Source organism: Barbus barbus, assembly GCF_936440315.1.
Source record: "Barbus barbus genome assembly, chromosome: 29".
NCBI classification, from domain to species: Eukaryota; Metazoa; Chordata; class Actinopteri; order Cypriniformes; family Cyprinidae; genus Barbus; species Barbus barbus.
Window position 1 is genome coordinate 13174519 of NC_136757.1, and position 121896 is coordinate 13296414.

Sequence of the window (121896 nt, forward strand, 5' to 3'; positions counted from 1 at the left end):
TGGGTGAATTGTCCCTTTAACTTCCAAATATGTGTGACTGTCCACAAACAGTGCAGTGTCTATAAGATAAAACTTTTATTGGCAATTTGGCATACAGGGAAAGTAAAGTGAGTGTTGTGCAAGAATGAGAAAATGATTTTTGTAGTTTCACTTTCAAAAGTTGTTCATGTACCATAATTTATTTTGCTGTGACTGTTTTGTTTTTTAAATCTTTTTAAAACTGAATTGTTTGACATTGTTTTTGCATGTTTGTATCGTATGTGATTATATTGTCTCTTATAATATTTGAAATGAAATCATACTTCACACAATAGAAATGTAACTGAGGTTTAAAGGCTAAAGTGTTAAAGGCAGGGCAGATAGGGTTATAAACTCAGCTGATAGTTCACATGTAAAACAATTATCTGTTCTGTAAGTTATTAAATGGTTACCTTACTCTTAACGAATAAAAAAAAAAAATAAGTAAAAATGTTTCCTTTTCTTTACCTTTCCACATATGTCTGCTCTAGTACTGGTTTAAGTGTGATAAATTGCTTGCGTTTTTTCTTCATTCGTTAGTTTTTTTGGATAAAAGTGGCTGCTAATTGGCTAACTGTAACTGACAAATGCAGGTTAATAGGTTAAATGTGTCACAGCAGTTCACAAGAATAATAGAGTGCAACAATCAGGTTCTGAAAGTAACCTGAAAGTCATTCTTTTCATAGGGCAATTGATTTTGAACAATAACCTTTAAAGACAGACCTGCTTCACGCTACAAGGTTGTTACGAGGTTGTTGAAGCCATCAGCCCACATTATTTCAACTAGCTTAGTAAACGCACCCACACCCACTCCAATGAAGCACTGCATATTATGTAGTCAGTCTGCTTATGTTCTCAAATTACTGAAATATTTGTATGCACAATATGCTATTTTTTTGCAATAAAAGTAATAACATATGGTTTCTATATTATTAACATCTATAACTCAATAGTTCTACACGTTTCCATCAATTTAATTGTGCCAATGCTTCATGGGATTGCAGTTCTTTCCGATAAATACACAGTCATGACCTTTGACTTTTTACTGATTTTCAGATACTTAAAATTAAAGTTTGTAATGTTGTGATTCACCTCATAGCTAATTGGCTTGGTTCATGGCTTACAATTTTTTTTCAATCTATGGGAAATATACTCCTTAAACCAACAGTGCAGGAAAAAGTGGGTGGGCACAGTTGTGTTCTATAGGAAGGATATCTGGGTGAAAAATCTGTTTTTTCAACTCTGGTTTTATAGAAACCTCTGGCATATGTTCAAGGTGATTGTGTACCTGAAATATGTCTTCTTGAGCAATAGCCTGAAATTGAAAGTAAAAATATTTGTATTTGCTCATCAGAAAGTTTAAAATGTCTTCACTGTGGATTTCCCCACTTCCTTGTCTTTTTAAAAGGCGTATTTCGCTCACTAATCCTATAGGTGCATTTATGGCATCTCTGGAGGCATAAAGGTCCCTCCTAACCACTCGGAATGTTCCCCAACCAGGCTTGTCTGAACAGACGGAGCCAAACCAATTAAGCCGTTTGCATGAGGCATTATTGCTTTGCACTCAATAAACCTTCCATTTTTTCTGGCTGTGGCTGCCTCTCCTACTTATTAGCTGTTAAAGGGTTTTGGTTCGAAAGTCCTCCTGTTATGGCAGATTTATAGCATGTAGGGAGAAAAAAAGAAGGATTTTTCTTGTATCTTGCACAAGACATCACCTCCTCTGCTTCAGCTTTTGTTAGCTACTTCTGAATCTATTGACTTCTGCTGTGAGTATAATACTTGAATGTTTTGGGAATGTTGAAGAGCAGTTTGTCCCTGAAGCTTGCGGTTCAGTGGGCTTTAGCTGTGTGTTCCTCGTCTCTTGGCCAGCTTCAATGGGGATCGACTTGGGAAAGAAGAAAGGATGCCTTTGACCTGCGCACCCGAAGCAAAACAGAATGACTTGGTGGTATTTTTATCCACTCTGATTATGCCTGTTAGATATGCAAAGCCTGGCTGATTTCCCTTGCCAGTTCCTTTATAGCGATTCTTAATTATCCTTTCGAATTTGTGCAGCAGTTTCCCTTTGATGTAGCTTTTCTTTTCTTGCCATCAGAATGGCTGGACTCGTAGAAGGCTATGGGAGGAGGCACAAAACAGGCCTGGACTATGTTCCTAATGCACATTGGCCTTTTTATGATCTTTCTCCTGTCCCGATCGGGAGCAATATGTTAGTGTTTTAACTGAAGATTCCTTTGGTGTAACCTCATGCCTGAGACCAAGGATGTTACCCAGAGCTTCTGACCCATTTTTCGGTAGCCGTTCGAGCTTGAGTTATAGCCTAAATTATCATGATAGATATGCTCTATCTCTGTTTTCTTTAGTCACAAAAAATGCATTTACTGCATAGACAGACAACTTTTATTAAGACCCCATCTTGCCAGTGATAAATTAACGCTTTAATTACACAGACAGCAGCAGTTTAGGCTGTTTTCACTTTTTGAGACCTCATGTGCTTATATTAGAATATACAGACACAATGTTTTTGAGGATACTTGCTGCTACTTCTAACAAAGTGTTGCTGAGATAAAGCACACTGCTCGGTGTACTCTGTGTTCTCATGGTAGTTCTTGAAAACAGTTCCCCACAAAGTTTGCAAAGCACTCCTCGCCACTTTTCCGCCCTCTCACGGCCTTTTGGGTTCCTCCAGCCAGACTGTGCATGTTAAGCATTTTTGGCAGTATTGGACTAGGTTTTGTTTTGCAGAATAGGCTAAAAGCTGCTTATCTTGAAGCAGGCCTTCTGCAGTGTTCATTTGCCAATGCTGATATGACGGTTTTCAGTCTAAACGGCTTGCTCAGTGAACCGGTAAAATAAGTTTTCCCGGTTAGCCTTGAGTTTTTTTTGTTGTTTTTTTCCTGTTTAGGGATTCCGGGTAGTGTGTTTGTATGTGCAGTTTTTATTGTGTCTGTGATTGACTGGATCTGATTGCTAATATTTGGGAACCAAAAGGGACTATAATACAAATTTTACCTTAATGAATTTAAAGAAGGCTAATTTAGATTATCCTAAGAAAGATTAACTAGACTGAGATGGTGTTTACCTAATTTCAACATCAGATTTGGTCTGGTATGTAATACAAATGTGTAAAATTTCAGTTTTAGAAGAAACAAACATGCTGATCCACGAGTTAAGAGATCCAATAAGTAACTTATGATTAGACATGAAGATGTGTCATGCAGTGAACCAAGGCAACTCGATCACTTCACCTGGAACAGCTCTGTTGATGCCAAAAAATTAGCCTTTGACATGCACATTGACTGTTGCCAAATCTCTTATATCACTGTTGATGCTGTTGCATAATCTCATTGAGAAATTGCTAACCTTTAACAGACAATCTTTTCACCAATCCACCGAATAAATATGCTCCTTGGTCTGTTACTCATGCAACCCATAGTATGAGGAAGTATTTTCATGATTTTATTGTTTTTAATGATCAAGAGTTAAAATCCCCCTCAACTCTCCCCTCGGGACAAGAGCCTGAGTGCGAAAACTGTGATTGCAGCTCGCTGGAGTGCTGCCAGGACACTTGCCCCCTTGGGTCCACCAGATCAACTTAGTATACATTCTCTGGCAACCTGTCAAACTTGAGTTTAGCTTGGTTCGCATAGCAGTGGCGCAACGCCTTTCTGACATGACTTCTGCATGTACATGTGAACATAAAGGACATAACAGGATTTACACGTTTAACACAACTTTACACATTTTTTGTTTTTCAATTTCATTCATAATCTATAGGGGATGTGCAAAACTAATTGTGGGTTACTTTGCCAGGTAACTAGTTGACACATCTGTCTGAATTCTTCATTTGTCTGATGTAGTTCTACTGATTTCAGGCTCACCTGACCCTGATTGAAACTGTTTCTTATGTAAGACATGATATTGGCAATGTTTTTTAAGATCTCTGGACTAAAGTTGGTCTATTCAACTTGATAATAGGGGTGGAATGTATTGTAAAACATGTAGGTACAATACCATTCAAAAGTTATGATTTTAATTTTTTTAAAGAAATCAATATTTTATTCATGCATTAAGTTAATCAAAAGTGACCTTAAAGATATTTTGTGTAGGGTGGCTCTCTACCACTTTTTCAGAACCGATATTGATACTTAAAATTCTGAGTATCTGCCGATACCAATTTCAATCCGATACCTGGCCAGTTTTTTTTTATCAGTGTTGAATTTTTATACCTCAATGTGTGTTGACCTAATCATGACATTTTTGTGTTAGGCTACACACAGTCTACTAAATATAGACAACTTTATTGTAAAGAAAAGCAACAAATGAATGCATATATATTTATAATCTATGACAAAAATACTATTATAAACTAGGTTAGTGGATAATTCAGTAGCAAAAGTTACTCTAGAAAAATCATGAGTACACAATTATATAAAATCTAAAATTAGTGGGAAAAAACGGTATTTAATGGGGAACAAATAAAAGTGAATAAGTGTAGGACTAAATCTAAAATGATAATGTAAAATGATATACATTGCTCTTTGTATTGTTGTAAAATACATTCATTAAAAACAAGTTAAATATTTATATATAAATATATATATATACAGTAAAATTAAAAGACATTTCTTTTAAAAGTATAGCACAGTAATGAGGCAGAAACATATGATAGATAAGACGAACAAGAAAGGCTATAGGTATGGAAGGGCTTGGTTTACCGTGGCAGCGGTCGCGGCAGTTGTTGTGTGGGGGGCCTCCTTGTGTGGAGACCATCGACTCTGCCGTTCATCTCCACCGGGCTGGGACACCGGCGGGGGATGTGGGTGTCGCTTTTTATTTCTCCTCTTTTCTGCTGCTTGTTTCACTTCTGTTTCAGTTTTTGTGGCCATTTCTTGCTGTGTGGGTGGGTTGTTGTTTTTAGCATGTGTGTTTGGCAGTGTTATTTCTTAGGATTGCTGATAGACTATGCTGTCGTGATTTGTTTTTGTTATCTATTTTAATTTTGGTTGCGTGATGTCTGAATTTGTTGTGTCTGTGTGGGTGTTTTGTTGAGTTTTGGTTTTATTTGATTTGAGTTGTTTTGGTGCTTCAGCAGGCTAAATGGAAATGAAATTATATATATATATATATATATATATATATATATATATATATATATATATATATATATATATATATATATATATATATATATGTGTGTGTGTGTGTGTGTGTGTGTGTGTGTGTGTGTGCGGTTGTACATATATATATATATATATATGAGTTTTTTTTTTTTTTTTGGTGTTTGGCTTAGTGTTATGGTAGAAGAGAAGAGACAACATATGGGTGGTGAGACAGGTGTCTCTGCAAGCTCTGCCAATTGTAGAAAGTGTTTCCACTCCCAAATTGCTGACTGAGACTCACGCTGAATCACTAGAGAATGAGAAGAGAAGGCTTCAGAGTAGGTGGAGGCATAGGAGGACATAGAGAGAAGATTGTGAAGAGGAAGATAAGAACAGCCTTTCCTTTACGGGATTCTTGTGAATTTAGCTTTTTTCCATTTCTTTTTAAATGCAGCTTTTAAAATGTGCTGTGCTGTTCATATTACTTGCAAGTTAAGTGGCTGTAGTACTTTTATGCTCTTATTGATGGATCACTCTTTCTCCCACATAGTTTTTGGCCATGCGTCAACTTGATCTAATGATGTCTCTGTACAACACACCCATGAGACTCTAAGATCTTATTGGTTGTATGATGATTTGTCTGCTTTTTAGACTTTGTTCTAGATGACACTTTAGCTTGAGAGCACTATATGAACTATGAACTAGGTTTTTTTTTTTAGGTGTGCTTGAAGACCAGTCATGGCTGTTTTTGTCTTTTAAACAGGCGATGTCTGTTGAGTTTTTAAAGTGCTTTGGCTTCAGTGTACGCAGAACACAAAGGATTGGATTAAAGTGTGCATTAGATGCTTCACTAAAACTTGCACTTTAGAGCCAAACTGAACTGGCCATATGTTCACTTGTCTTTTTTCTGCTTTATGAATCTCTGTGAAATTAGTCAGATGCAGTGTCTTATTACAGAATGTTCTGGTAATTCAAAACATGTATCCCACTGAGATCCAAACAAACCCATGCCAACATATACACTTCCATTCAATAGTTTGGGGTCAGTCATTACTGGCAGTAAAGATATGTATAATGTAACACAAGATTTATATTAGATCCATAGATCATGTTGTTTTGAAATGTCTGTTTATCAAAGAATCCTGAAATATTTCCCTCAAAAAAAATTAAGCAGCACAACATTGATTATTAGAAATATTATCTGAACACCAAAATGGCATATTAGAATAATTGAAGGGTCATATCACACTGTAAACTGGAATAATGGCTGCTGAAAATTCAGCTTTGCCATCACAGGAACAAATTCAATTTCAAAACGCATTCAAATAGAAAACGGATTTATAAAAAGTATTTTACAACACTACCTGATTTGACTTCCTTTTTAAAAGCAGTGTTTCTGTGCATACTTCTTTCAAAAAAAAAAAAAAAAAAAAGGTAACTCTTTAAGGTGTCCTTGTTACACGTTACTATACTATTGTACGTACTATTATGATAATAGATTATGCATAATTCCATGCAAGTAACCCTTAGCAAAACCTTAATCCTAACCCTAACCATATATTAAGTACATGTAATTAATTAATATTACTCAGTACTTGTATAATTAAACTGTAACAAGACACCTTAAAATAAAGTGTAACCAAAAAACAGCGACTTTTGAATCGTTCATGTATGTAAATGCATGTAATTTGCAAAATGAATATTCCTTGATTTGAAGAATAATGCACTAGTTAACGAATACCTTCAGTGAGTAAATGGAACAGTTTTTTTTTTTTTTTTTCTTCTTCATGTGGATGTTACATTTGTGTAGTACAGCAGCATGTTTACTCTCATGTGTAAAACGACTGGGGAAGTGTGGCCAGACAGTAAGCAGGCTGACGCCAATGTACCAAAACATATTTTGTTTGTTGATGGGGTTAAAGTGTAGATTCGTACTATACTTTGTTGAAATAACCCTGAATATTACTAGTTTCATGCACCAGTTTTTATTATTTATTTTTTTTCTTTTCCTCTCTAATGCTGGGCTCAGACTACAGGAGTTTTAAAATCCTAACCGATTATGAAATCAGCACACACACAAGGAAAATCTTCGCAAATGTTCTTCCCTCAAATCTTAAACATGCACACACTGCAAGATTTGAAAATCTAAATATTAATTGCGGTTGTGGTAAGTTTTCGAAACATTATACTAGTGCTGGGTGGTATGACCAAAACTTTATATCACAGTATTTTTCAAAATTTTACCAGTTTCACGGTATGTGACGGTATTTTTATTTAATTTTTTTCATGCATGACTGGGTGTTAACCACATTCAGTTCTACTGACTGAGAGAGGAAATACTGGAGTAGATTGACTTAAAATGCCCTATTTTACTGTCATGATGAGTGAATATTGTAGAAATATTCCACACTAAATAGTGACTAAATACGACCCTTTAAAAACCCTCAATGTTAACAAGAGTCACTTATTTATAATCGCGACATCGTCTGATAAAATCAACATGCATCTACACTAAAGAGTGGCTATGCGGTGGTTTTGGCGATGTTACTCAGATGCAGGCATTGCGCTGCATGAGTAAAAAAGTAATGAATTAAAAAATGTATAATTCCAAACAGTTAGTAAGTGACAAGTGATTGGAAACGCTGTTTTGTACTCATTTACTGACGAGTCTGCTGCGGTACAGCCAACTGAATGCGCTGCTTCTCTGCCGCTCACTGCACAGAACAGATGCCGAGAGAGGCGAACCTGCCCCGGGAGAGTCAGACCTCGCACTCGTGGGGCAGCACTGGCGACATCTTCCAACTGAACCATAGATAAGGTTTATCTAGAAAAGTTGCTAAGTTTGTCAGTATGTATTTTCTATGGAAAAAAGCCGCTAAAAGGATCTGGTTGCTGAATATATTGTTATTTTCGCGCTTGTGTGTGTGAGATGCGGGAGCTGATAGCAGCAGGCGGTGGGTATTTGTGGCGGTCAATGTGGATATTGTGGATGAGTTCTTCTGTCATCACGTTCTACTAGTTCTACAGCTTCAGTTTTGGAACTTTCACACTTAGTAACACATACAGCTGTTCCCTCAGTGAAAAGAATCCCCTTTCAAACAGTGTCGCGTTCCGAACATTGTTTAAATGACATATTGCGGTATTTAAAAAATTCAAATCATAAGAAAAATAAACACCGGTATTCAGTATGAACCGGTATTCCATTTCCACTATCCAGTAGACCCATACAGCAGCTTGTTTTGTGTGTAAGCAGATCAGGAGGTGCAAGAATCGATCTGTAAACCCCTCACATTACCATATAATGCGCCGAACATTGGAACCGACTGATGTTCTCAAGATTTTCTCTCCGATTCTCGGGAAAAAACTCCTGTAGTGTGAGCCCAGCTTAAGAGTGTAGATTTCAACAAATGTGGGAAAAAACATCAATTTCCATCTGTGCTTACATATACTCAAAAAATTTTTTTTTCTTTTCCCAGGTTCTCTACAAACCAGGAGAGACGTCAGTGAGTCATGGAGGACTGTGGTAGCCTCATAGAGTTTGATGTACCCGAGTTCAGCAATACAGTCCTGAACCAGCTCAATGAGCTCCGTCTCCAGGGCAAGCTGTGCGACATCATTGTGCACATTCAGGGCCAGCCATTCCGAGCCCACAAGGCCGTCTTGGCCGCCAGTTCGCCGTACTTCCGTGATCATTCAGCACTAGGCACGATGAGTGGCCTCTCCATCTCCGTGATTAAGAGCCCTGAGGTGTTTGAGCAGCTGCTAGCCTTCTGCTACACTGGCCGAATGTCATTGCGCCTACGTGATGTCATCAGCTTCCTCACGGCTGCCAGCTTCCTCCAAATGCAGGCTGTGATTGACAAATGCACACAGATTCTTGAGGGTATTCACTCTAAGATCAGCGTCCCTGTGCCTGCTGGGATCGATCCAGATAACGATTGCACCACCTCAAGGGATAGACGCAATGGTGTGAAAGACGGAGGTATCTTTGTAAACCCCACGCAGATTTCGCCGCCCTACTATTCTCGTCAGAATCATTGCGCGGAGGGGCGAAGCTCAGGTAAGGGAGCGGCAGAAGAGGGTCAGTCAGACCGAGGGAGTAGCGACGGCATATCCGAGCAGGAGGTGTCTATGGAGGTCGAGTCCGAACAAGTAGACCTCATCGGCAAGGATGGACAGGTAACCGATGTCCATATCAAGCTGGAGAAAACAGACCGACCCAGCTACTCTGATAGCTCGTCGGCCGGTGATGACGGCTACCACACAGAGCTGGTGGATGGTGAACAGGTGTTGGCTGTCAGTGTGGGATCGTACGGGCCTGTGCTTTCCTCTGCCGGATACACTTACTCTGCACTACCCTCCTCCTGTTTCGTCAGCCTGAGTTCCTCTAGCCCATCTCGCTCCTTGCTCAGTAGCGTCCGGGGTGGTCGTGCCCGACCGAAACGTCCCGTGCCTCTTCCAGCCGATCTGCTAACTCAGCTCAAGCCTGGTGCCGACGAAGGAGAGCCACCTGCAGTGGCAACTACCTTCGAGAACGACGTAAGGGAGCGGAGTTTCCGTGGACAGTTGTACCCCTACAACGAGCGCCTCATCTGCATCTACTGCGGCAAGTCCTTCAACCAAAAGGGCAGCCTGGACCGTCACATGCGTCTGCACATGGGCATCACGCCCTTCGTCTGCAAGTTCTGCGGCAAGAAGTACACCCGCAAAGACCAGCTGGAGTACCACATCCGCGGCCACACGGACAACAAACCCTTCCACTGCCAGATCTGCGGCAAATGCTTTCCCTTCCAAGGCACACTCAACCAGCATTTGCGCAAGAAGCACATGATCTCTGGCACAGAAGTTAACAATCACACTGACTTGCTGGGAGAGGCACCAGATGGCCAGAGAGCGGAGCAAGAGGATGCCTCCGAGGGCGAAGCAGCCTGCGGAGCAGCTTATCCCGATGATTTGTCAACGAAAACCCCCAGCGAAGAAAGTGGCAAGTGCAGTCCGGAAGAAACCCCTGCATCCAAACCCCTGCGTGGATACTGACAATAAAGTTTTCCATTTATTTGCTTGATTGTCCTCCTTATCTAATAAGGAAGCATAAAGGGTTACTCTTTTCGTGATGAAGCCCAGCTGTTTTTAAAGAACGACAAGAAATAACCTGCCTTGCGCATTTTCTACTCGTCCATTTTTGTGGAAGTTCTACACCGGACAAAGATCGAGAGAAAGTTTTTAAGGAGTTTTTCAAAGGGAAGGAGTCCTATAATCGGGGAATGAAATAATCGGGGAGGAGGTCTCTGTAATCAAGGCCTCCTAAGAATTTTATCACATTTTTTATATATCTATATATATATTTCCATGTTTTTCAACATATTTACAGAGTAATATTGGCATGTTGCAATAATGAATAATGTGAAAGCTCAGATGAGATGCTTGTCATATCATGCTTTTACCTGACCTGTTTTTGCACATGTGGCCTGTAGTAGGTCACTCACTCACGAATGGTTTATCTGCCAGTGCAAGGCTCTTTTTGTGACACATCCGTTCAATACCTCATTATACAACCTCAACATATACTCATAATGGACAGTATTTGTAGCTTGTCGTCAACTCCAGCCAGGTTTTACCTCATAGCAAAGAACCTGAACGGAGGGAAAAAGCTTCTCTCAGTAAAGTCACATTTGTTTTGTTTTCATAGGGTTTGAATGAATGTTGCAGTGAAACCCCTGATCAAAACCATCTCCACTCTACCAAGGCTTCAGTGAAATATTCCTTAGTGATTGTATGAATTCTGTAGTTTTCTTTAGCAGCCATGTTGTGTGTGTCTATGAGAATATTGTTAGTACAAGGTGTACCTGTGGTGTATTTTCAGGATCCAGAATCTTTTTTTTTTTCTTTCTCTTAAATGCCATAATTTTTCATAAAATCACAGTCTGTCATTCTACACTCTTTCTGTAATATCCATTTGGTTTTAGGTATAATATCAACAGTATAATCACAGATTAGTGCTAGAGTAGCAGCACAGTCAACAATATTATAAGTTAAGGAATGTTTAGTCAAATTTTTGACTTGCTTTCGTGCCAAGTCTCCTTTTCCCTCTCCTCTCCTCTCCTCTCCTCTCCTCTCCTCTTCTCAAAATCTAGCTTTTAATTCAGAAAAACAATGTTTTTATGGTTTGAGGTTTTCCAGACAGCAGTGGGGAGGGTGTGCCTTTAAAATGAAAGTTTAAATGATATATTAATATATTTGTAGATGCGTTTCTAAAAGTTGTGCAGGAGTCACGCAAGTTATGAAAATTGCCTTGAGGCAATACCGCCATGGCAAGAAGGGGGAAAAAACCTCTTGGTGAAATATTTATAGCATTAATGTATACACTCGATCAGTGGTTAAAATTTCAAACAGTTCTTCTTGTGTTCAGCTGGCTCGAAAGGACTTTAGTTTTTTCAAAAAACTTGGTGTGGAACAGACAGCTGTGAGAAGAAGCTCTCTTTGGCTTTTCACACTTGTGCATCTGTCGATGTACAGACCAAAACGTATCGTGTTTCAATGCAGAAATGTATAATTGAAGAAGATTCACTTACTGCCAATATGCTTTTGTTAATGTTAAATTGTGTGGAGGTGTATTGTTTAGGCTGGAGGTATAGTGTAGGGTTTCATACTACAATAGAGCAGTAATAAGATAAACCTGCAGTGTCAGTACCACTGTTGTGGGCACTTTTATACATTTAGTATTGTGAAGAGAGAGCCCTGGATGCCTATTATCTCCGCAATATCTTTTCCCATCCATTTTCATTATGTAACTGGTGCAAAACGTCATACCTCACTTTTTTTTTTTTTTGTCTTTTCCTGACTGAATAAGGCTCCTCGTTGTCTCACTTGCCAATTGTAGATACATTTTGTTATTATCACCATACTGTCTTATTTGATTCATTCTAAGGAGTAATATAAGCGGCTACATAAGATGCAAAACAAGTAAAATGGTGTATTGTGGACTTATATTTTATAGTCCTCAATACAGTCGAGCATCTGCCTCCCTGACTGGCTGCAGTATATTTGATTGATAGTTCTTGATGCTCAGACAGATTAAAACATGCCTCGCTTTTACAAGATTCAAGTGCTTTCAAGTTTGCCTGACATACCATTTGGATATTTACTTCACCACACCCTCCGTAAGTTAACTTTAACAACCATTAGCCAAGGATAGTTAGCGTAAGCAGCGGTCCCTTTTGTTTAGAAACTGTGGTATTATCCTTCCAAGACAACTCCTTCATTCTGTGAAGCGCATCCAGTATCACGCCTTGGACAAAGCTTGTTTCTGAAAGTACGATGAGTCAAAATGCACACAGTGACTTACATTATGGTGCTGTTCTATTTTCATTTTCAGTTTGTGTACTTTTCTTTTGTGGTGTTTACTTGTAATTTTTTTTTTTTTTTTTTTAATCTGCATTTATTTCACTCGCTCAGTTCAAATATTTTGAGATTTCAAATTGAACTTCAGGACGTCTGGCCTTTCTCTCTCTCTTTCTTTAAAATCAGTTTCACTCAAAGTAGCATTTTAGAATGCTGAACTATATTTGTGCCATTAAAATCTCTTCATGTGCTTGTATTACTGGCAGATGAGTGAGAATGAACCTTATACTTTTATTTTTCACCAGCTCTTGAGCTTTGAATCAGTTCGTGGCAGTTTTAAACAATGAGCCAATGTGATAACTAGAGTTATCAAGAGCCAGAACTCTGAATGCAGAACACCTTGTACTACTGACAGCATGTTTGGTGTTGTTCTATGACGTGAGATGCCATGTATGCCATTTGAAACATTGTAATCCTGACTGCTTTGTTCCTTGAACATGTTTAGATTTGCTCTGTTCCTTTATCGTAATGCTCCCGTTCATCTTAGATAATGTGAACGTGACTTTGGCCACTAACCAAAGAGCAAACCAAAAATTGTAAAGGGTTTGTGTAGTATGTTGCACAGCGGACACAAGAGACCAAAAGCAAACCCTGGAACAAATGAATTTGTTTTAGATGTGTCAGTAGATCTTCACCGTCTCAATTCCCAGCCTTATGCTGGCTCTAACACCTGTCGGGATTTTATAGCATCGACTGTCATTTATTTCATACATTGGTGTTAGGTAGGTTTTGTTGAGATAATGTTTTACAATGAATGAAGATGTAAGCTTTCGTATTTGATGAACAGATTTTGGATGTTGTTCTGTGGTCTTTAAAGAATGATGGTACAAACACAGATTTTCTTTGTCAAGGAAGTTGAACCTTGCCTTGATGTGAAACAGGCTTCACTACTGTTTGAGGTCAGCAAGACATTTATATTTTTATTCTGAAATAATGCGTTCAATTAATCAAAAAAACATAATGTTATAAAAGATTTGTATTTCAAATAAATGTAATTTTAAACTGTCTGTTCATCAAAGAAAAATATGGTTTCCATAAAAATACCGAGCAGCAAAACATTAATGTTTTCAACATTAATAAGAAGAAATGTTTAAGCAGCAAATCAGCATATTAGACTGATTTCTGAAGGGTTATGTGACACTGAAGACTGGAGTAATCACAGAAATAAATTACATTTTAAAATATAATAAAATAGAAAATATATATTTTTTTTAATTTCACAAAATATTTCACAATATTACTGTTTTGCTGTGAGACTTCTAAAAATATTTAAAAATCTTACTGACTCCAAACTTTTGAATTGAAGTGAATGTGAAACATTTACACCGCAGGGTTTTTTGTGTGTGTGTGTGTTGCCATGCAAGATTATGGGAATGAGATGAGGGGTTCCTTCAAAGAAGGCAGAAATGTTTGTTATTTTTGGATGCATCAATATATCAGCCTGGTCTTTTGTAAAAAATATTGAACTAATGGTAATATGCAAAAGCATTATGTCTGTTAGATCATAATTGAGACATGCAGTAAGGGTTCTGTCTGTATAGTTGCATTTGTTTTACTCCGTATCATTCTTTTTGTTTCTATGGGGAAACATCCTATTTGTAGGTGATCGATATGCATTGAAGCGACAGAGATTTTCACATCAGAATGAGTATGCAGTTTCGATAAAGTGAATATGCTGAAATAATAAAATGGGACAATCAAACAGCTTCACGATGCGGAAGCTTCCTCTTAAAAATAAGTTTTAAAAAGTTAAATTTATGCTTGGCTATAATCTCATCAGAATGATGATGCTTTCAGGTTAGCAGATTGCTGTATTATGTATATTGTTTGGTCTGGGGGGGAATATGCATGCCGGCCCACTTATTGTTCAAGTAGAATTGCATGGTGCCCTCTGTGTTGTAATATGAAACTACAGATTACTTTTTGTTTTTGTCTTAAAACTTGAAAGTGATTTTCATTTATAGCTATCTCTTACGTGATATTTCACCTGGCATGCACTTAATGATTTAAAAAAAAATTATAATAATGTATTCGATAAGGGATTAATTGACCATGTAATGCTCCCAACATATGGGACTCATAAGGCCTCAAATATTTTATCGTTTGGGATGTGTTTCCCCTTTAATGGTGCTTTACGACTGGTCAGGTTTCTTTTTGGTTTTTATAATGTATAAGCAAAAAGATGTTAAATCGGTGATATGGGGTTAACATACACTTGTAAATGATTTAATGAACTGTACTAATAGAGTCATACTCCGCCAACTGACCTAGATACTTATGGTCCATTTTCACTCGCTTTGTTCACATAAAACCAGTTCAGTTTGTGCCATGGACAACAATCAAAAAAGAAGTGTTTACAGGGAAGGCTGTTGGACTACTTTTTGATTGTGCAGCTCGTCCTTTTTAACTGTTGAAAACTGTTGACTTACTTCAGGTAGTTTATGAACACTGAGCTAAACCTAGAGATATTGAAGAAAAGAAAATCTTGAAGTCTTCCATTGGTTCTCCACTTCCAACGTGTCTCCACTGTGTAATATGCAAAAGCAATAACCTTTTTAAGAGCCTTTTTTTTTTCTTTGGAGTCTGTCAGCCTCTCAGATTACAGGATTGTGTCTCAAAATGAATGCATTCAGGATGTCAGGGAGCTGAGGTCATTTATGGCAAGGAGAGGATTTTTTTCTCATGTTTTAAAATATACTTTTATGTGAGAACTTGGGACAGGTTGGGCAAATATGCTTCCATAAAGTGGCTTCATGTTTTTGTGGTCACCACAGTCCACATTCTGTTTGTACTTCATCGACCTGCCACCTCGGTGTCACTGAAGAAAAGTTGCATCTTCTTCTTTTTTTTTTTTTTTTTTTTTTTAATCTGTCAAATAAGAAAGGGATCTTTGAGAGATGTAACTTGTCACTATGGTGTATGCTAAAGATCTTCTTTCTTCATGCTTCGAGATTGCAGATATAACAGGCCAATCGGTAGTATTAAAAGAATAGTTCACCCAAAAATGAAAATATGCTGAAAAGGGCGATCCGAGATGTTACATAATAGAAGAAATTAAGCATTTTATCACTTGCTCAGCAATGAATGGAGTGAATGGGTGCCGTCAGAATAAGAGTTCAAACAGCTGATAAAAACATCACAGTCCACAAGTAATCCACATAACTCACAATATGAATTGATTCCAATCGATTAACATCACAAGTGAAAAGCTGTGTGTTTGTAAGAAACAAAGCTATCCTTAAGTCATTTTCATTTTAAATTTTTGTGTCTGGTCAAAATACCAGTCCATAATTCATAATAAATCTTACTCCAGTGAAGAAGTCCATCATCTGTTGTCCTCTCACATCAAAATCCACCGACATATTTGTTTATAACTGTTTTGGCTTATAAAGTTTTTTTTTTTTTAGTGCATATTTCTCTCCTTATTCAGACAAGACAACTTTTTTTCACTGGAGAAAGCAATGCTATGGATAGAGGACTTGTATTTTAGTTGGAAGCTAAATATAAAAACATGCAGATTTTCATTTCAGAAGACATTGATTGATGGACTGGATTCTTGTGAATTACTTGTGGATTATTGTGTTCGTTTTTGGACTCATTCTGACGGCACCCATTCACTGCAGAGGATCAACTTGGTGAGCAAATGCTACATTTCTATAAATCTGTTCTAATAAAGTTAACTCATCTACATCTTGAATGGCCGGTGGTTCAGTACATTTTCACCAAAATTTCATTTCTGGATGACTATTCCTGTAATGCAAGCTCTGTCAGACTCTTGTTCTCTCATGTATTCGGGACATTGCAAAAAGTAAAAAGTAGAACTCAGGGTTTACTAGTATTCAGAAAATGCCATTTTGGATGCGCAAGAATCTTTGTGCGTCCAAAACTAAGCTTGCACTTTTACTTCAGGTGGAGAAACAATTCCTCAGTCATTGGTTCCCAAAACAGTCTGCCTCATGGGTGTGGTAAGACGCACCTAAATATTTCCGTTCATGCTCTTCCCGAATGCATGGGAGTTTCACCGCTGAGGAAAGCAGATCTTTAGGTCTGATCATATTAGTAGCACTCTGTCCAACCTTCTGTCATCCATATATGTACAACCTCACAACCCAACTGTGAACCTCAGAACTCTACTGTTTTATACAACTATGAAGTACATGAAGCTAGCTGATGCTGTAACAATTAACTCGCCATTTATGAATTTTATTTTATAGCATGAAATATAAAATTATATTTATTCAAATTATATATTTTACTCATAATCATTCTGTGCTGCTTTTTATTTTCATTCTTAAAAGCTTGTATATTGCTTTTTTATGATACAAAGAAATGTCAATAGATAAAAGCATTTGTTTGTACAATAAAGATGCTGATTTGGCAAAATGTCTGGATATCTTTGCTTTACTCATTCACACATACACAATATTCATTGAAATGTGTATTTGTTTGTACATTAATGCGGATAATGTCCACTAGATGGAGCACATGTACAGCAAATTAATTACTGTCACTTAAAATAGCAGTAATATGCAGTTGTATTGCAACTACAGATTACATTTTATAAGCCCTTGAGCAGGACCTATGCATATTAATTTTGAATAAACATTCTTATTTATAAATTAATTTTTAGTTCAAAGTTTTTTTTTAATTATTATTTAAATAAATACATTGTATGTATTTTTCAAATTAATAATAATTATATACGTTTTAAATGACCCATCTAAATATATCAGTCAAAAATGTTATCACGATGGAACTGAAATTGGATCTAGGTTTAGATGATGGGCTACCAGCTGGTGGGGCCAACATTGACCTGGTGGACTTTGATCAAGCTGGTTAGAGCTGGCAAACCATTTTAGACCAGTAACAAACCTACAATACCGTGTCCTATAAACTGCTTTGACGTGACTTTTCAAGCAGAGCCATTTAAATCAAAGCCTGAACATGTCACTTTTGATGAAAAATCATCAATAATGTTTTGCTTTACCTGAAAATAAATAAACAATTCAAGTGAAAAGCAGTGCATTCATTATCACGTACAAAAATTAAACAGAATTTCAATATATTTACATTTAGGAGGGTTGTAGTACCACAAAACAAAGGATCATTAAAGTAAACGAAAACGATAACCATGAAAAATTTGGTTACTTATATAAATAAATAACTGACTGGCTGAAATAAATTAGTATAAAAAATTAATCTTTTTTTTTTTTTAGCTAGTTTAACCAGTAAAATAAATTAACAAAAATAGGCCCTAGACATATACAATATATACATTTAATACAGAAAATATAAAATAAAATAATTTAAATTAAAATATTATTAAAAATATAATAGTATCTGTGAACACTGAATTATAAGCTTTTATCTGTGCTAATACATATACAAAATACATGTCACTCTCTTCTAAATTATTATAGGCATAAAATCAGCAAACAAATTATATAAATAGACGCAATAAATAATAATAACAAAAACTGTTATAACAAAATCTTTTAAAAATAAAAATACCTCAGTTTATTCAAAAACGAAAAATGAGCACTACATTTCTTCAAAAGGAACATCAAAATTAAACAAACCTGTTACCCTGCACCCCTTTCCACACACATTTCCAACGCTGCGTACACAAAACAGGGAGACGTATACGCCGACAGTATTGACCTAATTAATGATTGGTCATTCAATTACGAGGGCGGAACCTGGTGTCCGCCCAGACACCACGCGATTGGTCAAATCATCTGTCAATCAAACGGTATGTGCACAACACTTCCTGATGTCGATGCCCAGCTGTTGGCAAATGACCCGCATCCGATAACGTCGTCTCTACCTACAGGACTGCCCTCACTGTTTCTCATCATACCTGCTCAAAACACGCTGCTTGCGAAGACGACGGCCATGTGCGGAGCGGAATAACCGAAATAGGCTTAGATTGCCCAGTGTAAGAGAGTGAATCCTTTCCAATTGGATTTTTTTTGTGTCGTTAAGGTCGTGCTGCAGTACAGCGACATAAGCTTTGCGTTGCGTGGCGCGTGCATCTCAACGGCGGGGACGAGTACAGTGGCATATTTTCATTGACAGGTGAGCTGAACTGTATCTGTACAGAGCATCAAGCGCAAATGAAAACAGCATAAGCAGGGATGGAGTTGCATCACGGGGGGTCGTCTGCCTCTACCCAGCTGGGTACCACACTGTCAGTGTGATGCATGGCGCCATTACATCTAAAACAGCGTGCATATGCAGGATACTCTGTCAGATGTTATGATACAATTTTGCTGTAAAGATACTGTTCTATTTAATGTCTTATGCAAACTGCTGGATGGAATAATAGATTTTTATGTGGTGGCTGATCGGTGTTCAGAAATATGCTCTGATAGTATTATTAAATCAGCCATTACAGATATGAGAGAGAGGTTCCATCTTTTTCAAAAGAGTGAGAATCTCAGCAATACTGTAACTGACAGGGTGGTGATGACAGACAGCTTAAAGCAATACACCCTTAAGCTGTTCTACATTGTACATCTGTTGATATCCATATTTGCTTATTTGTATTTTAGAGAGCTGCTTTTTTTTTGTTTGGGGATTTCGGAAGGAACCAGCCTTCTGTGTTTGTTTACGTGGCTGATGTTATGGCCTGGAGAGACTACCTTGACTTTGGAAAGCACCTGTGTTTATGTGTTACATTAGTTGCACTTTCACATTTTCATTGTGGAAAGTGCTGGGAGTCCAAGGTACATATTATACTTCTAGTTTATGTAAGTATGTTACATTTAGGATTATGGGTAAATTGTGATAAGTGATTCGCATCAATATAGGCGTTTATTCTTAGTAGAATATTACATTTACATCCAATTAAAGTTAGATTTTAAACTGAAATTGATTTGCTAACTGGTTATTTATTATTTTCTGGCATATATATAATTTATGAATTTTTTTTCTGGGGTCTCAACATCCCTGATACATTACAATAATATTAATACTTTTACATTTACTCTTTGCCAGCACCACAGATTAAATGATGTTCACACACCTATAACAATTTATACATTTTTTGGTTAATTTACTGATCTCAAGTGTGGCACATATGACTGTACCTTTTATATTTTTAATATAAAGAGGTCTTTGTTTTAAGCTTTTTTATAGGTTAATAAAAGATGTGTAATTACACGCTACAGCAGTGGTTCTTAACATTGTTGACTTGAGGGACCCCCACTGTCCAACACAATATTCGAAGTTCCCCTATATAATAGGCCTATATTTCTGCTTGTTTTCAACTTTTTTTTTTAGATTTCTAAGAATTAAGATTATTTTAATGTAATGACAACAACAATAATAGTCATCCTGTGGCCCTATTGGATACTATCATAACATTTATTGAAGAGTGAAGAAGCACCAAATTGTCAGTTTTGTAGCAGTTTTTGTAACTTGTCTGTAAAACGTATGTTTTTAGGTTGCCCAGATTTTAATTTCACGAAACAACTATTTTTATCAGGGCAGACTTTGATGGATCTATTTTGTAAGATGTACACTTTTACAGGTTTTATCACAACACAAGTGCATTTAAAGAATCTTTTATAGAGTTGCATATACAGATTTGTTTAGTCTTTTTTTTCCCCCAATAATGTTTTTTTTCTTCTATGCATTACTTTTAAAAATTTGTATTTATAATAATTATATTTTATATTATTGTATTGTATTGTTGAATGTTAAATTTGTATCTTCCATGTAATAGCATGTAAAGCTGATTTGGACATAAATTTAAGTACTGTACAACAACAACAACTGCGCCCCCCCATTGAAAATTTGCAATAGTAGGGCCGGCCTCATGGTTAGGAGCCTCTACACTACAGAAATGATTCTGTTTGTCAATAGAACAAAGTAGCCATCCAATTATTTATTCCAAGTTGTAAATATAATCTATAAAGTTATATTGAGGTTCAAAGACACAGTTTGTCCTGTAGGTTTTTATGTATCTATGCTATAGCTTTATACTAGTTTTATTATTAACATGTATAACTTCATTACATTTAATAATACTACAACTCTGTAGTTAATGTACACTCATATACTTATGAAACTGATTAATGTATTGGTATAAATATAAAAAATTCAAAATAAACTCAAAAACTACTTACCTGTTTAATGGCTTTAAGTGACATTAAAACATGCAGACTTGTTTTTTCTTTGCCTTTTAATTTCTTTGGCATCTCTTATTTATTGCAGTTAGTTCCCTCTCCTTTACTTATTTTTTTATTTATTTAACAACATTGACAATGCTATCTTCTCATCATATAGTGTTGCGTGACTGTGTTGTGTAATTTACCAGTGAAGTTAATTTACTTCTAGTATATGTAACATAGTAGATGTGTTCTGCCTTATCCTCCACATCATGTTTCTCAGTTGCTGTTTAGTGCTCCTGTATTCAACGTTTAGTATCGATGGCAAACCTTCAAGTGTGAGCTGGATCTGCTACATTATATTGTGTTGTTGTGTTGTGTGTTACGCCTCCGTGAAATCTGCGGTCTGCTGCAAGTGCTGATGAGAAAATCTGTTTCTGGAGCAACCTGTGTTTTCTGTTTGTTTGAGACCTTAGCTCCTTACCTGGAGCTCGAATGGAAAAGTATTAGCAATGACAAGGTCATGGGGACAGTTCCCAGGGAACAACAGATATTGATAAAACATATAACCTGAATGCACTGTAAGTCACTTTAGATAAAAGCATCTGTCATATGAAATAAATGTTGTATTATTGAGATCCATACAGAAAAAGAGAGATGTTCTCTGTAGTCAGGGACAAGAAACATTGCCAATGTTGAACATGTCGGACATCCAATGTGGCAGATTGTTGCCTGAAGACTGCTCTGCCCTCGTGTGTATAATATAAAAAATATGAACACATTACTGCTCTCAGTTGCCATAGTAACTATAGCTGTCTCAGCAGTGAGTGCTTCAGCTAAATCTGTATCTTAGATGAAATGGGGCAAAATCACAGTCTTTAGGGAACAAAATTGTTAGAAAAAACATTTCAGATATTAAAACTGCAATTGTTATTTCAGCTGTTTTGGGTAGTTTGGATGTGTTTTTAGTAGCCTAATACAGAAAAAGGTGGTTGATTTAAGGTTTTTTTTTTTTTTTTGTGGTCGATAAAGATAACTTTTTTTTACAGTGAGGTTATATATGTTAACTTTAGCTACTGCAATAAAAATGAATACTCCTGCACCATTTTTAATCTTGGTTAATGTTAATTGGTTTATATTAATAAAATATTAACATTAAAAAGTTATATAAATAATTTAACCATTAATAAAAGTGTATTTATAAACTACAGTAACATTGTTGTATTATTATGACATATTATATTATATGATCCTTTTCACATACTGTGATAAGTTTCCACATGTATTACTATTGTAAATCTAGCCATTTTTTTTTATATATAAAATTATTATTTTTTTAATTTTGTTATATTTTTAAAACTATACTTTGTGTTATATTACCTTGACATTAAATTTCAGAAAACTAATCAGTGCCTGGGCGTTTCTAACAACGTCTGAGGCAGTGACGTCACGTCTTTCTTGCTTCTATAAATCTACATATTGTTTCCTCCTTTGGAAAGTCATAGAAATGCTATCATGATTTTTATTTGCTTTTGCTTTTGGAGAAAATGGAAATACAAAAATATTTTTTGTGGCAGCTTATACCAGAAGTTTACCCAAATGACAACTTCTGCTTCTGAGAACCCTGCAGTTGTAAAAATGGTCTATTATATTATATTAGATTATATGAAAATTAGATTTTTGAGTACTAATTAATGTTTTGATACCTAATTATTGTAAAGGGTTACCATAAAGTTTGTATACAAGTTATTACAGTCATGGCCAAACATATCGGCACCCTTGGTAAATATGATCAAAGAAGACTGTGAAAATTAATCTGCATTGTTAATCCTTTTGATCTTTTATTTGAAAAAAATCACTAAAATCTAACCTTTCATTGGATAAGAATTTAAAATGGGGGGAAATATCATGAAATAAATGTTTTTTCTTTAATACACATTGGCCACAATTAACGCACCCTTTTATTCAATACTTTTTGAAACCTCAATTTGCCAGTTTAACAGCTCTAAATTTTCTCCTATAATGCCTGATGAGGTTAGACAACACCTGACAAGAGATCAGAGACCATTCCTTCATCCAGAATCACTCCAGATCCTTCAGATTCCCAGCTCCATGTTGGCTCAATTTTCACTGCTCTAGCTCTTTTCTTAAAGCCACTTCACTAATTTGTGAAGCTCAGTTATCTTTTGCTGCACATAAGAAATATATTCTTTGTTTTTTCTCATTGTGATGGATGATTAAGGGAATTTGGGCTTTGTTTTCCCTCCTATTTATATTTCTGTGAAACGGGAAGCCATGGCTGGAAAAGTTCATGTTCATAATCACCCTGGAGTGCTCAAAATTGTGAATATGAATGGGAATATACTTCAGGGGTGCCAATAATTGTGTCCAACGTGTATTTAAGAAAAACATTTTTCATAATGATATTTCCCCCCATATTAAGTTTTCATATTTTTCATTATCCAATGAAAGGTTAGATTTTTTGTGAATTTTTAAAATAAAAGATCAAAAGGATTAACAATACAGATGAATTTTCACAGCCGCCTTTGATCATATTTACCAAGGGTGCCGATATTTTTGGCCATGTTTATATATATATGTCAGTTTGAGAAATTATTTTTAAAAGCGAGATTTTTATTTTTGGCACTTAATTGCAAAGTAAAAACAGGACAAGGATTGTTGTGTCAGAGCATCTGTGCTGGTTGCTAGGCTTTCACAATCGTTTATAATTGTTCATCTGAGCTTGCCTTTGGTTTTAGGCCTAGATCTTTACACAGGCGATCCATCTTTTCCAGCTCACTGCTTATGCTCAGCACATCAGCTTTCATCATCAAAAATGCAGGAGCAATTTCAGTGGGAATTCTGTAGTTTCTCTCCACCACCAGTGAGAAGCCATCAGGCAGAGAGTACTTCACTGTGCTGGTCCTGGTCTAGCTGTCATACATCTGGATCCGGGCCAAGTTCAAGAAGTTCTTCATAGTCATACTTTTCTTTTCAGTGAGGTTCAGAGGGAGCTGGAGACACTTTTTTAGAGATGAAGAATGATGGAGCATGGGTCACTCGGTTCTGTGTATGTCAGAGATGCATCTGAGGATGTTCTCTGAACTTGGCTTTTCGGCATGACCTTCTCAGGACACTCACTGCTAGATGTTTCTCCAAAGGCAGCACCTGTTTCAGATTTTTCTTCATGTGACGAGTTGAGTATTTTGCTTTTCTTTTCTTCAGACTGTCCAGCTTCCAACGTTTTGGTGTCGTATGACTGAGCGTGATTAAGCTCTTGTTCTTCTGCCAGGATCAGTCCCCACTGGCCGTTATGCTGATTCAACCAGGTCTGTGTAGAATTCAATTGGAAGCTGTCACTATCGTAGTAGTACTTTACGTCTAAGGTTTCCCCCACACAGCGGGCGCCCATATCCTTGAGGCGATGCTCTGTGTTCTCTCCCAGCTCATACTCCAACTTTACTGGAACCCGCATGCTGTCTTCAAACACTTTAGCACTTTTATCCGCTCTCATAGTATTTAGAAACATCTGTTTGATTTCAGAATTTGTGTTTTAGTTTTAAATTTTATCTAGTGCCAATCAGAATCTGACATTTTTAATTGTATTTGTCAGACTGGCTTGAAATATGACGGTGTATGTGGAAAAACAGCAGTCAAGTTCAATTATCTAGAGGGGTCTCCAGCCTTTTTTACACCGCGGACCGGTTACAGTTTGTCGTCTTGTTGTTGTTGTTGTTGTGGATGGTCTTTAAAACAGGTCTATTCATTTATACTGTTATCAGCACATGTTGACGTATACTCGTCTCTTGTCTCTTTGAGAATATGCGCTGTTAATGCAGCGTTAGAAAATGTTTTTTTTACTTTCACTTTCTGTATGACTGAAGTTAAGATGTTCACCGGCATAACTATTGTGCAAAGTTTGCACGTTGCTTTTGTGATATCCATTGGCTCGCCTTCATGGTTTAAAACAGAAATATTTCCAGTATTGCGACGTAACTGCAACACCCCATGTATATGTATCTTAAACGCAGGGGTACATGAAAGAAGAATCAAATTGGTATGCCGCGCTGTCTGAAACACGTCTCTATGCTTTTGCTCGCTTCGGGTGTGTGTCAGTACAGCGCGCAAGTAACGAATTGAGTTCTGTTTCGTTGTTTCTTCTTGTGGTTTTAAATAGCTTGAACGTGTAAATTGACAAATTAATCTGCGAATCACACGCCGAACGGTGGGGTCTGGTCCGTATACCACGGATCAACTGCGATCCGTTTAAAGCCCTAGCCATGATATATCAGAGAAATCTTTTATTTACTAATTTAACATGAAATCGTCAAATTGCTACTCAATATCAATCGCATACAACGAAAATACAGAATAATAATTAGAAAAATCATTTACGCACAATAAATAATCTATACACATTTTCCCCAGAACTTTCTCGCGGCCCGGTCTAGAGGAATAATTACAGAGAAATAAACGGAACACATGAATTACATTTCTTATCTAATTTAAAACACTCTAGCATTTGACCAACAACTCAGAAAAAGAGACCCCACCATGATTCTTTGCTCTAGTTATTTTAGTCTTATACTTACAGTGGTGTGAAAAAGTGTTGGCCCCCTTCCTGATTTTTTATTTTTTTGCATGTCACACTTTAATGTTTCAGATCATCAAACAAATTTAAATATCAAAGATAACACAAGTAAACACAACATGCAGTTTTTGAATGAAGTTTTTTATTATGAAGGGAAAACAAAATCCAAACCCACATGGCCCTGTGTGAAAAAGTGCTTGCCCCCTAAACCTAATAACTGGTTGGGCCACCCTTAGCAGCAACAACTGCTATCAAGCGTTTGTGATAACTTGCAATGAGTCTGTTACAGCGCTGTGGAGGAAATTTGGCCCACTCATCTTGGCAGAATTGTTGTAATTCAGCCACATTGGAGGGTTTTCGAGCATGAACCACCTTTTTAAGGTCATGTCACAGCATCTCAATAGGATTCAGGTCAGGTCTTTGACTTGGCCACTCCAAAGTCTTTTTCTTCAGCCATTCAGAGGTGGATTTGCTGGTGTGTTTTGGATCATTGTCCTGCTGCAGAATCCAATTGCGCTTCAGCTTGAGGTCACGAACAGATGGCCGGACATTGTCCTTCAGGATTTTTTTGTAGACAGCTGAATTCATGGTTCCATTTATCACAGCAAGTCTTCCAGGTCCTGAAGCAGCAAAACAGCCCCAGACCATCACACTACCACCACCATATTTGACTGTTGGTATGATGTTCTTTTTCTGAAATGCCGTGTTACTTTTACGCCAGATGTAATGGGACACACGCCTTCCAAAAAGTTCAAATTTTGTCTCGTCAGTCCACAGATTATTTTCCCAAAAGTCTTGGGGCTCATCAAGATGTTTTCTGGCAAAACTTGAAATTTGACCAACCCCAAACAGCTAGTATTTGTCTAAAGTAATGGCATTAGGCATTGAAAAGCAAGCCATATAGACAAATACAGCCAAATAAACAAATGCAGTCCTGCCTGTGGACAGCAAACATGAGTGCTAACAGTATTGACTGAATTCTTCACACTCGATTACACTGGTTAAATGCTGCTGCTGCAGGTAAACAGTGAGTTTATCCGCGCCTCTGACTGGGATATTTAACTTTGATACAGTATAGAATAACATTTCATCTAACATTTCATTTTGTCGTGATTCGTCAGTTTTAGTCGACTAGTTGATTTTTAAAAATCGTCGACTTCATCGCATTTCACAGACGAGAATCCATAAAACACATTATTAGATTATTTTCCAAGGCTGCATAATATATTAAACCCATTTAAAAATCATGTGAATTCACAAACGCTATGATTTAATTAAATGATTATATGCATGCAGTTCTAATACAGTATATGCACTTTAATTATTTCCATGCGTGTAGGTTAAGCACGTGCGTCTCACAGCGGCTCCGGTCACAGTAGTTCAGCAGAAACTTATAATTTACATGTGAACTCCATCTCTGCCTGATGTTGTGAGTTTGGGTTTATTATAACGTTCATCTGGGAATGCAACGTGCACCATTTAATCAGATTTGTAGGTAAATAATTTATAAATCTACTCAAACACAGGAGAATACATCGCGATTTCAAAATAAGAGTTTACACGGATAGATGTCCACATATTCATTTAATCACAGTGGCTATAGCATTTCTGTCCTAAAGAAATGGCCAAATATTAAAGATCAAGTGGACATTTGAATTAAATGATGCTTGGTCAATATTAAACAAGGATTAGATCGCACAGTAATGTGTAAAAACAATCATCAGGCCTTAGGCGCCCCTGCAGGCCTTTGTTGTAATGCGTAATCTATATTAGCTCTATTGTTTATAATATATTATGTATTTTAACAGTTTTGTTCAATAAAACCATATGATTTCTTGCTTTTGATACTTTATTTGAACTAATTATTATTGCCTCATTGCTATTATATATGTATTTTAAGTAATTTTTAAAGGCTATTGTTCACGTACATCTATTTTTTGTAAAAATAAAATAATTATAATTATAGGGCCCTATGAAATCCATTTTATTTCCAAATTCAGTTTTTACCATTTACATTTTTCTATACTCTGTTTTAATGGTTTCATTTAAATTTTAATAATCAAAAGCATCTCAAATTATTTTTTTTTATTTTATTTTTTTTAGTTTTTTATTTATTTATTTATTTTCAGAAATACTGCTCATTTACATTTTTTTTTTTCTCCTAAAATTCTGGTAAATAATATTTCTGGTAAATACTCCATTAAAAAGTGTTTATTGATGATAATTGTATTATTATTAGACTAGAACACATGGATATGTTGTCATTCTCACACTATAATACTGAACTGTGATTTCAGTGATTTGGACTGAGAGGTGGACACTTGCTTCTTGAACTCTATGTTGTGCTTTAAAAAAAGGATTTCATAGAAATTTGGATTTCATTTGCTTCAATAAAACAGTTTAATCAAATATTCTTAAGTAAAATTGTTGAATTTTTTTTTTGTGGGAAATTAATCGATAAATTAGTCGATAGAGTATTCGAAATAAAAAGTCGTTAATTTCATCCATTTTAACAATTGTGTAATAAATTATTTATATATATATATATATATATATATATATATATATATATATATATATATATATATATATATATATATATATATATATATATATATATATATATATATATATATATATATATATATATATATATATATATATACTCACTCACTCACTCACTCACCGGCCACTTTATTAGGTACCTGTTCAATTGCTTGGTAACACAAATTGCTAATCAGCCAATCACATGGCAGCGACTCAATGCATTTAGGCATCTAGATGTAGTGAAGACGACTTGCTGAAGTTCAAACCGAGCATCAGAATGGGGAAGAAAGGGGATTTAAGTGATTTTGAACGTGGAATGGTTGTTGGTGCCAGACGGGCTGGTCTGAGTATTTCAAAAACTGCTGATCTACTGGGATTTTCACACACAACCATCTCTAGGGTTTACCGAGAATGGTCCGAAAAAGAGAAAATATCCAGTGAGCGGCAGTTGTGTGGATGAAAATGCCTTGTTGATGTCAGAGGAGAATGGGCAGACTGGTTAGAGATCATAGAAAGGCAACTGTAACTCAAATAACCACTCGTTACAACCAAGGTATGCAGAATACCATCTCTGAACGCACAACACGTCGAACCCTGAAGCAGATGGGCTACAGCAGCAGAAGACCACACCGGGTGCCGCTCCTGTCAGCTAAGAACAGGAAACGGAGGCTACAATTCGCACAGGCTCACCAAAATTGGACAATAGAAGATTGGAAAAATGTTGCCTGGTCTGATGAGTCTCGATTTCTGCTGCGACATTCAGATGGTAGGGTCAGAATTTGGTGTAAAGAACATGAAAGCATGGATCCATCTTTCCTTGTCTCAACGGTTCAGGCTGGTGGTGGTGGTGTAATGGTGTGGGGGTATTTTCTTGGCCCACTTTGGGCCCCTTAGTACAATTGAGCATCGTTTAAACACCACAGCCTACCGGAGTATTGTTGCTGACCATGTCCATCCCTTTATGACTACAGTGTACCCATCTTCTGATGGCTACTTCCAGCAGGATAATGCACCATGTCACAAAACTCAAATCATCTCAGACTGGTTTCTTGAACATGACAATGAGTTCACTTTACTCAAATGGCCTCCACAGTCACCAGATCTCAATCCAATAGAACACCTTTGGGATGTGGTGGAACGGGAGATTCACATCATGGATGTGCAGCCGACAAATCTGCAGCAACTGCGTGATGCTATCATGTCAATATGGACCAAAATCTCTGAGGAATGTTTCCAACACCTTGTTGAATCTATGCCACGGAGAATTAAGGCAGTTCTGAAGGCAAAAGGGGGTCCAACCCAGTACTAGTAAGGTGTACCTAATAAAGTGGCCAGTGAGTGTATATGTCATTGTGAAAATGGGGAAACCAACCTTAATGATTTGCCAATGATAAGGTTTGTGGTAGAGTCTGCCGTACAGCTACACCCTGATGATTGGTTTGTGTTTTAATCATAAAGTCAGAGTTTATTGAGATCATAATGATCATAATGTCTTCCTTCCGGTTATCTCTCTTTCTCTTTCAGTATTACTAAAGAACTGCCGCTTGGAATGGCCTTCACCAACCCTACCATGCAGATATTAGCCATGTGAAAGATCTGGAAAAACAAAATGGGTATGCAAAAATCTGTACTGTATTAACATATTATTGTTACTAGTTAGTTGTTGTACAAATAAATATTTGCTAATGGGGTCATATAATGAAATACCATTTTGAAATGTTATGTACTATGTGAAGTTTTAAAATTCTATTTTATTCAGGTGGACATGGCGAAGAAAAAAAACTTTGACTTTTTCATGCAGAAACAGTGACTAACATTAGACGCAGACCTCTGGGAAAATAAAAAATGTTTTTTTTATTTTTTATTTCAGTTTTATTTATTTTAGTACAGCAAGTAAAACATAAAATGCTGCTTTGGAAAGTAGCTGAAATACAATAAGTTTAAATTTGGTTTTATTTCAGTTAACATTTATTTTATTTAAGCATGTTTTTTATGGTTTATTTATTTAATTATTTACACGAATAATAACCCTGGGGTGATGAGTCATACTTGGGAAATTGCAACAAAAATAAATAAATAAAAATAATATGCAACATCTGCAAGTCTCCCATTGATTTGAACAGGCTATGATTTTAGCTTCTCCTGTTAATTTCAGAATACAGCTGGCCCTGTGCTTTTTTTGGTAATAGTAATACATTTGAGTGTTTCATTTTAAGGGCATATTTGTTTAACATTGTACAGTAAACAATGTTTGAAAATGTTAGATGGCCATTTACTATCAAACTGAAAATCTGGATCCTAAAGCACCACAGTTTTTGAAGGTAATAATCTGCAGTTATTCCCTCTGTTACTCATGCACTTCCATTCTGGACTGAATTAGGCCATGCACATTGAAATATTTAATTTAACAGTACATAGTAGAGTACATAGTATTTTCATGATATGGCTGTGATATGGATATGACTCGTTTGAACAAGAAATGGCTGGCTTGCAGAATGTAGGGCAAAAGCAGGAGTCATGTTGAGGGGAGAGATGCTGCATTTATAGTGAAGACCTCCCTCTGCTGGCAATATTATGCATTTCTCCTCAGTATGAGTAGATCCCAAATACAGCAGCACAGTAATGACGATAATAAAAATATAATATTTTATTTGAAGTCATAATTTCTATTTAATAGGCTTAATAAAACCATTTTTTTTCTAAGTTGCCAAATACGCCAATTTTGGCATAAAATAAGGTGTAATGTGTGTGCTTGTATGTTCAAGGGATGGCTGAGAGGTCATGTGTGGCGGAGAGCAGCTGAGGTCGGCTGTGATCTGGGTCTTCTCTTCTGACTGAGAGCATGTACAGGAGGAATGGACTCCCTGCCAGCGTCAGCATCACGTCCCGCCACACACAGGTACTAAAACACATCCTATTTGTTCCCATTTGCCATGGATTCATCTTTTATTTTATTTTGTTTTATTGTATTGTATTTGATTTTGTATTGTATTTCCAGAATTGAGATTGGTAAATACGGAAAATCAGCTGAAGCATCAGCATTGAACTGTGTGTAATGGATTATAAATGAGAGATTTATTGCAGCTGATTATTATAGCCTCAGTGGTGCGTGTGATTGCTCAGAAGCTGATTGGGGTCGCTGTTGAGTCTGAACTGAATGTTGTGTACGGCATCCAAGTTAGATCACATGATATTGGCTTGCTGAGGGGAATCGGATCAGATCAGATCAGAGAAATGGCAGCTTGTTGGCCCATCAGTGCTGATCAGTTCAAACACACACTGGCAGGATGCTGCTCCGGGGGCACAGTGTTATGTCATTGACATACAGAGTGACCTTGAACTCACAGATAGTTCAGAAGATGTGACGCATTGTGTTTTCCAGTTATAGGTTCAAAACGTTTTAACTAAATTTTATTTTTTGCCAATTATTTATGGAATGAGAATTTTTTCAGCATTGATTGTTTAAATTTATAAAGCAAACTAAGACCTATATTTTGTAAGAGGGGTTGGTCTGCATAGGGACAGAAGACATACTAAAAGATCTTTCAACACTGTTTTCACATTGATGGTGTCCAAATGAAACTGCCAGTTAGGAGTTTAATTGCAGCAGCAATACATATTGCCTCATTTGTCTTAGTGGCTATTTAGTTTATTTGGAAATAATATGTGAGTTTATGGTTGGCTCAGTCTTATAGGCTCTGTATTTAACAATGATGACCTTCAGTTGATGTATTTTAAGTCAACACATTACTGTTGTTAAAACACATGGGAGCATAGAAAAAGGCCAAAGAAATTGGGATATTGGCGATCATGAATATTTATATAAAAAAAAAAGTCAGGTCTTGCTTAAAGATTCAGCAGAGAAACCATTTATGTTCTAAAAGTGAAATGTGCTTATAATGTGTAACTTTATAGAACAAGAAAAATGATTTTGGATTGAGAGAGAAATGATTTCACGGCCTACCCATGAGACCTTCCACTCTTACATTAAGGTTTGATAATTAATACCTGTTGGAAAAGCTGAATTTTCAGCATCAGTACTCCAGTCTTTAGTATCACATGATCCTTCAGTAACCATTCTAATATGTTGATTTGTTTTCAAGAAACAATTCAGATTATTATCAATGTTGATGAATAAAACGAACCATATTTATTTGAAATGGCAATCTTTAGTAACATAATAAAATTCTTGACTGTCACTTTTGATCAATGTAATGCAGCCTTGCTGAAAAAAAGTATTAATTTCTTAAAAAAAAAAAAAAATGATAATCTTATTTTACTGACTTAAAATCCTTGAACGGTAGTGTACACATTGAATCGTAATAATCTGAAATGAAGGCATGAACGAATCTTCCAGCAATTAAGGGTTCGCACAGAGCAGATAAGACATTGAGAAGATAAGAATGAGATTCTGCATCAGTACGGATATTACACTGGATGGAATGGGGGAACTTCAAAGGGGATCTGTCAGGATAATTTGCTGAGAAGAAACTGTTCTTTTCATAGTGACTGCATCCTTCCTTCTCTGGCCTTTGTTATGTGGTCTATTTTTGTCTGGCTTCAATTACAATATGTGCTGGATTGGCACATTGCCTGTTATTAAAGTGATTTGGTTGCATTCTGATCCATTTTTACCATCTGTGCTGAATAATCAAATGGAATGATGTAATTCAAATGGACAATGGTAATTAAACTGATTAAATGTCCACAGGAAGAGTGCAACTGGCCATCGCTCTTTGCCCATATGGATTTTATAGGTGTTTAAAATATCAACTCTGATATTTTGTTTGTATCCTAACTGTCTTCTTCCTGTGTCTGCAGGACAGCAGTAGTTCAGAGTCCCTGGATGGACGGAGTTTGGACTCTGCCAAGAGCTTTGACGCAGTGGTGTTTGACATGCTCAAAGTGACACCCGAGGAGTTTGCTGTAAGTTTAAAAATGCTCCAGTGCTCCAGAGGCAAAATGTGACACTGCATTTTTTTTTTTTTTTTTTATATGAAGATGTTGATGCAAGTTCAAATTGCTCCAGTTGTGTAAATGGCCACTAGTTGTGATGAAAGCCTTACAAGTTTTAGTTTGATTGACACACACAACAAATATTAGAGGGGAAGTTTATCAGTTAATAGAAGCATAAACTTCAGACTTTTTCTCACACAAAACTTGTCTCTTTTGAATTAAAAATCTAATTTAAAAATCACGAGATGGTATGAGGTTTGTAACATTAGTTCATATGCATCACTGTTAAGTAAAATGTGCACAATGGCCTAGTTATGAAATTTCATATTTCCATCTCACAAATTTAATATGCCAGCTCAAGGGAAGCATTTAATTACCCATTCATTAGATATGGCTCTTTTTATATTTATAGAAACCCACTATGCTCCATTAAAGATGCATTAAGTAACTTCTTCCACTGTAAAAAAACCCCCAAAAAACTTTCACCCCACAAGAAATCAATATTACTTTTGTAAAGTATAGTTAATACTCCTAGAAACAAAAATTACATATAAAGAAAATTACTTACCGCACCTTTAAAGTGCCCCATTTAAATATGTTAATGTAATAGTTCGCCCAAAAATTGTCATTATTTACTTTTTCCCCATACATTGAATTGAAAGCAAATGGTGACCACAGTTGATAATGGTCTCTATCTGGTTTCATTATATGGAAAAGAGCAGCTTGAACATCCTGCTAAACATCTCATTTTGTGTCCTATGCATGAAAGAACATCATGCAGGTTTGGAATGACATAGGGTTATTAAATGATGATTTTTGAGTGACCTGTCATTTTTTTTAAGCTTGAAATACTCCTTTAAGCATTTAACCCTAGCTTTTATTTTGCAGAGTCAGATCACTTTGATGGATGCTCCTGTATTCAAAGCGATACAGCCTGAGGTGAGACACATTTCCATGGCAACTAAATACACATCCTCTGTCTCAAGCCACACAGAAACCCACAGCTGTGGACTGATCTCATGTGCTCTCTGGTGCTACAGATTAGTGTGACGTGGCACTATAGCAGTGCATTAATGACACACACACATACACATATTATATATATATATATATATATATATATATATATATATATATATAATATATACACACATACATACATACACACACACACACACACACAGACCACGGTACCCACAGCATCTAACTCCACGTTCTTCCATTACTTTAACCAGAGCCTCTGCTCTGAGTTACAGAGCCCTCAGTACTTTCCTTAATTAATGTTTTATGTGAAGACGACAATGGAAAGGCGCTCATAACAGATATGGTAGATTTGGACAAGGATCAGTGAGAATTGCTGAGTTTTTCCACTGATAATGAAAACAGGTCTTCCGAGGCATTTTGCAGTTTATTGTAGGTTTTGTGTAGACTTTTGTGGTTATGTTAGCTGTTATCCAGATCTTGCACAAGTGTTTAGTTTTGATGTGATCTTGCCGTGATCAAAAGATGGTTGTCTGGCAGGATCAGGAACCTATATATCAAAGAGAGAGGCACTGTCAATATAATATGAAGCAAATAATAAAGATGATTTATGGTTGAACTGATTTCATCACATGGCCAAAGACACATTAATCAAATGAAAAGAATATATAACATGAAAAATGGGAAAATTATGACAGTTTTGTCTCACATTTTAGGGTTAATATGTGTGGTGAGAGAACCATTTCGGTGTCCCCATTTTATCATGAAGAAATATTAGCCAGGCTTCTTCCAGGTCTCTCCAGACATTCTACCCAGTGATGGCGTAATGCTTGAGCAGAGAATTGTTTGGCAGTCTGTTTGGCAATTACTCCTAACCAAGCTACTTTTCTTAAGGCTTCACGTCTGGAATTGTTTGATTCCATTCATGGTGACCTTGGTGTGAATCGCTGGCTTTTTTCAAAGAGTTGAGCAAATCAATCTTTACATTTAGTAAGAGTCAGGATTGTTTGAACTTTATCCTGAGTATATGAGAGCATAAGTCAAGTGAGTGCCATTATGATGATGTCCATTGACCTACATCTTTGCGTGAGCTGTGTGCACTAATGAGTCGGTGTGGATTTGAGGTCACTTTCTGTTGGAATCATTTCTCACTGACAGCCACAGACATTCTAGATAGGATTTGTTTAAAAAGGCCATGGGCTTATTGTTATTTATTAATTTTCCGCGTGGCAGCATTAATAATTAGCATTATGAGAGTTTCAACCATTGCTGTGTGATTGATTCTTGTGAACCTAGCCAACGGTTTGGGGTGTTAACAATTTGGATTTCCGAGTTTTAGCACTTAGCATGAATAAAGGACAAAATGGGGCCTGAAAATTCAGTGCAAGAAGGTGCTTAATCAAAATCAGATTTATTTTATATATTTAATTATACACTACCATTTAAAAGTTTATAGGGAGTAAGACTTTTTTTGGGAAGAAATTATTCAGCAGGGTTGCATTAAATTTATTGAAAGGAACAGTAAATGTAACTGAAAATTAAATTTTAAATAAATGTTGTTCTTTTGAACTTTCTATCCATAAAATAATTTGTATCACAGTTTCTACAAAAATATTAAGCAGGACAATTGTTTTCAACACTAAATCAGCCTATTAGAATGATTTCTGACACTGAAGACTGAAGTAATAACTGCTGAAAATTCAGCTATGCCATCACAGGAATAAATAACAGTTTAAAGAAAAGAGTGATTTTGAATTATAATAATATTGATATAATAAAACAGTTTTAACTTTTATTTTTTAATCATAGAAATGAAGCCTTGGTGAGCAAAAGAGATTTCTTTCAATAACATAAAAAAAACACTAAAAATAAAAATGAACAAATTTAAATGTAAAACAACAACAAAACAGTAAGTAGCATGTTTACATGCGCACTAACATAGTTGTATAATGTATCCCAAATTAAGCTAACTAATAGCTAAGTTGTGGCACTGTGTGCTGGTTTGTAGTTTTTCATCAACAAAGAAAACAATTTGTTTGATAATATTTTTATAATAATGTTGGTAGCTGGGTTTAAAGGTTGAGTTTGACAGATGCTGGTCAGTGGTAATAATATACTCAGAATATTCCAGTCTTGCTTCTTGGGTGTCACAATTAAAAATAATAAATAAATAAATGATAATGAGGGAAAATTATGTATTAACAGGATTAAGTATTTAATACTGTTATTGCTCTTCACCCGAAATATCTAAGTAAAAGGATATATCTTTCAAACTGCAAAAAGGCAATGCAGTTAGGCCCTTGTGTAGGTGTTTGACATTCTAAAACATTAATCAATTCTAGGTTTAGGAAACAGCAGAGAAGTATTTTACTATTTCCTCCCCTGGAGTCTCTTTAGTCACAGGCGAAAATTGGTTTTCTCTACAACTGACAGTGCTGTCATGTTTATCTGCTTGTACTTAAGGTGTTGCCAATGGTTTTATTGCTAAAAATGTCAGTTTTTGACTCAGAGCTATTTTAATTGGTGTTGAGGGAAATTTTTTGTGGAGCATGAACTTGTTTTATGTCAAGATAAATCTTCCATCCTTATTCCTTTTAGACATGTTTGCATCTCAGCAACTCTGCGCACATAAATTGTTCAGCTGATAGATTTTATAAAAAGTAGCAAAACATCTACCGTGGTATTCCTTCGCTGAAGAAGATTAGCGTGTGAAACACATTAAATTAATTTGCTTACAGCAGAAGTTCCCACTGGAAAAGAGCTCATTTTAAAAATGCTGAGTTTGATCTCCTCGGCCACTAATTCAGGATTCGCTCATTACACTCAGTCTTTCCAACCCTGACATATTTGACAATGAAAGTGGGCTTGTTATTGTTGAGCCCTTTGCCTGTAAGTTTCACTGGGCTGTGGAAACACTAGTATAAGTACATTTTTGTGTTTGACCACATGCACATACATTCATTCAGCTGCATGCTTCAGGGATTATTGCAGATTCTAAAAGGAGATGTTCGTGGAGTTGACACGGGCAACTGGATTAATAGATTTCAGATGTACGTTGGTTCTATAACAACTGCTAAATTGTTAGTGCTGTGTGAGTAATGTAAGCAGACAGTGTCTCTTTGCATAAAGTGCTGTGTTGTACAGTTGTTTTTGGCTACAGACATTTTGCAGAAATTATATAGAGTCAGAATAAAAGATAAAATGTGAAAGTTTGTAGGCTTTTGTCATGTGGAATCAAATTATATTTGATCTTTTGAGATAGACAACTATAAAACGTACTGTAACTTTCGGAAGTCAAAACCAAAAATAATAGTGATATGAAAGTAAAATGAAGCATATTGCTTAAACCTTGTGCTGAAGTTTCTGAAGTTTGATTTTAAGAAGGGGCCTGATCATTTCAGTCACATTTCATTGAGTTAAGTAAAGAAAGGATCAGTTAAAAAGGTATATTGCATGAATGGTGTTGTTAAAACATCTGCCTGCAGGAGAAACTGGAGCATGCTAACCAACCAAACCTTGACCCATTCAGTGCTGCAGCTCATTTCACATGCACAAGGGTTTTTCTTAACAGGCCAACACACACACACACACACACACACAGTCTTAGGGTCAGAAAGAAAGGTGGAAAAAAAAATGAAATATGACTCTCTTGTGTGCCAAAAAAAAAATGTATAACCCCCTTTAAACTGAAATTATGAATTATTAAAACAGTTTGGAGTCTAAGATTTTTTTTATTTTTAAGTATCTTATGCACATCAAGGCTGAATTTAATCAAAATACAAGACATTTAATACATTTAATACATCCTTGCTGAATAAAAGTATTATTTTCTTTTAAAAAATAAAACCTTACTGACCTCAAACGTTTGAATGGTAGTGTAAAACCAAACAAGTCCTCTTACATTATAGCTATGCTGTGTCCCTGACGAAATGTGTGGCTTAAAGTGATGACTAAGCAAACAGACCTAAAGTATTTTGGTAAGGTACTGTACCCAGACTGAGCTGCTTATTCGCATGGAAACTCCACTCCACTCAGTCCATGTGGAAACTGAAATGCTTTTGAATGTTTCCATCTGCTTTTAGTCTGCACAATACTATAAAAGTGTTAGTATTCATAGCTCTGTGAACCTGAGGAGGCTTAGAACCATATAAAGTCCCCATGCAAAGCTGTTCTGCCGATGAGATGAAAGCAACAGATGTGTTGTTTGTTCTGTGCATACTTTTCTCCAATACAAGGATGATATATTTACACTACTATAGGTCAATAACAAATATAGTATAGTAAAATATGTAGTATTTCTCCGTAGTGGAAACTATTGTGGCGCTTCAAGTGTTGTGGGTATTTTATTTGACTTTTTATGCTCTTACTTGGACAGTGTAGCTGTGGTCAGTTTATTCAACTTCATGAATGAAGGAATGGTGTAAGGCATGTGTAATAAAGAGCCGTTCAATGTGATTTAATTAATATCCGAGTACACTACTATTGAAAAGTTAAAGAAATTAGTACTATTATTTAGCAAATGCCTTTGATCAAAAGTGACAGTAAAATATTAATGCTGTTTATTTTATATTCATTATATACAAAAATATTTAGCAGCAGCAATATTTAACAAGAAATGTTTCCTACACCGTAAATCCGCATAGAATTAATAGATTTCTGAAGGATCATGTGGTACTGAAGACTGGAGTAATGATGCTGAAAATTCACAAGAAAAAAAAATACATTTTAAAATACAGTAGTCAACATTTGAAGTGGATCAAAAGTTGTCCTAAAACCTAAAGCCAAAATGCGTTCTTGTCTTAGGAAAACGTGAATTCTTTTGATCCGCTTAAAATGTTGACTACTGTATATTCAAATGTCATTTTAAATTATAATACTACTTCACAAATTCAAAAATGCAATCTTTGTTGTAAACAAAATAAATGTAAACTTTTTTCAAATATATATTACAAAAACAACTTTTTAATGGTAGTGTAGATAAAATGCAAACATTAGACTTAAGTATTACACTTAAAAACACTGTTGAAAAGTTGAATTGACTATTTGGTTGTTTAGGAGCTGGCGAGCTGTGGATGGAACAAGAAGGAGAAGCATAGCCTTTCACCCAACGTTGTGGCCTTCACACGGAGATTTAACCAGGTGAGCAATAATGTGCTAGTCAGTGTAGCCTACAGGTACACTTTAAGATCATTTATTAAAAGTTTTATTCTGTTCCAGTGTTTATTGTTTGCTAAACTTATAACTTGTCTTAAATTGACAGCTGGTGCCATGAGCTAAAAACTAAAAGTCTTGCTACATGTGTAATTCTGATTTAAAGAATTTTTTTATTTTAAGAGTTTTTTTTTTTATTTTTTAGATGATTAATATTGCTAATTTACTTAGTTTCCTGATGTATTCGTAATTTCAGTAAAATCTAAGTTTTGTTTCCTTATATACTATAGCAGTCTAAGAGACCGTTTCATAACAGTGTAATTTTTTCAGGCTTTGAGACCTAAGTCCACTAGCACCACCAGAAATAACTCCTATAATAGAGGTCAATGGATGTTATTATACCGAAAGAGGAGCATTGACACTGTGTTTTAGTATCATATACACAAGCAAATGCATTGCTAGTTTGACAACTGGTGAGCTAGAAACCTCACTATATAGCTGATAAAGTAGATTTTATGTATACTATTTTAGACCCTGCCATTTAAGCTCTGTGTTTAGCACAAGTCTATTAGTGTGAAACAGAAGTCTGTTAGGTGTCCACTTATACAAGCTCAAATGGATGATGCATCTTGTTTCAAATCACTTGAAATTTGTGTTTTTACTGGATATTACAGTTTTTGTAGCACAAACAGGTGCCTCATATAGACATAATGCTGGTCCATTTAGCTATTTTATCCAACAGCTGTATTAACTCCTTTAGATAAACGAATACACTGCACTGGACACATCCAACAAAAATGGCTTTTTCTCCCATTTTTACAGACTAATGCCGGCCACTCTTCTTTTTCTACTTCAGTTTTGCATTATTTTTTATATGTGGCATTAAAGGCATTTGAAAGTGTCCATGAAGTATATAATAAATAGTACTTACACATACAGAACTGATGTTTTACGACAGTGGATTGTAAACTTTCAGACAAAGCACCACTTTTGACAAATGAAAACAACATCCAAGTAGCACCTACTCAGAATAATGTTCCTTGAGTCCTTGCATCCTCTTCCTGCACACCACACACACATCCTTACACACATTATAATGACCTGACCAATTCATCAATTCTCACGATTTTACTGAAAATGCACAACACTTTCTTTATCCCCATTTCTGAAAATACGCCTATAAATATCTGCTTACAAAGGTCCGTATGCAGTAGGAATGATTATGATTTTTATTTAAATGGCATTTCATTTTGGCAGAGCTTAAATGTCTTTGCATGTTGATGTAAGTGGTCATTTGAGGTCTGCAATTACACTTGCCATTTCGGGTTTTTTAATGTCATAATCAACAACCAATTTCTTGTATTTCCAGAGTGAAAAAAGGAAAGATTCCGTTTTGCTGCTTAGGTTCATTTGACTTGTGTTCTGGCACTTTTTTTTTTTAAGCCTGTGAATAAGAGAAAATTATCTTTCTGAAAACTGTTTTTCAGACAGTTTTTCTCATAATTTGATTATTTCCGGTATTTTTAGGAATGTATTAAAGTTTTATTTTGAGAACCGTGTGTGCTGCACATTTTGATTCATTGTTGCTGAGAACTTTTGTTTTTTGTCATCACAGCAATTACAAAACATATAGCCATAAATTATATGTGTTCTTGTAGTTTTACATTTTTTGAATCCTAACTTTAAATCTAAAGTCTTATTCTGCAGAGAAAACCATGATAGTGGTGCATTGTGGGACTCATTTAATTCACTTACTATATTTTCTTCTCTTAGGTCAGTTTCTGGGCAGTGAGGGAGATATTGACGGCTCAAACATTGAAAATCCGAGCAGAAATATTGGGCCACTTCATCAAAATTGCCAAGGTGAGACATTCTTTGGTTTTCGCTGTTCCTTCAGCCAGCGCAGCTTGGTTCCTTTATTTATCGTTAGTTATTTTTTCTTTGTCAGTGTTGCCATGACAGCAGAAATATAAGTGACCCTATAAGTTCAAGTTCAGTAATTTATTATTATTTATATTCACATATAAATTGCGTTTGGTATCAGTAATTGTCCTTGGCACTAGCATTACCATAACTGATGGTGTTTTATTAGAAATTCAAGCAAGACAGGTTTTCATGGGCACTTTCAAGAATTTTCCTTTAACAATGGACAATTTTAATGACGTTATACAAGTCTTGATGGAGTAAAGCCTTCTGTTTTAAGTCAGTGAGTATGGGTAGAGACATTGCACAGGAGTGGTGAGTGTTTATGGCATGAAATGAGGATGAGAACATCATACAAATGGCTTCATCTGACTGTGATCCATCTCAGACTCTTAGTTTAAACAGCCTGCAATATATCAGTTTTTCGTCTGCCTCATTTGTGTTCAAACATTTAAATCACAAGAAAATGGAATCCATTATATTTCTGAATTATCTTCAAATGGCGATAGTAAACAACACGTGTAGAATATAAAAAGCCCTTCTAGTGTCAAAAATGTCCTGATTTTTATTTTTTTTAATTGAGCTTTAATTTTATACCTTTTTAAAAATTATTATTTTTTAAACGATACTTCAAAAGTTTTCCAAACAATCATGCAGTTATTTAGATGCTTTTCTTGTCGTTCGTGCCAACAGTCTCACACACACACACACACACACAGAGAGAGCCACAGGCTGCTGTGAATTCAATCAGTCTACATGCTCTCCTGAAGCTCAATGTACCATGACACAGGAAAACCCACTGAATGACTCCTTATGGTTGAACACTCACCCTGCTCTACCTGCCAACCCTGAAAGAGCTGTGTAGCCTGCTACCGGCAGACATGCCCCAGTAAGACTGAGTGGGCTACGCTAACAGTTATGCTGATGGATAAAGTAGATCAGCCAATGACTAAAAAAAACCAAAGCAGCATTGCTTTTTCTCCTACTTTCCATAAAGGTGGTTGACACATAGTAGTTCACAGAGGTCAGCCTAGTGGAAAAGAAAAGAATGACAACAGCATGATGTGACCAGACCAGAAAACACAGTGGAACAAACAAGTAAAGGCATACATTGGTGTCTTACATGAGGCATGCAGCTAATTTATGTTAAGTTTGTGTGTCTTCTGTGTTTCTTTATAGAAACTCCTGGAGCTGAATAACGTACACTCTCTGGTGTCGGTGGTCTCTGCTCTTCAAAGCGCACCTATCTTCAGATTGAGCAAGACCTGGGCGGTACGCAAGACTGCGGATTTATTATTTTATTTTATATTGTTCATGATATATTTATGGCTTTTATTTATGCCATTTTTATTTTTGACATTCTATATAGTCAACAGCTTGGACTATTCATTTTTTTATTTAATATATTTGTCCATATTTATTCCAATAAAATTAAAATAAGCCATATGTATATACAATAATATCTATGTAAAAAATAGTAATACATTAAGTCATAAAAATAAGTTTTATTAAATAAATATGGTTTGCATGGGTATTTACTGTTTGGTTATGGCATCATCCCTAATTATGATAGTAAATTCAGAATTTTGACTTTGTAATATAATATCAGAGCATCTACAGCAGAAGAATTTTCCGTATTATTTTATTTAGGAAGACATGTGGAAAAAACTTCTCATTTAATATTCTGTTCCCTTACAGGGGATTTATTGTGGATAACCACAAAATGCTAGCTGTTCTACTGCTTTATAATTTAGCTGACAATGCAGTGTTTGTATTTATTTCTCCAGAGAGTCCCAGTGCTCTTGGATTTCCATTGATCTTATTTGTAGAGATGTAGATGAGAAGGCCGTTTGAATGCATGGACAGTGAAAGAATGAGCCCATTGGATCCTGTTCTGAACATTTTAAGTGGCTTGGAAAATTTTGAAAGAGCTGTTTCTGAGACCTTGTTTAACGTTGCCAAAGCTTTAAATCTATTTATAAGTATTTTCATCACCCCAGTTTGAGGTCCAAAACCTCTTGGCCTCTTTTCTCGAGGAAGAGTAGAAGGACTAAACTCTATATGCTGTACAGACAACACTTACAACCAGCCCTCGGTGAGCACATCTGAATAAGCAGGGTATGTCGGGATCCTTGTTAAAAGTGATATGCATCTTATCGACATTTACAAATATAAAGAATATTTCATGATCATTGATTAATATCTCATCCTCTTTCTCAGTGTTTTTCTATGTAGTCAAAACCTTATGGCAGATATGCCATTCCTTTCATATTCTGCCTAAAAATAATGATCCATACTTAAAAGTGATGACTACCTTACCATTTATGTGAATGTTACTTTGAGAAGCATGATATTAAAAATGGGTGTAAACAGATAAAGGTCCCAAAAAGCTTAATCCAGGAGTTTTTAAGGTAGTAAATGACTCTTTAAGAGTCAAATCAGGCAGTATTAACAGTACTTATTTTGTTGAGAGATGTTGGTGGTAGTGAGTTTAGGCTCACTGGGGGCCTTAATGACTTGGGATGCAAGCAGCTTCCAGAGTTGACATTCCACATTGAGCCACAGCACTTCTGTAAATTGAGAAAAGATGGAAAAAGAGGGAGCATGTTGTTTATAAGTAATTGCGGCGGGACCGTTTGTCTGATACCACAAGCCCAACTCTCTTGCCATACATTTAGCTTTGCCACAAGGGAATTTTGACAATGCTATTATTAAATAAAATATTATGTGTCATATTAAACTATGTATTTAGTTAAATTTACATTTAACAAAACAAAGTTTATTCAATTTGCTAGTGTAATTCATTGATTTTGTGTATAGCACAACACCCAATTTAGACCTACGAATAATATGCCAATTTTTATGCATGTATTTTAGATACAGAATCTAGACGCAAAAAATGACATTGACCTTATAACCCTAGACGGTGACAAAATGCCAGTCATCTTTAAAAAGCCATAGACTTTAATCAGTGTTCTTTGCATCCCAAAATGCTTCAGGTCTAACTAGAAAGATTGAAATGTCACATGACCAGACACTGTGTGCCTGCATCAGTTACAGGGATAATTTCTGATTAATCACAGCCTGGTTTTAAGAGGTTGCTTTTCCATACGTCCTAGACCCCTGAGGCCTGAATTGGAGAAAACGTGCACATTGTGGTCCGGTTTCAATTATAGATTGGAGTGTTTCATTTGTTGTCCTTTTCATAATGAAAAGGCACTTGCGTGTATTTGCTGACAGTTTTGCCTGACTATAATGATTGTTTTAGGTCTTTCTGTGCACATGGTTTCTGTTTCACTGCTCATGGCACAGACTGGATTGAGTAATTCTTTATGTCATTTGTTCCAGTCGATTTCTGAACCGCTTGACTTCGAAGCCTTGTTTCCACTTATTTGAAGATTAACTGCTGATTTCCCAGTGGGCATGCAATGAATTAGGAGGAATATGGTGCTCACTGGTACACATTTTGGAACAGATTATAAAGATTTGAGACTTTAGTCTTTGCAACTTTAGGGATCTCGTCTATGCACGAACAGCTTGTAACACTCCAAAGAGAAAGGACAAATTGAAATCGCATCATATGACCCCTTTAATACTTATCAACTGTCAAATGCAAGAAAAAATTGGCTTTGGCAAATAAATAAAACCAGTTGGCCAGTCATTGTATAATGAATTGCAACAAAGTACATAGTGCTCCTTTTCTGTTGCATGGTTCATTCTCCTACTTCCATTTACTATTAGCTGATCCTCTATTCTGCCCTTGTTCCTGTCCTGAGTTACACACAAAAGACAAATTACAAATCCAGCTCTTAACATTGCACCTATGGCTAAGAAGCTCATCCCCATCAAATTCAATCTAAGTGGAAAGTTGCTCAGTGGCGCTCCATTACAGCTGCTGATGTATGGAGGCTTTCACTGCTATCTGAAATGGCTACAGAGCACAGGGCTGACCTCCATGAACTGTGCTGTAATCAAAGTCAGCCATGTGTTACTGCAAAATAAAATAAAGATGTTAGTGGTTGAAGGAATCCCCTCACTTTCATCACCCTCAGAGGGATTGTTTAGCACTGTGTATGTGTCTATGGGGATGAGTAATGCCACTGTGGCAGACGCTCAAGCCCTGCACTCTAGGAAGGAGGCCGGCTGATGATGTGGTTGTGGTGGTGGGTGATGGAGGCTTGATAAAGGAGATCAGAAAAGGCTTTTGTTTTGGCATTTGGTTGCTCTAAATCAGGCAGAAAATTACTAGTCTTGTTGCCGAGATGGTACACACGCATGGAAATCACATTCACTGAAACATGTCGGTGGAGTTACAATTTACCCTGTTCATCATTTGAAATTGCTTTGTAATTAGTTTTCCTTAAAATATCATAAGCAGTCTCCCTCTGCTCATAGTACTTCTTCAAATCTTTGTCATAATATTATCATTTCCACACCAGGCTCCCTGATTGATGGTGTCGCGATCTAACTTTCCTGCCATGGATCATCTCAGCACCGTTTAAAATCGACTGCAGTTTTTTACCACTTCCTTTGTTGAATAAAAGAGGGGAGGGGAGGGGTCACTTTTCTGTTTCTCTGTTGCAAGTCCAAAGGAGAAAAATCCAAGTTGTGGTTCATTAAATTCTTCAGGTTCATTTTAGGCCAACATCTAAATGATGAATGAGAGTTAGCTTCCTGTCAAGTGAGCTTTTCACTCCCTAACTATTGTCTGAGTATAAATGTATCCAAAAATCAGGCTCATTGGAGTAATTGGCTGGCAAATGAGTATTATCTAATCATTAGTCTTTCAGTTTCTTGTGGATGCAGGACATTTGAATGTGGCATTCAGTTTCTTTCACTTCATTCAGTTTCCAAATACCAACTCCCTATATAGATATGATAGAAAAATGAATCTTTTTGTTTTTCTTATTTTGTCATTTAAAAGAAATAGATATGTTACTGTTTTTGTTTCTATTGTCACAATTTGATAACCTCTGATTTAGATATTTCACACCTGAGAATGATAAATAAGATTATCCTAATTTACCCACATTTATGTATTTTATTTTATTTTTTTTTTTTGTTGTTGTTGTTGTTTTGTTTTTTAAAGGCAATATTTTACCCATAAATTAAAATTGTCATCATAACGTCGCTTTGTTTTTTGCTTTGCTTTTTTTTTTTTTTTTTTTTGCTTTGCTTTTTTTGTTTTGTGTTGTGTTTTGTTTTGCCTTGATTTGCTTTGTTTTTTTGCTTTGCTTTGCTTTTTTTGCTTTGTGTTTTGTTTTGCCTTGGTTTGCTTTGTTTTTTGCTTTGCTTTGCTTTGCCTTACTTTGTGAAGGAATAGTTCACTCAAAAAACCTATGCAAGACACCGAGTTGAACAAGATTTGAACATTAATAATGGAAAAAGAGTACTGTGTGATTGCATCTCTGGAGACTGGTACAGGTCATCTGCCAACATTGTGGTTTCAAGGACTGTTACTTGCATTGTTGGACAAAATCTCTCACCAAACCTACAAAAGAGTGGAATACAATGTGTATCTGTCTAACACAAGAAGAGCATGTTGAAGTACTTTGTGGAAATTCACTTCAGCATTTGATGTGATAAAGCCATGTGTGATGGAATTCTTCAGTTAATGAGCTTTTTGTTAATCCTATAACAGTGGTTTTGCACATGGTCATCCCCACAGATTCAATAGCACATGTGCTGTAAAGAAGCATTGGGTGAATGCCATTTATAAAGGCATTCTAGAAACCAAGCCTGTTTATTGTGATCATGCACTTTCTATATATGAGAAATATACCGAGGGCCTGGAGTTTGGGTGCTGAGTTCAAGGAACTTATCCCTTAATACAGTTTCATTAGTCTCCCAATGGGTTAATTAACAGAGGCAGAGCTGAGATGAAAAATACGTTCTATTATTATTCTATTATGAAAAGTTCACCTAGTTAAAACAATAATATTATTATATAGCGTTTAAAATGTATGCTATGTAAAGACATAATTAGAACAGTTTTCCTAATGTAGGTATGTCTTTGGATAGAGTTTTTATATATTAATATTTATTTTTTTATGTATTTATCATCATATTTGAATGAATTAACAGAGGTAAAGTGCCCTCCACCAATATTGGCACCCTTGATACCTTTGATCTTTCACTCAAAACTATCATTGAAGTAAAACAATTGAAAGTGGGTCATCTCATGATAAAATAAATGTTTTTCTCCAATGACTGTTGGCCACAATTATTGGCACTCCTAGAAATTCTTATGAGTAAAATATCTCTGAAGTATATTCCCATTCATATTTACATTTTTTAGGATACCAGGGTGACTAGGAGCATGAAATTGTCCAGCCATGACTTCCTGTTCCACAGGATTATAAATATGAGGAAGACAAGGGTCAAATTCCCTTAATCATCCATCACAAGGAGTAAAACCTAAGAATGTAGTTCTGATGTGCAGAACAAGATTGTTGAGCATCACAAAATAGAAAGTGGCTGTAAAAAAAGAGTTAAAGCATTGACAATTCCCATTTCCACCATCAGAGTAATAATTAAGAGGTTCCAATCAACTAGAGATGTTAAAAGTCTGCCTGGAAGAGGACGTGTCTCTATATCGTCCTAATGCACGGTGAGGAGGAGAGTTTGAGTGGCTAAAGACTCTCCAAGGACCACAGCTGTAGAATTGTAGCGATTAAACATCCCCTACATCACCACATCTTGTTCGGGAGGGTTTCAAGGAAAATTATCTTCACTCATCCAAAAACAAACTCAGTTGTCAGACACGACTGGAACTTCAAATGGCACTGACTTCTATGGTCAGATGGAACTGAAAAAAGAGCTTTTTGGCAGCAAACCCACCAGATGAGTTTAGCACAAACGGGGATAAAAAAGTACCCTTGTCCACGGTTAAATATACTGCTGGATCTATAATGTTGTGGGCCTGTTTTTCTTCCAGAGATCCTGAACATCTTGTTCAGATGCATGGCATCATGGATTTGATCAAATACCAACAGATAAAAAAAAAATCAATGTCGTGGATCTCAATGTGTTTGGATCTTCCACCAGGACAAAAATCCAAAACAAACATAAAAATAAACACAAAAATGGGTCACTGAGCACAAAATGAATCCTTTACCATGGCTGTCCCTGTCCTCTGACCTGAACCCTACAGAAAATGAGTGGGGTGAACTTAAGAGAAGAAGTACATGGAGCTGTGACTCTGAAGGATCTGGAGAGATTCTGTTGGAAGAAAATGGTCTCTGATCTCTTATCAGGTGTTGTCCAAACTCTTCAGGCATTATAGGAGAAAACTGTTACCCTGGGAAAAGGACGTTGCAATAATTGGGTGCCAATAATTATGGCCAGCATGAACTAGACAAAGCATTTATTTCACAATAAGATTTCCCCCCCACTTTCAATTGTTTTACCTCAATGATAGGTTGGAATTTTGTGAATTTTTTGAATGAAAGATAAAAAGGATAAACAATGCAGTTTATTTTCACAGCCGCCTTTACTCATATTTGACCAAGGGTGCCAATATTAGTGGAGGGCACTGTAACTGAGATGAAAAATATTTTGTGATGGTAATGATAATTTTCCAGTTATTTTTATATAAAATTTAAATTGGCTATACAGTATTAATATTTTAGTTTTTAATTTCATTTAAAATAGTTTTTTTTTAGTCTGCTTGTATTCTATTTTATGTTAATTTTATATTTTAAATTTGTATATTTTTTTCTTGTTCCTATTCTGTCCTATAATTTAAAAAAAAATTTTTTTTTTTTTACTTGTTTCTATTTTTTACTTGTTGCTAAGTATGCACTTAGAATACCTTTGATTTAGACGTTTTAGATTTAGACATCCACTAGCTGTTCCTAAATTTCTGAATGAATGAACTGTCCTTATGTGCTTTCTGTTGTGAACAGTTGATCAGTCGAAAGGACAAGGCCACCTTTGAGAAGCTTGACTTTCTGACGTCAAAAGAAGAGAATTACAACCGCATGAGAGAGTACATCAGGTCCCTCAAAATGGCCCCCTGCATCCCCTACCTAGGTAAGTGTTATTTAAAGATCACATTTGTACCTGGGTTAATGGCATTTTGTAGACTTCATTCCCTCATATCATATAACATCCAGCCAGAAATGTCTTGAGAGATTTACTGACTTTGTAAATAGTTTTTATTGCAGGTTTGTTATCAATAAGGCTGTATTTAAAACTGAAGAAGCTTCTTTAAACGGAAGAATAATTTGGGTCAGAGAAAGGAATGGGTCTTGGCCCACTGGACTTAGCCAGGCTTGTGATATTGACTTATTCAATTACTTCAGTATAATGGCTTTTGTTTTTTTCATAAGGTTCATTTTAAGTTGGCTGTGTGCACCTCATTATATTTTTTTGGCCTTGTCTCAATTTCACTTTCTATGGTGACCAGCAGAGGGTGTTTCAGTATACCGCTCTGGTTCAGTAATGATTGAGAAATGTGCCATATCCTGTTTTAGGTGTCAACACAGGGGGGAAAAATTACATTCATCAAATCATTTCAGGGGTTTTTAGGATTTCTGCTTAAGCTCAAATTTTCTGTCACCACGCAATGCATAAATCAAAAAAGCTCTCTCTTTCTCTCTTGCCACAGAACAGAATGTAGAGATGGAAAATACAATGAAATCATATTGTAGCACTTATTTCCAAATTGGTAGCCACTTTTTCTCTCTCATGAATAGACGTCTGTCAGAGACTCTCATTGGATGTTGCAGAAGCCCAGTGAGCGATTAGTTACACACGCATCAGTCTCCTCTAAAGGCACTGACAGCACTTGAAATGGATGCCTCCCTCAGGATTGTTGATCTCATGGGGAACAGGATCCAGATCCTTCACTCAATTGCGCTTTTCCATCTTAGGCATCAGCAGCAAGGTCCGTATTACTAATCCAGCTGTTAACCGAGAGCCAGACTTGATCAGAAAGGGATCTGGAGGCTTTACCTTTAGGAGGCTTTTTGTATGTTTTTAACAAGATCCACTTTTTAAGATGTGGAAGTTTTGATTTTAAAAAGCATAACAGACCGTTCAGTATGTCATTGCCACATGCTTGAGTTCCAAACTCATGGTCACAGAGTTTTCCAGGTGCTCTTGTGTCATTGTGGTATGTGAATAACTAACTAAAAGGCCAGTCAGGAATAACTTCAGACAGCTGTAACTCAAATGGTCTCTTGGTCTGTAACGTGTGGGCTGGTTCTTTTCTAGAGGTCTGAAATGCACAAACAGACATTCACTGTCATTTCTAAGAAGGTAAACATGTGGATAGAGCTCACGCATTCCGTCTCGCTTCTCTCAGCCGCACACATCTTTCTCATTAACCAAATTTCCTTTACATAATCCACATTGAGAGTCTGCTTCCACTTGGGCAGCGTGTCCATAAACTGCGTCCCATTAAACAGAGGGCTTTCTCAGACGTCACTCAGCAGAAACCGCTGTACCTGGTGCCGGTAGCTTGTGGTTTAGTTGCAGTGTAACACATTCCCATTTCTGAGCAGCAGGCAGCTGAAACCGCAGGGACGGAAAGACTGTTTGACGTGGCTGAGGTTATACAGGCTGTCACTTCAAATCTGTCAGTTTCCACTGTGCTTCTCCAGTGGCCCTTTCCATTTCTCATTGGGACATAGGAAAAAGGAAATGAAATGGTTTGGGGTTTTGTCAAACACTTTTAATTCTTTTTGATGTATTTAGTAGAACTTTTATTATTGATTTTACAAAAAAATGTGATTGATTCAATTAGCTTGTACTAAAATAACTCCTGAAAAGACGTATCCTGTTTTACACTTGGAATAGAAGTTTATGGGAAAATTGCACAGCATCACATGTTGAATAATCATATAATTATTGTTTGAAAAATGTATCCTGATACTGTTTCGAGAGTATTAAACTTACCAGCTTCACTAACAACAGAAATGTCAAGTCACATTATTTATATAGCGCTTTTAACAATACAGTTTGTGTCAAAGCAGCTTTACATTATCAAATAGGAAAATAGTGTGTCAAATGTGGAGTTTATAAACTATTAGCCTTAAAGGGATAGTTCATCCAGTCATTAATTACTCACCCTCATGTCTTTCCAAACCCATAAGACCTTCGTTCATCTTCAGAACACAAATTAAGATATTTTTGATGACCCCTCCTCTTCCGTGTCAGTCGACACGATTTTATTTAATTTCATCGAAAATATCTTCATTTTTGTTCATGGAACGACAAGAGGGTGAGTAATTAGTGACAGACTTTTCATTTCTGGGTGAATTATCCCTTTAATGAAGACTGAGAACTTCTTCAGGTTAAAAAAACGTATTACCTTAACCAATCTGCTTTCCAAATATCTGTACAGCTTTTTATTTTAAAGCGGTGCTCAAATTTACCATCGTTCTACGAATAATCCAGTCATTTCAGTTATTCGAAAATGACGTGACATCTGTAACAAGCTGTGCTTCGTACATCTCTAAACATCTGACAACAGACAATGGACCTTTTTGCCTGCAAATCTTGCTGAAATATTTGCAAATGTGATCTTAAATCATTAAAATAAATGTAATCGTGTCACATAGATCTAATGACCTGGAGATAAAATAACTAATAAAAGCAAGGTCATTTATTATTATTTTTATTAATTTAAATCAAAATGTTACATTTTTGATTCCTCAGGTATCGCCTAGATTTAGATTTCCAACCACAGATGGGACAAATTAAAATGAATGTAATTCAGCAGCAAGCCACAGATACTCAGTGTAGATAGTTATATTTATATTTGTATAACATTTACAGAGTCAAAGAGGAAATTTGTTGTATGTAGCATTTTTGAATGAATTGCTTGTGCTTTTCACTTTTTACTTTGGCTCATAAACTTGTCAGGTCGATATGCAGCAGAACAACTACAGCTGTAGTAGGCCGATGTTCAATCCATTCACAGAGAAAGCCTGTAGCTGTACATCCTTTATTGCAACAGTTTGACAGTACTTGGGGAAATCAGTTACACTTACAGTATATTACAAATGACACATTATTTTCAACAATATTACGTTTATATGTACATAAACATGTTGGATCTTCATTTGACACCAACAGCTAATTTACACAGTAAATACAGTTTAGATGGAGCAATTGATGACTGTTTTAAGACTGTTTTTTTTTTTTTTTTTAATTATGCATTAACTACAGCATTATATGAATTTTAAACATGATATTCCTGAAATAAATTATGAGTCATTTATCTCATCAGGAAATATATTCTCATAGCTTTGAATAAACTAGAAACGCATACGCTCTTTATCACTGGATTGGATGTCCTGTGTCTTAGTTGTAACAATGAATGAGTATTTATCATGAGTTATTTTCTAATATTTTATAGTCTATTTAACAAAATAATTCGAAACAACAGATGACAGATTCACAATTGCACTGTATATTTAAAAATGAACAGGTTTCATTTGATTTGATTGAACTAAAGTGAAAAAGAACATCATGTTCGTGACTTCCTAGTGACTATTATTGTAAGGGAAACTGGCTAATTTATCACACTTCATTTTCTGTGTTGTAAATAGCTTTCTTCTGTAGTCCCTGACAATTTGGTGTTTCTTCTCAATCACATCAACCAAGACACTGTTTATCATTTTGCCACATATCTTATTTAACTATGTTACATAGGAAGCCAAACCACAATCTAAATGAATTGCACTTCATAGGGTGAACGGCGACCGTTGGAGAGCAGTTATCAGTTCATTCCCTGTGTTTGTGTGCTGCTCAGTGGAAGGTGTTGGGGTTGGGTCGTATCATCATCACAACCTTCTTGAGAGAGTAGGCGCCTCCTCTGAATTCAGCCCAGTACACGCCGTCCTGATAGCGGCTGCGGTAGTGACCTCCTCTGTACCACACGCCATTCAGATTTGAGTGGGCACAAGCATTATACCACCAGCCTCCCTTTTGATAGTGGGCACAGTTGCCTGAGGGGGAAAAAAAAAAATCATGTTTTTTTTGGTAAGATGTATATGGGTAAATAAATAAATAAAAATTATAAAATCTAATAGCTAAATTTTACTTATACCTGTGTATACATCATGATCTCTGTCCAGAGTGGTGAACTGCTTCCCGTTGTGCCAAGTTAGGGAGTCACCGGCATTGCCATGGTAACGGCCCACCCTGAGCCTATAGTAGTCGCTCTCAGGTTCAAGACGGAAACTTGCGTACTCTGCAAATGTCTTGCGTCCAGACCAGTCCTCTAAGGTGACCAGCAGCTTGTAGTTCCCCTGGCTGGTTATCCAGTATATGTTCTCCAGACCCAGCCAATACTCTCCATCGATGTTTCCAAAGCCTTGCTGTAATAAAACAGAGGAGCGCCTGCCATTTGAGTATTTGATGGACCAAGTAAAATATTTATTTTAGTGTACATTACTTAGTCTATGTTATTTTGTCATGTCCTTGAGGCTGAAAAATGACATTTGCTGTAGGGTTTGTTATTCTCTCTGTATTTTTTTCTTTTTTCCTTTCTTGTTTTACTGGTAGGCCTTTCATTAGCCAACACATTCTTTGCATCGATAGGCATCTTTTTCAGCCCGTGAAGCACTTGTAATTTCGGCTTTCCTTGTGTCTAATCCTGTATCTGCAGGGCTTTGAAGACCTGTTTGTTTTGCACTTGGCAAGGGTTCAAATTAATTTTTTATTCTTTTTTTTTTTTTTAATTCTCTGGACTTACAGTGATTCTGTTGTAAGAACTCTGAACATATTAATTCATCTGTATATTACTGTATATGTCATACATAAAACATACATATTAATGTTCAGAGAATAATTGAGTATGTTTTTATTTGCATTGAGGCAATTCAGCACAGTGTGGTAGTTTCTGCTTGGCATATGTTCCTCATTAAACCTCTTTAAATGTGTGGCTCTGTATGTTAACTGCCATACGGTTTAGTTTATGTGAAGAGTTATAGATGTAAAAGATACAACGTAAGCAAGTTACCACAGAAACATAAATTTACTTGTTTGTTGAATTTACCACCATTGGTAAAGGAAGGCATATATCACCTCTCTTCATGTTAAATTGTACTGCTCATTTCCCCTATTTTTACATTTATCGACCAAAACGTCATAAATGTAGTAATTTATCATGCAGAATTGGCTCACCTTATATGTCTCCCAGTTTCTGAAGAAGTTGACTGAGCCATCCATTCTTCTCTGGATGACAGTCCAGCCACCAGGATCCTGTCTTTGATCGCACCACACCTGCATCAGCTTGTTGGTGTTCTCCGGCTTCACCAGGTGCATGCCACTGTTAGTGTGACCATCCTCCTGAGCCTCCAGACAATCCTTCCAAGGACCTTGACAAAAAAAAAAAATTATAATAATTTAGAATTTACCCCACTCAGTCATCCCTGGATTATTTCAACAAGATGTATCCCCTTATACTACATTCTCAGAGAAGTTGGAGAAATCAGAAGTCATATTCCAATCTCATAATTGGAATATGACACTGTGATGGACAGAAATACTCTTTGGCTTGAAGAGGAATTCAGGTGCAAAGCTGAAGCAATTGTATAATCAAAGGAAGTCATACTCTGGATCCCCCTGTACGCCTTTCTCAGTTGCATCTACTCCCGCTAAGTCTCTTGTTCTTCCGTGGCACAGCTGGAAAAGCTCTTAACATAAGAAGAGGATTGACCTTGGCTGCCATTCTGGCCTGGGAAGTTGCCTCTGCTGTTCCAGCCAAACATAACGCTGGCACGGGCGTCAAAGAAAGGCCCATTTGATTAAATAATGCAGTAGCAAGTAGATTAGCAAGCACTTCCAAAGTTCCCTGGGCATAGAGCAGTGTTTTTATAGCAACGTGTCAAAAATGGCTCCAATTTTCATAGTTTTCCAATGAGAACCAGAAGAACATCCATAATTTAGCTGTCTTCAAAATCATTCCCTGATCCAAATTTTTTTTTTTTTTCCCTTCTGATCTTCTTTTTTTTAAAACCGAAACACAGGTTGATTCACACCCTGTTGAGGAAAAAAAAAAAATCTTAAATCAGACTAAGCTTGTCGTCTCCTAGCCTGGGCCCTAAACCAGCTTGGGAGGAAGACTAGCAAAGGAGAAATTTCCATGCTAGTCTAGGCTGGTTTATGCTGTTTGATGTTGGTCTACCAAATGGAGCAGCACAAATATGCTATGCACTAGCAAAACCTAACTGGTGAAGCTGATTATAAACATTAAATTGGCTTCATATGATAATCTTCTCAGTAGGGAAAGCAGTCAAACTTAAACAAAACCTTAGACTTAAACTCTTGAAGCAGATGATATCACATGTTCCATTATTGTTTGTGTATTTTAACCGTGCTTTCCTTACTGTCAGAACTGACAGACAGCCTTTTTGTTATCTGACATCTCAGCCCCAAAGCACTTCTGAGGCCTTGTGGTTTACTTACAGTAGTCTGCAATATTTTAGTGTTTGCTCTCATCTTGTAGCTTATTAAAAGAAGGCCTCATGCCGACAGCTGGCCCTCCCTCACAGCCACTCTAAGCCCTTCATAACTGTGCTACATTTACAAATGAGCTGGCTGTGTCTTTTACCAAAACGTAGGCAAGACTTTGCTCCAGTCAGTTTCACTTGTAGCAGTACTTATAGTTCGCACTCTTATAATTTAGATATTTTTGGCTGCATTTATGATAACAGACCCCAGACCGCTGGTTACATAGCCTCCAATGCACAGTCCAATGAGCCGGGTTATGTCTGTGTCTCTGAAATCTCTCTGGCTGGCTGATTTTCACTGCATGCCATAATAGGAGCCATCACACTACCTGAAAAATTTAAGATAACAACACAGACGGGGCTCATTAGCCCCTTACCGTGAATAAAACTGAATCCATTCCAACATTCCCAATCCCAGGAGGAGCATATTAAACAGCTTTTTTTATTGGGTCAGTACACTTTTTTTTTTTTTTTTTTTTTTTTTTTTTCTCAAGAGACAAGCATCACATAGACTTAACACATTAGACATCATTATTACAGTATATTGTCTCTCATGTGTTTAATTAATTATTATTAGTAGTAGCAGTAGTAGTAGTATTAATAACAATAAATAAGTAAATAAAAAATAGTGATAAAATGAGCAAGTGCAATATAAATATTCAATAATGTTTGTATAACATTAACATTATATAATAATACAATTCAACTTTCATTACATACAGTACTCAGTCAAAAAAATCTGAACTAAGATTCTCCTCTTCTCACCAAGTCTGCTTTTTTAATGCAAAATCAGTAATATTGTGGAATATTTTTACTGTTTAAAATAACTGATTTCTCAATATCTTATCAATAACTTATCAATATTTAATACTGTTGAGTACATTTATTTCAGGATTCTTTGATGAATAGAAAGAAATTATAGAATAGGAGGAAATTATAGAAATTAATTAACTTTTAATTTAATAAAAATTAACTTATTTAGCAAGGATGCTTTAAATTGATAAAGTGATGATAAAGACATTTATAATGTTACAAAAGATTTCTATTTCATATCAGTGCTGTTCTTCTAAACTTTGTTTTCATCAAAGAAACCTGAAAAAATTCTACTCGGCTGTTTTCATAATAATAATAATAATAATAAATGTTTTTTGAGCAGCAAATCAAAATATTGGAATGATTTCTGAAAGATCATGTGACTGGAGTAATGATGCTAAAAATTCAGCTTTGAAATCACAGGAATATAACACATTTTAAAATGTATTCAAATAGAAAACAGAAATATTAAAACTATTAATAAATATTAAAAAATGTACTGTTTTTGCTGTACTTTGTATCAAATAAATGCAGACTTGGTGAACAGAAGAGACTTTAAAAACAAACAATCTTACTGTTCAAATACTTTTGACTGGTATTGCATATAAAATATCTTAACATTTGGTATTTATTATTGATTTAGAAAAATGTTACTGTTTCTGTCAGACCTTTGAACCTCACTCTATTTCTATTATGCAAATTTAGTTTGTATTCTGTATTAGAGGCTGGCTCAGTGTTTTGTGCTAAATTCCGAGCACATTTTGATTCTGTACGTGAAAAGCACCTCACTCTACATTCTTTGCCTCATTATCTTGGAGCCACCAACGTCTTGCTCTCCCTTGGAGAAGTCTGCTTGTCAGCAAATTAGAAACTCCTTTTAAGCTCCCTTCTGTTTAATTGGTCATAGAACATTTTACACCATGGAAACTTGCCACCATGGAAACTTGCAAAATTAGTGCCAAAACAAGTATTTGGAAAAAAGAAAGAAATTAAGTCAGGAACAGAACAGAAAAGCTGAAAGCAGGTTCAAAGGGACATTATTTGAATCATTTATTTCTAATTAGAACAGTGATATTAATGAGTAGATCTGTCATTTTTAAATTCCTTTGACATTTGCTGTTTTACAGTGACAATATTTGGGATTACTTATTCAGGGGGCTTTATGGAGAGCCGTTTAGACAAAGGCAGCTGTTATGTCTGGCAGACAAATGGACAAAGTTTAGATTAGGTGAGTATGAGAGATGGAATGAGAGACATTCTGAACAAAAACAGTCTAATGGCCGACAGTGGAAAGAAAATCGGCTTTTCACTCCAAAGATTCTAGCTAACATTCACAGAGATGAATGAGGTGTTGAACTGGAGATGAACACGAATCCATCAAGTGAAGTGAACTTTAGAGGAGATATGGTAGGAAGAAGGGAGGAAGAGGAAACCGAGTGGCCTTACACATTTTCAGTGGTGTGGGTCATGTTAAAACAACTTGGCAAATCCATCAGCAGACAATTTCTCAGGAAGACCCAGACCTGATAGAGCTCAGTGTTTGTGTGGGATGTCTGGTAACACTGGAATAAATGACTTCATTTCAACAGAGTGCTGCATCAATCTCAGCCCTGCTCTTTCTCCAGTCATCTTATTTCCTTTTTCATCACTGCAGCTTTATTATCGCAGCCAATTCTGTTTTTGTCAGATCAAGCCTTGTATGTGTGTAAAAGGCAAAAAACACGCACAAAAAAAATTGGATCTATACACATCCACTTAGGGCCACTTTCATATACTGCATGGTTCTAAAATCTTAAGGTGCAGTCAAATTAGTGCATTTTCAGCCAAATTTTGTGGGTAAAAACAGTCCATTGCTGCATGTTTGCATGAACAACTTGAACCTGTTGTGAAATATGCATCTTCCAACCCCACACAATTTTTTTGATCATATGGATTATTTTATTTTGCCCATGAAAATTTGCAGAACAGTGGCAAATGTGACCTCATCCTTACAATGTCTTTTTATGTTTTTTTTATATATATATATATATATATATATATATATATATATATATATATATATATATATATATATATATATATATATATATATATATATATATATATATATATATATATATATATAATAAGGAGAAACCACCAAACACATTGATACACATTTATAGTTTAAATGCAGCCTACGATGGCTTGTGATTATGCCATTTCCCAACTCAGCATAGACTTTTTCTGACAGTCTTCTTTCCTTCACTTTTTTTGTTGTCTTCTGTCCAGAATCTTTCTCTATTTCCTTCCAGAGCTCTTTTTCGTACTGTAGTCCCATTGTGAAAGCTTGACTCTCATTGAGGAGAGTTTGTGTAATCTTTCACTATTAATGCAGGCAGACCTAGCCAGGAAATTGCTCATGTCACCATGGAGTGTAAATATAGCCACTGAAAGATGCCTTTTCATTTTTGCTGTCTTTGTGTGTGTATGTGTGTGTGTGTATATATATATTTTTTGTTGTTGGTTTCGTTGTGGATGATATAAGCAAAAAATATATCATGATAGTCTTATAATATTGCAATGCATTATGATAAGCACATTAAAGAAAAGTGATTAAAAACTGCTGAGAAAAAAAATAGAAAAAAGTTCCTTTGAATTGAGATAAAGAACAGTCATGTTCATTGCAATGAAGCATAAGTATTTTTAGGAAAATAAAGCTTTTTTACATTATATATACCAAAAGAAAATTTGGCTTTTCGTTTACTTCTCATTTTAGATCATTGACAGCATGTAAAATGAAATATAACATTCAGTCTGAAATTGATTAATTTTATTAAATCGATCATAACTTTTTGTTGTCCATGTTTAACAATGCCACCCATGGGCATGACTCAACATTGTTTATGATATTCATCATCTGACCAGATTAACAAACTAGATGTTGGCATTTCAAAGCTGCGACAACAGATGCTTTATCATCACATCTCTGTGTGGGAGCCGCTATGCAGAAAGAATTTGAGATGAATGAACTTTGATAGGCAGTGCTTAATAATGATGGACTGTGAGAGAAAATTGGCACTGAAAACCACACAAGTATAAGAGTCATCAAATGGAAATATCACGTTATTTAATGTCAATAGCTATTGATGTTAGACCTCATTATAAATGTCTTACTGTCATTTTCAATCAATTTAATGTGTCTTTGCTGAGTGAAAGTATTAATGTATTAATTAATACTGAATACCTTTTACTGAAAATCTTTTGAAGGGTACACTTGGTGGATGTTGGCTTTGTTTTCTGTAGGAAAGTTTTGTAAAACCTGTACTCAATTTCCTCAAAATGCCAGTATTTTATTCTCATTTCAGTGTTTCCCTTCAAATAGTACATTCAACATTGGAAGAATGAAGCTGAGACTCACCAGAGGGTTTGTTTGTGGTGGATGGGCTGTGAGTTCCCCCTGGCATTGTGGGAAGAGGGGTAGGAGGCACTTTGAGGTTCTGATCGCTCTGGATCTCGTTGGTGATCTGGCTGTTACGTTTAAAGGTTGGCGGCTGGTAGGGTTTATTGAGTGGTGGTGAGGGTCTGGGTTGAGGTTGAGGTTGTGGTTGGGGCTGAGGTTGGACCGGTACCCTGGGGACCACAACCGGCGGTCCCCTCTGACACTGCGCCTCAAAAAGGGCAATGAGCGCTGACTGGTTATTGGCCAGTGAGGCGAGGTGCTGATACTTATGCTCCAGATCTTTATAGCGGTTTGTAAGCTGCAGCATCTCGGAGGTCTGGTTGAGGATCTTGTTCTCCAGTTGAGAGAGCTCCAGCGCATTGTCCCTCTTGCGGATGATCTCATGCAGCAGCTGCATGTATAACTGCGTCACTCGGGAATTCATATTACGGGACTCCTTGCGCAAAAGCTTTACCTCATTGACGATACCGCCATCGACTTCTACAAGCTGCTGCAGAGTCTCAATTTGTCTCTTCTGCTTGTGCAGCTCAGAATTGAGGAGTTCCAGCTCCTGCTTATTTACACGGTTCTCCAGCACGGCCTCAGGCTCCTTGGAGTTCACACAGATGGCTCCCGTAACCTTCTGCTGGGGTACGATGAAGGTGTAAGAGCACTTGTCCTGCGGCGGAGGCTCAGGGGCCCGTCGTGTGCGAGAGGTCGACAGGAATTCAACCTCTGGACCTTCGTCACTGCTGTCAAACTGCTGAGTGCTGCCCTCCGTTTCAGGAAACCGTCCACTCGCCACGAGCAACACCAGCCATACGAGCGCAGGAAAATCCATGACCACACACACCTGTGAATTACATGAGCAAATTTTTACAAATTTTTTTTGTTCACAAATCTGTTTTTCAGAACGTTAAGCAGTTTGGCATGATCTTAAGACAAAATTGCTTCACTGTTGCTTAATAATCTTCATATCAAATAATTTGACCTTCTATATCAAGATTAGTTTAGGTTGTAAAATACCATGTGGAGTGACTCTCCAAAATTGCAGTATTTATGAATTTATTAATTCATGATATTTGTGTGGACAGCAAACAATTTCCCAATGCATTTTGCAAAGAGTTTGCCACTTCAACCAACAGAAAGCTGCTTGGTTTTAAATTGATTTATGTGCGAGTTGTGCTCCAAATATCACTATACTATCGACAACAGACAATGGATTTTGGGTTTTTTTTGTTTTTTTGCCAGAGAAACTGAAATTTGACCATACCTTAAAAAGCTTACCCATGTCTTTTAAACTATGTTTAAAAATGTTTTTGTGGACATTGTTTAATTGAACCTCAGGTCAAGCATATATAATTTCCATCACAACAATCAAAGTTGCCTTTGTGCATACAATTCTCTAAATCATTTTGGAACAGTCAGAACTTTAATCCTCAAAATATTTACTTTGATACCACCCTAAGGGTTTAAGGATATATTTTTCCATCCTTGAGGCCTATGGGAGGCATGAGGCTAATTTCCCCCTCTATCTGTCTGAACAGGCCTAGCTTAACCAAACTAACGCAACCCCAACTGATCTAGACAGGAGATCTGGCACCTCACTCAACATCTGTCATGCCAGAGAACTCATTACAACAGGAGTCAGTGAGCTGCCCCTGTTTCTAACCCAGCAATGGAAGCTCTTGATCTCTGGGGACAGATTAGGTTTAACTGGGAGAAATCTGTAAACCACAGTGTTCCTCCAGATCTGATGGAGAAGCAAACAGGAGTGTGGCTGACCCTCATGGCAGGGGAATTATGAGGCTCTGTAGCCCCGTATTCTGTAAGTTCTTGGCTTCACTGGAGCTTCTAGACTTGAATCTCGCTCAAACACTTTCACAGCATCCTCTCCCTCATATGTAGTCTTGACAAAATTGATTTATTCTAGTGATTCAGTTAATCATAAATGTTTCTCTCTCAGATGTTGCGTTAGATTTTCAGATTCAGTATTATAAATCAATTTAAGAAAGTTCATATAAATGAACATATTCCAAAAATTAAATTTGCTGCTGTTCATTACTTTGTTCAAATTGATTGTCAACTGAACAATCTCATGTATATATGTGTGTGTGTGTGTGTGTGTGTTTATATATATATATATATATATATATATATATATATATATATATATATATATATATATATATATATATAAAAACTTTAATTAAATTTTTATACGTTTTTATTTAATTTTTTATTAATTTCTTTGCACTTCTGTCATCTTTACAATGTTTTAACAATTTTTTATTTTAATTACCAAAAACATTTTTTTTTTAATAGTTTTAGTAAACATCACTGTTGCCTTAATCAGGTCCGTTTTGACCACCCACACCTCATACAAAAACCATATATCCCATTGAACAATGGAGCTGCCTCAGTTGCAGGGTGACACAGTGTGTTTAATTCTGCTGAATGGATTGTTTGGTCATCATGGGCGTCCTGGCAGGACTCTGCTTTGGTAAGCTGCCATATGAATGAGTTCTCAATGACGGCACTTGGTTATCTGAACCTTGCCACAGGCTTGAACATCACAGAGGTAGAATGGAAAATCTGATGTAGCGCTAGTTCATACAAGCACTGGGATTTTACTCTGATTATAAGCATGTATTACATAAAATGCATTGTGAAAGGCTTGCATAAACCATGCCCAAAAAAGACCCAGTAAATTAATATTGAATTAGGGCTGATTCATGCAGAGCGAGTTTTTGAGTTAATTTGCGCTGCTTTTTAATTGTTTTCTGTGTTACCATGCTGCGGGAACATATTTGACTGTTGCCTCGTGTCTTGCTTTTTTTCAGTGTCAAACTAAAGTTGAACAAAATACGTCTTGAGACCCTGGGCTTATTTTCCATTCTGCTGTGCCTTGCATTAAAATGTAAATGTATTGGATCTACTGTATTTGACCATTGTGCCGAACATTTAAAACGGCATGTCAAACTTGAGCTATGCCTCACTTTTTTCATTTGGTAAGCATGGCACTTTAAAATGTAAAATGTGCAGGGTGTGTTCTTATTGTATGAGGGATAACATATGATAGTTGCAAAAACAGAGAAAATCTGACACCTGCATCCAATGGATGTCTGTCATTTAAAAACAGTCTCCAGGAAGGTATGACGTGATTTATTTATTCACAATGAAAATACCAGTTACATAAAGTTACATAAACACATGGCCTTTTATATTCATGATATGAAGCCACTTTGTGTTGTTTACCCCAAGTTTCAAAGAGAGTGAGCATATTATTGGAAAAGTAGCCCGGGGGTGTCTGGAAGAGGGGACGCAGTGAGAAGTGGAAGGATGCTTTGGAAACTTTGGAGAACACTTCTTCCTAGAAAGTATAACTAGAGTGCTTCATCTTCGGGTACTTTAATTGAAAGCTGCTGTTGGACGGAGTTATAGAGCGGCACTGTGCAACACCTTTCTAACCCACTAGCAGGCTTTCTGACCTCCACGTACATGTACATTCACAGATAGCCTAGACATGCATAATGAACCTTAGTTTCAGGGATGTTTTAGTGGATGTTTACTTCAAACACACATCTTTATGACAAATGCATGCATTATTAGTATGATTATTACTGTATCACATGAGTTAAATATTAGCATGGCATTTCTGTACATAGCAGTTCTATTGATAAGACATGAATATCAAATAGCTAACATTTTAGACCATTCCTTTTAACCATTGCATTTCTTAGCGACACACAATAGAAGTGTTTTGTTACTGAATGAATCCTGCTGTTGAGTTTTTTTTAATAAATCAATTGAGAGAAAAAAATTCAGTGACTTGCTCATAAAAACTATGTTCATGAATGAATCAGTGATTTTCAATTAATTGATTGAGTGAATTATTCAGTGGTTTACTTGTGCACTTAATGATTTTGAACAAAATGTTTGATTGAATAAGTTAATTACTCGCTTTTAAAGACAGTTGTTTTGTTCTTGAATAAAATAGTATTTTTTGAATGAATTGATTCAGTGACTCGCTCATAAAGACTGTCACTTGTTTTGTTCAAGAATGAATCAGAGGTTGTGAGCAAATCATTTGAGTAAATGATTCAGTGAAACAGTGTTTCTGAATTAATCAATTGAGTGAATGATTCAGTAATTCACTCATTACTGAAAACAGTCACCGCTAATGCACAAACTGACAATCTGTCTGTTGTATAATAGAGCAGTTTCATGAGCTCTAATTATTAATGACCCATATCACAAGAACGAATTAGCATCTTACATTTTATAGATTTATTTTTCTCAAAAATGTTTTCCAAAATTCTGTTCTGTCAGCCTGTTATCTTCATGGCACCGAAAAAAATAAAAAGCTAACAGCAGAGTTTTTTGGGAATTATCTGGAGACTGGGATTGCAGTGCTCATTAGTTGAGTTTTATATCATATTCTGGGAGGACAGCCAGAGGGGAGTTGGTTCAGTGTTAACATCAGGAAGATTTTAGAAATATTAGCACTAATGGATGGATTTTTACTGGATGAACATTTTTATCTCTATAGTATTAACATCTCTGCTTGTCAAGCTGTCTCTCTGTTGAGGAGGATTGATGCGAACAAAATTCAGGTTGTTTGTTATATTGTGGTTGTTTATGCACTGTAACCACAATAACAGACCTTTGCCGATGAAGTCAGCAAATGCACAGGAAACCTGCAATCTGTCTGTCCACATAATGACTTCACCACTGGGTCAGCGTAGAAATATTCATCTAATAGCCAGCTTGCATTGCAAGTCTTGTCTTTTTCTATCCATCCCCTTCTTTCTCCTAGCTTTGATGGGACCCTTCATGTTCTTACTGTTTAAATACATGAGAGATGATCTAAGAGCTGTTTACACAGTATCTGTCTTATTTGTGCTGCCAAACTATTTTTGTATTTCCGGCCACTAATATTAAGTTACATATTGAATCTTCACAGAAAAAAAACATGTAAGACATAAACCTCCTGCTGTTTTCTGTCCCAAAGCTTGTCATGTCCCCATTCCGCTATCTGGACATGTTTGATTAATACTCTTCAGTTGTGTTCCACTCCTCACAAACTTCTTTTATCTCTCTAATCTTACTGACAGGCTAAGTGCCAGAAATTTTAAAAGCTGTTGACTGACAAGAAGTATCTATAGACGTCTATTGAAAAATCCATTTAAGCCGGTAGCTGTGTTGTGAAACACTGTAGCTGGTTTCTAGGTAGTCTAAAGTCATTATCAGAGAACCACCAAGCAGTTTATTAATGTTTCACAAACAATCCTGACCACTTAAAACTGCTGTGACCAACCAGTAGCTGGTCCAAAATGATTTATTTACAAGCTAATTTACAAGTTTCCATGTTCCAAAACACAGCTTCCATCTTAAACTGGATTTTCCAGGAAAGGCAGCTACTCAGATCAGATTGGATTTGTTTTTTGTTTATTTAAATGATCTGGAATACTCTATTCTGATTGGTCAATCACTGTGTTCATTGTCAGATATTTCCTAATACCCACCATTGTCCATAGCAATGCTGTATATAATCTAGAATACACAATTTTGATTGGTTGCTGCATACAGTGTCAGATATTTCCTAATGTTTCTCGTATCACAATATGGACTAGCTCTCTCTTGTTTGTTGCGCTTGAAGCATGATGTTCGTTATCAATTGTAGTACAATTTAAAATATATTTAAAAAGAGAACAGTTGTTTTAAATTGTAACTTTATTTTAAGGTCCAAATCTCACTATTAACTAGAACTTTTGCCTCAATAAACTCCTAATTTGCTGCTTATAAAGAGTTAGTAAGGTAGTTGTTAAGTTTAGGTATAGGGTCGGATTAGCGATGCAGTATATGTTCTTTTATAATTACTAATAAACAGCCAATCTGTTAATAATAGGCATGCTAATAGTTAATAGTGAGAATTGCTGCCTGTACTAAAGTGTTACCGTAATAATATTTCATAATATTTCTGTTTTCTGTATTTTTGATCAGATAAATGCAGCCTTGGGGGGCATATAAGACTATTTTCAAAAACATTTTTAAAAGTCTTACCGACTTCAAGCTTTTGAACTGTAGTGCATCAATCTAGTGTGAAATACATAGTTTTTCTTTCTTTTTCCTGGAAGGAAAAAATGATGATGGTTTCCACTAAAGAGTGTATTTCATGTGAGGCTGAGGAACCCCCTCGTGCCGCTGTAACAGACCAGTAATGATAGGTTGGACTTGTGACTTGTTGGATATACTGACAGAGTGTCAGGCGGCCGGGGCATTACAGCAGGCAGCATCTCGTGTGAGCTAATGCTGCGGGCGGCATGTGGTTTCTCTGTGGTGTGTGAGCATATGCCTCTGTGTGTGTCTGCATTCATGTGTTTGTGTGTGTCTAGGAAGGGGAATATCTGTGGTTTCTCTGAGTGGAACATAAGATGTGTTTGAGAACATGTGATTCAGTGGAGACCCTAAGTCTAAGAGTTTGGACTCCCCAACCAACATGAAGAGACGATGGAAATGCTTTCGTCTGTGGTGAAATGTCTGTGTGAGTGGCAAGACAAGAGAAAGCACATCTGCCTAATCCACAGAGCTGTCATTACCCCTTTGGTGGGAACAAAATCCTCCAGAGCCTATCCTTCTGACATGCACCTCGAGAAGTGTCCCGACAGGCCAAAGTGAAGTTTAGCTTGTCCAGTGTTCCATTACAGATGTGGCATGACTTGCAAGCTACAGCATGACTGAACTGCTTTTGAACTGTTCCACATATTCCTCATAAAAGATAAAGAAGCACCTTTTAAAAGGGAAAGAACAATAACTGATGGAAACAAGTTCTGCCTTGTTGTGCACCATTAACAATATACCTTGGAATGCCATTTAAGTCCTGAATTTGAGTTGAATTGGAAATAAGGTACAAAACAGGATGCAGAATTGTACATTATAATGAGATTTTTAATGTAATTTTATTTTAAAATGCATTTCATATTTTGTTATTCAGAATTACCTATTAAACATATCATCATATTCTCAATGTATCTTGTTTCCAGGTATTGGTGCATGATATTAATAATCATTGTTTGAAACCACTTCGTTTCCAAGCAAGCTCTATTTGCTTATGTAATTCAGTTCATTGTATTATGCAAACACTCATCTTTTTTTTTATGAAAAAAAGGTTATTTTGGCAATATTGAACTTGGACTGAATGTAATCTGTGCTGATTTGGTGCTCAAGAAACATTTCTGATTATTATTAATGTTGAACAGTTGTGTCTCATAATATTTTTATGGAAACATCAGCTACATCAGCTGTCATTACTCCTATTAGGTCTGACTGTGGCACAATCACAGTGTTTGAGTCATTGATTAGGGGCTGAGGGAACACAGCTGCTTGATGTTTTCTTTCAGTCTTTCCCTCTCGCTCCATCATTCCCTTGTTCTCTCGCCTGCCCTTCTCATTTCAACCTTAGTGTGGCATTCTTTGAATTCCGCCCCTCCTCATTAGGGTGAGCCAAGCTGCCATACACTTACTCACACACACACACACACACACACACACAGAGGCTGGTGAAGGCTGATGAAGTCCTCACCTCACACTTGTGCCTGTGTGCCCCTACAAATTATCTCTGACTGCAGAGTTACATGTAGGTTAGCGGAGCACACAGAGTAGTGAGACTAAACACAGGCCTTTCACATGTTTAACAATGGACCTGCTTGTGCATCATTAGTGTAATGATGTTTCACGTTCTGTTGTAAAGTAATAGTTCACCCAAAAATGATGTGTACTTGGCAGAATGTTTAAGTCGCCCTTTCCCATAAAAGTATTTAGTGACTTAAACTTTCAAGCTAACATAAAATGCCCTAAAAGTTATCTTCCAAGTTTTTCTGAAGACTTTGTGTGAGGAGCAGACCTAAATTGAGTTGTAATTTATTAGAACGTTTTATCAGCTTTTAGGTATTTTATGAATTTTTTTTTGTGATCTCCTTAGAAATTGCAGGTTATTCATTTATTTATTTGTTTGTTTTTCATTCATTTTCTTTTTTTTATGCTCACCAAGGCTGCATTTAGTTTATCAAAAACACAATAAAGCATAATAAATTTATTTTATTTTAGTATTTTGTTTGAACCGTATACAGTACATTAAGTTTATATACAGGAAACTTTAGGCATGTGTAAATCTTTGCAAATCCTTTAAGATTAATTGAATATTGAATTCCTGCAATTAATAAATAGATTTTATTGTATTTGTTACATGCGATTTAATGAAGAAATTGTGTAGTAATACAAATAACAGAAAATTAATTTGAACCTTTAAGTTGTGCGTATGCTAATACTTCTCCATTTTAGGTACCATCAATGCATCCACATTGTACCATTCAGCATATCTAAACATACTTAAATATATTTGTAAACATTATGTATGAATACCCGTAAATAGTAATGAGATCAGCTTGCAGACAGACCCCCAGTATGAGAAAGATAGACTTGTTTAGGGAAGACTCTATGATAGCTTTCATTAAAACATTTTCATTAATATATTATCATTTAAAAAATAAGTAGTTACTAATCAGAGAATACAAGCAAATTCTACATATGTTATCCTCTCTGCAAACCCCTAGACCCTTAGTTGAAAACCCTGGGTCTAGACCATTGTATAAACAATCCTGAGTGCTTTGTTTACAGTTGAAATTATGAGCTTTGTGTATTTTGTTGCCATGGCATGCCTGTCAATAAAGAGAGTACTAAAGACTAGTCAGATTTTGAAAACATCTTTACCCATAAGCTCTCTCTTATTCAAACAGAACTGGGGCTGAACAAAGCCCGATTCAGAAGTCTGTCTCCGTTCCGATTACTACAAATGGAAAAAAGCTTCCTGGGGAATGAAACAAAGAGTCATATCAGCAGTCAACTCTCGAGCATCCTGTCCCAGCAAATCATTTCTCTCTGGGATTGGGATGTGTTGCTTACTTTACCTCCCTCAATCCCTGTTTTGCATTCCTCTTCTTTTCCTTTCTCATTCTAAAACGAACAATTCTACCATAAAACTGAAAAAACTCCTTTCATGCTGTTTTAAACCACTTTTTTATTCCTTTTTCCATCATTCACACCTCAGCGTATTCATAAACCTGTCTAGACTCTCTTACAGCACATGGGGAACGACTCTTTTGGTCTGAAAGCCCGCAGACGTCATTATTGACGCGGCTGCTTTTTTGTCTCTGATTGCGTCCGGGACCCTCATTGATAACAACCATTGTGTGTTTATTACCAATTAACTGCCCGTTGCTGCTAAAACACCCTGTCTCCAAATCTTTCACTTCCATTGTCCTCAACAAGCCCTGCGAGGATTACCCCTCCACTTAAACCATCAGAACTAAATGTCACCTGAAGCGACAGATGTTATCCATACAACCAAGACAGCAGAGGAGTGGGAGGTTGAAGCTTTAAAATGATTACCCGAGCACACAGAACAACCCCCGATCTCAGCATGTTACAAAAAGGCGACTCGACTGAGCGCAAACAGGTGTTTAAAAGTTCATTCCAAGATTAGCACATGCATTGTAGTGAGCCGGATGCAATTACACATGTTTAGAGAGCAAGCGGAGCCTCAGGGCTCACCTTAGCCTTACCAGATGATTCCAGTCTACTGCACAGCACCCTCTTGAAATCCGTCAATGTCCAGGAGAAACCGTGTGAAGCGCCTCTGTGGAAATAGTCATCACAACTTGCAGAAATTGCTTTGTGGGGTTTGCCTCTCTCTCTCAGTCTGTCGTAATCCCCCACTGTCTCTCTTTGTTAGATGTCCTCTGTGTCAGTGGAAAGGTCTTCAGTCTTAAAGCCCTCAATTAAACACCTCTGTCTGTGTGACGACGCAAAGCCTGCGAATCCTCCCTCAAGAACTCAGACAAGAACCACTTCAAGCCACCTTCTCAGGGAGATAGGAGTGAAATGGTACATATATATTAAACAAACTGAAAAGTCCTAAAAATTCGATCAAAGCGTGACTTTCAAGATAGCAAGTCCTTGGGAGTCTTTTAAAATGTTCAAGTATTTCAAGGAGATGTTAAAGAGGGCTTTGAAGACCTCAGAAGAGCAGCAGATATGTATGTTAAGTGCTGTAGGTTCCTCTGGGTTTTGAAGGCAATGAAAGTCCACCAGTATGTTCTTCTCAGCCCTCTGAGGAGTTTGTGTGTTCCCTGTCACTCTTACTGGACTAAGTCCATCACCTCTGTTGCACTAACTTTTTCTGCTCCTCTCTCTCTCTCTCGCTCTCCCCCTCTCTTCTTTACAACAGGCAGTGGATTTGGGGTTGGTCCACCCCCTCTCCACTCTCTCCTCCCCTTGGCACAAAGAGATCTGAAAGCATGAGCTTCTAATCCCCCACCCATATTCACAACCCCTGCTATTCAGTTCTCTCTTTCAGTGTCTATTTCCGGCCGGTCGGCTGCCAGCTGCAACTGTTGTCTGGAGTTCAGTGATGTCACAGCACAGGTCCTTATTGGGCATGGATATAAGGTTAGGAACCTGGAGGTAGAAAGATAAAAATGAGAGGAAAAGAGAAAGGGAGCATGGTAATTCTGTCTTTTTTGGGCTTTTAAATGAGATAATGGACGTCTTTCTTGGTTTTACGTTGTTTATAAAAAGTAATAATAACAGTGATTGACCTGTGCATCTCTGTTATTGCTGGAAATAAATCACAAAGCTACTTTTTATATGCAGGAGTTTGGTGATGCAGTTATTTATACTGACAACAGCTTGTTTATTTCGTTGCAGTACCACAGTTTCATAGTTGTTGTGGAGTAGGTCTGGATTTGTTTTGTTTTATTGGTAACATCCTGTTTCGTTTTCAGGGGCCAGTGTCTTGTGAACATATTTTGACTTTGTTTACTGTGGTTTGACCTGGTGGACCTGTTACCTGAAATAGATTTTTAAAACCTTAAAAATGTATATTTTAAATTAAATTAAGAACATGATTTAAAAAACTGTTAAAAATGTAAAAAAAAAAAATTCTAAACCCAAGATTATTAATTTAGCATTTCCCTGCATTTATAAGCATTTCTCCACACTGGTCTGTGGACTATAATGCTGTGGTGGTCCTGTAAATTTATTTTTTATTTTTTCCCAAAACAGGGAATCAGTTGGGGTATTTACAAGCTGCCTGATGTGGGATGTTTCTCTATGGAACGTTCACACTTTGTATGACTCACAAGGTGTTCCCAGAGCAGATGTTGAACAGAAACTGTGATTCTTATAAGGTCAAAGCTCACCTGGTTTTACTTCATCAGTAAGAACAGCTGAGATCTTTGGGAAGTTGTAATCCACACTGACTGACTGTGTATCCCATTATCCCATTAGCTGGGGAAGTACAAAAAGTGTTAGCAACTTGAAAAAAAATCTCGGAATTCTGACCTAAAAGTCAAATGTGACCCTGGACCACAAAACCAGTCATAAGGGTCAATTTTTTTTAAAAATTTTTTTTGAGATTTGAGATTTTTTAAATTTATTTTATACATCATCTGAAAGCTAATAAATAAGCTTTCCATTGATGTATGGTTTGTTAGGATCGGACAATATTTGGCAGAGATACAACTATTTGAAAATCTGGAATCTGAGGGTGCAAAAAAAATCAAAATATTGAGAAAATCGCCTTTAAAGTTGTCCAAATGAAGTTCTTAGCTATGCATATTACTAATCAAAAAATTAAGTTTTGATATATTTACAGTAGGAAATTTACAAAATATCTTCATGGAACATGATCTTTACTTAATATCCTTATGATTTTTGGCATAAAAGAAACAATAATTTTGACCCATACAATGTATTTTGGCTATTGCTATAAATATACCCCAGCGACTTGAGACTGGTTTTATGGTCCAGGGTCACAAATGTCCTTGAACAATCCACCACTCATTATTTCTTTAATTTTTTTTAGAATAAAAAGCAGTTATGTAAATTATCCTACTGTAATGTAGATATGCTGAAAGCATAGTCCAGATATCTGGTATGTAGTGTAGCTAAGACGCTGAAAAATGACACGTGGAAATAATGTATTTTCAGTGGCTTAACGGCATTTTAACCAGTTAATACTTCATTTTAAGCTTATGAAAAAGAAAGGCATTGGAAAATGCTGACAAAAGGGTAAAGTCATCCATAAATTATTCCTTGGATTTTATCAGTACTCTCTGAAGCAGTTTTGTTGGTGCTAGGTACAGAGTTTTGCTTTGCTTGGCAGAAACGTTCCTCTGGAACATAGCTCAGAGTATCAAACGCTATGCCTGATATCCCAAACGTCTTGGGGGAAAAAAACTCTTACTTTTTCCTGATGTGATTTGCCATGAAGAAGCAGTAAAGTTCTGATTGAAAAGGGAGAATTTAAACATTGTATCCATATTTTATATTTTGTATCTAAACATTATTCTATCTGTCTGTCTGTCGTTCTATCATTTTATCAGTCTATCTATCGTTCTATATATCTATCTATCTGTCTCTCACTCGTTTACTCGCTTGTATCATTTTTTTCTGTCAATCGTTCATTCAGTCTGTCTGTCTGTCTATCTATCAATCAATCATTGATTCTATCATTGATTCTATCATTCATTCTTTCAGTTTACCTCTTAGTGCACCAAACGTGATATCTGAGATAATGAATAACGAGCAGCTGCTAAACGTTTCAGTTAGATGTTCAGAAATCCACAGTTACTATGGCAGCATTTATTTATATCAGAGACATGAAGTGGTGTAAGACCAAAAGACTTCATAAGGTAACCTCTTGAAAGTGATCTTTGATCAGAAGTGTTATTAGATGTGAACATCAGTTTTCCACATGCTAGTGGTGGGAAAAACTGTGCCATGTGTTGGGGTTTTTTGCGTTCGTTTTATCTTATTCACAATGCCAGTCAGCACTGTGGTTTGTTTCGAGCTCTTTAATCTGTGTCATAGACATATTCTTTGCCGAGGACTGTGTCCATGGAATTCATCCAAAACCAGTGTGTAACTGTGGGTTGCTTCTCTTTTCATTGATAATCCAACACGTGCAGCAATTCAAGGAAATATTCTTTCTATGTGACTAATCAATGCTTTTCAAAGACAAAATTTGAGAGGAAAATCAAGTGAGAAATTCTCACTAGATTTCTGTTGAAGAACACATGCAATAAAGCTGCAAAATTGTTAACGATTTCCCTTCAGGTGAGGAAAGGAAAAGACAAAGTGATCTCAAATAGCTCCCAGATTGCATCTCACTTCAGAAAGAAAACATCAGACTAGCATCTGTTGCTGAACGCAGTGGTTCCAGTGGAGAAATAATGATGTGACAGACAGGTGAAAGCAATATATGGGGTTGTAATCGGTCTCAAATTCACATTCACCCACCGAGAATTATCCCATGATGCAAATGGCATCATTTCCCTAACAGATGTGTTTAATTGATACATTGTTAGAGGCAATATTTCCGTGCATTAGCTCATAACCTTCTCTGTTAACTAATTGATTGTTTGTAGAGGTTGCTCTTTCTCAGCTCAAGCTGCAAGTGTGTTTCATTAAGTATACATTTTGTAATTTGATAAATAACTTTGTCAGATAATTTGGCCCTAAATAAATTGCCAATATTTTTTTTTTATTACTTAATATCTATATAGCTTAATTTTTATTTCAACTTTAGTTTTAGAACTTTTAGTACATCAAGTTAAGATAAATAAAACTGAAATAAAATTTTATATTGTATTTTGATTTAATTTCAAATAATACAATTCAAATAAAAACAGAACATGCAATATAAAAACTAATTCAAAACATGAATAAACCTATAATATTATCGCAATACTAAAATAACGTTGATCCACAAATGGTTAATTATCAAAACACTTGCACACTCACTTTAAATGTGGCAAAACAAAAATTAAAAGCTTTTCTTGGTCGTTTTATTGTGTCTTTCATCATTTTAGCTAATCTAAATAATTACATAAACATAACTTTCAAATGAAAAGAGCCTCTTGCTAAATATTTATGAGAAGCAAAGCAGGAAATATATGGAATAAAAAGCATGCTTGACAATTTTGGTAAATGGGTTTTTTCCTAACAACCTTGAGATGCATAAAATAAAATGTTGATGAAGTGTATATGAAAATAGCTTGGGTTGCCAGACATGCTCAGAACTTGTTTACATCATTTAAGTGGATGAGGCGCTCTAACTGCAAATCAGACCAAAGCAGAAAAGCTCCAAAATAATTGATGAGAAAAGAGAGAGACAGACAAAAATAGCTCCTGAAGTCATCGCTGTGGAGAGGACCGTGACTGTCACACAAAAATGTTTGACATGAATGTGCAACATGGAAGTTCTTGCTCTGCTTGCAAGCGTAAATGCAAATAAACATGGGTATCAAGCTGTCTGGCATCTGACATAGGTCAGTTCATTGCATCCCCATCAAAACTAGCACTTTCTTTCATTTCCCTCTCTTTTCATCCCTGTACTTTCCATCTGCCTTTTGTTTTGTCCTTTTTTGTCCATTCAATGTTTTTGGTAATGCTGTTGTATACACCTGGGCTTTGAGCCATTTAATAGCACAAAGAGAACCATTAGGGATATGTCTTTTCTCTTTTGTGACTGGGAAGCACAGAGAGTGTTAACTTAAGATAATCAGAGGGTAGAAAAGCAGTTCAAAGGAAGCAGGAATGATATTAGTTTATCTTGAGGATTTGGTGCTGATATGGCCTCCTGTTATACCTGATGCGGTGGACTTTGTTCAGCGTGCACAAACACAAGGAGTGTGATGTCATCTATCTGCTAATGCCAGGTTTTGTATTTCTTCAGAAGTTAAAAGCCTGTGTGATAATCCGTGTTATCCAGCATGATATGAGTGTTCCAAAGAGCATTTTGTGTGCTTCAGTGGAAGTAAGGAAATCTGACCTTTTACGCAAAGACGTTCACGTGGTCACTGTTTTGCTAACAGTTGATCAGACGTAACAAAGTACTTTGAAATGAATTTCTTTTTCATTTTATATTAGCATTTTCAGTAACACTTTAATATAGGCACCAATTCTCACTATTAACCTTTTGAGCGGTACGGTCCCACATTTGTGACCCTGAACCACAAAACCAGTCATAAGGGTCTATTTTAATGAATAAATAAGCTTTCCATTGCTGTATGGTTTGTTAGGATAGGACAATATTTGGCAGAGATACAACTATTTGAAAAACTGGAATCTGAGGGTGCAAAAAAATCTAAATATTGAGAAAATCGCCTTTAAAGTTGTCCAAATTAAGTTATTAGCAATGCATTACTAATCAAAAATTAAATGTTGATACATTTACAGTAAGAAATTTACAAAATATCTTCATGGAACATGATCTTTATTTAATGTCCTAATGATTTTTGCCATAAAAGGAAAACTTAAGACTGGTTTTGTGGTCCAGGGTCACATATGGGATTTTTATTTCCGTGCCCCTGGGAGTACGGTCCCAGGGGCACGGAAATAAAAATCCCATATGTGAACTTGATATGGACTTGAGGTGTAACCGCATTTTTTCTTTTCTCTAATATTTTAAATAAAATTCAAATTCCTGAAATTGTGATCACAAACTTTTGGACTTTTGAACTTTTGCAAGGGTCCTTACAAGACCAAGGTCCAGAAACGTAGCAAGGAGATTGGTAAAATAATCCATATGACATTAGGGGTTCAACCGTAATTTTACGAAGCTACGAGAATATTTTGTATGCAAAGAAGACAAAAAAAACTACTTTATTCAACAGTTTGTCTCCTCTACGCCTCTTTTGAGCACAAAAAGTATTCTCGTAGCTTCGTAAAATTACTGTTGAACCCCTAAAACGGCGTTTTAAAGCGAAAACAAACCTCGTCTACACTACCATTTCAGAAACGACCATTCATGCAGGTACAACCATAGATATGTATATAGGTAGATACCCTATTATTAGATGGAGGACGTGTGCTGCAGTGGTCAAATGGGGAATCTGCTTATGCACATCTATGGGTACAACAATGAGCATGATGTTATTGTTTACACGGTCGTCAAGGATACGCAGAGAGAATGTGGTCAGTCACGCTATCGTTTTCAAAAGCACTGAAACGCAACCCCAGAGTTTTCAAACTAAAACAGGGTCTGCAGCATTTTCAAAAGTCTCCGTTTTCGAGGCTTGAAAACGCCGGAGTAGTGTAAACGACAGGTGTAACCGTAGTAAAAGTTAATGCAGTTTAAAATGAAAACGCACTAGTGTAAATGTAGCCTAAATTTAATTTAGTATTCTGCAGAACATATTATATAATTATTTTGACTGTTAAAGGTTGTCAGTAAGAGTTCAAAAGTTTATGGAAAAACAAGTCAGATGTGAAATATGCAACAACATTTAAATCCTGAATTGACCTCAGAGTAGAAAAGGATCTTTGATCTGCTGTGATCATGCATGAAGGCAAATGTGCTCAAGTTTTCCAGACATGGAAAAAGCGAGAATCTGAGGTCATGGATAAGTTCCTCAGAGCAACAGTTCATTTTTGTCAAAAAGCTTAGTTTTTTTTGGGTGGTTGCAAATTATTGCGGGGCATCAATTACATTAGCCCGTTTCACACAGTAATACCAGTAAATTGCTGTAAAATTACCGGAACGACTTTACCGGTAAATTCAAAAATGCGCAGTTCACACAGGCAACAACATTCTGTCTTTTTTCCGGAAAAGTCTGTATGTGTGAAAGGGCTTAATAATTCATTGTTTGACACAGATCTTTTCTTGGTTTGTGCGTGTCTGTGAAGATAGAAAGGGCTTGCAGAGTGAAAGTCTAATTATAGCGGAGGTGGACCAAACCAAGAAAATTATCTGTGACATCATCCCAGCTGCAAGGATCAAGAATCATGGGGGATGTGTATGTAGGAGTAACTTTCATGTATTTAGGCTATAAAAAGTGCATTCGTGCCATTGAAGTCTTGTCAAGCGGAGGTTGACAGGAACTGTGCATTTCTTCAGGGTGAACTTCTTCCATAAAGGCATTGACTTTTAATTTGCGCCATTCTGCACACATTATACGAGTGAAAGAGGCGAGGAACATACAAAACCAGGTCAGGCTCTTAAGCAGGGTCACCACACAGATTCTGCTGGGTAAACATTAGCCAGAACAAGGCTGAAGTGTTCTCCTGTCTCCATTGATGATGGATGTGCTTGTGTTGACCTCAGGTGACCCTTTCACCCCAAGGCCTCAGATTATTCATCTTTTCCACTCTGGAATAACTGACATCACCACCATGAAAAAAAGGGTTGTTGTCAGAAACAGCAAGAAGTTGACCATGAAATTGAACTTTTTGTGAAATTGTGTAAAAGATGATCATATTGGCCCTTTGTGTTGATTAGCCTAGCACAGAGACATTCTATAATCAACAAAAAGTTAATTTTTTAATGAATGTATATTGGTTTTAAACAGTAAATAACATACCAAATAACAAATTGAATACAAAAGAAAAAAATTACATTTTAAATTCTATAATAACAATAAATCAATGAGCAATTTAAATAATTCTTGATTTATTTCATATTGTAATATATGTGAAGTTGGATTGTCAAAGTAAATGTATTCATTTTTATTTTATTTATTTTTTAAATTTTATGTATTTTTTTTTTTTTTATGTCATGTTTCGCCCACATTATTCCATTTGATAATGTAATTTATTCTGGTCTTTGTGATTTCAAAAAACTGGTTGGAGCTATGTGTCATGCACACAAAAACATGATAAAGGGAATTTATTTTTATTTATAAATCAGTCCCTAACAAACAAGTCATTTGCAATTTTTTATGATACAATTACATTTTTTTTTTTTTTTTTTTATCGTTTTATTTTATTTTTATTTAAAAAACAAAACAAAAATAACTTCCATTTCCAAGATTTATGTTAGCACCTTAAGAAATAAGGAATCTGTTGGGGTTTTTTTTCAAGAGAGATGAGTAAACAGAGCTGATGCAGAAATTTGTCAAAATGCTAAAGCTAATAATTACATAAAGTGCTATTAAGTTTTCTTTTCATAAACAGGAATGCATTAATGGCACAAAATTGAGATTATGTACAGTTAAATATTGATTGATGTGATTGACAGCCCTAATTATAAGTGGAGGGAAATTGCACAAATTTGCCTCTCAGCGCAAACTTCGTGCTCTCATTCGCCCTAAGTTTCCAATTACGTGTAACCGACCATGCAGTGAAAATTAGATTTTAGCAGTTTATTTTGAATACATTTTGACTGGTATTTCTGTACATGCAGCTAAATGTCTCCATGGCTGCTGCTTTTATTGGTCCTGGCTTCATTCTGAGCTGACTCAGAACTGTCTGCCTCACCTGTAAGTAATATTTGAACACAGACCTTCCTTGACACTGACACGTTCACGCATGTAACAGTAGCCCTACCCCAAGTCATTTTCCATAGTCTCATAAGGGGCAGGAGCACATATGCTTTGCTTGAAAAATGAGATCAGGCTATTGATTCCACACCTGGCTGTCTGACATTGAGTGTATAGAAAAGCTGGCTGGTTTGTGTGCTTGCTAGTGTGCCGTGATAATGGTGTGTGTGTTTGTGTTTGTGCTGCAGTCATTGAGTGGCACTTTCCTTTTTGGACTAGTTGGATGACTGATGTTTTTTTTTTTTTAGGTTGTCCATAAAGGTCATAAATTAGTGTTGACTCTCCAATGGTAATTGGAGACAAATTGCTGATCTTAAATTCTTCTACAATCTCTAAAAATGCATCTGAAGTGTTAAGCTTAAATGGTTTTGCATGTTCTGGTTCCCCATACAAAGTCTCTCTTTCACCATCATTAATTTCCTTCCCAAAGTATGCTGGAGTTTTCCTTATTTCCTAAGTTTTATTTTCCTGCTGTGCCTAACATGTATTTTTCCTCGAGCCACATGTGGCTGGTGCGATTTACAGTTATTTTAGCGGGCTACCCCACAGACTCCACTCCACAAAAATTGCTCAGGCACTTGGTGAAAAAAAAAAAATAACATGAGTGATATGAATTTTAATCTATCTTACATCCACTTTCCATAGTTTGGTAGTCCTTTACGGACGTAAAATTGTCTACCTCATAATGTCTTTGTGATTGCCTAAGGGGAGTCAGAAAGTTGTCCAAGTGAACATTATTGTGAAATTGTCATCACGTCTCAGGCTTCCTTATGTCTCATAAATTTGCAGTTGAGAGGAATAGCAGACTCTCGATTTCATTCAGAAGTCAAAGAAGTCCCTGAGGATCAGAACTTTCCATTTCGATTCATCAGACATTTGACATCCATTTGAGGACTCATCAGTTATATCTACATTAAGGATCCTGTGCTGGAATGTGCATTAAATGCTGATTATCTCTCACTCCCATGCCGATTTTGTGGCGTATAGAGATACGTCTTCACTTTGCAGCTGTCAGTTTTATACATAAATGGCACGCTCTTGTCTCATCAACTTTAAAACTTTAACATTCATGGTCTTTTATATGTACTTCATGTAAAAATCATGACTTGCAGCTTCCATATGGATTGTTTTTACAAGACAGTCCTCTATACATCACAAGGAAGGAATCTATGGAAGGAGAGTATAGTGAAGCTTTTAACAGATGCCTTACATTAAAGTCCCCAGTGAGACACGCTGAGCCCATTGAGCTCAAATATGAGAGGGCAAAACCACTCCTGAGATAATGCAGGATAAACAGAGATTCAAAGGCGAAGGCAGATGTTTCCAGTAATTATCCGACTAAGGATATTTCCTCAGGCATTCTCTCAAAGACATCATTTTACAATGAACTAGCTGAACGTATGGAAAAATTCCATTTGCTAGGAATTGTCACTCAGGGCTGTCGCTCAACATAAACATTGTGCTTGTGGTTAAAAATCATCTTGTTTCACTGTTTAGGAAGATCGAAGGTGCGAGATAAACCTCATTCATTTCAAGCCGTTGAAACACTGCCAGAGCACTTTAGATAGTTTCCCTTTCCTGTAAAAATACATTTCAGATGCCAATAACAACCAGATCAGATTTATTTTATAGGAGTAGTGCAAGCATCAACTATGAAAGTATATCTGAAGATATTTTCGTTTTTCGTGATTGAATAGTTTCCTTTTGACCCTCTGTGGAAAATTTTTAAATTGAAACCATGCGCTTTGAATGTGCTTGATCCATTAACAAAAATTTGCTGCAAACCTGACAAAACCAGAGAATGTGAAATTGAGAACTATTTAAGTGGTTCTGGATTTTGCCTGATTAAGAGCACATCTGATTTATAGTATTTTCTGAATATAAATTTTAATAGTGAATTAAAAGCCTGATTTGAAGTGTAGAAATCTTAAAGGAATAATTCACCCAAAAATGAAAATTTGCTAAAAATGTAGTGTTCACTCTCAGGGCATCCAAGATGTAGATGAGTTAGTTTGTTCATCAGAAAAGAAGTGTAGATTTACATCACTTGCTTACGAATGGATCCTCTGCAGTGAATGGGTGCCGTCAGAGTGAGAGTTCAAATAGCTGATAAAAGCATCCCAATAATCCACAACTCCACTCCATTAATTAATTAATCCTGTGAATCAAAAAGCAGTGTTTGTAAAAAATAAATAAATAAAAACAAATCCATAATTAAGATGTTTATAACTTCAAACCATTAACAAGCAATTGCCGACCGAAACAGTTGAATAATTTGGTGGACTTTGATATGAGAGGACAACAAGGTTATTATGGATTATGGACTTTTCATGGTGACAGCTTAAAGGTAAAATGCCTTAATGATGGATTTGTATACTACAAGCACACAGCTTTTTACTTCACAAGACATTAATTGATGTACTGGTGTTGTGTGGATTATTTGTGAATTATTGGTATGTTTTTATCAGCTGTTTAGACTTTCATTCTGACGGCACCCATTCACTGCAGAGGGTCCATTGGTGAGCAAGTGATTTAATGCTACATTTCTCCAAATCAAAACGCATTCTTCTACATTTTGGATGGCCTTTTTCAAAAATTTACTCTGTGGAACACACACACTCACACACACACACACACACACACACACACACACACAATAGATAGATAGATAGATAGATAGATAGATAGATAGATAGATAGATAGATAGATAGATAGATAGATAGATAGATAGGTATATGTATATGTATATGTATGTATGTGTATATATATGTGTATGTGTGTATATATGTGTCTGTGTGTGTGTGTATATGTTTATGTCTGATGAGGTTAGAGAACAACTGACGAGATCAGAGACCATTCCTTCATCCAGAATCACTCCAGATCCTTCAGATTCCCAGCTCCATGTCGGTGCTTCTTCTCTTCAGTTCACTCATTTTCTACAGGGTTCAGGTCAGAGGACTGGAATGGCCAGCAGAAGTTTGGTTTTGTGCTCAGTGACCCATTGTTGTGTTGTTTTTGAGGTTTGTGTTTGGATTATTGTCCGGTTGGAAGATCCAAACATGGCCCATTATAAGATTTCTAACAGAATCAGTCACTTATTGATTTTTTTTTTATCTGTTGGTATTTGATAGAATCCATGATGCCATGTGTCTAAACAAGATGTCCAGGACCTCCAGCAGAAATATAGGCCCACAATATCAAAAATACAGCAATATATTTCATTGTACACATGGGGTACTTTTTATCCATGTGTTCACCAAACCCATCTTGAGTGTTTGCTGCTAAAAAGCTCATTTTTTAGTTTCATCTGACCATAGAAGCCAGTCCCATTTGAAGTTCCAGTCGTGTCTGATAACTGAATATGCTAGAGTTTGTTTTTGGATGAGCTAGGAGAATTCTTCTTGAAACCCTCCCAAACAACATGTGGTGATGTAGGTGCTGTTTGACAATTTGTTTTTAAAGGTTTTCTGACCCTAAGACTCAACTATTCTCTGCAATTCTCCAGCTGTGGTCCTTGGAGAGTCTTTAGCCACTCAAACCCTCCTCCTCACTGTGCATTAGGACGATATAGACACATGTCTTCCAGGCAGTTTTGTAACATTTTGTGTTGATTGGAAATTCTTAATTATTGCCCTGATGGTGGAAATGGGAATTTTTACTGCTCTAGCTCTTTTCTTAAAGCCACTTCACAAATTCCCATTGCAAGTAATCTTTTGTGATCCACAGAAAAAAGGAGCTCATACAGGTTTGGAAAATATATGAACATTTATGCTACATGGTCCTTAAATTTGAAGTGTCTATTAAAGTTGTGAGGTCTTGATGTCCGAAGTAAATCATGACTTGTGTTGATGTCTTGTGTTGATGTATGAGCTTTTCTCCTTAAGTCATAGCTGAAAACAAGGTGTGCTCTGTTAATGCCTGTTTGGGTTCAGGTCTGCTAGTTTTAATGCTCACTGTTGCCGGGAACAGAGCAAAAGTGATGTGGCAGCACTGCAGGCAACGTTATGCTTAACGTCACGCTTAAGATATTGCCTTGTTTGCTTGTGTTAACTGAAGGGGGAGGTGAGTTTTAATCAGTGACCCTCTATAGGCTAGAGTGTGGACGTCAACTATCAGCACCTCTGGATATTTAGAAGAGTTCAGGGAAACGTGCTGATTGTTTTAGACCTTGAATATTTGACAATCTTTATTTCCTATTGAAACTGTGGGAGGTTTAGTTGGGACATTTTGATTTCATGAGGTCTTTCGTGAGGCATCATTTTTTGTTAAGATTAGATCATCTAAATGTCTAAAAATCCGTGCCATCAGTCATCAGTGAAGCACTTTTCTGTTAAACAGAGTGCCATTCTGTCATGCTCACGCTCAGAACAGAAGATCCTGTGAAATATGAGCAACATGTGTGCAATGAGAACCAGCATGGTACAAGTCATTTTCCTGCTGAGTGGATGACTTATTTCTGTGAGTCTTTCTAGACATTTTTTTTTTTTTTTTTTTTCCTATGATGACCGCAAACCATTATCACAGTAGAGGGGTGCAAGTGTCAGACAGACCACACCACATTTCACCACATTATGGGACCACGTCAGTTACATAAAAATGATTTTTGTGGAAAACATTTTAATAATAAAAAAAAAACTGATTGCAGAAGTTTGGTAGCTTGTCTTTAATTTAGCTTTAGGCATCAGATGTTTAGTTTTCAGTAGTTGTGGGTAAACGCGGTACAGTGCAACATGGGGTTTTTCAATTGTCCTCTGCTGTCCTTTTGTTCTTCAATGATGCAGCTTGAATATGTCAGCTTAAGCTTTGCCTGTTTTTCTGATTTCCAGCCAGGCCAAAGATCAGTGTGAGATCATTTCCTTTTTGTAGGTGAAGTCCATGGGAAAGCGATACAGATTCACAAACCTGGAACAAACACAGAAATCCAAAAACACATCCCATACAAAACCACAAAAATCAGTAATTATAAATTGGCTTTCTCATAGCTTCTGTTGGATCTGTTGTTTAAAGGGTGATTAAATGAAATAATTTTCATTTTCAAGTCAACTACACTACCGTTCAAAAGTTTGGGGGTTCTATAAGGCTTTTTTTTTATTGAATTTTTTCAATAAAAGAAATCTATGCTCACCAAGGCTGCATTAAAATACGGTAGACATGGTTAAATTGTGAAATATTGCAATAATTTAAAATGACTGGTTTCCATTTTAATATATTTTACAATTTAATTTATTACTGTGATGACAGCTAAATTTTCAGGAGCCATTACTCCAATCTTCAGTCACATGATCCTTCAGAAACCATTCTCATATGCCTATTTGCTGCTCAGAAAACATTTTCTATTATCAATGTTGAAAACAGTTTTACTTATTATTTGCTTGTTTCTGTGGAAATATAAAATAAAATTAAAAAATTAAAGAAGTCTGACCCCACGCTTTGGTAGTGTATAGCTTTAAGGAAAACACAGAAAAAATGTAATGATAATGAAATCATCATCCTTGAAGTCTGTTTTCTTTCTCATACTTTGTTGTTTGTGATATTTTAATATACAGTAAACCTTTTCACCATCATTGATGTATGAACCATATAATGTTAAACTGTAAACCACCATTACCTTTCTAAAGCCATAATTATGTTCCTTAATATGAATTCAATTATCATAAGATAGCACAGTGCAATTCATTAACTGGAAAAAAAGGTTTATGTTTTGTAGAATGACCAACGTTTACTCAAGTATAAAGTAGCTTATGAACTCATCTTTATATCAAGGGCATTGAAGACCTCTGGCTTAGGAGGCTTTGGGCCTCAACTCATTTGAGCTATAGGCTGTGTTCAGATACGCACCATTAACTCCTCTGTACTAATGTTTGGGTGACATTGCTCAAGACCTTTGTGCTAATGAGAGCAGGGTGAAGCGGTGGGGGTGCGGTGATGGGAGCGAGGTGCTCAGCGTTCCAATACTACACTTGAAAGAGAGCCCTTGTTTGTTTTGGACCGTCGTTGCCTCGCACACACAGAAAGGGACTGTTCTCTGTCTTTAGGGCTCTTGGCTGAAGATTCAACCTTGGGGCAAAATACTCCATTCACCTTGTGTTCTCTCTCTCTCTCTCTCTCTCTCTCTCTCTCTCTCTCTCTCTCTTCTGTTTCTATGCCCCTTATTTATATGATTCCCATCCTTATACAGAGCAGGAAAATTGGGGCATTAATAGCTGGATGAGACCCTTTGTTGAGGGTTCTTTATTTTCAAGAGCAGCTACTTGAGTCTCCCGGAGCGCAGTCTTTGTTTTCTTTGAATTAATTAATTAAACCCACTGATCTAGCATTATAGAGGCATGAATAACCAAAACATAGTCGCTTTGTGGATGTGAATGCAGGTTAGGGTTAGGGTTAGGGGTTTGAGTTCTAAAACAATTGTGAATATTATTAAGACTTTTATTATTAAGAGTTACTGTTTCAACTTATTTCAAAATGCCTCTCTGTAATTGTTTCATTTAAGCATATTAATCATTTTGATATCCATTGCAAAAACAGCACTTAAAATGACAAATGTGAAAGGGCTGTTTTGAATGAGAAAACCAGAGAGGTGTTTTCAACCACAGAGGCGAATGGAAAAGGAAGCAATCCGTGACCCCGTGACCTCTAACTCTTAATTTTATTTCCATGTTAAACTTTTGGGGTTTTATGCCTTTGGGTGGCTTTCCAAAAGTTCCATATTTTTCTGAAAGCGTAGTCTCTCTAGGTGTAAACTGCTCCCTTTGTCACCAACCTTGTACATTTTATGAGAGTTATGAATCAGTTATTTTCATTAATTCTTCCATTAGGGGATTAAAATGTGGAATTATTTTGCAGAAGAAAGAAATCCAGATACATTTCCACTCACTAGTATATGAGCTGTGTGACATTGTCAAACTTTTACATAATTAGTAAACCAATCATTGTCTGTGCAATATCCATGTATTTATTTGACAGAATAAAAATATAAAAGCTCATTAGTTTAGAGCTATTGCACATTTAACAGCTTTAAAGTGTCGTTTTTTGAAAGTTTAAAGTTGACTTTAGACTTACTATATATGTTTTCATACTGTGGTTCTTTTGTAGTTTAATGAAAAAATTATATTCTGAATTAAACTTATGTTTTATTGTCATTCATGATATTGAATGTTTTTGCTTGTCTATTTGATTTATGTTCAATTCTTTTAAGGCTTGTAAATATGTCTCCCTCTTCCTCGGCCCAAAAATGTGTTTTTGACATATTCTAGCTGCCTATTTTCTCAGAGTTACTTTCTTATGGACTCGTGCAGATATGTTATTACAGCATGTTTTCAATTTCAGGCATTTAAACACACATACATAATCACAAGTTCTAACTCTTCTTAGAATAGGTTTCATTTATTAATTTATATATATATATATATATATATATATTATTCATTTATTAATTGTTTAAAAGGTTTTTAATTTAAAAACAAATTTTATCAATACATTTTTTTGTAAGTATACTATTAATTTAATACTTATCCAGTCCGTGTGCACTTTTGTAGCATTTGCTTTTCTGTGCGTATGTTTTCATGTCAGCCTTTATAAATCCATATTTCTTAATTCGTTTACATAAGATTAGATCCATGTAATTTATGACTGCATCTGATCATATGTGTTTTATAAATTAAGTCTCTGGTGTTGTGTTTTTGTGTGTGTGTGCTGATTTTGGAAGCGAGTTAACTTCATGTCCCTGAAGACAACTCTCCGTTCTCTCTTTCCACCCCTTCCAATTATTGATACTAGATAAACAATAGCTTAGTATTACAACCCTGAGTCCTACGGAAAAATCCAGGAGTTGGAAACCTCAGGGAGCTGGTGGTGTGGTGAGACGAGGTTCCAAGCAAAGCACATACTGTACCCTGTGTCTCAGTGTGAGGGACTCAACATTTGTTATTATTTCCCATGTTCAGCAAGTTCGGTAATATCTTGCAGATTAAAAGAATGGCCTCAATCAACCGCAGCTTGCTTCTGCTGCCAGTTTTGGGGGGTCACCAATTAATGGGGCTTTTCCATTTTCCACTATACATAAAATTACTTGATTTTAGTGCTTATTCAAGCACAGTATGCTGTTGTCAAAATGAGCAAACATTGGGACAGTTCTGTGGGACATGTTTAACAAATCTTAAAGGGATATTTTACCTGAAAAGGAAAATTCAGTCATCATTGACTCACCCTCATATCATTCCTAACCTGTATGACTTTCCTTTTATGCTGCGGAGCATACTGAGAGAAAAAAAAAATGTTTCAAGCATTTTTGGCCACGCACTGATTGTCAATGGGGTCCCAAACAACCATGTTGTTTCTCAAAATAGGCCTGTCATATATGTATATACAGTAATATAGTATACTGTAAAACCTGATAAATCAAGTATGCTCAAAACATTTGAGTAAACGAACACATTTTTTTAAGTTAATAAAAAAAGAGCAATGGGGGCCAAGCCAAGCCTCTCTTCCATGATATATACAAACAACTTGCTTCCATGAACAGCTCATTCATTCTGATCTTTATAGTTAAGTGATAGTTAGTAAAATCACACTAGCACATGCTAATGTAGTTATCAAAAGGACTCTCACTATTAGGGCTGTAATCAACCAAAGAAAATCTTGGTCGACTGAAGTCCTGAAACTTTCGACTAAAAATGACGTTGTGGAGAAAAAAAAACGTACGTTACATTAATTAGATACGCACTGTGCTCAGTACTTCGTAGCCTTGTTGTCTGCCTAAATTAATTATAAATAAACATAAAAAACTAATAGGCTATTTGCAGTATATTAAATCGTTTTTGACCTAATTATTTTGCACTGAAATGAGTCTGACACACGAGTCTGTCGTCTCTGACAGCGGTGCATCACGTGTACCTGCACAATATCATAGCCTGTGATTTCTGAAAACAGTACTATGTTGTCAACTAGTGATATCACAAGAACTTTTGAGGAATGTGCAACATAATTTAGAAAATTATTTTTGTCATATGTTATAAGTATAACTGTCAGACACTATCATTTCAGCCGCTCTGCGCAGCTCGCACAGAGCGAGGCTGAACATAAGAGCTCAGCTTCGCGGCTGAGACACGAATAGACTTAAAGCTTTTACTCTTAATAAACACAAAAGGCGCGTCCACTTTAATAAAAAAAAGAATATTTATTAAACAAAAGAGCAGAAACCAAATAAAGTGCATAACTGAAAAATAAAGCATCTTAGGCTCAAAACTAACACAAACAGTGGGCACAGCGCAATTGCGCAATATTGTGAGAACTGAGAACTGATCGCGCGCTGTGTGAGAACTGAGAAAGTGGAGCACTTCTATCAGAGTGATTCCGCCTATCGCGACTTCACTAACTTTAAGTTAATCAACAACGAATTGTGACTCCTGGGAAAAACGGGATGTCTGGTCACCCTATCCCTATAACCATTCAGTTGCTGAGGCCATTGTTTCAGATCGCTAGTTTGCGTTTTGGTAGCGTATCCGCCCACTGCGGCTGCCATACTGTGAGATATACAAACGCCCCTCATCTGATTGCGATCCAGAGACAGGGACGCACATTTTAAAAGACAAGACAGTCAACTTAGCCTATAGGATGTATTTTGAATGTCCGGTAGTCCTCAAATAACATTTTAGTCCCGTCTCGTCTCGTTAACGAAGACGCGCATACATTTCGCCATAGTTTTTATCATCAGATATTAATTTTATCTCGTCAACTTCTCATCTTAGTCACAGAAAAAAAGTTTGTTAACGAATATTTTTCGTCGTCCTCTTCGTTAACGAAATTAACACTGGTTCTTTGGAAGGAGACAGCTTCTTGTTTTTACACTAGCTTGTTATTAAATAAATAATATTCAGCATCAAACCTTCTAAAGCCTACTTATCTGTCTCTCTTCTCCAGTGGGTTGGGCTAATCCAAAAAAAGTGAAAACAATGGGGGTGTTCTGAAAACAGACTGTTACCTGTGAAACAGGGGTGCTCTGAAAACACCCCCATTAGCAATTAGTGCTTTCCACCTGATGAAATGAGCGCGGCCAAACTGATGAAATGAGCGCGGCAAAAAATCGACCAATCAGATTTTTGGTCGAACCAGACCATATCGACCAATTAATCGACTAATCGACTGGGACGTTACAGCCCTACTCACTATACACTTGCATGTAAATGGTCATACAACATGCAGTATATATAGTTTTTAAGGTTTGCTGTCTATCCTCAACCTAACCACAGGCTTAACTCTTCACCACAGTGGTAACACTACAAAACCAACATAGCCGAAACCTATGTAAACATTTAAGTACTAACCTATGTCTCCCTATGTTAATCTTGTCAAAACACACAAAATAAGACTTAATTTCGCATTTATGTTCCTTGTTGTCTGATGTAAAGCATGCTGGGAACTACAAAACTCAATCATTTTAAGTTCAGCTTACTACAACGACATTTTGAGTTTACAGAACTTATTTCAATTAAGTCCAATGAACTTTCATTATTATTTGAGTGAAATAAACTCATTTCATTTATTTCACTGTTCAGTTTTACAGTATTGTATACCAAAGATTTAACTAAACCACCTTTTTCTAGCACTTTCTCCCGTCCAACACTGTATATTTTATACTTAACTGCTGGGGATAACCATATAGGCTTAAAGTTTTACATTTGTTACACTACATTTAGCTACGTAATTTCTTAATTGGATAATTACAGTTACATTCATCAGAGAAGCTGTACTCTTATCAGGGTATCTCACAGCTGTAAGTATCTTGTCATGTTTGATATATATCAGACAGACATGTTTTGTCTGTTTTATTTAATACAAAAGGATGAAAGTTCACCTCAGGCTTATGATGCTGATGAGTAAAGCAAAAGCTCTTGACATTAATCGGGTTTGGAGGTTTTTTCTTCAGCAGCTTTGACAACCACCGCCGCGCTACACACAAGGTCTGTAATGAGCCACCTCAGAGACAAGGATATGAGAGCGCTTGGAAGAGCGAAGGGATGGAAAATACACCCCAGCCCTCCACTGTGGTCCCTACAGAAACTCATGAGCTCATCATTTGGCTAGACATCTGCAATCGCTTTGAACAGTAGCCTGACCACATCCTCAGGGCTCCACCGTTCTTTCGCTCCCTGTAGATCCGTGCCGCTATCACTTTCTCACGTCTTTTATTGAGGAAATGAAGTATCACTGCCTTGACAGCAGCTGAGGAGTGTTACACAGTTATTGATGAGATTTTCTGATTGCTTACAAACAGGTTTCCTGATGATTCCGCCCACCCTTGCCATTGGCCAGACTTCCAGATGGCCAAACCCCCAAATGCACACCATTGGTTGAGCCACTGTTGCTGTGTCAGCATGGTTGGTATTCTTAAACAAACAAAGAAACGCCACAGTGTTTACACTTTTCTGGAGAATCAAATGAATGGCTTTCTTAAAGTTGTCTCTGTATATTAAGCTATATTACAACACAGTATTTTTGCAATTTTATACCGGTATTTATATTATCGCATCATTATGGATCCTCTTAAGTAACCCAACATCTGCACTGGTTTTAGACAATATGGTGTTTTTAGTTCAGTTTTTTGGGATTTTTTGTGCATTAAAGAGTTTTGTAAGACAAAAAAAAAATTTAACATTTGCTGTTTGGGGTAGGTAAGATTTTTAAATGCTTTTGAAAGGATTCTCTTACACTCATTAAGGCTGCATTTATGTGATCAAAAATACAGTAAAAACAGAAATATTGTATTATTAATATAATGTATTATTATTACTATTGTGAAGATGTAGATGTATTGAAATGCAATTTCAAATTCAGTGTCACATGATCCTTCCGAAATCATTCTAATATGTTAATTTGATGCTTAGGAAACATTAATTATTATTATCAATGTAGAAATTGTAGAATACTGTCTACACTGATAAAATAGTTCTAATTAATATATTTTTGGAAAAAAAAAATAGTTTATAATAAATAGAAAAAAAAAAATAGTTTGTCTCCTTTGATAAATAGAACATTAAAAAGAACCGCATTTATTTAAAACAGATTTTTGAATGTCCTGCAAATGTGACATTAGATCACAGATGGGTTGAAGGAGATATTTTAAAACCTAGCATTTTTTAACATTGTTTTTTAGCATTGTCGGAACAAAATGTTGATTTTTTTTAATTCTAAATCCAACCAAATATGAGGTTGTCTTAACTCGATATTTAAAGGGATAGTTCACACAAAAATGAAAATTTTGTCATCGTTGGGTCACCCTCATGTTGTTCCGAACCCGTATGAGTTTCTTTATGTTGAACATAAAAGAAGATATTTTGAAAAATGCTGGTAATCAAATTGTTGATGGTCCCTGTTGACTTCCATAGTATTTATTTCCCTACTATGGAAGTCAGTGGGGGCAAATGTTTGGATCTTCAAAATTCTTCAAAATATTTTTTGTGTTCAACATAAGAAACTCATACGGGATCGGAACAACATGAGGCTGACCAAACGTTGACAAAAGTTTCATTTTTGGGTGAACTATTCCTTTAAGGCTGTCAAACTCAAAATTTTACACAGCACTTTGTGTTTAAAAATGCAGAATAAATGTGATTTAGCTGTATTTCATCCTAATGAACAAAAATGACAGTGTTGAAACTCTGAAATTCATCAAGTGAACCCAGAGGAATTGTGCGACAACAGTCTCATGTCGTGAATTACTGTCTCCACCACATCAAAGGGCCGAACAGCAACAGTTGCGTAAGACTGTCACTTATAACTTCCATGAAGTGTTTTTGCCATCTGTGCATGTGCATGTGCAAGTTCCGTGTACTAATTTGCTCAGCACACATTTGTTCGTACACTTAGTATTTTTCCAGTGTCTTTTATCATTATGCAATATATAAAGCTTCCCAGCCTGCGTGGCAATTTCCATAAACTCTGTATTGAAATATCCAGACATGCCAGCATGAGTTAGTTTGTTGGTAAGAGGCATTGTAAGCTAGGTCTGCGCTAGGTAGCAGTATTCTGCCTTGGAAGATTGTTAATAGACAGTATAATATTCTGCAGTTGTCATCACTGTCTGTCTGTATACTTTTTAAACTTGGGTGAGCAGATTGTTAAGAAGATACTAGAGTATTTTCCTGGCTCTTAAAGTCGCCTGCAAGAGCCAAAACTATGATTTCTCTTTGCGTATTCACCTTGTGCAACAGTAATACGTGTTTATTTAAAATATGCTTTTGGCTGCTCTCAGTTTTACACTCTATTCTGGATTGGTAATAGTTGGCTGTGAAGCTCATGAAAAGTGTTTTGGGATTTATTGGCCGTGAATCCTGATGCGAACAAATCCAGATGCCCTAAATAAAACACAAAACTTAACCGCACATCATCAAACGCATTAATCAATCTTGTATTTCGTACTCGTCCCTCAGTAATCTGTTTAATGTTGGCAGATATTAACATTTCCTTTCTCAGTCATCCCAGTTGTTCCTGCTCTCTGGAAAGCCCTGATAGGAAAACCATATCCCTTGATAAAGCCGCCACATAGCACCCTGCAGCCCCACTATCACATGTGAACTCACACCTCTACACCTCTAGAATGTTTCTCTCAATACCCTTCAAGTTGTTTGCTTTGAAGGCATGCACACTTTTTTTTTTCCATAGCCTGCTATGAATGCAGACAGCTATGTAATTAAAGGCCCTGGACCACTGTGGCTACAAAGTGCCACACAATACATTTTTCCACAATTATGCACATTTAGATGTTCTTTCCATGACTGTGCAGACATGAGAAGCTAGGAATAACATTACTATGATTATCATTAGAATTTTTCAGAAAGGTGCATGATTGTTTTTGCTGCCTGATACAACAGAGATATTGGACTTTATACTGACATCTACTGGTGCGGATGCAGCATCATCTGCAAGCAAAAGTTTGATGCTTTGGACCCTTTTCATAGTCTGCTGATGCATAGTAAATCATTGTAATCATCTAGCAAAGTTTCTGTTGGTTATTGTTTATTATTGATTACATTTTACAGTAATGTTCATCTTGTTAACATTAGTTAATGTGTTTGTTATCATGTATAGTGTTTTACAGAATGATTTAATATAGGTTAATGTGTGTGTATATATATATATATATATATATATATATATATATATATATATATATATACTATTATTTTCTAAGTTGATATGTTTCATAATATACAAAAATATTTTAAATTTTAATGAGAAAAAAATACTGAGTGAGTCTGTAATGAAGCAGTCTTTAGTGTTGCTCTAGGAAAGGGTTAATAGACTTTGTTACATAATGCAAATGCTGGTGACATCATGTCCAAGATAAGAGGAGCATAGCTGTCGTTTTTAACTTGGCTGACTGTCATAAGCCACGAGCATGATGCCTTTACACAGTCCCAGAATGCATCTGGCACTGCTACTTTTGTGCACTTTATTTGAACTAATCAAGCTTTTTGCTTTTGCAACAAAAAATAGTTCTCATATTGTGTCACTGATTTAACACAAGTCATGTCTGCTTATTGACATGTTCTTTATTCAAGTTTTCCAAACAGTCTGGTTCTTCTCAGGGTTTTGCAATGGGGCTTGTTTACCTGGTGAATAATACTTGGCCGTTAAAGCTGGCATTTGTGGTATTTGACTTGCCTTCTAGTGGCTTTTGGCCTCTAAAACGCCAATATCTAAGCAAAAGATATGATTTTTCTAAAATAGTTCTATAGATTTTTCAAGGCACTAGGTTTAATCAGTGAAACTTATTTTTTATTTATTAATTTAGTTAGTTTGGCTTAAAAAAAAATATTTTTTACTAAGAAAAAAGATATGTTGATGGCACAAGAATATAAACCTCATTTGTTAGCCCTATCCAACCAAACATTTTTGCAGTGTAACATTGCCAGTCATTACCAACAAATCAACCCTCAGCTGCTTTATAGGCACACAACTTTTGTTTATTTGTGTATTCAGTCCAGTCATTTTGCCAGTGTATGTTATGCACCAATTACTAGTGTGGTTATGAGCACATGAAACCAGTCTTGGTCAATCAAATCCAGCTGCTCTGAAATGCAGTGACTGCCATATATTTACAGTAGAACATCATATGATGTATTTTATGTAAAATTGCTTTTTGTACGTCATAGCCATGTGTTATGTGGTTCAAAGCAATGTTTACTATTATGTATATGCTATTATAGTATTTATTAATATTTTGAATTAGCCTTGAATTAGATTTTGCACTTTTTTATATTTAAATTTTAGTTTAAGTTTATCATAAAGTTTGTGTGCTGTTGAGTGCTTTTCAAAGTGCATATTAATTTTATCCACACTCTGTATTGCTCATGTAATATGAATAGCACTGCATTCATTTCTATATTGATTGTAAATACATTTATATTTATCATGGAATTATTTATTTGTGAATTCCCATTTTAAAATATTTATTTATTTATTTAGTCATTTAGCAGACCCTTTTATCCAAAGCGACTTACAAATGAGGACTTAAGAAGCAATCATAACCAACAAAAGAGCAACAACGTGCAAGCGCTATTACAAGTCTTGGTTAGCCTAACGCAGTACAGATAATTATTATTATTATTATTATTATTTTTAAATAAAAATACATATAGATAAAATAAAATTAAGAATAGAGAGTGCTAGAGTTAGAGGGTCAAGTAAAGATGGAACAGATGAGTTTTTAGCCGTTTCTTGAAGATGGGTAAGGATTCGGCTACTCGGATTGAGTTGGGCAGGTCATTCCACCAGATGGGAACAGTTAATGAAAAAGTCCGTGAAAGTGTTTTTGTGTATCTTTGGGTTGGTACAATAATGCGTTGTTCACTTGAAGAACGCAAGCTTCTAGAGGGCATATAAGTCTGAAGTAATGAATTTAGGTAAAGGGGTGCAGAGCCAGTGGTGGTTCTGTAGGCAAACATTAATGCCTTGAATTTAATGCGAGCAGCTATTGGTAGCCAGTGCAAATTGATGAACAGAGGCGTGACGTGCGTTCTTTTCGGCTCATTAAAGATTAATCTTGCAGCGGCATTTTGGATTAATTGTAGAGGTTTAATAGAATTGGCTGGAAGACCTGCCAAGAGAGCACTGCAATAGTCAAGTCTGGACAGAACAAGAGCTTGAACAAGAAGTTGTGTTGCATGTTCCGAGAGAAAGGGCCTGATCTTCTTAATATTGTATAATGCAAATCTGCAGGACCGGGCAGTTTTAGCAATGTGGTCTGAGAAATTCAGCTTATCATCAATCACAACTCCAAGGTTTCTGGCTGTTTTTGAAGGAGTTATGGTAGATGAGCCTAACTGGAAGGTGAGATTGTGATGAAGCGATGGGTTAGCTGAAACTACAAGCAGTTCTGTCTTAGCTAGGTTGAGTTGAAGTTGATGGTCCATCATCCAGCAAGAAATGTCTGTTAGACACGCTGAGATGCGAGCAGCTATTGTCGGATCATCAGGATGGAATGAGAGGTAGAGCTGAGTGTCATCAGCATAGCAGTGATATGAAAAGCCATGTTTCTGAATGACAGAACCTAGTGATGCCATGTAGACAGAAAAGAGAATTGGTCCAAGAACTGAGCCCTGAGGCACCCCAGTAGCTAGATGTTGCGACTTGGATACCTCACCTCTCCAAGATACTTTGAAGGACCTATCAGAGAGGTAAGACTCAAACCACTGGAGTGCGGTTCCTGAGATGCCCTTTCTCAATAGGGTTGAGAAGAGGATCTGATGGTTGACTATCAAAAGCAGCAGACAGATCCAGCAAGATAAGTAATAAAGATTTGGAAGCCGCTCTTGCGAGTCTTAGGGCTTCAACAACAGAAAGCAAGGCAGTTTCGGTCGAATGTCCACTTCTGAAGCCAGATTGGTTACTGTCCAGTACTGTTCTGTGTAAAATATGTAGTCAAAGTTCGTGACTGGGCAACCAGCCTGATCAGTGTCCTAAATGCTTTTGATATTTAAAGACCAAAATCTGTGGCTGTCCCATTTGAGGATTCACTGTGGTTAACTCGCATCTGAGACATGTCAGCATTTATTTTAATCCTCAAGATTTTTGTTGAGGTATTTTCAGTTAAATATTTCCTCAGCCATTGTGATTTACATCATACTTCTCTGTGAAAGTCACACTGTCATTAAATTCTTGGCTTGAGAGATACATGTGAGTATTATATTTCAAGGAGCATAAACCCTGAAGTCTGTAAATGTCTTAATGGTCCCTGGTTTTAGGAGCCTTAGCGCTGTGCCAGACAGGAAGAACACACTCCCTGTTCTATTCATGGACATCAGTATCAGACACTGCTCCTGAAATTCCACGGGTGTTCAGTTATCACCTTCTCACTTTCAGGTCCTCCTGATAGGGATCGTTAGGGAATGAAGTAACCGTGGTAACTCTTGACAGATCGCTTGAGCTTTCTTGTCTCTTTCGGGAATCGCAAAATACCCCTATTTTCAACCGTTTTTGATAACCTGAGGTTGACAGCAATAACATTAGTGATCGAACGCAAAGAATAACCAGCAAACCATGTGCCTCTTTCCACACATACATCAAAATGAGTAGTCAACTAGTTGTCAAAACTATGCTTCCTTTCATGCAGCACATAGTGTATGCATTAATTATTCTCTCTAAATTTGGTTGTGAGTCCTGAAAAGTTACTTCAGATATAGGATGAGAATGTCAATCTCTCTTATTGCTGAAAAGTGTAGAAACAGAACATTTTTAGCACTCCATATTTGACTGATATCTGTAGTCTGCTGCTATTTGAACATTTTTCTTAGACCTTTCTGTCTTTCTTTTTCTGAATCTGGCAGCCACTAGAACTCCAACTAGAACTTCCAGGAAATCTTACTCACTCTTATTCATTGTGCCCCATAAAGTCATAAAATAGGCTCAGAAGCCTAGAATAGACCTGGCTGAAGACAAGTATATAATTATTTGTAATTAGAATATATATGGCAAATAAAACTTGATCTTGATTTTTTTTTTTTTTCCCCCTGTGTTTTGTCAAGCCAACATTCTCTTTTTCCTCTTTTAAGTCAAGTAATTTTGCTAAATATAAAATCCTAATGACATTGAACGGCTTGCTAACTATCCACTAAAAATAATGACAAGAAATAGAATAGTTTGTCCTTGCTGACTGAAAGAAATTGTTTTTAATTATAAAGTTTGTGAAAATGATCTCTCGGTCAAAAATATTTAATATCTGTTTATAATATCTGCTTAATTTTGAGCAGAGTTTTTAAGAAAAAGCTTTATTTCACATATTTCACATTTAAATGATTTCTTAGAGATAATCTGAGAATTCTTTCTCTAGTTTCCTTACATATTTAAAATCATAATTATAGTTGACCAATAGATGGCAGCTGAAGTAACGGTCATGCTCTTTCATTACCTGTTTGGTTTTGCTGTTGTAACTGAATCCAGTGAAAGGTCTCCAGAGGTCAATGAGCTACTTCACCATTCACAGGCAGTATGTCAGGGTCAATCTCAGCTGTACAGCTGACCACACACACAGACATGCACTACACTATTTCTGTGATTTTGTGACCGTTTCAGTGTCTGGTATAACTCCAGATCCTATATTGGTGCCGCAGATTTTTTTTTTTTATCAGGTTTATGTCTTTTCATTTTATGGGGGCAGCTGCAAAGTCACAAATAATTTTGGCTACATTACTACTGAGCCCATTGTTACATGTCAAATCAAATTACATTTTACAGCACTGTTTGTAAATGTTAGAATTCCTTATACTACCTTTATATGTTTGGGGCCTCTAATGCTCATCAAGACTGCATTTATTTGATCAAAATACAGGGGAAAAAAACATTTACATTTAGTCATTTGGCAGACGCTTTTATCCAAAGCGACTTATAATTAGGGAATACAAAAAGCGATTCATCTTGAAGTCTCAGTCATTGTTCAAAACAGTGATACAGTGAAATATTATTAAAAATAAAAATATTTTTAAGAATATTTTTTTTAAATGTCAGTTATTCCTGTAATGGCAAAGCTGAATTTTCAGCAGCCATTACTCTAGTCACATGATCCTTAAAGGGGTCATCGGATGCAAAATTCACTTTACAAGTTGTTTGAACATAAATGTGTGTTGGACGTGTGTGTGCACATCAATCCTATAATGATAAAAATCCACCCAGTGTTTATTTTTTGTTTGTTTAAATCCCTGTTTTAAAATCCCCTTTCTGAAATCAGGCTGTTCTGAGAGACCTGTCAGAATGACGTAGTTCTGCGCAGGCCGCTCCCACAATAGTTGATTGACAAGACCGTCTTACCTTCGACCCGCCTTGAGTGAGCTGAGAGCTGTCCACCTCCGGTGCAGGGGAAGACAAGATGTCTACGATTAAGCGATTGAGGCGTTTTGTTGTTGGATGTAATAATGAATATAGCAGTCGTCATTTCCTCCCGATATCTGAGCTGCTGAAGACTCGGAGGATTTGTTACTTTCGCTTTGAAATGAATGCGACGATCCCCGATCTACATAAATGTGTCTATGTTGTCACGTCGGGTTTTTATGAATCTTTGCAAATCGCCTTTCCTAATAATGTGCTAGTTAGCCAGTTTCGCGGCTGAAGTTTAGTATGCTCCATAGATATATATACCTAGATGCCTCATTACAGACTGTTTCTATGGGCCACGATACGTAAGCCATCTACCATTTTTGGAACGGTCTGCGAATCTTTGAGCGCATTGACTGTGTGCGTCTACAACAGCAACTTATACGCTTGAGTATCTTTGAATCTTCATTGATAATTATGGTTAATGCGAGATGGCTGACGCGTCAACGTATCTGGAGCGGTCGAATAGGGAATCTACACATCTATGGTTCATTCAGCTGAAATAGTGTGCTAATTATGCTAATGACAAACTCATAAAATGTCATTCAGTCGTCAGAAAGAGGTGGTAATACACATTAGATCTGAATAACAAGGACTGTCAACCGCAGAGACAAGCTGTTTATTCCAGCACAGAAACAGGGGTCAAAACTATCCATTCTTGACAATGATTACAATGTGAACAAGTGTGGCATCTGGTTTAACAATGGAGTGGCAGAGCAGTTATGTAGCTACTGAAGGTTTTTAGTTGCACAGATTCACTTTTCAGCCAGTCAGTTTACTGATGTAACATGTTCCACTTGCTTCACTATATATATGTATATCCTCACCTTCCTGTAATTTAGTACTAGTTAAGTCGTTAACACTTTATTTTAGGGTCTCTTAACTAGTTGCTTATTAGCATGCATATTACTCGAATATTAGCCATTTATTAGTAGTAATTAAGCACATATTAATGCCTTATTCTGCATGACCTTATTCTACATCCCTAATCCTACCCAATACCTAAACTTAACAACTACCTTACTAACTATTAATAAGCAGCAAATTAGGAATTTACTGAGGGAAAAGTCATAGTTAATAGTGAATAAGTGTTTCCGATTCTAAAGTGTTACCGTCAAGTCTTTAGGCATGGCGTGAGAAAGCATATACATCCCCTTGCCTGTGTAAATAACATCTTAGCTCTTCAGCTATTGACTAATTGCATTCATTAACAGACTCGTAACCTCTACCTGCTGATTAGCAAACTGCTCTGTGAATCCTTTAAAGGAAACAGAACTCTAACAAGCAAGCAAGCAAGAACATTCAGGCAATAGCTCCAGGCCACCGTTTTCAGGCCAGACACTGCATGCCATTTAGTTGTGTCCCTGTCGCCTGACAAAGACCAGTGTGCATGAGAATCCGGGAGAGAGTTCTCTCTGAACTATCTGTGTAAATGTGGTAAAAGTGAGGTGAGGGGCCTCTAAAGTGGAAAGCCTTGAAGTTTCACAACACTGATACAGTACAGGGCCCACATGTGTATGCCTCAAAGTACTGTAGGACATCAGTTTGAAAGTGATAAATGTGTTTGTGGAGAGCAGTATGTGGATTTTGTTAATTTTTCACTTTTGATGTTTTTTGTAAAGGCATCTTTAAAGGATAGTTCGCCTGAAAAAAAATTATTTGCTCATGTTGTTTCCAACCCATATAACTTTCTGTCTTCAATGGAACATGTATGGCGATATTTTAAAGAATAACTGATATGTGGTACAATTCAAACGTTTGGGGTTGGTAAGATTTTTCTGATGATCGAAAAGATTCTTATGCTTAAAATACAGTTAAACATAATATTACAATTTTAAATAACCGTAATCACGTGATGGAAACGCTGGATTTTCTAGATCCAGAAGAACTGTGGCAACGTCTCCACGATGCTTCAAGAGACCTACCTGCAAAGCGTCCTGAAAAACTCTACACAAGTGCACCGAGGGCAAAAGCTGTTTTAAATGTAAAGGATGGTCACACCAAATGTTGATTCAATTTAGTTAATAGAACTTAATTGATAAAGAAAATCTATTTATGACATTCTTTTTGACAGCATCCTCCTTTTACAGCATTTTAACACACGTGCCTAAAACTTTTAACAGTACTGTAGCTTTGCAGGTAAATTTCTTGAAGCTTCTTGGAGATGTTGGCACAGTTCTTCTGGATTTAGTCTGTCTCAGTTTGTTCTGTTTCTTCATGTCATTCCAGGCAGACTGGATGATGATGAGATGAGATCTCTGGATCACTGGCTGTTGTCAGACTCCTTGTGCAAACAAAAATCTCACTGGATTATTACAATTTATATAATAATGAATGTTTGCAAATGTAAACTGATATTTCCTACTGACACACTACAGCAAAAGATAAAAAATAAAAACTTAAAACCTTTTTTTAGTTGGTGAAAATACTAGTGTTCTAATAATTTTGGCCAACACAATAACATAATTTATTTAAAATAGAAATCTTGTAACAATGTAAAAGTCTTCCTTACCGACCCCAAGCTTTTGAACAGTAGCCTAAATGAAGACTGAAGCTGTCAAACTACAAACGATAGTAGCACTTTAGAATAGTGAACACACATTCGCTATCAACTAAGCATTTTACCTCAATAAAAGTCATAATTTGCTGCTTATTGATAGTACGTAAGGTAGTTTCTGTAGTGGTTATGTTTAGGATTAAGGGGTCTAGAATATGATCATGCAGAATAATGCATTATTATGTGTTTTATAAGTACTAATAAACAGCCAATATGCTAGTAATATGCATGTTAATAAGCAACTAGTTAATAGTGAATAGTGTCCCCTAATCTAAAGTGTTACCAAACTGGTAAAACAGCACCATTAAAGTGTCATAAAAGCCCATATGACTCATGCACAATATTTATGAACAATTTTCAGGTCTTCTGATCTTCTTCAACTCACTGATTAAACCTACAGATTACTGGAGAGGAATAATGAATACAAATGTAATCATATGTATTCAGACGTCTTGGAATGTTGTGCACAAGCTGTATTGACTGATACTATTTTTCCCTTTTTTGTGCTTTTGCATAATTTTGAATTTTAAAAGCAACCTGAAAAGGATTTAAAGCTTCACCTTTTGTGTTAAAATTTTAATTACGATCTCCCTATCTACCTGTGTCTATAAACCCTTCTTCTTTTCTGTTTACATTAGGAATTTACCTGTTTGATATGACCTACATTGACTCCGCCTACCCTGCTTCTGATAGCATCATCGAGACTGAGCAAAGAACCAATCAGATGAACAATCTACTGCGCATCATCTCCTATCTACAGGTGTCCTGTAACTACGGTAAGTTACTTTCAGAAACCATATTAATTTTCATTTGGTTATGTACGTGTACAAGTACATTTTCATATTAATATTCAGATCTCATTAAAGGAAAAAAGGAAATCTAAGTGATAAACCTGCACACAGTGCATTGATGTGAGAATTGAAATAGCATTTTCACATTTCTTCTCCCCACAGATCATTTAGTCATGTTGCCACACGTGCAGAAGTATTTGATGTCAGTGCGCTACATCGAGGAGCTCCAAAAGTTCGTGGAGGATGACAATTACTCGTAAGTTACCCAAACACATTGTAATGCTCAGTAGCCTTTATTTAGCTGAATTGATTGTTTTGGGTGATTTTAGCTTTGCGTTCTGCCCTGCAATTTATTGCATTTCATAAACGTCTATGCCAGCTTTCACTTTAAACTACCCACATCTGTAAGAGCCCCGTAAACCGAGACCCTCCCTCGTTTTAACACTTCATTTTGCACAGCTGCCAATACTATTTATTAAAACGTGCTGTCTGTGGACTTTGTCTTCTTGGTTTGGCTGCATGGCCCACAGGCCAACCAAACACCTAATTTACCAGCCACAGCTGCACCAGCTTGGCATGACTTTATGCTACAATATAATCCCTATTTCCTTCACCTCAGGCTTCATAAACATGTGAAGCCCATAATGTATTTTCCTAGCACAGTCTTATATAATATGGTTTTCTGAAAAATTGTGCTATACACATGTGGTGAGGTTTGACAAATGAATGTTATGAATGAGATTTCGAAAACAGAATTTTAAAGGTATCATTTTTGAAATGCTTCAATGTTACATGCTGCACATGTTATGTATTATGCATACATGTGGCTTTCTGCCTCTACAAAGACAAGCATAGCATTGATGTTTTCATCATTATTAAATTAATTTTCCCTGTTTCCTCTGGAGCTTTCTTCACTCCTACTGTGTGGTCCTGTCTGTCTGTTTCACAGAAAGGGCAGGTGGTTTTATTGCGGTCCAATTTCTTGCCGTCTAGACACTTATAAACGCAACATCAGGAATTACAAAGCTCTGGATCCCCATATTTCCACTGTTTCCATGTGGAAATGTCAAAGTTAATTTTCTGTTAGGTGGCTCTTTCAAATGGTTTCTTGAAGTTGAAGTGTTGAAGACAGTCATAATATATTTTATAATTTATTTATTTATTTATTTTATTGTTTAATTATTATAATTTTATACAAATGCATAAAAATAATTTAACCTACAGTAATTTAAACTGCTGTTTTGGCACCAAGTGTTGGTTTGTAATTACTGACAAATGTAAGTTTTCCCTAAATTAGATTTATATATGCATATTGTACAATAACTTGCACAATATGCATATCAAATGGTTAAGCTTCCTATGTGTCACAAGCTGTAATCCATTTCTTTATTCTTTATGCTATCAAAGTGTTATTTTAATAGTTGGATACATTTAAGAAGGTCATGACCTCTGAAATGTAACAGGTCAAAATCACCATGTTAAGAGGGAATGCAGATATCTTATTTTTTCAATGTCACGTGAAAGAAAGAAATGTACCACATTTGTGACAAGTGCGATTATTTTTATTCTAATCTGATGTATGCAGACAGATGAAAGACTGGAACTCAGTAGAGACTGTGATGTACATCACAAACTTGAGTTGTTTCATTTTAGGAAAGCTGGATTATTTTGCCTTGGTGTAATTTTCCTCACTGAATCATTTCTGTAGCCTCATTCTGACTGGCGACGGTAATGAGTTAAAGCTGTTGCTCTGGTAAAGCTTCCAAACATGTCTCCATATGAGAAAATAAAGAAAGGCACCTTTTTGGCACAGTGACATAATTCACACATCTTTTCCATGCTTTGTTAAAAAAATTCTCGTCTGGTTTACTGCAGTATCAGGTGAAACTTCTCAAGTGAAACTAGGCCATGCAGAGATAAACGTTTACATAGAGTCTGTACCATAACGAAAAACATGTCATGAAGATGTAGTGCGTATCAACTGGAAGCTATTCGGTCATGGTGTAAATAAAGATGTTTGTAATTATTTTTCTTAAATCTTTATCTGGTTCTTGAACTTCAGTTGCTTTAATATAGTGTGTCTAGTTAAAAAATCACTAAAGTAAAGTATTGAACAAAAGACAATTCAACAGCCCAACAAAGTTACTATTTATGAAAGTGTGTTTATTGTACCATATTATTAACTGCTCAAATTTAGACATTCAGACAGTGACTGGGCTCCATGTGAAATTGTTTCAGGCACTTTCTGACAACACCAAAGGATGCATGGCCGCCAGAGGAGGATGGGTTTGGTGGAATGGATGGGGCTGCAGTATAATGGTTGTGTTTGGGGGAATGACATCATTGTCTGGCAGTCTGTGGGGTTGGAAAACCTCAGCGATCCAGGGTCACAGTCTTAAAATCCTTAGCCCATGCTTACAGCATGTCCTGCCATCTGGCACCGCTATTACAGAGAGCTCTGTGGAGCTGGGAATAGAGAGGTCATTTCAGAAAACAGTGCGTTTTGTGCCTAATTGAAAAAAAATTTTTAGGGCTATCAGTTTAACGCGTTAATTTAATTAATTCGTTATGAAAAAAATTTGATTTTTAAATATTTTAAGTCAATTAACGCACTGACCCCGCCCACAGACCTGTACGTCATCTTACATTTCATTCAGTTGGCTGTTGACAAATATGATGCTGGCAAAAACTCCATAAATGCAGTTATGGCCTAAAATTCAAGATATTGTGGCAAAAATGGCCCGTATGAGATTTTGTCTCATATTTCTATCATATGATAACAAGCAGCAAGAGCATTATCACACGTGTGCTGTTTATGACCGAATACCACGAGTGTAAATGTGAATTTATACAACATTTCAGTAAACTTTGTGTTATATTTTAAACACAAAGTTGTAATGTCTTCTTGATACTTTCTCATTTAACACAATAATGGCTTTAAATGATCTTTTGTGGGTAATTTCACAGCCAAATTTAATTTGAGATTAATTAAATTAATCGACACCATGTAATTAATTAGATTAAAAATCAACTAACAGCCCTTTTTTTAAAATCATTTCTTTCAAAAACACTTCTGAACGGTGGGTCTGAGAGGTAAAAATATGATGCGTACCTAGCCTTATCCACCAGTAAATACTTGTGTGACGTGTTATGACTAAATGTATATATGTATATATTTATTAATTTACTTTATATTAGTCAAAGAATCCTAAAAATGTATTTAAAAATATTAAGAAGCACAACTGTTTTCAACATTGATTATTATGAGAAATATTTCAAATATATTTCATCAGTATTTTAGAATAATTTTTGGAAATGTTGTAAATTCAGCTTTGTCATCACAGGGATAAATTACATTTTAAAATATATTACAATAGAAAACATGTATTTTATATTACTATTACAATACTATACTACTATACTATAGCCCTATTATTTCACAATATTGCAGTTTTCCTATATTTCTAATACACACACACACACATCATACATGCAAGATTTGTCAAGCATGGAGAAAACAAATAGAACAATTAAATACCTTATGAATTTTTACCTTGATTAATTTGCTCAAGTATGTGTTACTTTTTCACTGTCTTTGTCTATAACAAAAAGTGTAAGATGTCAAAAATTTTAATATGTTGCTATTGAAATTTGCTTTGCTTGAGAAACTTGAAAATATACAGTTTCATTTTTTAATTTATAGTACATTTATAATAATGTTAATATTAGCCAGTTGGTGAACTCATTCTCTAAAATGGCAGTGCATTCACGGCTATATGGACTACACACCCTAATATTTGTGCACACACAAACACACATTACCCATTTTTAAAATGTTTTGGGGAATGTTATGTGGTGAAGCTCAGTGCAAAATGGAAAATCACAGCCTAACTAGCAAATGCTAACCTTAACCAGCTTAGCCAACTTTCACAACACCATGTCATTTTACAGTTATTGGTTTTGTGCTTTGTTCCAAAAACTATACTCTTTCTGTAAAAACATCAGTATTATCTTTTCCCATAATAGTGTCCTTTTAAAGCACAATTGTTCAACTCTGTGAAATACAGTGACTGTGAGAGAAACTTACTAAGTTTAAACCATGTTGTCAAAAATTGTGATGTCTTAATATGATATTTTATTGACTATAACCCTGTCACAACTCTTTTGTGCAGACTATCATTGAAGATTGAGCCTGGGAACAGCTCGCCTTGTCTGGTATCCTCTAAAGAAGACCTTGGAGGTAAAGTCTTTATCCCTTCATCCTTTCAGTTTACTTTTCTCAAAAACTCCTCCTGGAAGTGGTTAACTCGGCTCTTTTTTTCTGAGTTTTGATTACCAGTGGAAAGATGGAGGATCATTAGTAATTCAGCTAAAGTACCTCAGCTTTACCTGACTGGGGAGGTGCTGCATGGACTGCATTATGTCTGGAAGTCGTTGATGGTTAGAGAGATTCTGCAGATGTGAAAGTTGGAGGGGCAATGAAAGAGTGAGACCCATGTAACCTAGCATTTTCAGGGTGATGTAGATCAGCCCCTCAGACACTTGTTTAAACAGTTGTTTTCTTCAATTATTCCATGAGCTTATTCTTCTCAGTCTAGCAGATAAAAACCACCTGCTGTCAGTAGAGGGGCTCTGGAGGAGCCGTCTTTCTGGATCATTGTGGTCTTTGGTCATTTTCAGAAAGACTTTTGTAGGTTAAAGTTAACTGTTGACTTAAAATGCATAAGCTTAAGCCTTTCTCTCACAAAAAAAATTAAGTTTGTATCCGTGGTTCTTTCAAAATATTAAAACACAAATTGTGTGTAAACATTAATGTGGAGTGAGTAGAATATATCTGTGCCGGAAAATGCACATTTTTACTGCTTTATTAAAAAAAAATATATATTATTTTATTAATAATTAATAAATGTCCTATAGCTAACATTAACAGGAATGGCACATTTTAACATCTATTATGCAAGAGTAGTTTTCCGTTTTGTGCACCAATGAGAGAAATGTGACTTATCGATGAACGCCGGAGCAGTATAGAGTAGAAATAGGTTTTAAAAGTGTGTTTATCTGAGGTTAATAGAGAGTTTGAATGAGATCATGGTGTATGTCAGTTCCTCTCATAAGAGGCTGAGCAATTAGGATGTTTCCTATTTCTGACTATCAGATGGTGGAGTGGGAAATTGAACTGCATTGAGCATTGTATGGTTGTAACAGCTGTGGCAGAACTGGACAAATTCATGGAGACATCTAGGTGGAAATTGGTTATGGAAAGAATCTGTTCTTTTTTTTTTTTTTTTTTTTACTACTGCAGTTTTTATGTGCAAGTTGTACAATGACATCATTGGCCTTATAGACTCATAAAGCATTGTGAAAATGAAGGTATATTTTTTGGTAAAATTTTAGTATAGGGACCAATTCTTACTATTAACTAGTTGCTCATTAGCATGCCTATTATTAACATATTGGCTGTTTATTAGTACTTATAAAGCACTCATTCTGAATGACCATATTCTGCATCCCTAATCCTATAATAAAGTGACCATTTAAAAATAAAAATAAAAATCAGGGATGTTATGTTTAATTCATTGGGATTGTTTTACATAAAGTCCTCCTTCACTTGCTTTTTTTGTTACAGCATATGACGTGACAGTGTCTCTAAAACTAAGCATGCAATTTAAGATATTCTTTGGGAGATATTTTATTCTAATATTTGCCATATTTTATTTTACTTTATTTTACTATTTTATTTTATTGTGTATACTAAAACCATGTGAAACAGGATACAGTAGCATCATATGATTATTTATTAATTTGTGCATTAATCACATTTATGTATTTTTGATCATATATCTTAGTTAATTTTAATAAGGCTGAATGTAGAGTCAGCTGATCATAAAATAGCCCCTGACAGGGTAATTTGAGGGATCGCCCACTTAGATTATATTTGGTCTGATTATGCAAATCACTTAATTTCATTTCACATTCATTTGAATACTAATGACAAATTGATAAAATATTAAAATTGGATTAAAATAGAATATTTTGAGATTGCCACAGTAATTATATCTATCATATTCAACAGAAATGTTTACTAACAGAAAATCATAATTAAATTTATGTGTAAAAATCCTTTGGTATATTCATAAGATATTCGTGCTGGTATTATTTTCTATTTCTAAAGTCTCTGTTTGGCTCTAAACTAGATGTTTTCTTGGCCCAGATATCTAGTGTTTTAAAGGCCTCTAATGTTGCAAAATTTACAGGCATCTCTTAGAGCTAGTCACTTCCGATTGTTAGTTGGGAACAAAGTCTGTTTTCATTTAGGTAAGGGCTCTTCTTACCCATTATGAGACTTATTAACCTACTATAAAAGACAGTGGGGAATGTCATAATTAACATACTCCTAATAATAATCCAAAGCCATTTCCAGCATCGCCACACATCCCCTTTGGTTTGATTTTACAGTGGAAAAGGCCTATAAACATGACTGCAGGGAACATTTTTGCTGGCTGTCCACTTTTTTTTTTTTTTCTTTGCTACTTTAGAGTGGTATTCTTGTTTACCAGGCCGGTAATACTGTGGCTGGGTTGAGAAACGGAGCCATCCTCTTTGATACGATGCCTAACTTTCTGCTGTGGAACTATGGGACTGTTTTCAAATGTTAGCCTTCTGAAAGCCAGAGCTTTGCTAATTATACATATGCACCTTTAATAGGTGCTAGTAAGCATTTTATGCTTGTTAGTTTTCAACAGCACAGGAATGGGGTTTACGAATGCAGCTTCGGTCTACATAACTGTTTCAATAAGCAATGAGATCTATGACAATAAGTATGTGAGTTTGTGTACCGTATTTATTTGGAGGTATAAGTGTTGTCATAAGTATAAACGTGTGTGTGTGTGTGTGTGTGTGTGTACATACAGGACCCTCAGAAGAGTCTGTCTCAGTGCGGTATAACAGACGACCAACCTGTCCTGATACATCAGTGGTTTCCCACCTTCCAACATCACCTCCTGCCCGGCACAGGAAGAGCCACAGTCTGGGGAATAAGTAGGTATCACACTACATTATGAGAAAAGTTCACCCGTCACAACACACATAAAAACTGCAACAAAAAAAAAGTACACTTTATCATATGTTTAAAACGAGTGCTTATTACAAAAATTGTATACATGTAATATACATAAGTGTGAACTGAACAGACACTGAATTGTATATTAACAGCAATTAAATAAAAATGTATGTATTATAGTTTAAATTTATATTAAATGCAATTAGCTGTATTGTGCTTTATTGACCCACTTAAGTAGGACCTACATCTTTTTATATTTTCACAATTATTTCAATTATTTTTGAAACATGGTTAAAGGGATAGTTCACCCTAGAATGAAAATTCTGTCATCATCTACTCATCCTCAGGCTATTTCAAACCTGTATTAATTTCTATCTTCTGCTGAACACAAAATAAAATATTTTGAAGAATGTAACCAAGCATTGACTTCCACGGTAGACAAAAATATTTTGGAAGTCAATGGGGACCAGCAGCTGCTTGGTTACATTCTTCAAAACATTTTATAATAATGGAGACCAACATTATTTAAAATATCTTCTTTTATGATCTACATAAACTCATACAGGTTTGGAACAACTTGAGAGTGAATAAATTGTAAGTCATTTAAATATATTTGTAATTACACAGTTGTAATAATGATGTTGCAATTTAGTGCTTTTAAATTATATTAACTTCAAATGTAATAACAAACATGTGCTTTAGTATGCTAGTCAACGCATCAAAATAAGTATACGTTAAAGAATGACAAAAGCATTATGATATTAAAGCATAATGATTTAAAATGTATTTTAAGGTAAATCTTTTCATTTTATATTATTACAAAGTACACTTTGTGTGAAGTGAAAGTGTATCTTTAGGTATTCTTAAAAGGCCTTTTATTTCATTAATATTATATTATCTGCAAGTAGAAATATACTTTCAACATCTGAAGTACACTACAAGGACATATTGAATACAACTAAGTGCACTTCTTTTTCACAAGGGAACGCAGTGCCTAATCTGACTGACTGTCTTTGTGTTTCAATTCTGTCATCTCTTCTCAGTATGATGTGCCAGTTTGGTGTGGTGGAGAGTAAAAGTGCAACATTTCCTGCAAAAGAAAAGGCTCGACACCTACTCGACGACAGCTTCTTAGAGTCTCACAGTCCTGTCAGAAACCACACATACGATTCAGTATTTACCAACGGCATCTCACTTGGTACTACAGTTTATTCCTATTGTACACGCACACATATTTCAGTCTTTGTCCCACTAACACAAGATTAATGTCTTAGGATATCTGTGGCCTAATTTAAAGGTGTTCTCTCTTACCACCATAAAATATGACTGCAGTGTTGGAACTGTGTTTGTATTTATGATTTCTCACCACTCACAGTAGTGTTCAAGCTTTTGGTATTACAGCGGGTTATTGTCTTTCGCAAACACCACATTGATTTTATATCTAAATAAACTTGACATCTTCACCATGGAATATTTCTGCCACCACCTTTCATTCATTTATTTTAAGAGAAATAAAATAATTTTGTTTTGCCCAGACCTTCATATTTTTTCTGTCTGCAGGCAGTAGAGAGAGCTCTTTTAGTGATGAATTATCAAGTACAGTTGAGAGGTAAGGCAAATTATGCATCATGATTATAAATTAGAATAGAAAATGAATTGCATTTATTATATTCCTATTTTGTTTTTCTGCTTTTAGGTCTGTATATATGCACATTCTGAAATCACAACACATTAACAATATTTGCAGTACTAGCTATGTTCAGAATCTCAGCTGTTAACATGTTTCTTATTTATTTGTGATGCTTTTGTTTTCTTAATCCAAATGAAAAACACATTCCTCTTCCTGACCACTTTCAGAGGACGTATGTATGCGACACTTGGTCCAAACTGGCGAGTCCCAATCTGTAACTCTCCCAGAAGTAGAAGTTATATTTATAGGTAGGTACATAGCTGTTACCTGTGTCCCTAAAAACTGAAGTTAATGCTGTTGTCTTTTTTAAACAATTATTTTGATTATCTTATCTTTGTTTCCTTCTTGATTTACTGTACATATCCTTACTTGAGTTGTTCTGCTGCAGGACATATTGATCTCAGTGTTTTATATGACCTGAGGAAAATAATATTTTTTTGCTTCCCCAGCACCCCAGGAGCAGTTTCCAGCTATGAATGCAGTTCTCTGAGCAGTATAACCATTGAAGGGCCCCTGCGAAGAAAGACACTGATGAAGGAGGGTAAAAAACCCACTGTAAGTGTGCAGTCAAATTTACCTGTAAAATTTCAGATGTTAAACATGACCCAGTATTTTTACCCTGTAGCCCACTTATGATCAATAGGTTAACTTTGATGAATTTATTAGATTAGATATGACTTGGATGTGTTTGTACATCACTCATTTGTAAAAAGTTAAGTTTATTGTCAGTATAAAGATGAAATGTATTGTAGATTTTATCTAGATATGTTTGTGGTTTGTTTGAGGCTTTTACCTACTACTCTACAATGTGAGTTGTACAGATTTTGACCTTATCAAACATGCAAGTTTGATGAGTAGCTTATCAAAACAAGTTTAAGTTTGCATAGTTAAGTGATTACTTACTTACTTCTCTCATGTGCAGAGGTGAAAGACCTTGTCCAAATGACTTTTATAGTTACATAAAATGTTTTCCAACCATGATTGACATTCCTAAACGTATGAATTTTGGCATGGAATCTAAAGCAATCAAGTATAATTACAGTGTTTGGTAACGTCTCTGACGGGCTTTGTTGTTTTTATTTCTCTTTTGTTTTTATTTTTGAGCTGTAAACATCTAGCGTCAACGTTAGTTCTGGCAGATCACGTGAGTCAAGCTTGCATCAGCTGACTCTCAGCTGATCACATCTACCTATAGGAATACGACACCTATCACGGCATCCCTACATAAGCGCTATTCAGTATTATTCAGCAGCTTTGCTTCCTCGGGAGCAAATTACCCTCCTCCATCCCCAACTCCTCCGTTCGGCACAGTCAGGACTTGGCTTCTGACATTCCTGTTGAATCAGACTCCCTAATCTTGAGTAATGTTACACTAAATGTAATTAAGTACATTAATGATATCTGCTTGGTTCTGTTCTGTTAACCCTTGGGGGGTTATTATTGCTGCACTCCCTGCCCATCCATGCAGTTAACTGTTGTTGGAGAGCCTCCTTGATGTAATCCTCCATCGCCTTGTGCTTCGGGATGGACAGGGGGTATACTCAACCCTTGGGGAGTATAGCTCCAGGCAGCAGGTCGATGGCACAATCCCATGGCCGGTGCGGTGGTAACTTCGTGGCTGCCTGTTTGCTGAACACATCCTGGAACGCCAAGTAGTTAGATGGGATTCAAGATTCAAGATTTTTATTTGTCACATACACAATTATACAGAGTATAACCAGCAGTGAAATGTAAGTCAGGTCCGCTCCAAGGACAGTGCAATTATATAGAATACAAATATTAAGAAAAATAAAAGTAGAAAAAAATAAAATAAAAAATAGATATATAAACAAATGTGCAGGTCAGTATGTTGTTGACTTAAATAGTACTAAGAGGAATGTGCAAACGAATGTGCAAAAAGTTGTACAGGGTATTTAAATAGCAGCAATATGAGGTAGAGAAAAATTATGAATAGCTTATTGATATAGTGATATTTACATGGAGTCAAGTGATGTTATGACACAGAGTTAGAGTTTAGGAGCCTGATGGCCTGGGGGAAGAAGCTCCTCCTAAGTCTCTCAGTTTTTGCCATCAGGCTACGGAAGCGCTTACCAGATGGAAGTAAAGTGAACAGACGGTTGCCAGGGTGATTAGAGTCCTTGATGATTTTGACAGCTCTATTTTTGCAGCGTTTGAGGTAGATGTCCTACAGAGAGGCGAGAGCAGACCCTGAGATGCGCTCAGCTAAGCGCACAACTCTCTGTAGTGCTTTGCAGTCCTGATTGGAGCGGTTTCCATACCACACTGAGATGCACTGAGTCAGTACACTTTCTATGGTCCCTGAATAGAAAGTTTTCAGGATTGCTGGTGAGACCGTGAATTTCCTCAGCTGTCGCAGGTGGTACAGTCTTTGCCTGGCTTTCTTAACCTGTGTTTGGATGTGTGTAGTCCAAGTCAGGTTCTCAGAAATGTTTACACCGAGGTACTTGAAGCTACTCACCCTCTCCACAGGGGTCCCACTGATCATCCAGTCACAGAGTGAGGAGTTTAGGCCGAGGTCTGTGAGTTTAGAAGCCAGCTTGATGGGGACTATAGTATTGAAAGCTGAGCTATAGTCAATGAATAGCAGCCTTACATAATTCCCATTGTTGCTGTCCATGTGTGTGAGGGAAGAGTGAAATCGTCAGTAGATCTGTTTGGGCGATAGGCAAACTGAAGAAGGTCCAAAGTAACGGGTATGGAGGAGCAGATGTGGCTCTTTACAAGTCTTTCAAAAACCTTCATGACTATAGATGTGAGGGCAACTGGGCGATAGTCATTCAGGCAAGAGGGTTTATTGTTCTTTGGCACAGGGATAATGACAGATTTTTTGAATGAGGTGGGAACCACGGAGGTAGCAAGGGACTCATTAAAGATGGAAGTGAACAAACCAGCGAGCTGATCAGCGCAGGACCTCAGAACACGGCCGGTTATCCCATCAGGTCCGGCTGCTTTCCTGACGTTCACTTTCTTTAGCGCCCTCCGAACCTCATCCTCCGACACGGTGATTACAGGATTATCGCTGCTCTGCGATAATCCTGTTTATAAATAAAGTTTATAAATAAATAAACGATAAATAGTTTTTAGTTTGTTTGTATTCTATGTTTTTTTTTACGTTTTAATACATTCATGTCAGTCACTGAGGATTTATGACTCCACTACCCTGCTGCAGATTCGATTACAAGTTGTATGCTTGGCGACCAGTAATGTGAACAAGTGCGCTTTTCCTTATCACACACTGCCGCCGTATCTACGGCGCTCTCCGACTGGATGTGTGTGCTGCAGGCGTAAGCGGCGACGACGAGGAAGACGTGCTGGCGCTCATGTGAGGCAGAGATTTCGGCGGGGGCCTTCTGTTGAGGTGCAGTTTGCAGATGATGCTGGCAATATGGATCGGGCTGTGGATCTTCGGGGCTGGCGATGTTCTTTCTTGCTGCCTGTGTATCCAGATGGAGGTTCGTCAGTGCTGCGGTTTCTCTGTGATACGAAGATTTCATCACACCGAAGAGGTGTATGCTTGAGCAACTTGAGCTGTCCTAAGACGGTAAAGTTGGGCGCTATTACAGCAGCCCCCACGGCCTTGCACACGCTACAGATGACGCTTGTGAATGCGCGCTCGATCCTAAATAAGACCTTTATATTTAATGATTTTATACTGCACAATGCTCTGGATTTCCTTTTTATCACTGAGACTTGGATAAATGGGGATGAGTGGAGTCCCTGTGTGGATATCTGCCCACCTGACTATATTTTAAATAATACCCCGAGACAAATGGGTCGTGGTGGGGGTTTAGCTACTGTTAGTAAGCAGCAGTATAAATGCCACCGCTTATCGACCACATGTTACTCGAGTTTTGAGGTTCAGCTCTTAAGGCTTGAGTTTCACAAGCCTGTTTTGGCAATTGTTGTTTATCGACCTCCAAAGTACTCTCCAGCGTTCATTCAAGAATTTTCTGAGTTTTTATCTACCATGTTATTATATAAGAATAATTTCTAATAAGAAATTTAGGGGTAATTTTTGACTGTGCTCTTATTTTCGATCATCAGGTCAAAAATGTGGTAAAAAATTGCTACTACCAATTACGGACAATTGCGAAAATGAAGTCTTTTCTGTGTGTTCCAGACTTAGAAAAAGTGATTCATGCATTCATCACTTCTCGTTTGGATTATTGTAATGCTCTTTATGTTGGTATCAGTCAATCTCTTATTTCGAAGCTGCAGATGGTACAAAATGCTGCCGCAAGGCTTCCTTACTGGTGTCAGGAAAAGGGAGCATATTACTCCGGTTCTAGAAAGACTTCATTGGCTTCCTGTGAAACAGCGAATTCAGTACAAGGTTTTGTTGTACGTTTATAAAGCTGTGCACGATTTGGCCCCGGAATATATTAAGGTTTTGGTGCGTATGAACTCTTGCAGAGCACAAAGGTATTCCAATTGTCTTCAATTGTTTGTACCGAGAACTCGCTTAAAAACAAAAGGGGATCGAGCTTTTTCAGTTGTTGGTCCTAGACTGTGGAATGCACTTCCCCCTGATGTAAGGTCTGCATCCTCAGTTGCGGTTTTTAAATCTTGTGTCAAAACGTATCTTTATTCTGTCGCATTTAATTCTTGACCTTGCCATTGTATGTTATGTATTTTATGTATTGTTATTTTATTTTATTTTACAATCTCTTGGATGTTCAGTCCTTTGGTCTACAAAGTAGCATAAAGGGCTTTATAAATAAATGAGACTTGAGACTGCCTGCTGCTTCCTGACGCGCTGGACGGCAGAGTCGTGCCGCCACCGTTGCAATCGAAGCAGCTGTAGAAGATGTTTAACTCGTCGGCCAGCAATAGATCTGCTCTCACCTCTGCGGAGGATTTGTTTCCAAAGGCACAGATGGTCCTCAGTCCCTGCCACATCCGTCGAGAGTCATTGAGCTGGAAATGAGACTCAATTCTCTCTCTGTATCTGTGTTTGGTGGCTCTTACTGCGTGTCGGAGAGCATAGCACAATGCTTTGTACTCGCTCATATTCCCGGTCAGAGGAGCCTCATTGTAAGCGGCAGTGCGTGTGGTGGATAGGCCGACGACCTCCTTGAAGTGGGAAGAGAAAGCATCGAAAGTGTTAATTATAGTGGTCTGTGAGTTCCAGATGGCTTGTGCCCAGAGCAATGCCCATCCAGTTAGCAGGGAGAATAGGAAGGCAACTTTAGCCTGTTCGCTGGAAAATTCATGGGATTGCATCTCTATGTAGAGTGAAATTTGCAGAAAAAAACGCTACATTCAACCACCTCACTCGAATAGTTTGCAGGGATGGCCATGGGACTGGCAGAGGCAGACTGAGGGTGTGTGACTGGAGAGAGAGCTGTTCGAAGAGCGCTGACTAGCTCTTTGAGGGGATCCGCAGCGGCGGGGGTTCGGGAACTCCATCTCCGGTCGTCGGTTCTGGTCTGGTCTTCTGTCAGCAGATAGACACAGGACACAGAGGTAAGTGCAATACAATCAACTGGTTTATTGAGTAGTAGCAGAGGGGAAGGAGATGAGCGGAATGTCCAGGTAAGCAGGCGGGGAATGGGAATGTCTCTAGGGGCTTATCTGAGTGTGAATGTCCTTATTCCTTTACCAGGGGATCTGGAGGTAACAGTGGAGTGTGGAGACAGTGGAGAACAGGTATAGGAACACTGGAGCAACTGGTAAGTAGACAAAAGGTAAGTGGGTCAGGTTAGTCAACATGGAATGTTTGAGACCAGACAGTGAGTGAACGGGAGGAGTGCAGGGATATAGTGCTGCTGATTAGTGCTGATAAGTGGCGGTGCAGAAATCAGGAGATTGGGATCTGGTGAGTGTCGTTGGTGGAGACTGCGTTGACTGTGGTGACTCTCTGACATAAATGACTTTCAAGAACAATAAAAATCTTACAAACTTTTTTTGCCTCAGGTACACTGTAAAAATTACAAATTTTAATGGTAAAATACCACCACCTTTTGTTTTTTCTTACCAGTGCATCAGTTTTGTGGCTGACATGCTGTTAATTGCAGAATTATAAATTATAAATTGCAGAATCCATGTCTTTACTGTGTAATTGTTTAAATCAATCATGACTTTTTTTTTTTTTTTTTTTGCACGTCCAAAACCATTTGGACTGCTGCTTGTCTTGGCCAGGTCTTCATTGTGGGAGGTCTAAATTTCAGTGTGACTGCCCTAGTTGATAGTTTCTTAATAAAGAAATAAAGATGGATATACAGTCCATAAAATAGTCATGTCTGTTGGACTTTTTATAAAAGAGCACTTGGTCTGTCTCTTCAGCTGATTTGCACTTTTATTTTCTTCACATCAGCTCTCATCCTGGAAGCGCTACTGGATTGTCCTATCTGGCTCCATTCTCATCTATTTTGGTTCTAAAGCTCTAAGAGCAAATGAGCGAAGACATGTAAGTGATGAATTATTCTCTCAATTCAATGTGAAAACACGTTTTTCTTTCTTTTTTTTCTTTTTTTTACTTATGAAGTGCCATCTAAGCTATTATTCAGACTTTAACTGGTCTGATAATACAAATAAAAATTGTTGCCTATTATTATGCTAATTGAATTATTCAGCTTTAAGAGCTTGTCATTTAGATCATTTATTCTGTTAAGGGAAATTCCAGTACTAAATTTCAAACTTAAATTAAGTTTATTTTACTTCTTTGCCTAACCTCTTTGTAATTGTGGTTTTTTTTGTATAAAGTATAAATCCAGGCCATGTAAAAAGATCACGCTCACAGGTTGGATGGTGGTCCTGCCGGACAAGCCTGAACATCCAAACATTTTCCAGCTTACTGATCCTGAAAGAGGTACCGTTATTCATTTGTCTACAACTCATGCATGAACATATAAAGTATGTGGCTTTCAGCTGTCACTGAAATGTCATGCCACTCCCAGATTGAAGGTGTGAATCAGAGACTGTTGGAGTACTTTCACTTAGTATGGCATTGTAAGTGGCAGGCAGGTGACAGATAAAATCTTGGTGTTGATAAAATCAATGTTGGTGGTTTCAGGAATGAAAGAAAACTGGAATATTGTGAAATATCATATAAAAGTTATAAAAACATTCCCTTACGTTCACTGCGAGTTACGTCAGTGACCGACGAATTGGGAACCCTACCAATGCGCCACAGGAGTTGCCCCCTCCAGTGCCCTGTGTAGGCCCCCTGGACCTTCCTATAAGGCAGACGATAGGACTGGGCTCTACACAGAGATGGTCAACTACTGCAGTTCCTCGAGCAACCCAACAGTAGGACTTGAATAACACTGGGAAAGCATACCCTTCCACCTGGAAGAGGCACCCAGAGGGGGTTAAGTGACATTTACTCATGTGAAGTAACCCCGTAGGGCCCTATTGCACATGGAAGTCTCTGAGATGGCTCAGGGTGCATCATTTAGAGACAGAAGAATGCGGTCTGCCAGGGAAAACACGGCCCTAGTAAGTGAACCGTGAAAATACACACATGGGATCCCAACAGGGTCACTCATATGGGCACTGGCTTCACACCAGAATTCAAGAATTCATTGGCTGAAAGGCATGGCGCCGGACGCTCCGCCACGTCTGGCCGCCGGAGTGCTGGAAGACTCAACAGGGTTAGCCCGGTAGGGAACTCTCTGGAGAATTTAGGCATTAAGGACGCAGCAAGCTTACTCTGAACCAGGCCTCTCAGTGCCACTACCCGTTTGAGGTGAGAACACAGGAGGAAACCGGTTCGACATGCAAGCTATAGAACCTAGCGAACATGTTAGGAGTCACCCAGCCCGCAACTCTACAAATGTCTGCTAGCGAGGCACCACGAGCCAGCGCCCAGGATGATGCGACACCCCTAATGGAGTGAGCACACAGCCTGAGCAGGCAGGGCACACCTTGTGCTTCATAAGCCAAGGTGATGGCATCCACTATCCAGTGGGCCATCCTCTGCTGGAGACAGCCTTCCCCTGTCCTCCATAACAGACAAAGAGCTTTTCTGAGTTCCTAAAGCTCTGAGTTCTGTCCAAGTACTGTTGCAGTGAGCGTACAGAACAGAGCAAAGCTAGGGCTGGGTCTGCCTCCTCCAGGGGCAGTGGTAGGAACCTTGGGCACGTAGCCGGGCCGGGGTCTCAGTTTTGCACTGGAGTCAGCCAGCCCAAACTCAAGGTACGATTCGTCGACCGAAAAATACCTGCAGGTCCCCCACCCTCTTGATTGAGGCCAATGCAGTCAGGAGTAGGGTTTTCATAGAAAGAAACCTCAACTCGACTGACTGCAAAGGCTAAAAGGGGGCAGTTTGAAGGGCTCTTAGCACCAATGCCAAATCCCAAGAGGGTAGGGAGGGAGGCCTAGGAGGATTTAACCTCCTGGCACCCCTAAGGAACCTGACGACCAGATCATGCTTCCCTACCGACCTCCCCTCTACGGGGTCGTGGTGGGCGGAAATGGAAGCAACGTAAACTTTAAGGGTGGAGGGGGAAAGCCTATGCTCCAACCCTTGCTTTAGGGAGGAAAACACGGCTCTGATCGAACATCTCCGGGGGTCCTTATGGTGAGAGAAACACCATTCGATGAACAGGTTCCACTTCAGAGCATAGGCCTGTCTAGTGGACGGTGCTCGTGCTGAAGCGATAGTGAGCGCTACCTCCTGGGGTAGGTCACCTAGAACCTAGAGGGTGCCCAGTCTCTGAGAAAGCAGATCCTTCCTCAGAGGAATCGGCCAGGGAGGGGCTGTCGCGAGGAGCATGTGTTCCGGTTCTTTGGGCCAATATGGAGCCATTAACAGGACCTGCTCCTCGTCCTCCCTAATCTTGCACTGTGTCTGTGCTAGTAGGCTCACTGGGGGAAACGCATATTTGTGCATGCCCCGGGGGCCAGTTGTGTGCAAGTGCATCCATGCTGAACGTTGCCTCGGTTAGGGAGTAGAACTACTGGCAGTGGGTGGTTTCTGGAGATGCAAACAGGTCTACCTGAGCAACTCCGAACCGCCTCCAAATCAGCTGAACAGTCTGGGGATGGAGTCTCCAGTCCCCTGGAAGTGCTGCTCGAGACAGCTAGTCGGCTGCCCGATTGAACACTCCTAGGATGTGGATGGCACAAAGTGACCTCAGATGCTTCTGACTCCAGAGGAGGAGATGGAAACGCGTGGTGCACTCTGTCCAGAAGAGGGCCCAGCGCGCTCCATCGGCAGGTCCCACCGGCTGTGGAGTGCTGGAGGGGTGAGGAACTTCACTTGGGGAAGCCCTCACCATGATCCCCAAATCATCTCTGACTCCACCGGACGCAGCACTGAATCGCAGCAGAGGCAGAGGGACTCCTCTATGTTTTGATCGTGACCATCCTGAGGCGCCAGGAAACGACCACACCCAGAAACGCACGGGTGATAAGACATCACCCGTGTTACTCTTTTAGAGATTGCTCTTTTACTGCTGAAGCACACAGGGGAACTGGCCACCGCACACTCCTGGTGTGGCTGTCTGCACGAAGACGTTCTTTTTTTTTTTTTTTTTTTTTTTCTGACCGTGACCATCGCTGCCGCGCCATAATACCCGCATTCGTCTTTCTTGCAATCACTCGAAGGAAGAAAGAGCAGTAGTGATGCACCACCGCTCTGCTCCGAAGCGAAAAGATGAATTAATGCAGTACACCTGCTGCCTCTTATACTCGCACTGCAGGGTGGGGCAGCCAGATGCAAAATACCGCATGCCAATGTCCATTGGCTTGTTTAGTTACACTCAAAGTGGATTGGTCTCTCTGGCAAGATCCCAATTCGTCGGTCACCGACGTGACTCGGAGTGACCGACTGAAAGGGAACTGGCTTCATGTAGACCTTGATATGTATACAAATGATCTTCTACTGAAAGGTTGACCTAGTCCAGATGGTTTGTGAAAATATTTGACATAAAAAAATGAGTGATCGCTACATAGATTTGATTCAGCAAAGTACTTTTTGGATTTATAAATGGCAGATTTGCAATGTCACAACTTAATTTGAATAAACCCATACAAGTTCAATTGTTTTAATCTGTGGTTCAGGTAATGTTTACAAGTTCCAGACTGGATCACGTTTCTCTGCGATTATCTGGCACAGACATTTAGCCGAGGCGTGCAGGAGTACAAGACCACAGGTAAGTTTATCCTGGAACAAAAATTCTCAAATAAAATAAATGTGCAATTAACAGGGATATGTAGGGATGTCGCATTGTTTTCCACAGATACCAGCAAACCTCATGTCCTTTGAATAGCTGATTTTTGGGAAGTGGAATACAGATGAAGGGAATAAACCTAATGGAGAAAGACATTTGGAGAAAGGGGTCTTGTGTATTCAGTTTAGTGGTAACACTGTACAAAAAGGTTCAATTTGTTAAAATGAGTTAAAGGGATAGTTCATTATAGCCATCCAAGATGTACAGTAGATGAGTTTGTTTCTTCATCAGAACAGATTTGGAAAAAATAGCATCACATAACTTGATCAGCAGTGCATCCTCTTTAGTGAATGGGTGCCGCTTCTATCCAAAATACTAGTAATAATAACGCTTCCTCCATTGAAAAGTATTTCCCATGTTTAGAACTGTAAACAGTGCTTGATCTAAGCGTAGTTCTCTTCTGATTCAGAATTTTTCACTGGAAAAATCAATATCGTGGATAGAGGACTCATAATTTAGCTGGAAACAAGTTTGAAGTTGGTTGGAAGATAATGATAATGAATTTATGAATACATTACAGCCATTTTATAGCATTTATCCATCAAAGTTAATGTTTATACAATGATATATAACTGATGTTAACAAATTGAAATCTTATTGTTAGTTTTAGCTGACAAACCTAAAGGTACATGTGAAATATGTTGTAAATGACATGTATAAAATAACATTGTCCAGTAGATGTCTTCATGTGATTAAGTGCCAAAATTACGACCTTTGTATTGTTAAATCTCCTAGAATTATGTTCAGTTCATGTTAGATGTTATAGAGCAAAAGTGAAAGCATTAAATCCCTGAACAATAAGCATGCATAAAACATACATAAAACATTTATGACAGCACTTCATAAGAGGAGCCAAAAAAGTGTACCGTGTAAAGGGAAATTTGTTACATAAAGGTAACTAATTGCACATTAACACAATAATGGCATTTAAATGGCAAATTTGGATTATTAAACATGTAATGTCACACGTGTATCAGGAAATAAGTGCCAATGTTAATGTGGTGTAGTTCAACTCAAAATTATGTGGTGTATTTACTTATGGACAAAATATGAGTGATATCTGATTGTATGTCTTGACATCATAAAGTGGGCAGGACCCATAAAGTATATGGTTATGGATGCTTATTAGGTTTTATAGAGATAATGTTGTAAAATGTACATCTAAAAGAAGTTCAGGGAGAATGTGAATGGTCTTTTGTTTAGAGCCATGAATAATGTATTCACTGGAAAAAAAAAACAATGTGTTAGTGGATGTTCAGTATTCACATCTAATACTTCAGTGTAGTATTATTTTTGTTATTATTTCTTTATTTAAATGGAATACATCAAAGGGTCTGTATAAATTGTAAAGTACTTCGCAAAGTCTAGTATTTTGCACAGTCACAAATTTTTATAAGGTGTAGGAATGAGACTTCCTCAAAGGTGATATTAAGGCACTAAATGTGAAGTGTAGAATTCATTGTATATTGCAAATTGCAAATGGAGATTATACTTTGTTTGGTTTTCTGTAAATTCTGCAGAACATGCATGGATGTTTTGGACTAACAGGTTTTTTGTGTCACTTCAGTATCAGTATACATGCGTGCACACTATCGAGGCATGTACAGGAACTACTCTTGAAAAAGCTGTGAATCTGTTATCATTAAAAAATTAGATCAGGCTTTGAATCTTTAAACAGTACCATTGGCTAACCACAAGAACCACTTACAAGAAGACTACAGCATATGATAAAGATGATAAATGGAATGCTGCTCTCACAGATTTTGTTTGATTTTGCGTCACATAAGCAACCATTTCAGCTGTGATTAGATTGCACATCTGCACTAATGTTATCAGAAAGTATTACTAAGTGGTAGCTACCTCTTTATTTTTTATTTTTTAACCATCTGAAAGTTCACATATATTTCTGTCCTCTGCTAATGGCTGAGTTTGGATGTTCTGTTCGGTTCTCACAATGTGATGTCACTGAATATTCATATGGTCTATAATGAGCCTAGACCGTTTACTAACTCAATACTTTTGTGTTTGGTGTTTTGTCTTAATGGAAATATATGCCTAATGAGAAAAATCGGTATGGTTTGACTTATTTCACACTTACATGCTATGACATATTTCGTGTAATATCTAATGAAATTTCTGCATGTCATATTTGTCTGTCATATATCTTGGTTATTTATTTCGTAGTTCCTGTAAATTCTCGTCTCAGGGTAGTTTTGTTTGTAAATATTTAAATTTTTTATTTATTTGTCATTTATTAATGCATTCAAAGAGCATTGCCTTTTTAGAAATCAGAATCACATTACATTCAAATACGTTCTCATTTCATCTGAACACATTTTACTCTTATACTGCATTTAATCC

At 36.7% G+C, this 121896-nt stretch overlaps 3 protein-coding genes and 1 pseudogene across 7 annotated transcripts in view; 2 read left to right on the forward strand and 2 right to left on the reverse strand.

Moving 5' to 3' along the window:
* The window catches only part of LOC306849746 (zinc finger and BTB domain-containing protein 34-like), a 14074-nt gene extending 921 nt beyond the window's left edge, over positions 1-13153 (forward strand). Inside the window, exon 2 of one of the 2 annotated variants that reach the window (XM_079385023.1) lies at positions 8600-13153. In XM_079385023.1, the coding sequence (XP_079241149.1) occupies positions 8634-10160 (1527 nt within the window). In that variant the 5' untranslated portion in view covers positions 8600-8633 and the 3' untranslated portion in view covers positions 10161-13153. The remainder of the gene's footprint in view (positions 1-8599) is intronic. The other variant, XM_079385024.1, reaches the window with a different exon arrangement.
* A 5129-nt stretch (positions 13154-18282) lies between these two features.
* Positions 18283-121598, forward strand: LOC306849155 (ras-specific guanine nucleotide-releasing factor RalGPS1-like). Of its 2 annotated transcripts, none has more exons than XM_079384004.1 (22): positions 18283-18602; positions 29301-29389; positions 30542-30675; positions 32598-32702; positions 33621-33671; positions 38769-38852; positions 40638-40727; positions 41967-42059; positions 48695-48821; positions 100434-100571; positions 100749-100842; positions 104759-104826; positions 107498-107624; positions 108690-108844; positions 109207-109255; positions 109504-109584; positions 109786-109891; positions 115674-115766; positions 116063-116168; positions 119366-119457; positions 119522-119864; positions 120067-121598. In XM_079384004.1, exons 3-21 carry the CDS (start codon positions 30619-30621, stop codon positions 119576-119578), a joined length of 1773 nt encoding a protein of 590 aa, XP_079240130.1. In that variant the 5' UTR covers positions 18283-18602; positions 29301-29389; positions 30542-30618; the 3' UTR covers positions 119579-119864; positions 120067-121598. The 2 variants fall into 2 exon arrangements, with proteins under 2 accessions (XP_079240130.1, XP_079240131.1); XM_079384005.1 differs by having other exon boundaries at positions 119545-119864.
* On the reverse strand, positions 23362-24113 carry LOC306849076 (annotated as a pseudogene). The gene is made up of 2 exons: positions 23763-24113; positions 23362-23661 (listed from the first exon to the last, which is right to left on the reverse strand). The product of its transcript is annotated as an uncharacterized misc_RNA (transcript).
* On the reverse strand, positions 51705-69765 carry LOC306849654 (angiopoietin-related protein 2-like). 2 transcript variants are annotated; one of them, XM_079384836.1, is made up of 5 exons: positions 69113-69765; positions 59469-60342; positions 53928-54121; positions 52849-53119; positions 51705-52747 (listed from the first exon to the last, which is right to left on the reverse strand). In XM_079384836.1, the coding sequence occupies exons 2-5, from the start codon at positions 60328-60330 to the stop codon at positions 52548-52550; spliced, it is 1527 nt and encodes a 508-aa protein (XP_079240962.1). In that variant the 5' UTR covers positions 60331-60342; positions 69113-69765; the 3' UTR covers positions 51705-52547. The 2 variants fall into 2 exon arrangements, with proteins under 2 accessions (XP_079240962.1, XP_079240963.1); XM_079384837.1 differs by having other exon boundaries at positions 51723-52747; positions 69102-69731.
* Positions 121599-121896: the final 298 nt, after the last annotated feature.

What these genes read in the sequence shown, in the direction of transcription:
- LOC306849654 (XM_079384836.1), bottom strand. Translation starts at nt 60,330, where the DNA reads ATGGATTTTCCTGCGCTCGTATGGCTGGTGTTGCTCGTGGCGAGTGGA. An exon ending in GAAACTGGGAGACATATAAG is followed by an intron (nt 53,120 to 53,927) that starts GTGAGCCAATTC and finishes GTTTTATTACAG; the next exon opens with CAAGGCTTTGGAAACATCGA. An exon ending in AGATCATGATGTATACACAG is followed by an intron (nt 52,748 to 52,848) that starts GTATAAGTAAAA and finishes TTTCCCCCTCAG; the next exon opens with GCAACTGTGCCCACTATCAA.
- LOC306849155 (XM_079384004.1), top strand. Translation starts at nt 30,619, where the DNA reads ATGTACAGGAGGAATGGACTCCCTGCCAGCGTCAGCATCACGTCCCGC. An exon ending in ACAGGTGTCCTGTAACTACG is followed by an intron (nt 100,572 to 100,748) that starts GTAAGTTACTTT and finishes TTCTCCCCACAG; the next exon opens with ATCATTTAGTCATGTTGCCA. An exon ending in AGCCACAGTCTGGGGAATAA is followed by an intron (nt 107,625 to 108,689) that starts GTAGGTATCACA and finishes ATCTCTTCTCAG; the next exon opens with TATGATGTGCCAGTTTGGTG.